Source organism: Rattus rattus, chromosome 17 (genome assembly GCF_011064425.1).
Source record: "Rattus rattus isolate New Zealand chromosome 17, Rrattus_CSIRO_v1, whole genome shotgun sequence".
NCBI lineage: Eukaryota > Metazoa > Chordata > Mammalia > Rodentia > Muridae > Rattus > Rattus rattus.
The window spans coordinates 2,114,765-2,255,128 of NC_046170.1; the positions used below are offsets into that span (position 1 = coordinate 2,114,765).

General features: G+C 50.9%; 5 protein-coding genes across 7 annotated transcripts in view; 3 read left to right on the forward strand and 2 right to left on the reverse strand.

Moving 5' to 3' along the window:
• Positions 1–51,717, reverse strand: part of Cngb1 (cyclic nucleotide gated channel subunit beta 1) — a 60,906-nt gene extending 9,189 nt beyond the window's left edge. The window contains exons 1-29 of one of the 3 annotated variants that reach the window (XM_032887712.1): positions 51,501–51,717; positions 48,004–48,061; positions 47,655–47,721; positions 46,633–46,750; positions 46,468–46,522; positions 45,805–45,826; positions 44,757–44,832; positions 43,934–43,973; positions 42,942–43,089; positions 41,507–41,582; positions 40,044–40,080; positions 34,159–34,318; positions 32,192–32,430; positions 31,972–32,026; positions 26,224–26,311; positions 25,768–25,858; positions 18,341–18,497; positions 16,786–16,893; positions 14,484–14,641; positions 12,694–12,849; positions 11,150–11,358; positions 9,112–9,162; positions 8,614–8,700; positions 7,683–7,747; positions 6,762–6,884; positions 3,254–3,395; positions 2,440–2,599; positions 1,504–1,601; positions 1,333–1,416 (exon numbers count right to left, since the gene is read on the reverse strand). In XM_032887712.1, coding sequence (XP_032743603.1) covers positions 1,333–1,416; positions 1,504–1,601; positions 2,440–2,599; positions 3,254–3,395; positions 6,762–6,884; positions 7,683–7,747; positions 8,614–8,700; positions 9,112–9,162; positions 11,150–11,358; positions 12,694–12,849; positions 14,484–14,641; positions 16,786–16,893; positions 18,341–18,497; positions 25,768–25,858; positions 26,224–26,311; positions 31,972–32,026; positions 32,192–32,430; positions 34,159–34,318; positions 40,044–40,080; positions 41,507–41,582; positions 42,942–43,089; positions 43,934–43,973; positions 44,757–44,832; positions 45,805–45,826; positions 46,468–46,522; positions 46,633–46,750; positions 47,655–47,721; positions 48,004–48,061; positions 51,501–51,713 — 3,141 coding nt within the window. In that variant the 5' untranslated portion in view covers positions 51,714–51,717. Of the gene's footprint in view, positions 1–1,332; positions 1,417–1,503; positions 1,602–2,439; positions 2,600–3,253; positions 3,396–6,761; positions 6,885–7,682; positions 7,748–8,613; positions 8,701–9,111; positions 9,163–11,149; positions 11,359–12,693; positions 12,850–14,483; positions 14,642–16,785; positions 16,894–18,340; positions 18,498–25,767; positions 25,859–26,223; positions 26,312–31,971; positions 32,431–34,158; positions 34,319–37,721; positions 38,220–40,043; positions 40,081–41,506; positions 41,583–42,941; positions 43,090–43,933; positions 43,974–44,756; positions 44,833–45,804; positions 45,851–46,467; positions 46,523–46,632; positions 46,751–47,654; positions 47,722–48,003; positions 48,062–51,500 lie in introns of those variants that run through there. The other 2 variants (XM_032887711.1, XM_032887713.1) reach the window with 2 other exon arrangements.
• Positions 51,718–58,971: 7,254 nt separating this feature from the next.
• Positions 58,972–67,856, forward strand: Tepp (testis, prostate and placenta expressed). Its single transcript, XM_032887454.1, has 8 exons — positions 58,972–59,145; positions 60,485–60,709; positions 65,710–65,771; positions 65,998–66,172; positions 66,501–66,562; positions 66,669–66,733; positions 66,940–66,972; positions 67,686–67,856. Exons 2-8 carry the CDS (start codon positions 60,487–60,489, stop codon positions 67,714–67,716), a joined length of 651 nt encoding a protein of 216 aa, XP_032743345.1. The 5' UTR covers positions 58,972–59,145; positions 60,485–60,486; the 3' UTR covers positions 67,717–67,856.
• Positions 67,857–72,692: 4,836 nt separating this feature from the next.
• On the reverse strand, positions 72,693–78,465 carry Znf319 (zinc finger protein 319). Its single transcript, XM_032887455.1, has 2 exons — positions 78,091–78,465; positions 72,693–76,358 (listed from the first exon to the last, which is right to left on the reverse strand). The coding sequence occupies exon 2, from the start codon at positions 76,117–76,119 to the stop codon at positions 74,374–74,376; it is 1,746 nt and encodes a 581-aa protein (XP_032743346.1). The 5' UTR covers positions 76,120–76,358; positions 78,091–78,465; the 3' UTR covers positions 72,693–74,373.
• Positions 78,466–78,806: 341 nt separating this feature from the next.
• Positions 78,807–90,915, forward strand: Usb1 (U6 snRNA biogenesis phosphodiesterase 1). The gene is made up of 7 exons (XM_032887456.1): positions 78,807–79,038; positions 80,021–80,187; positions 83,177–83,360; positions 86,428–86,481; positions 87,391–87,496; positions 88,765–88,848; positions 89,980–90,915. The coding sequence occupies exons 1-7, from the start codon at positions 78,935–78,937 to the stop codon at positions 90,082–90,084; spliced, it is 804 nt and encodes a 267-aa protein (XP_032743347.1). The 5' UTR covers positions 78,807–78,934; the 3' UTR covers positions 90,085–90,915.
• Positions 90,916–95,221: 4,306 nt separating this feature from the next.
• Positions 95,222–116,617, forward strand: Mmp15 (matrix metallopeptidase 15). Its single transcript, XM_032887764.1, has 10 exons — positions 95,222–95,917; positions 108,100–108,248; positions 109,026–109,154; positions 110,586–110,893; positions 111,197–111,358; positions 112,083–112,336; positions 112,733–112,871; positions 113,799–113,949; positions 114,093–114,208; positions 114,890–116,617. The coding sequence occupies exons 1-10, from the start codon at positions 95,768–95,770 to the stop codon at positions 115,303–115,305; spliced, it is 1,974 nt and encodes a 657-aa protein (XP_032743655.1). The 5' UTR covers positions 95,222–95,767; the 3' UTR covers positions 115,306–116,617.
• Positions 116,618–140,364: the final 23,747 nt, after the last annotated feature.

The window sequence follows — 140,364 nt, forward strand, 5'->3', positions numbered from 1 at the left end:
ATGTTTATGACTGCATAGCATCCCCCAACTCCCCATAGCAAATAAATAATTTAAAATGAGGGGGCTGGATGGAGGTTGGAGGGATGGCTCAGTGGTTAAGAGCACTGGCTGCTCTTCCACAGGTCCCGAGTTCAATTCCCAACAACTACATGGTGGCTCACAACCATCTGTCATGGGATCTGATGCTCTCTTCTGGTGTGTCTGAGGACAGCTACAGTGTACTCACATAAGACAAATAACTAAATCTTTAAACAAACAAATGAGGGGCTGAAGAGAAACCACAGTGGTTAAGAGCACTTAATGCTCTTCCAGAGGGCCACACAAATAAGCAATAATATATATATATATGTGTGTGTGTGTATACATATATGTGTGTGTGTGTGTATATATATATATATATATATATATATATATATATATATAATAATTTTAAAGTCAGGCATGGTGGCATTCACTTTTAATCCCAGCACTTGGGAGATAAAGGCAGGTGGATTTCTGTGAATTTAAGGCCAGCCTGGTCTACATAGTGAGTTTCAGGACTGCCATAGCTATATAGAAAGACCCTGTCTCAAAAATAATAAGTAATCATAATTTTTAAAAAGGCCGCATCCACCAGACAGAGGCTAGAGGCGCCCAAGTCTTACAATGTTTTCACCCATACACTCACCCAGAACTTATTAATACCTCTGTACAAGAGACTTAAAATTTGCCTACACCTTGCCCCTGGTGACCTTGCCATCACCTTAGACCCCTTAACAAGGAGCACAAGGGGCTTCGACACTGTCAGGAGTCAGATTCTAACATCTATGTTTTCTGTGTGGCTTGAAGCAACGAAGGGAACCTGGTGTGGGGTGGTACAGAGAGGTAGGACTTGTCGTATCCGGCAGGGAGGGCATCACCTGTCCCTTTAAGAGCAACCCTAATCCTCTCGTGCTGACTCTCGTTATTGGAGAAAGTGGGGCCCCGAGCTAGCCGATGTTCTGTTTTAACCAGACATTTGGATTTTGATGTGAAATCTTCCAACCTTTAAACAGTAGGGATTAATTCCATTTAAAGAAATTCACAAAACGCCTCAGGGCTGTAAACGAACCATGGCTCCCCACTTGCAGCTGTTAACGTGGCCTGTCCCTTCACCCACTCTTCCTGATGGCAAGACTGAGACCCTAGAAGCAGCTTAGGGCCCCACCACCCCTTTTCTGCAAGGCGGGCTCCTCTGTGTGAAGAGAGCTTTGGAAACACTTGGCAGTGCCGAGGACCCCTGTACATCATGGCTGCCGTGCTGGGTGAGCAGACACCGCTGGGTCCTGCGGGCACACTGCCCACACAGCTCACCTTCTTGCACACATAGTCATTGGGTAGGTAGACGACTGAGCGAAGTCGCTTGAGCATGTCGAAGATCATCTGCCGGTCGCAGCCCTGCCCGGATGGAGAGGGAGGAGTCTGTCAGAGGAAGGCGGGGCCTTTGTCCCAGATCCCCCAATGGGAGGGCAGCTGTGGGAGTACCTGGAAGAGCGCCACTTTGCTGACAATGTTGTAGTTTACGTCAATGGCCAGGTCCAGACGCATCTTGTCCGGAAGCTGTACCATCAGCTCTGACTCATCTGGGAAGGAGACCAAGCAGGGGGTCAGAGTTCAGACCTGGTCTGCCCCTCACACGCCCACACACAGCCATGTGAGGCCCTGCACTGGCTCAGCCAGCTCAGTTTCCTCTGCCATAGGGAGCTACCCCGGAATCTGTGAGTTCCCTTGTCAGGGACACCATTCCCTCCCTTTTCAAACTCCTACTCAACCTTCAAAACTAAGGACCAAAGCCGCTTCCTCCAGGAAGCCTGACCTGATGCCCCTACCCAACTTTCGTATCAATAATCTCTACTCGTGACACTGTGAACCCCTACTTCTATTTTTTTTAACAGTGCGTGCGCGCATGCACACTGCACCGTGGTATACATGTAGAGGTCAGAGGACAGCTTGTGGAGGTCAGTTCTCTCCTACCATTAGATCTTAGGGTAAGCTTGAGTCATCAGGCTTGGCAGCAAGCCCCTCCACTGGCTGGGCCATCTCACTGGCCCACACACCACTTTAGTCGTTTGGAGGCATGGTCTAGCTATGTAGTCCAGCCTTGGCTAAAACTTAAAGCAGCCCTCTTAGGTGCTGGGATCCTAGGCCTGAGCCGCCATGCTGGCTGTTTACTTGGTTGGAAGTACGCCCACCCTGGGTGAAGCTACACCTCAAGGTAAATGAAGAAAGTGGCTGTCCGGAGGACAAGCCCCTTAGGTTTTCCAGAGTCCTCACAGGCCTTGAGAGGTCTCTCTAATACCAATGGCTGGGGGTGCAACTACCAGAGAACCCCCAGGACACAGAGGACAAGAGCTGGTCAACTGGGAACCAGGTGAAGGTTGCCTGGGGGATGTGGGGGGTTAGGGGTTTGGCCATTCTTACCCAGCATGCCTTGCGAATGCCAGGTGTACTCATACCAGGTCTTGACGCGGTTCTGCACAGACCTGGGGATCTTGTAGAAGTTCATGTACTTCACCGTGCTGTCCATGCAGCTGCGGTAGTACGTCTGCCCCGCCGTGGCAGCCCCCACCACATCTCTCATCTGGAATAAGACAGCAGTGAGGAGAGGTCAGAGAAGTGGTGGGTCCAAGCCAGCCAGGACACAGGTTAGATATGTAGCAGTACACAGTCAGGGACCTATGCTTGTGGGTAAGCCAGAGAGAGAGAAACAGACGGCCATTCATAAAGCAAGGACATTAGAAGCAGGGTGCAAGGCAGCAGACTTCTCTGGCCATCTCAGGCTCCCAGCACAATGTTGGAGTAGGATGCCTCACTGGGATAGGCTGATTCTTGTGTATAGCCACTCTTCCCTGGGTGCAACTCTGGGCCCCTGGATATTGTTTCTCAGAATGGGACCCTTCCAAGTTTGCTTTGAGAACCTCGTCTATTGCCTCATGCCCTGACTAGAACACAAGTCACACATCACATCAGAGACTCCAGAGGATTTTCTTACAGGGAACAGCCCAGGTTCCCAGCCTTTGAAAAAACCATGCAGCCACCTGGCTTCCTGTGCTCCCCAAAGGGACTAATATTCAATCAGAAAGGCCTTAGGTAGTCCTGGGACACAGACATCCTCTGGTCCCAAGTCAGCCAGAGTCTTCCCTGAGCTCAGTCCCCAAAGCCACAACACACAGAGAAGTTTCCAGCTGGGGGTGGGGGAACTACAGGATGTGTGATGTGGCCGGCGGTTGCCTACCTGTCCAATCATCACAGAGAAAGCGAAGACACCTGTAAAATAATTCAGCAGCTGGAAGACGATCTCAAAGAGCGTCTGGGGGTCGGGCAGTCCTCCGATGGTGATGAGAGTTTTCACAGCCCAGTAGTAGCATCGAATGTAGCTAGTAAGAGGTGGAAAGGGTGACCTTGGTCATTACAGGAACTGCCCAGCTGACCCTGAAATCCTAGTCGGGACACCCGTGAGATCCCACACAGCCACAGATGCAAGAAAATGCCGCCTCCTCCAGCAGCACAGCACTCTCAAGTGTTACCTGGCATGGCTTGAGGGTCTGTCCCAGCCCTGTGAGAACATGTCATCCTGGGACATAGATATGGAGGTGAGGTCACAGGAGACACTTGGCCACCGTTCCAGGCTGAGTCCCTCTGGACATCAGCAAAGAGAGGCCAGCAGGGCCAAGCAACCTGACTGATATCCCTGGGCCTTCCCACCTATGCAGGACACCAGCAAAAGCACAGGCCCTAGAGCCACTTTCTATCCTTGACCAATTTTTACTCTCTCCTGTTGGCCGCCGCCGCCGCCTCCTCCTCCTCCCCCTCCTCCTCCTCCTCCTCCCTCCTCCTTTTCCTCCTCTCCTCCTCTTCCATGAAAATGGGTACAGCAGGAGAACATTCTTCCCAGGCAACTGTGAGGATGAGGTGAGCTGGAAGAACAACCAGATCCTGAGCCATCAAGACCCACACAGGGACCGCACATGTCAACAGTTGGTGCAGGGAACAGAACTGACTGCCCCATGTCTTCCAGATGCTTCCTAGGTAGTGGGACAAGCATCCAGAGTGCATTCATGCTGAGAGGGAGCAGAAACTGCTGGAGTAGTGGTGGTAGCAGCGGCGGCAGCGGCGGCGGCGGCGGCGGCAGTGGTGGTGATGGTGGTGGTGCGTGTGTGTGCGCGCGCACATACGTGCAGGCCTCAGACAAGCTGGGACATCTTAGACAAGGCTCCTTGTCACCAGTTGTCGGACATCCAAGGATAACAGAACCAGTCTGCCCTGACACTTCCTACTGTACAAATACTGGTCACTAGGGGGCGCATGGATCAACTTAGGTAGAACTGAGCAGCCCCTCCTCCCCTTCAGCCATCTAGCCAATCAAACTGCGGAGGGAGCAGAGCGTTCATGCAGCTGGGCGGTGAACCACACCGAACCTGGCTTTCCCATAAATGTTCCTAGCCTAACTTGGCACATATTGGGACCCCCTGGAGTGGGTGCCGCCGCCACCCCTCTCAGTGCTGCAGGCTGGGACAGAACACAGTAGCCTGCCAGAGGCAGGAACTGGTTTTCCAAGGCTCCTTGCTCCTGCACACAGCAGATCCTCCCCAGAGGACGGTGGCAAATTCTTAGTTTATTTAGTTACTTGCAGTTTGTGGTTATTATTAATTAATTTGCATAATTAATTTATGAACTATAAACCATTACAATATTTTATAGTTACACTTTTATATCTTTTATATAGTTATAATATTTTATGGTTATAATAATTTATGGTTATTGTACTATTGAACTTTTTGAAGAATTTTCTGTCACTGTACATTGTTCATATCCGGGGTGCCTACAAAAGTCCCCTGGTAAAGAAAGTGTGTCAGTAAGGACACCTAGACCCCTGGATCCTTGGAAGAAGGTTCCAGAGCGCTGCCGACCTCTCCTTTCAGCTCTGTCAGCTTGACCTGCCACTGAGAAGGGGGTTCTTAGATTACGGGCATAGACTCCTCTGAGACTTCAAGGAAAGCCAGAAAATAATCTAGAGCCGCTGACGTATTCTCAGATTTTAGCTTTTGTTTTTAGGCTGGGCTGTTAGTGTTTCCAGAGGCCAGGTTCTGAACTTGTTCCTGGCGTGCGGGCTTTCACAGCATAGCCAGGCCTGCACATCAGACCCTCACAGCTCCTTACTGTTCTTCTTCACAAGAATCCTTTAGTAGCTTCCTAGCACTCAGGAGGCTAGTCAGGATAGAAAGCTCAAAGGCAACATGAGCTACAGAGTGAGTTCAGGGCTAGCCTGGGCAACTTAGAGAGACTGTCTTAAAAACACGTTAACCACACAGAAGGCCCTAGGTTTTGTCCCCAGAACTTAAAATATGTATAGGTCATAAAGAAGCAGAGAAGCCAGAGGCTTGAGATTCATGTGTAATGATGTGTTCTGTGTGTGTGTGTGTGTGTGTGTGATACACACAAGATTTGAAAGGCGTAAGAGGAAGTTCGCCACTGTCTGATCAACTCATGCTTAACACAGCAATTACACATAGAAGTGATAACTTTGTCGCTGGGATTAACCAAATATGCTAAATTAATTACTAAAATTAATTTTGTCTTTTGTGTCTATAATATGGCTATTAAAGCATTTCAGGTTGCATGTAGGAGTAATGTCATATTGCAATTGCATAGCCTTGCTTTAGGCAGTGGGGACCCAGCTAGCTAGGGCTTTCTGATTGCTGTCCGTTATGTTGGGGATAGATGGATAGATAGATAGATAGATAGATAGATAGATAGATAGATAGATATGAGGAGAAGAAGCAGGAACATGCTCTCCTGTTACATTCCGTCAGTCCTAAGGTGCAGTGACCGCATAGCACACCAGTGAGTCAATTCAGCTTCTGTGTGCATGCACATCCATGTGTGTTGAAGGCTGTGTCCAGGGCCATCCACGCACACGCTGAGCAAGAGCTCTCCTCCCACTGACCTGTATCCTCAACACGAATTCGGCTTTTTGTACGAAAATAAGTATCGTCTTAAACATACCTCATATACCTCATATCTGTATACCTCAAATTTAGAAATGCTGAAATCTGAAAAAGTAGGTTGCCCACAGGAGGTAAGAGAACCACAATATCTCACAGATGCTCTAAAATTATGCCACTCCCACCAGCAACTTCTCTCGTTGGTTCTGTGAAGCATTTCCATTTCTTTTCTATATGACAAATGACATTATGGGGGAACATCTTTATCCACAAGTCCTTGTCCCCTGCCCTGATTGCTTCCTCACACTAAAGGTTGTGTGGTGTATTTGCCAACCCTACTGGACTTGGGTATGTGGGAAAGATCTTTCTAGCACAGCAGTTTTCAACCTTGGTGTGTGGGGGGGTCACATATCAGAGATTCTGCATATCAGATATTTACATTATGATTCATAACAGTAGCAAAATTACAGTTATAAAGTAATGGCAAAGTAATCTTATGGGAGAGGGTCACTGTGTTAAAGGGTGGCAGCATTAGGAAGGATGAGAATCACTCACTGTTCTAACAGGTCTCATGCCCGGACCCTCTCCCGACACTAGCGAATCCCAGAAGACCTTAGCTTAGGAAGAGGACGAAGAAGGAGAATTTGGCTTTAGAATTTTGGCCATGAATGACTCCTCAGGAGGAAGGTAGTCTTGGCAACACAATAGCCATAGGACAACTTTCTAGAAGCCTTTCGGTTTTAACTGTAAAGGACAAAAATACCGCCCATGTGATGCCCTGGGGGAAGCCTGGCTCACCTGTTCCCCACGCCGTCATAAACCCAGTGAGTGGAACCGATGCCCTGGAAGGCCGATGCCCAGTAGTACAGGCAGGAGTTGAGATGCAAGCTATACAGCAGGTAGGCGGTGGTCCTGATAACCCTGCAGAGGGAGAGAGTGTGTCACAGCCATGGAGGTGACACCTTGCCCCAGAGGGCAAAACTCTGGGAATGGACTAGGTCTTAGCTCCCCCAAAGCCTACCTCATAGGCTCCCCTCTGTTGGAGTCATATAACCCTGCCCAATCACCCAACCAGTGGATATCCAATCCCAGCCACCCAACCAGTGGGGTGGGAGGGGTGTTTGGAGTTGAACCCAGGGCACTGGATTAAAGCCTTGTCAAAATGCAGGGCCGGGATCATCCCAGCTGTGTCAGAGAAATTTGTACAGATGAGGGTCCAAAGGGGAATCATGGCCGGAGGGAGGAGCAGGAGGATCAGGTGTATGTGGGGAAATGACAATGAGCCGTGCGCTCCTTCAGGAACAGGGAGCCTTGCTTCCCAAGTGTAGCCCAGTTAGTCCTGGGCTCCATCTGTTTTGGACCAATGTGTTCTTACAAATGGTCCCTTCTGTTAGAGCTAAGGTGGGGGCTTCGATTCCCTGTGCTGACATGGAAATGCTGGCTTGTCAGAGTCCTTGTCACAATGGGGGAGGGTGTAAATAAGACATTCCTGGTTCTGTATAAAACCAACCAACCAACTAAATATCCTTTCAAAGAAGCTGGGCCAGGAAGTGGCTTGGTTTTTGAAGGCCATGAGACCTGGGGGAGGAGGAGAGTAGCTGAAGAGTCTAGGGGGGTATGGTGGGTGTGTGTGTGTGTGTGTGTGTGTGTGTGTGTGTGTGTGTGTGTGTGTGTGCATTGATGTGCCTATGTGCACACAGGTGCATGGGGAACGCTCACCTGTAAACGTAGGCTTTGCTGAGGATGGCTTCCAGGCGGTTATTAAACTCAAAGAAGGCCATGTACTAGGAGGGAGAAGAAGACGTTAGGACAGCCCTGTAGGCCAGCTCTGTGCCTAGTGGGGACATGACCGCACAGCCCTTGTCCTCTACCCCACCTGATGATTACCGGTCTTCTTTGCCCACTTTCTCCTGGCAACCAGCGTGATCATGGTTATCCCTGTTGGTAATTTTCCCCGTTGGAAAGGAGCACCAATATCGTGTAAGGGGAATTGGTTGGCTAGAAGTCTGTTTAGGAGATCAGGAATGTTCTGAGTGGTCGTCTACTCTGATCACTTTCAAGGGCACTTGTAGGATCTCTGCTCTGAATCAAGCAGATCCTCCTAGGACCCTGGGTCCAGCCAGAAAACAAAAACAACTGGAAACACTGATAAAATGGGTGCCAGGCACCAATCTGACCTCGGCACAGCCTTACTCCTGTTACCATGGGGGAGTCACCCAGCCATTCCCAGGACCAACTTCCCCATGTTTTGAGTGGAGTCTGTCATAAAGCAGAAGCCCCTTCCCTGAGAATCGCTGAAGGGACAGAGTTAGACATAGATTGCCTACTTTCAAATCCAGATTCCACTCCTGCCTAGCTGTGTGACACTGGGCAAGTTCCTTAGCCTCTCTGTGCCTCTTTCCTCATTTTTAAGTTGGTGGGAACAGCACTCAGGGAGTCGAAGAACTAACATCAGTACAATCTCTGGATCAGAGACTAATGAGAAATGTCCCCAAATTACTAGCAATTATAACAAATTTCTTACTAAGACATGCTCAGAGGACACACACCTCCCTAGGGTCTCCTCTTGGGGACACCATCCCTTCCCTAGGTGGCAGTGTTCAGGTCAAGCACGGAGGAACCAAAGTCCTTGGGGATCTGCCAACCTTACCTTCAGGCAGCGGGGCAGGCGAAGGAGGGGGTTCACGCCAAGTTTCAAGTAGAGAAAATCCAAAGGCAAAAGGCAGAGCAAGTCCATCTAAAATCCCAATGGCATCACAGGGGATTAGACACAGAACCCCAGGGGTAGAAGGGCTAAGGGGGCATGTCTCTCTCTGCCAGAGAGATCGGTCACAATATCCAGGGCAGTGTCAGAAGAGAGGACACCAGTGTCCCACCAACCCGCTCTGTGTGGATTCATAGTCCCCACGGGCCACCTTCAGCGAAGCTGCTCCCAACCGACATAAGGGACTCTGTGCTGCCTAATTAAAGGCACAGACGTGGAAAGGTGTTCTGTGAGAGCCACCCAGTCTGGGCTGTCTCAGAAGACTTGTGGCCGAGTGGGGCACTCCCACGGGAGATAGGACCAGCCTCCCTTTATATGACAGGAACTACATAACACAAATACCTAGTGGCAAACCACTCGTGCCCCGCCCACCCCGGCTCACACCTTAAATCGTTGAGACTTCAAGTAATTATTTCGCATCTCCTTCTTATCCGTCTGAAAGAAGGAAGCGCAAAGATGTTAGATCGAGCCCTGACCAGAGAGGCAGGGCGACCTCACAGGCACATGCAGCCGCCCTGCAGGGAAGAACCTGGCGGTTTCGGGTGGAGTGGAGGTGGGGGTGACTAGCCATGAGAATGTTGCCTTGCTGGAGTCACCAGACAAACTCTGATCTCCTGGATGGAGGAACATAGGAGCTAGGAGCCTGTTCTGTCAGTGCCCAGCTCCTCCCAGGACTGCTAGCCACTTTATTTGTGAGGAGCTGGCAACTACTCTGATGGGGCGGTGGGGGGTGGGGGTGGGGAGGCTAAAGACTCCTCATTTGGTGTCACGGCTTCTGTTTCTGGCATATGCTGTCTGAGGTTGTCTGAGGCAGGAGTCACTTTCATCCACCGTACCTGTTGTTACAATAACATTTGCAGCGGGTGAAGCAGCTGTTGGCATAGCATTAATTGCTATGGCGGCCAACACACATGATACAATGTGCAAACTTTTAACTTCTGTAATGTTTCACCAGCTGCATACCTAGTGCTCTTTACATGGCCCTCGAAAATCTCCACCGTGGTAATCTGCTTCACACAGCTTAATAATCAGTTTATTTTCTCTTTACCGATTGATTCTTTTTACTAAGAGATTTATTTCTCCTCGTGTATATGTGTATTTTTCTTCATGTATGTGCCTATGTGTCCCAGGTGCCCAGAGAAGCCAGAGACAGCATTGGATCCCCTGTAGCTACCCGATGTGGCTGCTGGGAACTGAACTTGTGTCCTCTAGAAGAGCAGGGAGTGTTCATAACTGCTGAACCATCTCTCCAGAGCCCTTGACTTGTTGTGTTTTGTTGTTTTGTTTTGAGACAGGGTCTCTCTATGTGGACCAGGCTGGTCTCAAATTTACAAAGATCCTGCCTGCCTCTGCCTCTGAGTGTTGGGATTAAAGCTGTGTGCTACCATGCATGGCTCCCTCTTAAGTCTTTTTTTTTTTTCCTGGAACTGAGACTCGAACTCGGGACCTTGTGCTTAGCGCTCTACCATTGAGCTAAATGCCCAACCCCTCCCTCTTAAGTCTTAATCAGTTTAACAAAGTGGTTAAAACCTTTCTCTAATATTCGCTGACTCCTTATCACTCCCCGTATGTTAACTGCCTGACTTCTTCCATGACTCTTACAGCAAGGCAATATTAACCCTTTCCAAAAGAAAAGGCAGCTTAGGGGTTGGGGATTTAGCTCAGTGGTAGAGCACTTGCCTAGGAAGCTCAAGGCCCTGGGGTACCTGGTTCTCTTTCCCCTTTCTTTCTCCTACCCCTTCCTCAACCCTCAACCCCCTACATTTTTAAGACAGGGGTTCACTACTTATCCTGGTCTAGCCTCAGCTCCGCTCTACCTGCCTCAACCTCCTGAATGCTAGGCTTACAGGTATGTGACCATCAGGGTCCCAGTTAGAGCTGTGGTTTCCTCACAGGTACAGGGCTGGTTCACATAGCACATCATGTCCGTGCATCTCCATGTCCTCTGCAGGACACACTCAGCTCCCTGAGCCTCCCTGCCCCCGCATCATCTACTTCTCACGGCAATCCTTGCATTGTATTGGGAGCTGCTATCACCCCATTCACAGTCGCTGAGGCTCAGGCAGGGGGTTCAGCTAGAACCTGAAGCAAGCACACCTGCCCCAGATGCTGTGCACACCTGCCCCAGATGCTGTGCACACCTGCCCCAGATGCTGTTCTCTGGACCGCTCCTACAGCTCTATCAGACCGTCTGGGAACCAGTTCATCTTTGAATAGTACGCAATATGCACAATCTGAACACATGCGAGGGGTGAAAGAAAAAACAAACAAACCACGGACAGCTGCTCCCAGGATTTTGTTCATTCATTTCATTCATCTCTCGCAGCATCAAACGTCAGTCAGGCCCTGGCTATTAGGGTCTGCCCTGGTCACCGCCGCCCTGGTCACCCCCGCCCCCTCCCCCCGCCTGCCTGCGACTTACAATGATGTCCCCGCCCTTGACAAACTGGAGGCGCATCTGGAACACGGTGATGTCCAGGAGGTAGATGAAGTCGCACAAGTAGTCCATGAGCAGCCAGAGGTGGATGTTGTCTGCCCGCTGGTACGGGAAGGCCCAGCGCACAGGAATCAGCCAGCAGTTCCAGTTCCAGGCCAGCACCACGAAGAACAGCCACAGGATGTACATGAGGTCTGAGGGGGAGGGGGAGACAGGGGTGGGCTTGAAGGCCAGCGAGAGAGGGTGCTTCACCTGGACGATCCCTGTGTGGATTTCATCACTCGGAAGACAGACAAACAGATGGATGGACAGGTGGATCAGGGCATGAATGCCTGGGTGGACATGGAGGTCCCTAATAGACCCTAAAAAAACAGAGGCTTCTGAGGAGGGGGCATGATGGCATTGTTGGAAAATGCCAGCTAAGTAGCTTTCCCTCTTTCTGAAATTTAAAAAAGAATTTTTTTGTTATATTCATTTATTTATGGGTTGGGGTGGGTGCTGAGGACCACAGACCATGTTGGAGGTCAAAGGTCACCATGTGGGTCCTGGGGATGGAACTTAGGCTGCAGGCTTGGCTGGCGTATTTACCCACCAGGCTATCTTGCCAGCCCACGAACGAGTTTTGGCAACATATTTTCTGTCTTAGGGAATCCAGAGCAGCGAATGACACTTGGCGAATGGACAGACAGATGGACAGACAGGTGGGTGGATCGCTGTCACTTAGAGATCACTAGCGATCACTTGGTATCTTAGAAACCCAGTGGACAGCGAGAGTTGGGAGTCCTACCCTGGAGTGATTCCCTGCTTAACTTGGAGGAACTTCCTCTCTGGCCCCTGTCGTGGTCTTTGTGAAGTCACAGGAAGTCACTGGCTGGGAAGGTAAGGAACTCCAGTGTAAACTGTGAAGTGGGGTGCACACATGGAGGCTGCTGGGCCGGAGGACTATGGGATGGGCTTACAGAGGCTCATGGGAATTCACTGCAGACTCTGATGAACTCCATCTTGCCCCTGCTCGGAACAGGGGCCACAGGAAGGAGCCCACATGTCCAGATTAGAAGACTTGGCCAAGGGGCTGGAGAGATGGCTCAGTGATTAAGAACACTGACTGCTCTTCCAGAGGTCCTGAGTTCAAATCCCAGCAACCACATGGTGGCTCACAACCATCTGTAATAAGATCTGATGCCCTCTTCTGGTGTGTCTGAAGACAGCTACAGTGTACTCACATACATAAAATAAATAAATAAATCTTTAAAAAATAAAATAAAAAAAAAAAAAAGAAGACTTGGCCAAGGTCAAGGTGAGGGTCTAGCTGGCTGCATCTTAAGGAAGCTCACATTCCCCTGTGGTTCAGCTCCCTTGTCTGTAAGATGGCCCATGTTCCTAGTCCAAGGACTTGTGTTAAGGAACCAGGCAAGGACACGGGGCATCATTGGAAAGTATAAGGAAGGAGTCATGAGCCAAGGCTGTCCGTGGCACTGGACCCTCCACCCCTGTATTGCATGGGAGGGGCTTCCTCCACGAGAACTCACTGGTCAGTGGGTCGATGCTCTGGGGGAACCGGTACATCTTCCAGGGCCTGCGCTTGAACTTGCAGCAGAGCATGTCACAGTAGTGTTCCTCCTCTGCCGCCTCTGCCTCCGCCGGCTTCTGGGCTGGGGCTGAGTCTGGGGCCTTCTTGGCTGGGGCTGTGGAATAATCTTAGTGAGCATCTGACTCAGCCCGGAGGCTAGGGAGAGAGTCCTACCCACTTTAGGGCCTCCCACTTCCTAGCACACAATTTGCTTGTATACAAGCCCTCTCTCCCCAGCAGTCTGGAGTCCCCAGCTCTTCCTAGACCCCAGCTGGAAGTGTGTGTGTGTGTCTGTCTGTCTGTATCTGTCTGTGTGTGTGTCTGTCTGTCTGTCTGTATCTGTCTGTCTATGTATATATGCATCTGTCTGTATCTGTCTGTCTGTGTGTGTATGTATATGTGTGTGTGTCTGTCTGTATCTGTCTGTCTGTATCTGTCTGTGTATGTATGTGTGTGTGTCTGTCTGTCCCTCTGTGTATATATGCATCTGTCTGTATCTGGCTGTATGTGTATGTATGTGTGTGTGTCTGTCTGTCTGTATCTGGCTGTCTGTGTGTGTATGTATGTGTCTGTCTGTCTGTCTGTGTCTGTCTGTATCTGGCTGTCTGTGTGTGTATGTATGTATGTGTCTGTATCTGGTTGTCTGTGTGTGTGTGTGTGTCTGTCTGTCTGTCTGTGTGTGTGTGTGTGTCTGTCTGTCTGTCTGTCTGTGTGTTTGCTCCTTGGACGGATGGAGCATTTTGTGACAATGCTCCCTTTTTCCTTATTCAGAACACTGAAGGACTCAACTTAGGGACAAGTTGAGTCAGACTTTTCAGAATAGGACTCAGTTTCATTCTCTGGCCGAGATAAGACTCAGCTTCTCATAGGTCTTTGGTGCTTGGTAACAGAGGCCTTTGCTCTTAGGGATCCAACACAGCTTCTAGTGTTAGGAATGTGAAGTCAGGCTCTGATAACATGTCCTGAGTACTTGAGTCCTAATATACAACCCTCGTCAGAGAAAAAAAACCTAGAAATTATCCCTGACAAAAAGCCTGTTCACTGGGCTAGGTGTGGTACTGCAGGAGGCAGAAACAGGGGAAGCTCAGGGAGTTCAAGACCAGCCTAGTCTACAAAGTGAGTTACAGGCTAGCCAGGGCTACACGGGTGAGACCCGGTTTTTAAAAGAAAAGAAAACATATTCATTTTCTTTCTCTGTCTCTGCTTCTTACTATGTACTCCAGGCTAGCCCCAAACCTGTGATTCTCCAGCCTCAGACTTCCAAGTGCTAGGGATTTCAGGTATTTATCACCTTGCCAGATAACTCCTTAAAGGAAGGAGGGCTTTGGCCAGCATGCTAGCTCACACCTGTATTTCTTGCCCGTGGGAGGAATTGCTACGAGTTTCAGGGCAAGCCGGGGCTCCTGAGTGAGTTCCAGACCAGCCTGGGCTATAAGGTGACCTATTCAGATGGCCCCAGCGAGTCATGGATGCTTCTGAACACTCAGACCATCTGCTTCAAGAGGGTCTGTGCAAAACCGAGATAGACATACCAGTCACCACGCCCCCTGAGAGAAGCAGAATCTAAAACACTGGCTGTGGGAAGGCCACGTTCACCTTTGACCTCCTTCCTCTCCTGAGCGTCAGGTTCAGAGTCTGGGCTTTACTCATACACCCCCAAACATTCGTTTATGGCACCCTCCCCAGTCGTAGTTCATGGGGTTCTGTGGGTATCCACCTTGGCCTGTGGCCATCTCTATCCCCACTCACAGGGCTTGGGGCTCTCCTCATCAGAGGTGACGTCAGGGTCAATGAGCTTCTCCTTCACCTTCTCCGTCCGCTCCTTGAACATCTTCACCAGCTCCTGGAGCCGGTCGTTGATGATGGCACTGTTCTGGCTGGCTGTGGAGGCCGCACGGTCCTCGCCACTGTGGGGACACAGCAGAGGATGAACACAAGACAGGAAGGGTTCCGAGGATCCTAGGCCTGGGCTGGGTAATGTCTATGCCTCTTTTTTCCAGCAGAGCCCAAGGAAGGTCAATCCAGCATTCCCCTGACAACATTGGGCCCGCTCCAGACTCTGGAACTGAGTGACTGAGATTATAGACCTATGCCGCCATGCATGGTTGAAGTTTTCTCTTTCTAGTCTTGACCAGAGAATCTTATAAGCTACACGGGGATAGCAAAGCCACCATCCCTTGGGTCCCTGAACGATTGCATGAAACAGCCTTCCACTGACCTGAAAATACACAGGTGGTTAGTGCTGTCACTACAGCATAGGAGACATCTTGTCCGTTTAGCCACTGAACCATCAGGGCCTGTTTGTCACAGCATCATAGCCTACCTGACTAATACATGAGTCTCCATATTGACCTCCTTATATGATCCTGAGGGTAATTTTTATTATTATTTATGATTCCTAGCATTTTTTTCTTACATTAAACCAGAACCTTGTCCCTGCTCTGCTACATAAAATACAATTTTGTAGGGTAAGTTTCCCTAATTGTTGATTGGCTAATAAAGACGGTAGAAGCTAATAACTGGGTGAAAGACGGTGGGATTTCTGAGCAGGAAAGAAAGAGGAGGAGAAGTTTGGGAGTGAGACCAGACAAGATGGGGAGTGGACAGGAGCTACAGACATGTAGGTTTCTCAGGCACCGATAGCTTGTGGCCTCAGTAGTTGTGCCAGCAGAGGTCATAGAGGATGGCAGCAGAATATTCTTTGCCCAGCCTTTGAGTTATCTGGTCAGTTTTAAAATATGAAAGTCTCCAATGTTTCCCTTTCACGGGGCGGCCACTGTGGCACTGGGCAAGCTGCAAGCAGAGACCAGGAGAGCTAGCGTGGGAGCTGAGTGAGACCAGGGTGATCTTCAGCGGTCTGTAGACCAGCCACAGGAGCAGATGGCCTGTGGAACAAGGGCGGTAGCTCCAAGCATTCTCAGGAGGAACAGGCGGGATGGACGCGGAGCCAGGGGCAGCGTGAGCTCAGAGCTAAGTCTGAGGGGCTGAGGCACAGGACAAAGAGACCAAGCAAGGGGAGGCATCCTTTTTAAAATCACGCACGACACAACTTCATTGTTTTAAAATGTCAGCTGGACTGTGTGAGGTGTGGGGGTTTCCTGAGCCTATCTCTTCTAAAATGTCTACAACTCCTGTAAGTACAAAGTGAATGCAATTACAGGGGGGAGGCCAGCAAGATGGCTCTGCAGATAAGCACTTGCGGCACAAGCCTGAGGACCTCCATCCCGAACCCACGGGATCAGTCAGAGAACTGACTCCACTAAGCTATTCTCTGACTTCTCCTCGTACCATGGCACACGCGTGCTCCCTGACACATATACACACACAGAATAACAGCAAATGCATTTTAAAACAAATGAATAAAATTACGGATAGAAAAAAGCCAGAAGGGAGAAGGCGGGCTTGCTTCCTAACACAGGAGTCATGGCTGGAGAGCATGGTGGGCACCTCCAGCCAGTGTCCAAGGCTGGATACTTAACATCGACCAGGGTTACTGAAAAACTCTAGGGAAGTACCTTCTCCTGACACAGTCCTAGGACAGATGCCGGAGACCCAGCTTCTTGTGCTGCCACCGTGGCCTCCAGTCACATCCTATACCCCAGCTATCTCAGTCACCAGAATGTTATGGAAATACAGGTTTCCAGGGCCGCTGTCCAGGGCTGCATGGAGCCTGGGAATCTGATTTAGCAAACTCCAAGGTAGGGACCTGCAGCAGATCCTATGGTCTTCCTCTACCTGCCGACTTATTTGGGGTTCGGTGCCAAGATCTTTGGTGGGGGAGAAACACACTTCTGCCTAGGCATCCTCCCTCTCTGATCCCTGCTGAATGAACACATCTGGGCCTAGAGTCCGAGTCCACCCTACTAAGTCTGTAGAACCCCTGGGCCAACCAGGAAAGTCCTGTGCATGAGAGCTGGCCCTGCCTCGCCGCTCCGAAACATGAGGTTCACCTTGTGTGGGGTTCTGAAAGCACCCCGGTCCGGTTCCCACTCCTCTCCTTGTCTGCTCATCCCAAACCAGTCCCTTGAGACTTGGGGGTGGCTTTACTTACTCAGCCTCCTGTGGGGTGGTGGGGTCTGACCAGGCAACCACTGGGGACTCAGCCGGTGACAGGGCCTTGAGTTCTTCAGCCTCATCGTCCTGAGAAGGTAGCTTCTTCCTATATAGACCCAGACAGGTAAGGGTCCTTCAGAGAAGGCAGGCTAAGGGAAATAAATGGCTGCCTTTCAGCTGGTTCTTGGGAGGTGAGAGGGCCTGATCTTGGGACCTCAGTCTACACAACTCTCAATGGCTGTCCCAAAGTGAGCAGCATCGACTTAGATCAGGCAACTTGGAGTCTGACCTCAGCACAGTACTTAAACTCTAAGCAACTTCCATTGCTCCCTCTATAAACGACACTGAATCTACACAATGAGATGGGGGGGGTATATGTCCCTTGGTCAGGTCTCTGCCTCTTGTCCTGATCTGAAGTCCCCTGCCCCTTTATCCTGCCTCCCTCCAGCTGTGAGACAAAGCCATGGAGTCCAGTCACCAGCTCACAGCGTGACTTTGAACAAATCCTTCCCTCTTAACGCAAGGCTCCCCGAGAATGAAACGGAAGCCCTGTCATCCAGGAAGCCACAGACTGTCGCAGATGGAGCCACTAGTGTCTTGTCTGATTAGATCTGAAGGTCCACAGGCCAGGGCCTGGGTACTATGAGCTGTGAGCTGGGGGTGCCCTTGGAACTGTTTGACATCGGTGCCCTCAGAACTAATTCTCTGGACTTTCCCACCCTCTTCCTCAAGAGTGGGGATGAGTTGCTTTGTGGAAGGATCCCAAAACCTGGGAAAGAAAGACAGACATTTCTGAACACTACCAAGAAAGCCCGGCTGTGAGGACGGGGCACAGTGTGCTGAACTCAGTTCCACTATGACCAGCTAGGGGCACACAGGATAGCCTGGCTGTGGCCCTGAACTGTGACACCGTGACAGCACCGTGAAGCAGTTTGGTTTAAAGGCGAGACCCTGGGTCCTGTCAGACAGGATGCTTCAGTGGGTAAAGGTGCTTGGTGTGAAAAACTGGAGGTTCGATCTCCAGGACCTCGTAAAGGTAGACGGAGAGAATTGGCAGCTTAAAGTTGTCTTCTGACCCCCAAAATGCACGCCACGGCACATGCGCACACTAAATAAATGAACGGATGCGATACAAACACGTCTTTAAATTGTTAAGACCTCCTGGGAGTGTGAACTCTTGACTAGGATGTGAAGTCCTGAATGGAAAGAAAAATTGAGAGGAAAAATAAACAAGACGCAAGACTCTAGCAATTTATAAAGCACACGTACGCTGTAGGAAGCAATACGCTGCCAGAATGTGAAATAAAGCAAGATAAAGGGGGGCAGAGGTTAGTTGTCACATTTAGCGTGTGTGTGAACATATTAGCATTTGCCGCAAAGCATCCCTCTGCCGTGCAGCTGAAGGTGCCCAGGGGACATCTCCTCGGAGAATGCTTCTCAGCACGGCTAACAGAGGAGGTCTGAGTTCTGCTGCTTCCTGTCTGCCTCATCTGTCAAATGGGCTAGCGGCGGCACAGCTCAGACAGAAGCACAAGCAAGTCATCATGGGTAACCTGTGGGTTGCTGCGCCGGGAACCGCGAGGGTGTCAGACTTGGCGGGAGACAGTGGTGGTCTCTCAGGTGGCGGGAGCGTCTCCTCTGGGATGAGGGGGCCAGCTTCAGCATCCGTGTCTTCTACCTGGAGCTCCGGGTGCTCTTTCGTGGCTGGTACTGGGGAGAGACAGAGAGAGAGAGAGAGAGGTCAGGTTCTAGGGCTGTTTTTGGAGAGTTTCTGGTGGTTTCTCCTCACCCTGGGGCCCCAAGCCAAGCTCCATGCACCCTGAAGCCCTCTGCATGTCACCACCACCCCAATCCCAAATCTAGAAGCTGGAAGTTTAGTCTAAATGTTCCAGAACACAGAACTAACTCTCTCTCTCTCTCTCTCTCTCTCTCTCTCTCTCTCTCTCTCTCTCTCTCTCTCTCTCTCTCTCTCAGCTTCCCATCACGGAAAGCAGCAGCAATCTCGGAGGCTGTTGCACAGACAGGTAGGTCCGTCTGTTCCCCTCTCCAGGTAGGAGGGACCATGTCTCCCACACCTGTAAAGAAGGGCAGAAGCCAAATGCTGTACATTCCTCTCAATAAACGAGACCTTGACAACAAAAAAAAAAAAAAAAAAAAAAAGAAGGGCGGAAGCCAAGGCCTTGAATTCTTGTAGAGACTCCAAGTCAGGTGTATTTGCTGTCTTGGCCATGCGTTTACCTGGAAACTTGCTTTGGAGAATATTTACATCTACAGCAGGAGCACCCAGAACTCACTGGACTATTTGGACCTCTGAAAAGCCTGGGCCTTCTTCCTCACAATCAGGTACTTCCTGAGTGGGGGTGGGGCTGGGCATGGTACCTCCTAGGAGACTCACAGCACTAGAGAGCTGACTGGCTATGCCCAGCAGGGAGCTTTTGAGACAGCAGGCCAGCCACAGGCTTGCTCTACAGCAAGGCTGGGAAGTACTCTGACATAACTGTCCCTGGGATGCTTTTCCTCATGGCCACCATGAGAAATCCAGTGCATAGCTTACAGCTATACGACGGGAAGGAAAAGGGACCTCTGACCTGGGCATTTATTTTACTAAGTCATAAGCTCCCTTGAGCTTATTCCCACCAAGAATGGGAAAGGTTTAAAAAAAAACTGAGGAAGATCATTCGCTATACTGACAGAGGTCCTCCAGGCTCAGGGGAAGATGAGACCTCACCTACTGCCCACTAGTCAGAGGAGCAGAAGAGGAAGGGCCCTAAAGGTTAGTCTCAGGGTTCCAGCATGGCCTCAGCTCTAGGCCCAGGATAGCCAGTATGTTACGTCCTCAGCAAGTCTGACTCAGGGATCCAGGCTGGGGACACGCTCCACCCCTGCCTGCTCTGTGCAGGACTCTACCCATCACTGCCATCCCCCAGCGGAGAGGAGAAACAATCAGGCCGCAGAGGGCAGCTTGGATGACACAGTTTCTATCATATCGATTTGTAGACTAATACTGCTAGAAACAGGGATGTTAAAATGTCAAGAGAATGTTTACAGTTAAGCATTTCAACGTGCTTATAGGTCAGCACTTGCTCCTCCCTTTTCTTCCTTCTGAAGTTTTAAAAACCTACAATTATTAGGTGGTGGGGTGGTGGAGGTTCATGCCTTTAATTCCAGCACTTGGGAGGCAGAGGCAGGCGGATCTCTGAGTTTGAGGCCAGCCTGGTCTACAGAGAGAGTTCCGGAATAGACAGGACTAAACAGAGAAACCTTGTTTTGGAAGAAAACATTACATTTATTTATTATGTATGGAATGGAAGCACATGCCTGTGTGTGTGTGTGTGTGTGTGTGTGTGTGTGTCACAGGACAACTTGTTAGAGTTGGTTCCCTTCCATCATGAGAATTCTGGGGATCAATCTCAAGTCTCCAGGCTTGGTGTCAAGCATCTTGACCCCCTGGAGGTCATCTTGCTAGCCTGCCTGCCTGCCTTCCTACCTTCCTACCTTTCTTCCTTTCTTCCTTTCTTCTTTTCTTCCTTTCTTCCTTTCTTCCTTTCTTCCTTCCTTCCTTCCTTCCTTCCTTCCTTCCTTCCTTTCCTGGATCTATGTAGCCTAGGTTGGCCTTGAATTCCCAATCTTCTTGCCTTAGTCTCTACAGCACTGGTTTACCAGAGTGCCCTGGAACTCCTTCTGTAGACTAGGCAGGCCTAGAACTCAGAGATCTGCCTGCTTCTGCTCCCAGAATGCTGGGATTGAAGGCGTGTGTCACCAGTGCCTGGCTTCTGGTATTTGTTTTAAAATGTTAAGTACCCACATCCATTCTTTTCCCCCACCGCCCCCTGAAATGGATCTTGCTGTGCTGGCTTGAGCTGATGTGTGTTCTAGCCTCTTGCTTGCCCTAGCTTCCTGAGAGTCTGTGACTCTAGGCTCTCACCAGGATAGCAGGGCGTGTTTATCTCCCCTGCAGCTCTGTGGGGATAGTTGTTACTGTTCCCATTTTACCCGGAAGGGAATCGCAGGGTAGGAAAATTCAGAAACTTGCTGTGCAATCAGACCCAGCTCAGAAGTACTAAGGCATGGCTGGCTCACGACCATGGCTCACCATGGCTGGCAAACCAATTGGGAGTGGTGCGGTTTTCCTTTTGCCTTGAGGCAGGGTCTTGCTATGTGACCCAGGCTAGCCTCAAACTCGAGATCATCCTTCATCAGCCTCCCAGGGGCTGGGATTCAGACGTGCACCACCACATCAGGACCCAGAGCAACATTCTTGTTGAAACTCTTAGTTTCCACCTAAAATCCTTGTGTCCTGGCATCGCTGTTCCAGCCACATCCTCGTGGTGCTTCCGGGAGTATTTCCCAGCTGGAGCCCCCAGTTCCCCAGACCCACAGACCAGAAAAGGAGAGGCAGAGAATGAGACCATGATACCACTGTGACTTTCCCTCCATCTTGATTACAGAGCGGACCGGTTAAGTCAGTGCTTCTGTGGCCTTGGCAGTGCCCCTGGGCTCCTGTGGGTCCTGTGTCTCATGAGTAACACGTGAGAACCATGTGGAACTCATAGCTCCATTTCTTCCTGTGTTTGTGGCTATTCCTACTAATGCTCTGTTTCTGTTCTGGCCTTTGAGGCCTTCTTGACTTGTAGCCCAGGCAGACACTGAACTCAAGACCCTTCTGCTGCAGTCTAGGAAGAAAGGCAGTTGACTTTTTCTGTCAACTGGACATAGCCCAGACTTGTTTGAGAGATTCCCATTAGGAATCGCCATCGTTTGATTAACCCGTGAGCACATCTAAGAAACACCTCTCTCTCTCTCTCTCTCTCTCTCTCTCTCTCTCTCTCTCTCTCTCTCTCTTTCTCTCTCTCTCTCTCACATTCCTTTCTTCCTTCCTTCTTAAATGGGAAGAGAGTATCTATCTATTTATCTAGGTATTTATAGTTAGTTAATGTATACTTTCTCTGCTGCATGCACACCTGCACACCAGAATAGGGCATCAGATGCCTTTATAGATGGTCGTGAGCCACCATCTGGTTGCTGGGAATTGAACTCAGGACCTCTGGAAGAGTAGCCGTCTCTCCAGCCCCCAGAAGCATTCTCTTAATTGCTAATTGGTATGAGAGAGATCTAGCTGAGCATGTCAAGAGGATCGAGCCAGTAAGCACAGTTCCTCCATGGTTTCTGCTCCTGCCCTGGCTTCCGTCAGTGATGGACTATGACCCAGAAGTGTAAGCTAAAATAAACCCTTTCCTCCACAAGCTGCTTTGGTTCCGCATGTTAGCACTGGAGCAAAGGGTTGACACCTTCTGTCTAGGGCAAGCCATGCTGGTTTTCCATTTGACTGGCCATTAGAAGTTTTCCTGTTTAAGGAAGATTAAATTAAAATAAGAAAATCCACCGAAAGAGGCCTAGTGAGTATTGACGGCCAAGGTCAGGGGTCCTGTGAAGCAGTAGAGCTGGCCCAGCTTCCAGCAGACAGAGCTCAGGTGTCTCCCCTCACTGCAGGCCTGAGCTTACCTCATTCAGTGTCCATCGTGAGCCAGGAATAGGAGACAAGGACAACCACAGCCCTTTCTTACAGAATGCCCTGTTCCTCTATCTGCTCTGATCTCAGAGGCAGCCTGGCCCAGAGGCAGCACAAAAGCCAGTCACATCAAAAGGAAGAGTGGGCGGACTGACTTAAATCAAGGCAGAAAGGGACAGAGGCAGCTGTACTCCCGAGCACTTTGTCATTAGCCAGTGAGCAGTAGCAACCCAGGGACTAGTTTGGACAGGCCCTCAATCTCTGCTGAGCCCCGAGAACCCCTTCTCCTGGCCTGCCTGCACCTACCTGCTTTTCCTGCCCGCACCTGCCTACTTCTGCCTGCACCTGCCCATGTCTGCTTGCACCTGCCCAGTTCTGCCTGCACCTGCCCACTTCTGCTTGCACCTGCCCACTTCTGCTTGCACCTGCCTACTTTTCCTGCTGGCTTCTCCTGCCTACACCTGTCTGTTTCTCCTGCCTACACCTGTTTGCTTCTCCTGACTACATTTGCCTGCACCTGCCTGATTCTCCTGCCTACACCTGGCTGTTTGTTTCTCCTATTTGTAACTTCCTGCACCTGCCTGTTTCTCCTGCCTGCACCTGCTTGGCACCTGCCTGGCACCTGTATGTTTCCACTTACCCTGAAACAGTAGATATGAATGGCCCTCAGAAAGTCCAACAGACTCTCTCAGTCAGGCAAGTCTATCTACCATGGGCCTCACATCACTCCACCATCCGATTTCCTTCCTTCCAAGGCCTCTGTCTCTTCTTTTAAAAATATCTTTATTAAGTCTTGAGGATTTCATACAATGTATTTTGATCATATTTACTCCCAGCTCCCCCCCCAGCTCCACCCCACCTCCCCAATCCCCCCAACTTCATGTCCTTTTTATTTTTTATAATAACACATTAACTCCAATCTGTGCTGCTCGTATAAACTCCTGGGTAGAAAGGCCATCCATGGGGCACATGGTGGGCCCACCAGGAGCCACATCCTTACAGAAAACTGACTCCGCCCAACCCCAGAAGCTCTTTAGTTAGGGGTGGGAGGGACCCCTGCCCCTTGTTCCAACGTTCTCCCCAAGTTTCATGGTCTAGAGAGCTGACTGATTGTTTGTTTTAAGTAGAGTGGGAATGGCTGTCTGTGTAAAAGGCTGACCTGTGGAGAATGCATGCAGTTGAAGAAGCGCTGGCCGTGAAGGTGTCGACAAACGGAAAAAAGAGAACTGAACGCTGCTAGGTCACTACAGAGTAGGATGGAGCTTTGTAGAGGCTTCCATGAGCATAAAGCATGTTCCCGCAGCATGGCACAAAGGTAGGAAGACAGCCCAAGACATGCAGAAGCTCTACTAGGCCACATCCCGAGCATGCTGGGGCAAGATCACACTACCCAGGCGACGGATGGAGCTCCTGATCTCCTTGGTGAAGTTGGAGTTGGACAAGGCTGTCCTCCGGGAGACAAGGACGGGGATGCGGGTGGTTGCGGGACGGTAGCTGGGCACATTGGGGAGGTGCTCGGCTGGGTTTGGGGGGCCAGGTCTGGGGCCCTCCTGGCCAGGTGGCTGGTCCTGGACCAGGCGATTCAGCTCCATGTTCAGGCCTGGTTTAGCCATGGTACTGGGTCCCGAAGGTGTCAGGCAGAGGCGTGATCCTGGGGACTGTAATCGGGAGCTGAGTTGAGGGAGGTGGTGCAGGCAGGGGGTCCTCCCCAGCAGGGACAGAGACCATCCTAGCACCTGTCTGTGCTGCAACAGCCCTGCTCAGGTCTGAAGCATCCATCCCTGTCCCCAGCCCTTAACATTAAAAACACCAGTCACTTAGACGGTTCACACGGTAGCTTCAAAACACGTCTCAGAGTCCTAGGTCTGCTGATCAGCCACAGTAGTATTTGCTGTGTCAGATTCGAAAGATCCCAGACTCAGAACCCAGGCTCCAATGTGCTGAGCTCAGTACAATCTGCCTGGTCAAAGAAACTCTGTGGTCAACTCATTGTCCTTCCAACCAGAGACAGACGCTGTGTTAGGACCTTGGGGGGTCAATGGGCTGCTCACTGAAATCACTTGAGGATGCTTACGTGGTTCTGAAGCCCGGGCTTCCTCTGGGTATCTAAGAAGTAGGGCTCAAGGCTATTGTGTCAAATGCTTAGAGGAGGACAAATCACCCAGACAGCAGGCAGATTCTGGCTCCACGGGGCTTGGTAGGACCTGAATTCTGCATCTCTAACCAGTTTCCAGGAGATGCTCAGACTGTCAGCTTTTGAGTAGTGATGAACACTGTCCCAGACTACCAGGGACAGAGGACAGAGCCAGCATGGCTGCTTTTGTTTGGTTCTAATCTTACATCTCCGTGGATGTTCCGTTCCCAGCCTGGACACCATAGGTCCCTCCAGACAAGTGGTGATGTCAGTAGAGAAAACGTTTGGAATGACAGACTGCACTGCCATGGCGCCTGTGTGGGAGGTCCTAGCACTGCTTCGCTCTGATCAGAGCTAGCTCTGGGTCTCACAGAAAGGAGGAACCGGAAGCCTAAGGAGTCTGTGCCTACGCTGGGACACCCACATGCCTCATTTTGTTATTTGTAAAACGATCTATCAGCCTCACCAGGTAACTCAAGGACCAACAGCTTGAAGAACGGAACATTGGAGGTGCATAAATCACGCGGCCCTGTAGGCCAGGATGTCATCTGTCCAGGGGCGATGGTCCTGCCTCCTCCTTAGTATCCAATCCCTAGGATTCCCAGCTGTGGTGGTTTAATGAAAATAGATCCCCCCTAGGTTCATAGGGAGTGGCTCTACCAGGAGGTGTCAGGAAGTGTGCCACCGGGGGTGGATTTTGAGGTTTCAAATGCTCAAGCTGGGCCCAGTGTCTCTCTCTTCCTGCTGTCTGCAAGTCCAGATGTAGAACTCTCAACTACCTTTCCAGCACCCCGTCCGCCATTATTCCCACCATGAAGACAATGGCCTGTAAGCCAGTTGCCATTAAATGTTTTCCTTTATAAGAGTTGCCACGGTCATGGTGTCTCTTCACAGCAACAGAACACTGACCAGACACCAGGTTTGGGGTTGAGGTGCTACAGAGGGCCACAGTACAAAGCTGGGTATAAATGGAGCTCCCGGCTCAGGACAGTACCAAAAAGGTGGGGGTGTGGCCACAGAGATGGGCATGGCCAAGTCATTAATAGGCACTGCCCCCTTCACCTCAGGGTCTCTCTGCACAGGTTATGCTGTGTTTTCCCTGAGAGGAGGTGACATGAGGGACTGGCAGGGCAAGACTCTCCAGACACTCTGGGAGTCATTTCCTCAGTATCTCTGATGGACATCAACTAGTTGGAATCATGTAGCTCCAAGAAACAGAGGAAGGTCTTTGCCCAGGACAGAATGGTGGGGCCCCAGGCAGGAAGGAGATGACTGCCCACCCCAAGCTGCCACCAGCTTTAAAGTCCCTGGAGCATCCTGTTCAACTTCACTCCTACCTGTTGAGTTTGTGGCCTCCCCCTCCTCCTCCTTCTCCTCTTCCTCCTCCTTCTTCTCCTCTTCCTTCTCCTCCTCCTCTTCTGGTAACTCCTGAAGAGACACATAGAGAGGACACTGGGTGCCCCATTGAATTCTGCCCAATTCCTACCCCACCCAGTACCAACCAAGGCATCTTCTGGGCCATCCAAGGAGGTGGCTTAGTAGAAGGCAGTGTGTCTAGAAGTCCAAGACCCTAAACCCAATCTTACATATTGAGAGGACCCCCCCATGAGGTCCTCTTCACGAGGACAAAGCTACCCAAGCAACCACCCCCAGAATCTTTACTCCAAGATCACATCTCCCTTAGTATGTCAGCCTCTTGGGGTCCCCCCAAAATCTCAGCCTTCTCTGCCCTATGGACAGTTCACCAGCAAGCCCTACTCCTACCCTTTCATAACGGGCTTGGCAGGCTCTACCTGGATCGATGCTGTCTCTGGCTGTGCCCTTTCTAGCTGGCACTGGTCCACATCAGCCTGCACCACCAAACAGCTATCCAGCAGGACACTGTGACGAAAGGGGCAGAGGAAAGAGGCGGTGTTAGCGGAGGCTGACATTTCCAAGTGCTGCTGAAGGCCAATTCGGTCCAGGAGCAGCAGACACGGAGATGTCCCAGGTCATGTCACGTCCACACTGAGACAAAGGACTGCAGCAAAGCCCACACTTATACCAGGAGAGAGGGCTTCCTCAGGGAGTGGCTTATACACTGGGCCTCGAGGATGACTTCAGACATGGGAAGAGGAGCAGTCCAGAAAGAGGACACCATAGGTGACGCCCAAAGGAGCATCTCTGGGATAGAGCCTATTCAGAGTATACACCCTAGGTCTCCTCAAGTCTGAAGGTGGCTGCAGGCAAGGAAAGGGATTGTAAGAAAAGCAAGGGCTGGGGTGTGGCTCAGTGCAGAAAGAACACTTACCCAGCCTGTGAATGGTTCTGGTTTCCATCCCCAGTATGAGTGTGAGGTGGGGCGCAGGGAGGTGAAGTGGCCTGACTGAAATCACAAACCTTAACCCTAGGCCCTCGCTGCTTCTTCCTCATGAACTCAGCACTAATAGTGCAGTGCTGAAGGCCTCTGACATCGCTGGCCCAGACAGCCAAGTGACAGGGGCAGGGATGGGGGAGGTCCTAGGAGGGGCAGGGAGGAGTCTGTGGCAAACAGAAAACTCTCATCCCTGTGAATGGGGCCCTACTCTGTCTGGAGTGAGGGACCGGAGATATCAGATCTCCTCATTTTCCAGAGAAATCTGAAGCAGGTGTTTCAGGTAGACTGGCCTGATGTTTGAATGCTATGTTAGCACGAGTTGATCCAGAAGAGCTAGGCAATCCAGCGCTCAGGAGGTTGAGGTAGAAGGATCAGAAGTTCAAGACCAGCCTTGGTTATACATAAAATTTGGGGGTGAGCTACATAAGAACCTATCTCAAACACACACACACACACACACACACACACACACACACACACACACACACACACAGATACACAGAGGGAGAAGAGGAAAGGAGGGAAGAGAGAGAGAGAGAGAGAGAGAGAGAGAGAGAGAGAGAGAGAGAGAGAGAGAGAGAGAGAGAGATATTGATTCAGCCTCTAGGTAGAATTGGACCCTTAGATGTCTGGGTGTTCGAATGATGTCAGAACTAGGGATAAGTGTGCGTGTGTGCGTGCATGAGTGCGTGCGTGTGTGTGTGTGTGTATAAGTTTGCTCTGGTGTGTGTGTGTGTGTGTGTGTGTGTGTGTGTGTGTGTGTGTGTGTGTGTATGTTAAGGGCCCAGGTTGTCCAGCTAGAACTTGCTGTCTATTCTGACCTAGAACTTGTGATCCTCTGGGGTTGGGATCCCAGGTAAGCCCTGCCGAGATTCTAATGTGTCTGTGGTCGTTAGAAGTAGGCCTTGCTTTAGCAGCCCCACCTGACCCTCAGTGCCCTGTCCCTGGAGGTTCACAGAAGATGTTCCAAGGTGTCATATCTGCCCAGAGGGCCATGTCTCAGCTCCCCCAAGGTGGGTAAAGCAGGGGCTGGGACAGGTATCTCGACATCTATATGAAGCCTGCTGGCCCGGATTGGGAATGAGCCTGTAGTCACAGGCCATGGCTGCTTCCATGAGTCGTGTGTCAGGCTCTGTGCCAACCTCTTCACAACATCATTACCCCTGCTTCTTTAGCCAAACAGCCCCTGCCGGGGTTGTGGTGCAATAGTGCCAGCCCTTCCACTTAGAAAACATAGGCTCAGAGAGGCCCACGGACAGCCTGTGGTCACACAGCCTTCCCAAGGTGAGTCCAGGTGCATGTGTTTGCTCCGCTGCCCTTCAGCCACGAGCAGTATTTACACTGCCTCATGCTGGATTTTGACCATGTCCTGGCACATTACCCTTCATGGGTCTTTTCACTCCTAAAAATATGTTCAAATTACTTCCCAATGGCACTTTATGAAGGAGATGTTAATTTACGTCCTGGAGTGATTTCTTACAGCTAAAAGTTCTTTTGGTTTGTTTTTAAGAGAAATTAAAAGTTTCTTAGGCTGGCAAGTAATATCTCAATGTTCTCTTGGATCCTTAATGGACTCTGGTGCTATGCATCCTGCCACAAGCAGAAGTTGGCCTCACATGAGCAGATGGGCCTCCTGCACTTAGGGCCTGAGTGGATTCTTCTAGAAACAGCCCCAGGGCTCAGTCTGCAGCACTGGCCAGAGGCCCCCCAGTATTTATTCCTGTTTATTCCTATGTCAAAAATCAAACCAAACCAAACCAACAACAACAACAACAAAAACACCCACCACCACCCCCAAATAATAGGGCCTTGCATGGGCTGCCAGAGGTCAGAGGGTCAGAGCCCGGAATAGAAAAGGCATAGAATGCCAGCTTTTATCTCGGGATTCTTCTGATTTCTTGGTGAGATGCTCCTGGGTTTGTCCGTATTTCACTTTAGGGGAGCCAGACCCAGCCTTGCACTTCCTGGCAGGGCAGGAAGTCACAGCTCTGAACCTTAATGCACCTGTCTACGAAGTGGGCTCAGAAGAGGACCTGCCATTCCTGCTGCCTTGACAGTGTTTAGCAGCTCTTATCACTGCTCACATCGGTCTTACAGCTAATCCCAGCAGCAGCCTGGGCAGCAGGTTAGGATACCGTAGACATGCTTTGATAAACAGCTTCAGCTAGCAAAGCAATTTACAGTGGCCCTGTCTGTCTTACCGAGGGCTGCTGAGGGTGGGGGTCTGTGTATCAACAGCATGCTGCTACTTAACACTATGCCCAGTAGTTGCCATGGCTCCCTCCTGTTTAGTAGTAGCTCCCTGAACTTCTAGAAAGTTCCCAAGTCCCAGGGAATCTCTGAGCAGATCAGAGAAGGGCTGAGGCAGGCTTCCAGCAGGCCCCTAGGTGAAGGATTAAGATGCGGCCATGCCGGCTTCTACGTTTAGCAGTCTTCTCCAGTCCCACCCGCCACAGGCTATGCCCCCCAAGTTTAAGTCTGCAGGTCACCTTCAGCATGTTCCTCCTCTGAAATTCCAGCTCAGGAGGAAGAGAAGACAAGAGCTCAGCGTCAGGAGCGGCCACCTACTTGGGTCTTTCGGGCTCTGCTGGTAGGAAGGTCCATGTTGCAGTAGGTCAGCCTGGGGCTGTGACAGTGATGCCAAGCCTGGGACTGGAGCATATGAGTGGAGCTGGGAGAAGCCCTGGGTCAGCCAGGACAGCAGCTTCTAAGACGCTGTGATTGGCACAGCATGGAGCTGGTGTCCTTCCTGGTTCTAGCCACACCAAGGGGCCGCTCGGGGAACTGCAGGAGCGCTCCAGGGAGGTCAGGTGGGGACCATGGGCCAAGGTTGCTAGGAAAAGCAGAGCTATTGCCTGAGGAGACAGGGTTGCTAGGCGACCATCTGCGTTACCAGGGCCTTCACGTCATCAGTAACCTGTGTCTCTGCAAAGCTGGCCAAGGGCATCCTTCCCCAGACAGTACCAGCCCAGGAAGGCCTTTCCCCAGCTTCACATCTTTTACGTTGTGACCGGGATCACTGAGTGTCATCAGAATGTTGTTCTGCCTTGGGCCAGGGGACCAAAGGCTCTCTGAATTTAAAACTGCAAGTGACCACTTGTATAGATGAATGTGTACCTGAGGTGTGTGGGCTGTGTAGACACACGCCAACATGCACATGGGTACCTTTACGCACACATGTGAGACGGTGTGATGATACATGTATGTAAATGTGAGTATGTAGCCAATGTAGACAGCATGTGCCACACACATATGCATGCATGCCCATGTCGCTATGTCTGAGAACACATGTACAGTCATGGGAACGTCTGTGTGGGCCCCATATGGCCACCGGCCTTTGGATATGTCTGTGTTCAAGAACAGGGTACAATGCCAGAATTTTCAGGGGAGATCCAGAAGTCAGAGTGGGGGAGCACATGCTTAGTTTTCCCCAGAAGGAAGACTTTCACACTACGGATGGGAAGGAAAGTTCATTTTAAAAAATCACTTGTATGTATATGTGTGTGGTATAGGGAGCACATATGTAAGCATGTTTGTATGTGTGTACACACGGGGTTGTGATATGTGGAGACCTGCAGTCTCCCTCCATTGCTTTCCACTGTATTCACTGAGACTCTCTTAGTTAAACCCAGGGCTAATCCAACTCACTAGTCTGGTTGGCCAGCTTGCTCTGGGAATCTCATTTCCATCTTTCAAAGGTTAACGTGCGGCAGGCCACCGTGTCTCCTGGCATTTGTGTGGATCCCCAGCCCCTGGAAAGACGGGTCTTGAGAGGAGATGGGGTAAGCATTGGGGATATTGGAGGCAAGAGGAAATTGTGGTTTTCTGTCATGGTTGGGAAGACAGCATGTAAAGTGAGCAAGACAGCTCTGAGAACTGCTGTTACCCCACAGGATTCTACCTCAGCTCTTAGGCTGGTTTCATGGTTAGCTGTTTCGTGACTGGAGATGAAGTAGTCTATAGTCTGAAGAGAACAATAGTCACCAATTTGTCCGTACTGCAGACAGGCCTCACGGCACCCATCTCTGTGACTCCTCTACAAAGCCTGCTGTCAGCCCCCTAAGGCTGTGGAGGTAGGCACTGCAGAGGGAAGCCACTTGCCAGGTAGCCCTGCTGACAGGCAGGGTTCCATTCTGGAGCAGAGCTGTACCTCTGAAGAATTATGATGTTACCTGGCCTTAAGCTCTGGCTAGAGAGACGACCTAGGGATTACAGGACTGGATCTAGTATTGTGGCAGTGGGTGACATGGCAAATACAGGCCTACAGTTAGAGTAGGGGACAGATATGTTTCCTCTGTCCACAGCGGTTGGTACCTGCTCTCCCAGCCCACACTTCCCTCCAGAACGCTTGCCAGCTCTACCACTGCCCTGCTCACAAATCTTAAATGTTCCCAGGTTCAAGGCTGTCACAACCTGCTTCAGAGACAGCCCGCGGTTCACTCTTCTCACGCCAGGGCCCTACACTGGCGGAGTCCTTCAGACTCTCCTCATTGCCCATCTCTGGTCATGACCTTGGCCTGTGCTCTCTCCTCACTCATTCCTGCTTCCTGCCAGCCCACATCTCCCCGCTCTGTCAAATCTTACCCCAGGTCTCCAGCTCCTAACTAGGTCAGGGACCTGCCTTCCAATGTTTAAATCTTTATTCAAAATGCACTGAGTAGACGTCAGTGCTGTAAAGACGAGGGAATCAAGCATCACCCGTTAGCAGAGCAGAATCCGGAGCAGCTATAGACACTATTAGAGGCCACACAGGGTCACTGGTGTGTGTGTGTGTGCGTGTACACGTGTGTACATGTGCTTATATGTGTGTGCACATAGTCTGCATGTGTGAGTGTACATGTGAACATGTGAATGCATACATAGGGGAGACGACCTTGGCTTTGCTGTCAAGAGAGAAGAACTCTGAGCTCAGTACAAGTGTTCGCTCGTGTATCTATACATGTCGTTAATTATAGACTCATTTAATGCCTGCTGAATATTAGGCGTTGTTCTCAGAGTAGTAAAAACCGCATTTTACAGGGGTGAACCTGTGTGAGTTGGGGGATAGCTATCCCTTTGAACACAGTGGGAACCCCAGCTTTCCCAGTCCTCTGATCAACGCTTGACCGTGCTCAGCACTGAACAAAGGCAGAGAGCACCCCACCCCAGGAGCCCAGAATCCCACTGCCCAGAACAAGTGACTTACATAGGCTCCTCTTCCTCCTCTTCCTCCTCCTCTTCCTTTTCTTCCTCCTCTTCCTTCTCTTCCTCCCCCTCCTCCTCTTCCTTTTCTTCCTTCTCTTCCTTCTCTTCTTCCTCCCCCTTCTCCTCTTCTTCCTTCTCTTTCTTCTCCTCTTCCTCCTTCTCCTCATCCTCTTCCTTCTCTTTCTTCTCCTCTTCCTCCCTCTTCTCCTCCTCTTCCTTCTCCTTCTCCTCCTCTTCCTTCTCTTCCTCCTCTTCCTTTTCTTCCTTCTCTTCCTTCTCTTCTTCCTCTTCTTCCTTCTCTTCCTTCTCTTCTTCTTCTTCCTTCTCTTTCTTCTCCTCTTCCTCCCCCTTCTCCTCTTCTTCCTTCTCTTTCTTCTCCTCTTCCTCCTTTTCCTCCTCCTTCTCCTCCTCCTTCTCTTCATTCTCCTCTTCCTGCTCCTCTTGAATCAGTGGTAGCTCCCTAAGTCAGGGCCAGAGGGAAGCTGTGAGCCCCGCCCCCCAGCTGTTCCAGCCCTCTTCACCCCACCTCTGACATTCGTCCTGGGACTTCCCAGCAAAGCTCCACCTGAGAGCTTCAGAGCAGTGGCCACAGGCCAGTAGGTAGTGTATCTTCCTACACTGCCCTGGTGGTGACTCGAGCACAGGGATGAGCTTTAGTGAGCCTCAGTTTCCCCTTATGTGTTTCTTAGTAATTGCAGGTCAGGAGCATGACCTGCTCATCGTAACAAAATCCCTTCTGTTTTGCATGCTTCCCTGTCAACTTTGTTCTTAGCCCTTAATGGCTCAACACAGGCCCAAAAGCCACGGGGCGGCTGCCTATTGACTGAACTTCTGAGGATATATATATATATATATATATATATATATATATATATATATACTTGGTGACCTTGAGTATTTAATTACAACAGAAAACTAAATGTCACCAATAGAGTGTCCAAACACCATCCAAGAATGGAGTCATGTGAGGGGAATCCTGAGTGCTTATGAGAAAACTGCAACAAGACAAGAGTCTTGTGAGCTCAGTTTCTTCAAAACACAGAATTGTTCATGGAATGAACTTTCATGCCCCTCCCAGGTGTAGTGGATGGGGAGGAGTGAGTTCACTTTGGATTATCCAACCGGCTATTGTTGTTCGTTTACATGCCTGTGTGGGAAAAAAACATGCTTCGCCACGTGCTGCTTGCCCTTTTGATTGTACACTTTATTTGTGTGGATAAATTGTCTGACGCTCTGAATAAAGTTTGCTAGTGCCTAAGACTTTAGTCTACCTCATGTTTAGATCTCGCTTTCTCAGGTTAAAGCTGGGCTCAGAGATACACACTTTTAATCCCAGCACTTGGGAGGCAATGGCAGACAGATCTCTCTGAGTTCAAAGCCAACCTGTTCTACATAGTGAGTTCCAGGCCAGCCAAGACTAAATAGTGAGACCTTGTCTAAAAACAAACAAAATGATGTTATGGTCATATAAGAGAATACTATACAACTAGGGAAATAATGAGGATGATTTCCACCTGCTGAGTTATGGAAAGCTTCAAGGTAATCAAATATAACAAAGGGCAGCTAAGTACATGTGATAGGCCATGTTTCATACAAACGGGGCGGGGGGGGGTGTTGTCCTGGTTAGCGTTAGTTGTCAACTTGGCATAGCCCAGAGTCATCTGAGAGGAGAAGCCTCAATTGAAGAACTGCCTAGATCAGGCTGGTCTTTGGGTATATCTGTGGGAGACTGTCTTGATTATTAATTTGCATAGGCAGACTGAGTCCACTGTGGGCAGTACCATTCCCTAGGCAAGTGGTCCTAGACTACGTAAAATGCTAACTAAGCAGAAGCCTGGAGAGCAAGCCAGCAAACAGCATTCCTTCATGGTTTTTTGCTTCAAGTTCCTGCCTGACTTCCCTCAATGATAGACAATGACCTGGAAGTATAAGCAGAAATAAACCCTTCCCCCCAGCCCATGTTGCTTTTGGAGTTGTGTCATCACAGCAACAGGGTCAAACTAGAACAGGATGTTCCATGTGTATCTGTCCCTAGATTATCTCAGAAATGGGGCCTTGTGCCCAGGGGCTGAGGGCAGGTGCTGAGAGTGGAGGGGCAGGTGTGGTCTTTTGTGCCTTTAGGATTCCACACTGTATGCCTGAGACCTGGAGCACCGATTCCTTTTCCGGAACTTCTCTCTTTTCCCACCTGGGCATCTCCACCATGGCCTCACTCTCGTCTTCATAAATGGGAGCCAACTCTGTCTCCTGCAGGCTGGCACCGTCTTCCTGCGGGGTGTCCTCCCAGCAAGAGTCCACATCCTCGAGGACAAGATCATGTTCCACCCGTTCCACGGGGAGGATGCTGACTGCAGGGAATAAAGGGGAGCCATTTGTGGGGTGAGGAGGGTGGCTTGTGTCCCTAAGTCCTGGGGGTCTATCCCAGTGTCTTGGCTCCTAGTTGGCTGTGTTATCAACAGGACCATAAACACCCAGCTCAATGCCCCAGGGACTGCCTCAAACAACACAACTACGCATCCAGCCTCCTCCCTTGACTCCTCCGCCTTTTTCCCCCTCTTGGGATCAAGCTCTGGTTGCAGCTGACCTAATTTGCTTCCTATCATGGCTTACCTGCTTAGAGGCTTGGCTCAGAGCAGAGAGAATATTCTGTTCAGTGCCACAGTTGATGTTAAAGGACCCAGACCCACCCGCAGGGGCAGGGTGCCCTAGATCACCTAAGGGGTACAGAGAAAGCCTGCTCCTTGCCTATTTCCTAGGTGCCATCTCTCGGTGATAGCATGTATGTGAGCTCAGCAGCTGCTTCTGGAGACCCCGTGTCCCTCCATCCAGGCTTAGAATCTCTACTCTCCAAGACGCTGTGATTTTTCCATGGGGACATGGAAAATAGTTACAGATGCCTGTGACCTCTATCGTTTCTGACCAGAAGATGGTACGAGCCTGGGCTCCTGGCAGCAGTCGGTTCAGACGGCTGGGTGTGGTGGCTCATACCTGTAATCTCCCACCACTTGAGAGGCAGAGGCAAGGTAGGAGGATGGAGATGTGGTGAGTTCTAGGCCACCCTGGGCTACACAGGAAGGGCATTTCAAAAACCAAAGAAGTGGTCTCAGAACGTCTCATGGGAAACCCAACTCTCCCTGGGCAGGTGTCAAGTACGGAAGGGAGACTTCCTTCATACTGGCTGCGTCTCAAAAGTCCCAAAGGTCTTGGCGGCCCTCAATCCAAGCATGAATGATAATGGCGACAGTCTATTTTTGGTTTGGGGACACAGGGTCTTGGTATGCAGCCCAGGCTGACTTCAAACTTTTGATCCTCCTGCCTTCACATCTGAAGTGCTGGAGTTACGGAAGTGTGCTGCTATCTACGCCTGACAGCTATCTGTGACATTAAAGGGGTGCTGGTATCAGGTCTTATCCTGGGGCCGTCGATATACATAAATAGTATACTCCCTTTCCTCAGCACTTGCCAGGCTCTACGCACTGGGACTTCCAGGACTCACCCATCTATCCTCACATTAGGCTTTTGAAGACGGAAGAACCATTTTCCCCATTTTATCCTCTGATGTTATGTTTAATGCCCACCCTACAGGTGGGATAGAGCGGCACAATTTAGCACTTTTCTCATTTGTCTTGGCCCTGGTCTCTACGGTTACTCTCCCTGTAGACACCCAGGGAAACCCAGAAACCCCGGGGGAAGTGCCCCGCCCACTCTGAGCTCGGATTTTCTGCACCTGGTGCTGGATTCTCTCGTTCTATAAACAACCCTGGGGTTTGACTCCGCAGCCCCATCCAACGGTGGCCCCCAGAGCAAGAGGTGACTCTCATTGTGTTCCTAGCTACCAAGTTCTGCCCAGACCTAGTGGGGGACAATGTAAGGGAGAGGCCGTTCCCAGCCTTAGAGAAAGACCATGCTCAGAGAGACCGAGCCTCATGTCCAAAGCCACACAGGAATGTGGCAATGAGCCAGGTCTTCTGACTCTCATTTCCCTGGCCACTGCATCCCAGGCGATAAATGTTACTGTGAGCGTCTCCCCAGTCATGGTCCCCACCGGGCACTGTTCCCAGTGGTGGCGTCACCATCGCTTCTTTCTTATGAACTCTTTTCAGATGCTCCGAGTGTGAGTCCTGGGTTGCTGGCCCTTCACAGCCATTTCTTCCCTTCATCTCTGCAGCCAGCCTAGAGGGTGCCCTTAGAATGTCCCTGCTTGTAGAGAAGTATGCCACAGCTCTGGGCCTGGTCACCAACCGAGAAAAGCAGGGATGGGGTGCAGCTGACAGACATCATGGTATGGGGTTGGGGTGGATGGCAGTTCCTTGGGAGAAGCAGCTGCCTATCATTCCGGCCCCTCTCTGTAACAGTCGACTTCTTGTTCTCCGCAGCCTCCTTACCGCCCCGGAAGCCCTGTGCTGGCAAAGCCCATGTTTAAATTTCACACCTGGAGCCTTTCTTGGACAGGATGCTACCTTCCAGTTGGCAACCTGTCTGCCCCAATGTCACTGTGTGAGATTCTGACCCCAGCCACCTGTACCACTGAGATCGGGGCTCCTGCTCCCAGGGCCAGCTGTCATGGGGTCTAAGCACATTGGTCTCACCAGGACAGATACTCTGGGCTCAGATCTCCTGAAAGCCAGGGCCCAGGCTTCAATCTATCTTCTCTACCAGGCACGGTTTATGTTATCTGATTCCCTCTGGTCCAGGCTACTTCTCTTCCCACCTACTCTGTTCTGAAGCATGGGCTCTCCCTCAACATACACATCTCTGAAGGTACAGTTTCAAGTTCACACAGGGAAGCCTGCACCCCTGGGAATGGCCGATTGCCAGGATGCCCATATCCCAGTCATGAGATCTGGAGGTAGGGCATTCTTCATAATTAAGCCTGGTCATGTGAGATGCTATCCTGCTTTGAGTACATCCCATGCCCACAGGACTTGCTCAACTCCAGAGTGGTCTTTGTGAAGTCAGTCCCTGCTCGACCACCTTCAGAGGCTCCCCATTGCCTAGAGCCTTGTCCCCGAAGGGTTAAACTTTCAGCTTTGACTTCATCATCAAGGACTTGGGATCCCAGTTAGCTGGTGTGCCCAGAGTTCTCCAGCCTCATCCCCTCACCTCCTCCATGCATTTCCCACTTTACAAGATTGCCCTTTCTCACGGCTTACGGGTGACCGCTGGGGTGACTGCTGCTGTTTAGATTTTCTCGTGAGCACGGACCAATCTGGTTTCTGACAGAAGCCAGGCCCTTCTTTGGGAAGCTGATTGTTTTAGTTGTCTGTTTGGTTTCTCTGAGCAGCCTTGACTGTCCTGGTTTGTCCTTGATTTGTAGACCATGCTGGCCTCAAACTCAGAGATCTCCCTGCATCTACTTCCTGGGTGCTGGGACTAAAGGTGTGCACCACCACGCCCAGCTCGAAAGCTGGTTTTTGTTTTTTGTTTTTTAAAAGGTTGACAATTTTGCTTCAAAATCAATCCAGATAAAGATATCTAGGAGCATCTGGGACCTTAGGGTCCCTGGCCAATTCCTCCACCCTACAACCCCAGTACCGCAGGCAATGCCTGTTCAGTCCACCTCCCTTTAGTACCTAAGTACTACAGGGTTATAGGGTGTACCCACAATTTAAACACCCAGAGGCTGAGGCAGGAGGATGGAGAGTTGGGAGCCAGCCTGGAATGCACAGCAAGAACCTGTCTAAATAAATAAAACTTAAAAGACTCCTTTCAGACTTGGCTTAAGAATATCACGCAGTCAACAAGTTTCAGGTGCAAAGTCACACTCTTTAATGTCAATTACAATGTCACAGTAGGTGTGGTCCCTTACTCATGGGAGAGGAAACTAGGGCAGGCCTCGGAAGAAAGACTCGTAAGGAAACTGAGTCCTGTGTAGTGTGGATGGTGCCATGTGCCCCGGTGTGAGCATGCTTAGACACTGAACATTGAAGCCTCAACGGGGCTCTCTATAGTCTCACACCAGAAAGTCTTCCTTGCCCTTGCTCTGATCTGGGTGCTGCCCCATGGCCAAGAGCCCTGAGAGGAAGTTCTGGGGATGCACTTAATGACTCTGGTGTCCTCTGTCCTGACTGGGGGTGCAGAGGGCTAGGGGTTCACTATTCAAAGAGGGTAGGGATTAGCAGTCACTGCCCCCTAAGAGGTCTTCTCTTGAGGCATCCTTCAGTCCTTCAGCCATCCATCCATCTGTCTGTCCATGAGCTCCCCAGGTCCCCTCTCCCTTGTTTCAGAGGCCTCCAGCTGCTGTCGCCCCTAAAACAAAGGAGGTGACAAAAATGTGGGCACCTGAGTAGACAGAGGATGGATGGATGGATAGATGGACGGAAGGATGGACAAGCATCTGAGTGGCTAAGCAGATGATGGGTGGATGGATGGATGGGTGGATGGATGGATGGATGGATGGATGGATAGACATCTGAGTGGCTAAGCAGATGATGGGTGGATGGATGGATGAGTAGATGGGTGGATGGATGAGCATCTGAGTGGCCAAGCAGAGGATGAATGGATGGGGAGACTAGGGGACAGGGTAGAGGAAGGAAATGAACATGTATCCCCAGACCCTCAGTCACCCCATGTAGTGGGTTAAAAGGTATCCCTGAAAAGACATGCCTAGGTCCTATCCTATCCTATATAAATGCGACTTTATTTGAAAATAGAGTCTTTGAGAATATTATTGGCCTCAGGATCTCAAAGCTAGAGATTTCTGGATCTAGGGCAGGCCTTCCCCCTTGCAACAGTCACCCTTCCAAGGGGAGGATGAGCAGACGACACAGGGAGCAAATAGAAGGTCAGCTAGAAGCCAAAGAGACTCAAGGTGGTCAGGAGAGCTGCAAGAACACGTACCCCACACACGCTCTGCCTTCTGGAGTCTCAAAGGGAAAGGACCCTGCCAGCACCCCAGTTGTGGACGTATGCACATTTGTCACGGCAGCCACAGGAGACAAGTCTACCTAAGCTCCTGGTCTTTGTGCCAGTGCCCACCAGAGACCTGCCTGTTCCAGGACCTCTGAGGTGGACCTCTGAGGTGGCCTGATTGCAGCAGATGAGAATCCTATGTCTTTCCAGGAAGCCAAGAGAAAGACAGGAGGACCCATCACCCATCCGAGCCCTCCTCAGTGTGGAGATGATCCCTGTCCTGGAACATTTTGGCCCTTGAACTTCGGACGGAGTAGTTACCCGCCTGGCCCAGTGGGGCCTAGTTTTTGCTGCATATAACTTACTGAGGAACTGCCTCCGGTTCTCCAAGGTTTATCTTTTCTCTGCTCTAACAGCCACGGGGTCCCTGCAGACTCTAGGGCTGCCAGGAGTCCCAGGAGAAAGTGAGCTAGCCCCACCTTGAAGCTGGCCAGCTTTCTCCCTCCCACTGGGTATTGTTCTAGTTACTGTCCACTCTCTCACCTCCATGGCCTGGGCTGCCTGTCCTGCTCATACAGACCATGGTCCAGAGGGCTGGGATTGGACACAGTTTTTCTCCTGACTCAGGGAGGCCCTACATGTCTAGGGATGGTATAGGGGCTGCACTGTGCACAGGTCTGAATGCTACTTTGCTCCCTGGAAGCCCACCACAGGTGCCTGAAGCAGGCTGAAGCAGGTGGCAGTAAGTTACCCATCACTACTGGATGGATGGCTGAGTGTATTATCCACTTCCGGTGGTACTGTCTCTGCCTGTATGCTGCCTGGCTTCAGCCTTCCGTCTTCCAATGGTGCTATCGAATACCTTCCGACTCATCACAGGGGAGGGAATTCTGTGGCTCAGGGGCTCTGAAGTCCCTAGAATCTGTTTCCCAAGAAACACCTCTTTCCCAACCAAACCCACACGCCTAGCTTCCAGAGTCCAGTCTCCAGTTCTGGGTAATTGCCAACAGGAAGGGTTGTAGTCTTGGCTTCACGGTTGTTTTCCTGACAGAGGAAACACTCTTAGCCACCAGCACCGTTACTGCTATCCAGAGGCGCTGAGCCGGAGCAGACCCTCTGCACTCCAGGTTAGGAGACCTTAGCTGTACCTCAAACTCAGACCTAAGTATATCAAGAGACCCTCCCTGAAAGGAACATGGGACTCGGGAGCATAGTACTTACTGGTCTGTACGTCACACGTCCCAGGGCAGCCGGGCTCCTACATGGAGAGAAAAGAGGAGACCTGTCATGGCCACCTCACCTGCCTCCCACATGTATCCCTAGTACACATGTGTCCTTTCCCCACCAGAACCGCAGAAGACCCACCACCTAGGCTCCCTGCTCCTGCCTTCTCTCCGGAGGCTACCGGCTGCTCTCCCTCCAGGACCACAGTGTGCCCTCAGCTTTTGCTCAGGCCGAACCACCTCTCTTTTGCTTATCCTGTGAAATGGCCATCCTCTCCTTCCAGCCTTTGGAAGTCTTCTCCCTACTGTGCCTGCTTCCCCTGCTGCCGGGGTCCCCAGGGTCCTCTGTCATGGGGGCATCTTCGGTAATTAATGGTTCTTCCTCTCTGGTCCCTTTTATGGTTCTAACTCTCTGAAGGAAGCCATTACTCTCTGTGCTTCAGAGACGGTATGATGAAAGATATGAAGTGTAAACCTGGCTTCCGTCACCTTCTGCTCTGTCTGCCTCAGCACTGAGCCAGCTAGGAGGGGAGGGGGTGCGTAATACTGGGAGTGGACCCAGGATGTCCGACTCTTGGCCTGATTCCCATGAAACAAAGACAAAAACCTCTGCTGGGCCTAGAGCCAATGAGGGAAGACCTCTTGGACCCTACTTCCAGTGAGGGAAGAGTAGGGTTCTTGGCTCCGTGAGAGGAGCTGGGGAGCTGAAAGAGTTGCAGCAAGGTTCCTGCTCAGAGGTGCTGGGGCCCAGAGGTCTGGGACCAGCCTAGGCCCACCTCTCTCTCTGGACAAGACATCTTACTTTCAGACCACTCTCCTGTGTTTTTCCCAAGGCTGGGCAATAGCAGATTTTTTCATCTGCTTCTCTGGGGGATAAAGTAAGGTTCCCCAAGGACCAAGGCCAATATCACACAGCCGCACCTGAGAGTAGGCTTCCCAGTTCTAGATGCTTCTATGGAGATATCAATAATCTCCAAGAAAAGAGAATCAGGCTCCTAGGATCTTGATAAAGAAAAGGAGGAGGTGATCGTGACCCCACCACCACCCCTGTTTGGGCCCTAAGCTGTCAGGAACACTCATGGAGCCTAAGGGCTTCCTGGGAACCTCGCTTCTTCCTGGAACGCTCCTGGGCTCTGGATCCTTGTGCATTCTTCTGGGTCATTTCCACTAGCAAGCCTTTTTGACGCTCTGGGAGGTTCCATGTCAGAGCTCCTCTACCCCTGTAGAAGTCTGGACTCTAAGCTCCTGACTGGTAGGTAGATCAATACTGGTGGCTACAGAGCCTGAGCAAATGTGTGCACACAGACAGGCTTCAAGGCCGAGTTGCCGCTAATGGCTCCCTTCTTGCTGTGTCCCCATGCCCAGGGACTCAGGCCAACCGTCCGGCCCTTATTTGAGCTTCCAAGACCCTTCGCTCACCACCGCCCAGTCAGGGTCTCTTCTGCCTGGCTGCTCACTCACCTGCTCTGCAGCCTTCCCATGGAGCACGGGCTGAGGCAGGGCCATCTCCAGCCTGTGTAGGAGCCACTCGATCAGCCTGTAATGGGGAGATGAGCTGAACTCCAGTGAGAAGAACCGGGGTGGGGGATTGGCACAGATAACAAGCGGGCCAAGAGGCAGGTCGTGTCAGACGTCAACTCCAGCGCTCTAACCCTGAAGGCCCCTTCCTGCCCTCCCCGTCCTTCCCAGGCAGCCCTAGCAGGTAGCTCAGCTCAGCTACATCTGCTTCAGATATGCATTTCTGGTCTCCCACCCCCCCCCAGGGTGTGAGCATTGGGGAGCACCCAGCCAGATTTTAAAATGGACGTGGCATTGGACCAACAACCCTGCACATTTACAGCTGGTCACAGAAAGGGCATGCACAAGGTTTCTGATCGTAGGAAAAGTGTGAAATGCTTCTAAGCGCTCCTGTGTGGTCAAATAAATGAAGCCCTATGTAGCTCTTTACAGTGATTGAAGGAATAAGGTAGAAGTGTTATATAAAGCCACCCCTGAGGGACCTCTTGTAAAAGTGTGTTCCATGTACGTGCACGCACAGGTGTGTGTTATGTACATGAATAGGTGTGTATGTCTATGTAGTCATTCAGAGACCAGAGAAGGGAGGCAGGCACCCCTCCCCCCTGCCCCCATCGTCCTCTGCCTTGTTCCTTTGAGGCAGAGGCTTTTCCTAATGGTGAAACACGGTCTCTCCCTAAGCCTGAGGCAGGGTCTCTCCACAAACCTGAGGCAGCTTTTCTGCCTAAAGCTAGAGCTCAAGTTTTTTTCAGCAAGCAGCAAGCAATCCTCCTGTCTCCATTCCCTGCCTCAGTGCTGGGCTTATAGGTCTGCACAGAACCATGCCCACTTTCACAGAGGTGCTGAGATCCAAATTCTTGTTCTCATGCTCATGGAGTGAGCTTGTATAGCAAGCACTCAACCACTGACCCATCTCCCCAGACACTGAGGGACTTTTTAAAAAAGTTCCACTTAAGGAGGATGTTAAAGAATACATGCAATTTGGTTTTGATAGAGGTCTCTCTCTCTCTCTCTCTCTCTCTCTCTCTCTCTCTCTCTCTCTCTCTCTGTGTGTGTGTGTGTGTGTGTGTGTGTGTGTGTGTGTGTGTGTGTGACTTGTTTTAAGACAAGATCCGGCTATAGAGTCCAAGATGGGTTTGAACTTATGATCCTGCTGCTGCCTCAGCTCCCTGAGATTACAGGTGGGCACTTGGTTTATGTTTAAAGGAAATGCTCACCCCAGCCTGGTCGATGGAGGGAGATACTGATGAGGTTTGCCTGGAGAGTTTGAGTCTTCGCCCAAGTGAATGTTTTTAACTTTCTAATTTAGCTGATTAGTACTGGGCTAGAGCAAAGCATTGAGGCCGACCCTTGTAGGAGGTGCAGCCTTCAGGGGGCTCACCTGACAGGGTCCCCAGGTGGTGGCAGGGAAGAGGCTTGAAAGCCAGGCTGGGGCTCTGCAGCTGGCTCCTCCTCAGGCTCCACGGGTCCAGGATTAGGCTGGGAGGGGTTCTCTGTGGGCTCCACTTCCATAGGGGTTCCTGGAGGATCTGAGTGGTAGGAGAGCCGAGCTAAAGACCCCATAGGTGGGCTTCAGTCAACCCCCTATGGTTATAAAGGGCGGGATTTGGAGAAGTGACAGGGTTGGGTGAAGAGACCTTGGAGACCACCCTAACAGCAAACAGCCTAGGAAGGGAAAGGGACAGCCCCAAGCTTGTGAAGTCCAGCTGACTCAAGCCACACACACACACACACACACACACACACACACACACAACAACACACACACACCACACACACACACACACACACACACACACCACACACACACACACACACACACACACACACACACACACACACACACACACACACACACACACACACACACACACACACACCACACACACACACACACACACACACACCACACACACACCACACCCACACACCCAAACACACCACCCCACACCACCACCACACAAACACCAACCAAACAAAACACCCCCCCCCCACACACCACCCACACACACCACACACCACACACAACACACACACACACCCACACACACATACCACACACCACCCACACACACCCACACACACACACCACACACACACACACACAACACACACCCCCCACCACACACACACCCACCCCCACCCCACCCCCACCACCCCCCCCTCCCCCCCACACCACCACACCCACCCCACACCTCACACACCACCCACCCCACGCACCTCCCACAAACACACACACCACACAACCACCCCCCCCAACACCACACCACACACACCACACACACACACCACACACACACACACGCACACATACACACATGCACACGCACACCACATACACTTAGGAAGCCCCTCCCAGCTCCTCCTCTGTACCTGGTTCCAAGACAGCACCCTCAGGTTCAACTTTCCAGGCCTGGATAACAGAGAGATAGATGGGTCGTGGTCAAAGCCAGCCTGCATGTACCTCACCTCGGTCAGCTGCGCCCTGGCCCCGTGTGTTAGCACCAGTATGCATGTGTGCATACACATATGCATGACGCTGGTGGCGGTTCTACGATGGTTAACCTCCTTTTTTTTTTTTTTTTTTTTTTTCCGGGGCTGGGGACCGAACCCAGGGCCTTGTTCTTGGTGGCAAGTGGCTCTACCACTGAGCTAAATCCCCAACCCCTTAACCTTCTTTTTTAAGGTCATTCAGAATCACCTAGGAGACACACGCCCTCTGGGCAGGCCTTTTAGGGAGTTTCCGAAGACGTTTAACTGAGGAAAGAAAGCCTACTCTGAGTGTGGTGTCTCCATCCCATATGTTGAAATCTCAGACTCAACAAAAAGGTTTCAGAGACAGACAGACAGACAGACTGATAGAGACTGATAGACCCACCATCTTTCACTTCTGTCTGCTGCCATGGTTCCCCACCATGATGGATGGTACCCACTTTAAACCACGAGCTAATAAAAACTCTTTAAACATCTTTTGTCAGGAATATTGTCTCGTCACTAAATAATCAATGCAGTGGCTCCATCTTGCTCCCAAATGTCCCCAGGCCCTTGTCAGTCACTCCTCCCAGGAAGGACACTCCAATGAGAAGATCTGCCTTCCAGTGGATGCTGGGGATGGTCCATGGCCTGCAGGAGTGGACAGTTCCCTAGGCCCCAAGCCTCCCTGCGGTCAGCCACCCACCCCCATCTCATCACTCACCTGGGAAGGCGTAGGGGGCTGAGGTAGCACCTTCTCCAGATTCAGCTCAAGCCACCTGAGTAGCCACAGGCTGGGCCTGTGGAGGGGTCAGTGATCAGCAAGTGGACGGCCTGAAACAAGAGCTCCCTTCACTGCCCACCTGAGTCTAGGCCTGGCTAGGCTTCTACACCCGGAGAAGGAGCCAAGAGTCTGAGCTTAGACTGAGTGAGTGACGGGGAGAGTGGAGGAGGTGGTTAGGTGGAAGGCATGAATCTGGGTTTCTTGCGGAAATCGCAAAATGGTTCTTCAGGCTGACAATGGGGACATGGTAACTTGAAAATGTAATAACCGGGACTAGGTACCTATTAAGCACTTCATGTAAAATTCTAGGGTTTTAGTCCGTGGCCTTTATAAAAAATATTTATTTATATTTATTTATGTTTTGCCTTTGAGACAGAGTCTAGCTATGTAGTCCCAACTGGGTTCAAATTCGTGATTCCCCTCCCCAGTTCTGGCCTTATAGGATTACAGGTGTGTGTGCACTTGTGTCCAGATTGGTTTGTGGCTTTTCTTAAAACACGGGAGGCTCTGCAGTTACACCAGGCAGGGGTGGCTGAGCCTGGGCAGGGCCCCTCCCTAAGCAGGCTCCTCAGTGTCATTGTCCCCCATCTGCTGGCCTGACACCCTCACTGAGAAGAAGGTGGTTTCTTTTGAGAGGCCATAGGCTGGGTCGCCGAGACAACCAAGTTCGCATATACCTCATGGTGGGCCAAGCCCTGCTTCCAGATGCCACATAAGCCCCCACACTCCCAGAAGTCTGTCTGCACACAGAGCTTATCCATGCTTGCTCTCCTTCTTAGAGGTGGCCCTGCAGAATCTCCGGGAAGTGTTGGAAGGCCCGTATATCCTGGAACACTACCCCATGCTATAGATAAGAAAAGTGAGGTGGGAAAGAGGGAAGAGACGCGCTTCCGGTCACTCGGGAGGTGGTGGTAGACCCTGCTCTCAGTTCTGCACACACTGCTTGGCCTGCTACAGACAACAGTGACCCTCGCTGACAAGGACTTACTCAGTGTCTTGAGTCTTGGAAGCTTTATCTGAGCCATCTTCAGACCCTACAGAGCCAGGAAATAAACGAACACGGAGGCAGGGTGAGGAAAGGTTGCTCACTGGGTACAAAACTGCACTTAGAGATTGTCAGAAGTCCTGGCTGCACAGAGGGTGGACACAGAGAGCAGCTGAACACCACGCATCTCGAAATCTAAAGAAAAGGTGGGATGCTCTCGCCAGGAAGAAATGGGAGTTGTCTGAAGAAAACAGGTAGGTTTAACCTGATTACAAAAGCATCGGGAAATGAAACACCACCGGTAGCCATTAAAACAGACCATGTTGTGTTTTATGCGTCAGTTTAAAAATTAACGGCTTGACAAAATATACATGAAGTCAAGGGAGAAAGAGGAGGGGAGGAAGGAAAAAGAAAAAGGGAGCAGAGAGGAAGGGAAAGAGGAAAAAGCTAGGGGAGATGAAGGTAAGGAGGGAGAGAGAGGAAGAGGGCCGGAAGAGAGAAGGAGCAAACGCCTGCCTGGAACTCCCTGGCTTAGCCTCGAGCAACACCGAGACCACTCAAATCTGGTCCCCCAAGGCCAGTGGATGAGTCACTGCCATTCCCCCTCACTGCTGGACCTATCCCGTAGCCCCTTAGAAGCTCCCACCCCCTGGAAAGTCATCCTGCCTTTCATCTTACCTGGGTCTCCAGTGCCACAGGGCTCCAGGGTCTGTGCTCCATCCTGCTGAGACAGACAGACAGACATTACAGGCAGTCCCCAGGAGCAGCCTTCCCAGCCCCACAATCCCCTACTGACTCTTCCCTCAGCCTCCGGCCACCCTGCCCTTGTACCTGATCTGGGCCTCCCTCTCCGGCAGCCAGGTTCTGGCCCCCACTGCTGCTGTAGACAGGCTGTGGCACGACCTTCTCCATGCCCTTCCAGAACCAGCTCAACACCCAGGAGCTGGGCCTGCCAATGGACAGGGACATGAGTCCACTCTCAGCCCTCATCCTGCCAGAGTGGCAGTCCATAGCCCTGAAGGATTTGTATCTCCCCATGATGAGACTCTAAAACCTCACTCCTTCTCCAGAAAGACCCGGGGTACCCTTCGGTCCAAACCCAAAGATGCCAGAGAGACCTTTGGAACCTGCCCTCCAGTTGCTCCACACAGCACAGCCAGCCTCTCTATACCCCACGTAACTTGCCCCTACCAGCATTTATGACTGGCGCTCCAAAAGGATGCCCCCAGAGCAGTGGTTCTCAATCTGTGGGTCTCAACCCCATGGGGGTCAACCAGCCCTTCCCCAGGAGTTGCCTAAGACCGTTGGAAAACACAGATGTTTACACTATGACTCGTAAGTAGCAACAAAAACAACCTTATGGTTGGGGGTCACCGCAGCAAGAGGAGCTGTATTAAAGGGTCGCAGCATTAGCAAGGTTGGGAACCACTGCCTTAGCCTATCTCTGTAGGCAGAGGCTCATCGGTTTATGTGAAGATCCCAAGTCCTGGTCCTTCATTGGCCCCCAGCCCAAGATCCACTTTACTGGATAAACTCTATGGACTAAAATGGCTAATGTCAGGACTGGCTTCACTGGGAAGTCAGCAGCTCCAGCCATGATCTGAAACCTCCCCAACACTAATTAGTGTGCCCCAGCATCGATGCCATTCTGGCGTCCCGCACATTACTGTGGCCTGCCCTCTCTTGATAACCATTCCCACTGTGCTCAGAACACCCCCAGCCTCCATCAAAGTTCCCCTAACTTCTTCATGATGCTCTGGGCCTCTGTGAATGGCCGCTGACTCACGGCGGTCCTCTCCGTGCTAGTGGCTCCCTGCAGGGGCGGTTGAGAGATGGAGGGGGTGGTATAGTACCTGTTCACATTGACAACAGCAACCTGGGCCTGGGAGGTGGGCTGAGGAGGGTCAGCTTCCTGGGTCTCTGGCAAAAAAAGGAGAGAGAGAGAATTTCCTAGGTATTAGATGTGGACGCCAAAGAGGTCCATTTCTCCCTTACTAGGGAGATCAAGTCAGAGGCAGGACTGATGGATGGCACCAAGGGGTTAGAAGGGGAGCCTTTCAGCTCAGCTCAGCTGAAAAGCCCCCAGGAGCCCACTCCAAGCTTCTCTGAGCCCCCACTTGGTCATCCGTGAAGTGAGCTGCTGCCAGGCTCTGAGAGGAGACCCCAGCCCTCACCCCAGCCAGCCGGGGTCCCAGCACTCACCTTGAAGGCTAGGGCCAGCCTCAGCCACATCCTCTCCTTCCACTGGTTCCTCTGGTGGCTGTGGGTTCAAATGGGACCTGTAAGCCTTGGTGATGTGGTGCAGAAAGGACAGCCTCTCTCGTTCTATCTAGAGACCTGTAGCTCCAAAGTTTATTGACTCATTTCAGGATCGTCTCCAAAGACCTGCTGGCTTCACCTCCACCAGGGCCCTTCCCTCCTTGAACCACAGGGGCCCTGCACCCAGGCTGGAGCCTCACCTCCCAGCCTCATATCCCCCAGGGAACTGTTCCACTTCAACAGCCAAAGAAGAGGGGGATCCATAGGGCAGACTGGAGAAGAAGGGCCAGAGGTGCTCCTCAGTCTGGCTTCTTCCTCCTGACGCCGAAACTTTCCTCCCTGATTCTGACTCTCTCTGTCCCTGCTGCCTCCTCTACTCCTGCACTATGTGCAGTTATAGACAACCACACGTGGGCATCTGTGTAGACACCCGCAGGTGTATACCACACCTGGGCCTGGAAGACAGTGGGTGGAGAAGAGACAGATTTCTGAGCCTCTGGGAAAAGCCCTATACTTCAGATCTGGCTTCCCAAGGGGCCCATTTCTCCCTTAGGTCATATGTATATCTATACACACATAGATATGAATATGCATATCACACTATTGTGCATACAACAGTGATATACGCATGTATGCACATATGTACAAAATTCATAATATACACTTGTATCTAATTGCATATACACACATGGCAGCAATACAACTGTATTCAAACACACGCATGAATGCAGACGCACACATGTGCACAGATGTGCTAATGTCCACACACATGAATATATGTGCATTCAGATACATTTGCATATGTATAAAGACATAAATTCGCATGCATACACATGTATGCTCAGTCACACAAGCATGCATTTGCATAATTACATAAGCGTGTATACATACATGTACAATATACATATAAAACATACACATAATGTCTAAAATTTACACAAGTATACATATGGCATATAAAATGTGTATGTGTACAGAGGTGTGCAAATGTATGAACAGACGAGCATATGCACACACACATAAGCTCATACTCAGAAATGTGCATATGGAATCATGTGTGCATGATAAACATGTACATGCACCTGTGTACAAATATACACACATGAGCATGCAGACGCATGTGTGATCACAGTATACTATCATGCATATACCATATGCACACACACACACACACAAATACTCATTCTATACCATTTCCTAAACATACTCTACACTAACCCAGACACAACCTTTTTCCTTCCAGAAATACCTTGCCTCCGAAGCCTTCTGCACCAGACTCCACATCTAGGAAGCACACCCCACCGGCTTCCAACCTTGGAAGTTAAATGACCCTCGCTTGTGAGTTCCCGTAAGCTCTCAGAGCAGTGCTGGAGCTCATTCCCTTCCTAGCCCTGACTCCTGGCATAAGGAGCTGATGGGCATTTTTCTGCTAACCTCTAGGGGCAATGCCTGGATGAGTTCTCTGTATGCCTTTTGCTCTAAGCACTGAATCTAGCATCAATTAGAAGCTAAATGAAATCTGCTTAATTGAGCTGCTAAATTAGTTGTCATCCGGCCCCTGAAGGGATGAGATGTCAGACTGGCAAGTTTTGCTATGCTCGAAGGAACATTCTAGAAAAAAAAATGTTCCTCAAAATGTGTCACATGGACCAGTGCCAGCTTGTAAACTGCTAACTTGTCTGTGGTGACTGAACAGTTGGATCAAAAACTAAGGGTTGGTGAGATGACTGTGTGGGTAAAGGTGCTTGGTGTCTGACCAGAGGACACATCCCACATGAGTTATTCTCTGATCTCCATGCATACATAATAAATAAATGTAAGTTTTTTAAAATTCTACCTCATGTCCCAAAGTATATGTATTCAGTGGAACAGTAATCTTTTATCATTATTTAATTGTTTGTTTGTGTTTATTGGTTTCTTGAGACAGGGTTTCTCTATGTAGTCCTGGCTGTCTGGAACTCACTCTGTAGACAGGCTGGCCTTGAACTCAAAGATCTGCTTGCCTCTGCCTCCTGAGTATGCTCCCACTGCCTGGCTTTTATTCCTTCAAACCCTTCCATAAACTCCTTCTTGCTCTTTTTAAAATTCATGGCCTCTTTATTCATTAATTGGGGTGTGTGTGTGTGTGTGTGTGTGTGTGTGTGTGTGTGCTCATCAACAGGAGGTGAATTGATGCACACATAGGATGCAGCTACTAGAAAGACAATGGCTAGATGAGTCATGATAGTAGTTCAGTTTCCAAGTGTCTTTGAACATCGGTGTTCCCAGGATGTCAACAATAGACATAATGAAGTGATCAGGGGCTGGTAAGGAGAGCCCAGAATATGTGTGTGTGTGTGTGTGTGTGTGTGTGTGTGTGTGTGTGTTCAAAGACACTTGGAAACTGAACTACTGTTTAAGGGGCTGGAGAGACAGCTCAGTGTGAACACTGTTCGTGAAGGACTCATGTTCCGAGCACCCATCAGGGAGCGCACAGTTCTGTCCAGGAATCTGGTGCCCTCTTCTGGCCTCCATGGGCACTGCACCCATGTGAACACCCCCCCCCCAAAATACATAACATTTAAAATAAATCTTTTTTAAAAATACCGTTTTAAAAGATGTACAATTAATTTTTTACTTCCTGCATTGAGAAAGCCTTCCTATGAAACGAGTACCAACCGAGGGAAGTGGTGTGGTCTGTGGACTGGTAATACATGGGTCATGGACCAGAGTCTAGAGTGTCTCTGCTCTAAGACTCCAGAGGCTGATAAACATGGTCACAGGCTAATTATAGCATACTGCCTGGTTTTGCAAATAGCGTGTATGAACACAGTGCCAAGTTTGTATTTGACGTGTACGTGTTCTTGAGGAAGTTGGTCACGTGTACCGCTGCATGTGTTTAGAGGACAACCTGGGGTGTTAGCCCTTGTCTCCCACCTTCTTTTGAGACAGGGTCTCTCTGTGCTTTTTAAGTGGGTTAGCCAGGCTAGCTGGCCAGTGAGCCTCCAGGAATTCTCCTCTTTGTTTCCAACTCCCTAGAGAAGCACTGGGTGACTGCATCTAGATTTTACAAAGATCCTGGGGATTTGAACTCAGGTCTCCATGCTTGCATAGTAAATGCATTTTGCCTCTGCGCCACTGCTTCAGCCCCATAAATGGATTTTGTCTGCACACAGGCATGCTCGTTTGTTACACGTTCTGCACAGCTGTGCTCACGCTACAGAGAGCGGGGCTGAGCAACTAAGAGACACGGCATGGCCCACAAAGCCTGTCTGACCGCTCACAGAAACGGCCTTGAGCAAACCTGTTCATTCTCTGGGTTTGAATGACTTCGTTCAAGTGTGCACTAAGTCAATGACCACATTTCCCACTGCCCCCCACTTTTACCCATGGGGATCAGGCGGCCCAAGCTGGTCCCTGAGCAGCAAAGCCAGCCTACCCTCCTCACCCTCTCCCCTCACCAGGGTCTGGACCTCTGGTGCAGCCTCTTCAGGTGCTGGTTCCGGTTCCGGCTCTGGTTCCGGTTCCGGCTCTGGTTCCGGCTGAACCTCTGGCTCGGGTTGTGGATTTGCCTCAGGCTTTGCCTCTGTTTCTGGCAGTGGTCCTGCTCCCTCTTCAGTCTTCTGAGGTGTCCCCGGAGGCTGAGGCAGCACCCTTTGGACCCAGCCCAACATCCTGACACCTGTAAGCAAAAGAGTCTTTAACCTGAATGAGCAGTCACTCTCCTCACTCATGGCTACCTTGTGGGGATTGCACTTGCCCTTTACTGAACCCCGCCTTTAAAAATAGTCCTGCCGCCGCCGTATGGCTGGAGAAACGGTGCCGAGGTTAAGAGCTGCTCATACAGATTTGCTTTTCCATACGTATTTTACAGGACCCATGTCAAGCAGCTCATAAGCACCTGTAACTCCAGTTACAGGAGACCTAATACTTTCTCCTGGCCCCTGTGAGCGCCCACACATACATGGAACACACACACACATACACATTAAAAAATAGTTTTAGGGCTGGGATTTAGCTCAGCGGTAGAGCGCCACCTAGGAAGCGCAAGGCCTGGGTTCGGTCCCCAGCTCCGAAAAAAGAACCAAAAAAAAAAAATAGTTTTAAACGTTTCTGCGATTATGTGCAACCCCTTTTCACACACACACACCCAGACATGCATGTCTGCTTCTTGCCCCTGCGGTCTGAATTCCAGAATATAATACGTTCTCTACCGTGTGTGACCTTTGAGCACGGCTTCGTTCACTGAGCATATGCATCTTGGATTCCCTTGTAAGTGTTTGTCGCTAACTCATTTATTTCTATTATGGAATAGTAGTCTATGGCATGGATTTTGCATATTTTGCTTATCTGTTTCCAAGCTGATGAGAGCGTTTTTTATCGGAGGCTCAAATAAAGCACACAAACATAAAAATATTTCTTCAAATGTTATCTAAGACTGGCTGTTGAAAAGAATCTCAATGTCCATCGGGGGTGAGGTCTGCATTCCATAAAGTATAATACAGCCCATAACGTGATATGCAGAAATCCTGGAAAGAAGTACACTTGTTGGAACAGGAGACCCCCATGCTCTACCACTGTCACGACACAGACTCTCTGTGTGTCTGTTTGCCTGTCTGCGAAGTGGGAGCACTGAGGCCAGGCATGGTGGCACCCACTCAGACTCCAGCGCTTGAGTGGAGACAGAAGAATTCAGGCTAGCGTGAACCAAAAGAACAAGAGGCATCGATAGTGCCTGCCTTGTGGGCAGAGTGTGAGGATAAAAGCCATTAAGAGACCCCAGCATGGTGGCACATGCCTTTGATCCCAGCTTTTGGGAGGAAGACACAGTCAGATCCTAAGTCCTGGGCCGGGCTGGAGAGATGGCTCAGTGGTTAAGAGCACTGACTGCTCTTCCAGAGGTCCTGAGTTCAAATCCCAGCAACCACATGGTAGCTCACAACCATCTGTAATGGGCATCCGATGCCCTCTTCTAGTGTGTCTGAGTACAGTGTACTCATATACATGAAGTAAATTAATTAATTAAAAAAATAAGTCCTGGGCCAACCGGCTATACATTGAAACACTATCTCAAAACAAACAAGGCCAATCAAATAAAAACTGATAAAGGCAACATTCTTAGACCAGGGACTAAGCCCTCACTACATTTTGAGTTATCTGTTTGGATACCATTTGCTGGCCAGTGACTGGCCCTTGCTGAGGGCTTCATAAAGGCTGGCCATGACTACAGGGACAGGTACTGAGTGTGAATACCAATTTTGGGATATCATGTGCTGCAGAAGCCCATGACAGAGAAGAGATGCCAGTGACTTGTGGATAGAATGTCTAAGGTAACATTAGCCAGGTGCTTTAATGCCAGCTGTCAGGAGGCAGGGGCAGCCACCTTGGTTTACACAGTAAGGTCCAGACCAGGCAGAACTACACAGTGAGACTTCTCTCAAAAATAAATTAAAAAATAAATAACAAGTTATCATTTTTTAGCTTTGAGAATAAAATAGCAGTTAGACTTCTGTCACGGTTAATGATGACCAGTTAGACTCTAACAGTTGATGATGACCAGTTAGACTCTGTAACAGTTGATGATGACCAGTTAGACTTCTGTCATGGTTGATGATGACCAGTTGCTACCTTATTGCTATTAAGTAGCACATGGGGAGCCAGCTCCATGGGACTGAATTCTTGCAGGATAGCCTGGCTCTGTGGTACTATCAAAGCTGACATGTAGATAGGCCCACAAAAGGCCACCCAGGACACAGGCCTACCAGCGTTATGCCTCCCTGTCTATCCCTTCAAGGACTCTTAGAAAAAAGTAACCCCATAGCCAGCTTCTCAGAATCCATTGCCAGCCTGCTTGACTGACCCAAAACCTTGACCTCTGACCTAGCTCTCGCTCAGCTTCTCCCAGAACAGCCTCTATGGGGACAGAGCTTAAGCTTCAGAGGCAGATCAGCCTACAGAAAAGTAACCGGGGCCAGGCACAACCAATGGGTTCTTCTAGTTCTCTGCTGGTTTCAGGATGTGGACACAATGACTTCCTCCCAAGGTCACACATTTGGAATGACAGGACACATAGATCCTGGCCAGCTCCCAGCAGTTCTGAGAACCAGACCTGAAGAAAGCCCTCCTCTGGACCTGACTTCCACATCCCCTTGATAACACTCATTCTGACAATCTTGCCTGCCCCCTACTCCCCGTGAGAGGGCTATCCAACAGGCTTGCCTAAGGTGACTCTGGCCAAGATGACTGTACTCTGAGATCTACCCTTGGGCCTGACTGCCTTCTCTTACTTCTGCTGTAGTGGGCCACGGTCCTAGCCTGGATTTTTGAACTGTCTGGAGGTTACCTAGGGGAACAACTTCCCAGGCCTGGTTTTCCTTGATGGAATTTGGAGACCTATCTCGCCGCCCTCCCACTTTGAAGGAAGAGAACCTGGAAGTGGGACCCAGGAATCTGCAGGGTTGGACACCTCAGATTCTGAGACTCTTCTGGGGGTGGGGGCTGGAAAAAATACAGATTCCTAGGTTCCCCCAAACCTGCTGGGGGTGTCGAATCCACATTTCTCAGGCTGTGCTGGAAATACGAAAGTCTAAGCCACAGGACAGAGCGTGGGGACCAGGCACCATAGCTCTCCTGTCTGCTCTATTTCATCTCCTAAATGCCCTGCTAAAAGCTGAGCTTGGGGATCCCCCGAGGAGTCCCATTGAGCCCCCACTTCATTTTGAGTTACCTGTTCAGATGTCAGCCGCCAGCCAGGAATTGTCTTCTCAATGCCCCAGCAGCTGGCCTCTCAGACCCAGCCAGGATTAATTGGCACTAGATGGGTCGGGTGCAAAGGATTAGGATATGCAGAAGGGGGGGCAGGGTAGAAAGATGTCTGGTGCCTAGAGGAGCCAGCAGCAACCCCTCAAGGGTTCAACAGGGTCCTAGACACAGGTTCAGGGCTCTATGAGTTACTAGGGAACCTGCCCCAGGGTCTGGCTTTCCATGCGCTGTGACAAAGGCTGCAGGACAACCAATATAGCCAGGATACATGTGTGGTTCTGGGAACCTCCTCAAGGTGACCAGAGCCCATCAGCTCAGTCTGGGGGACAAGAGTGTGTCCTCCTCTCCTGCCCCATTCAGGCGCTGAATGGAAACTCTGTAGCAGTGATTAACAGCTTAAACATTACGCTGGCCCAGGACAAGCCCTTTAGCCAAAATCTGTGTTTATCAGTGGCTCCAGAGAAACAGAACCACAGGGCCAGGAGAAGTATATCTTATGCCAAGCACGTTTATTAAGAAACAGTATCTTGGGCTCAGAGACTTTTCCAGAGATCCCACGGAGTCCCAGCACTGGGGCTGGGACACACTTTTGTTCCCAGCAACTACATAGTGACTGGATTGAATGAAAGTAGTTTAGGGTTTCCACCAAAACCCACTGTCCTACTGCATCTGGGGTGCTGTAATACAACACCTTCAACCAAGTGATTTACAGGCAACAGAAATGTACTGTTCACCGCTGCCATAGAAGATCCAAGCAATAGAAGAGGCGGTCTCTGGGAAGTACTCGTTCCCAGTAGGTGGTGATGTCTGTGCAAGACAGACACTCCATGGTTTGTTTCCGACTCCTGGCTATGGGCACCAAGCTTGTCTCCGCCTATGACTGTAAACCACAATGCTCTGAATATCTGCGTGCAAGTCTTCACGGCACGCGTTGACTTCTCTGTTTCCAGGGTAGGCTCTTCCTAGGAAGCAATCAGATTGCAAATTTCTTTGTCTTGTCTGGGTTTTTCCAGAGACAGGATGTTGCTAAAACCCCGTCCCTGGAGGAAACATAAACAACTTCTACTCCTCTTCTCCCACGGTCCCAATGGCAATCCCAGGTACAATCCCACCAGAGTTCACCCTAGGGGACCAAAGAGTTCATCAGACTTACTTACAAAGCACAGGTAAGGGGTTATTTCTGGAGTGGAGCTCCTCCCGTAAGAGTCCACACCTGGAAGGCTTTACCCAGGAAGAATGAAGACCTTTTAGAGTCGGATAGAAGGAGCTGCATTGCTGCCCCCCCGGGCCGTGTCTTCCCATGTCTTAGTCCCTCCAAGAGTACATGCTTGCATATGACATGTGGTAGGGAGCGGCTGCATACACACGGGTGAGAATCTTGTGACTCTCTTTACCCCTCAGGGGATGTTAACTGTCAACAAGCCCTGCTAGGATGATCTTTTGCGAGTTGGCACAGCAGAACTACCCAGGACGGCAGCTGTTGGGCCAGATATAGTCCTATACAATGCAGGGTCAAACACCATGTAGCCATAGCTAGATTAGAACTCAGCCTCTGGAGTGCTAGGAGGCCAGCCTGCTTTGTTCAAATTCTACCTTTTAAGATACAACTAAACTCTTTAAAAAAAAAAAAAAAGATTTATTTACATATAGTGTTTTGTCTGCATGTATGTCTGCACACCAGAAGAGGGCACCAGATCTCATTGCAGATGGCTGTGAGCTGCCATGTGGTTGCTGGGAACAAGAGTGTGCCCTTGTTCTCCAGCCCCGACGCTGGGACTCAGCAGGACCTCTGGGAAAACAACCAGTGCTCTTAACCTCTGAGCCGTCTCTCCAGCCCAAGATACTGTTTCTTAATAAACTCGGTTGGCATAAGACGTACTTGTCACAGGCCATGTGGATGTTGTAGTTTGTATCAACTGGAGGCCATGTTGATATTCGTGGTCTGTGCTGCTGGGGGAGGTCATGCGAGTGTCGGTGATCTATGCCGCTGCAGTAGGGCGTGACAGTGCTTGTGGTCCATGTGACTGTTGGAGGCCCCGTTGATGCCCCTGGTTCATGCTGCCTCCGGAGGCCATGCAGATGTCCATGCTTCATGCTGGAGCTGGAGGCCATGTTGGTATCTGTGGCCTCCACTGCAGGGTGTGCTGAAGTCTGTGGTCCTTGCTGCCACTGGAGGTCAGGTTTGGAATCTGTGCTGCTGCCGCTGGCTGCTGTGGGCAAGGAAGTTTCCCTTGCCGGGGTATCAACGACTGCAGACTCAACTGCCAGTGACTAGCAAGTCTGGACTGGTGCCCCGCATACCCTCCTGCTGCTGTCAACAGGACGGGCACAGGGCAGCGGGAACAAGGGTCAGACCAGAGCAGTGTGAATTTTGCTGGCCCCTGTGTTAAAGACCTCAAGAGGCAACTTCTGCACATGGCAGTGTATTCAACGTGGCAGAGGCTGCTGTGCCCCTGCACGCCATGTGGGGAGCGTAAAAGGCGGCCCCCAGGTGCTACCTCCTTGCCTCTTCCCACTAAATTCTTTAGCAAAGCTAGTACCCTGTGTCTGGACCCGAATAGCAGTTATGGGAGTGGGGTTGGGGTAGGTGGATATAAATCAATTTATAAATTACTAAATCATATATATTTATATACTTTCTGTATCTTTTTAATTTGATTTTTGTTTTTTTGGGTTTTGTTTTTTTTTTTTTTTTTTTTTTGCAACAAGGTCACTTGATGTGGTCCTGGCTGACCTGAAACTAACTGTGTAGACCAGGCTGGCCTTGGACTCACAAAGGTATATACCACTAAGCTCAGCTGTCTTCCAACTTTAAAAAGAGTTGGACCTTGCCAGACAGTAATGGCACGTGCCTTTTTTAGATCAGCACACAGGAGGCAGAGGCAAGGTGGATCTCTGAGTTCAAGGCTAGCCTGGTCTACAAAGTGAGTTCCAAGACAGTCAGGGCTCTACAGAGAAACTCTGTCTTGAAAAACACACAAAAATAAAACAAAAGAGTTGGACCATGGGTTGGGGGGTAGGATCAGCACTGGGCAAGTTTCTTTAAGAACTTGGGTTGCTTTCTGGGTCCTTAATAGAGGAGCAGCATCAAATCTTACAGGACTCTAACAGCAGGAAATTCTGAATGATAGGTTTAACATTTACGCAGATATATGCAAATCACATGCCAATATATGCAAAATAGGCAGCCCCAGGATTCTAAATCTTGGGATGTCTCACTCAGTTCCCAGGGCTTTGGGATTCTGGGCCAGGATACCCATAGCCTGGCTTTCCTGGAGGGGTGGGAGGAGGCTGCAGTCCCCCCCCCCCAGTAGTGAGGGAGGGCAGAAAGGGGGCGGGGTGGAGTATCACCTGCTAATCCCTGGCCTGCTGAGGCTACCACTCTGCCTGATCCCTGCCCTGACCCCAGAGCCTGGCTAATCTCCACCCCCAAAGACCAAAGACAGCATGGCACGTCTTCCCTGAGATTCATGGGGACAGGGGCCCCTCCAGGCTCCCAGGCAGCCCTGTTGCAGAGCCTAGGGTCTCTGCCTAACACAAACAGTACTCTGGGGTCCAGAGAGAGGCAGTAGTCACCAGTCCAGAGCCACTGTCATCGTTAGGGTTACTATTGCTGTGATGAAACACCATGACCAACGCAAGTTGGGAAAGGAAGGGTTTATTTGGCTTACACTTCCACATCACTGCTCATCAGGACAGAAGTCAGGACAGGAACTCACACAGGGCAGGATCCTGGAGGTAGGAGCTGATGCAGAGGCCATGGAGGGGTGCTGCTCACTGGCTTGCTTCCCATGGCTTGCTCAGTCTGCTTTCTTATAAAACCCAGGACCCCCAGCTCAGGGATGGCACCACCCACAATGGGCTGGGCCCTCCCTATCGGTCACTAATTAAGAAAATGCCCTGCAGGCTTGCCCACAGCTGAGCTGACTGAGGCATTTTCATTAGGGTCCCCTCCTCTCAGATGACTGTAGCTTGTGCCACCAGCCAAACAGTGAACCAGGCTGGGGTGGGCCCAGCACTGTCCCTACCCCACTGTGGCCAGGTCCCCCCTAGACAGCCCCAGTTCTGACATTTTTCAAGATGCCTGGCTTGTGTAGTGGCCATGAAGACCCCAGGCTTCAGGAAATGGATGTCCAGTGCCTACAGATCCTGGCAGCCTGTGTTGCCCAGGGTTACCATGAGCTTCGTCCTCACAATCAGGTTGCAGGGGGCATTGTCTGTGATGCCCCTTATCCTGCAGTTGCCGGGAAGGCACATCCACACCCCTTCTTCTGCCCACCGAGCAGTAGAAGAGTAGCTGGTTCTTACCTGCCTGTGCACTTGGGCCTGTGCCCTGCAGACCAGGTAGTGGCTATGGGTAGAAGGCCGCAGGGTATTCTCTCTCCCTTTCTCTCTGTGTTCCTCCGCTCTGTCCTTCCTCACAGAATGTCAGCCCCGAGACAACGCTTCCACTTTATCACCTTGTCCCTTCCTGATCCTTCATTATAGTGAGAATTTTGGAATTTTTGTTTCTTTAAAAAAAAAAAAAAAAGCAGAAATACTTTTTAAGAGTGCGCTTTCGTTTTAATACCAGGTGTGTGAATACAGGGCAGCCTTGAACTGTCTGAATCATAATTTGCCTCGTACTCTGGCAGGGGCATAATCCTGCCAGCTGCAGAGGGTTTCTGCGATTGTGTGACTTTGGAATTCTGGGAACTTTCCAGAGGGTATATAAACGCTAGGGCCCCCGGAGGGTCATTGGGTTGTGGTTGGTTGTTTGGGAGCGGGGGATGGGGGGGTGGGGGGTGTGATTGGTTGTGATTTGTTTAGTAGTCGTGATTAAAAAACAAACAAGAAGAAATTAGGTTCGGCGATCTCTTTCCCTTCCTCTCTCCCCTCGCTCCCTTCTCTCTCCTATCTAGTAGGGTGGGGGAAAGGTGGAGAAGGATGGAAGAAAGATGGACACACAAAGTAGCAAAGCCCAGCTACATTCCATGTGGAGATCCTCTTTCCTGCCTACCCACCCCATCTCCGTTTCTTGTAGAGTGGACAAATTCTAAGATGTAAATGACTAAAGAGGGGGGGCTCCAGGGAATATCTGCTTTTTTAAAGAGAGGTACTGAGTAACCATCCATCATTTTTTTTCTAATTCAGATTTGTCAGATTTCCCCCCCTTTCTTTAAAAGTCTCACCTGTCTATAATATTTGGGGCAAATGCTAAATATAGTCTAAGCAGATCCAGAGTTGGCTACCTAGCGTCATAAGCCACACAGCACTCTAAGCTATGGTCTAAGTAGCTTTACCTTGGCCTTTTTCCTGTTCAATACTTAGGTTTCACCTCATTTAGACAGTTCCTGGGGTGCCCCAGATCCAGCCCTCTCAGATCCACACACACTGTGCTGACCTCCCTCAGAGCACTGGGGTGTGTGTGTGCGTGCGTGTGTGTGTGTGTGTGTGTGTGTGTGTGTGTGTGTGTGTGTGTGTGTGTGTGTGTGTATGGTTCTGTGTGTGTACGTGTGTACACACACCAAGCACACATAGATCTTTTGTTTGGATGTTCCTGCTGCCCCATGTGGAGCTTTGGAAAAACTCACTGAACACACAGAAGATACTCAATAAATGTTTGATAAATAGTTAAACCAACATAGGCCAAGAACATGTGCCTATCCGGAAGGGCCTCTGACTCAGCTCCTCTCTTCCCCAGGGATGGCCCGCATCATAGACATGGTGCCTTGGGACGAGTGCTCTGCCCACCTGTATGGTTCCCCAGCCATCCTCATCCCTCTGGAGCGAGTGCGTCGCCCACTCGCTGGGGTGAAGCATCAGCTCTACCACCCCGGCCTGCCTTCCCTTCGGCGCATGGACATGGACTCCGTCAAGGGCTGCCTCTCGGATGAACACTGCCAGTCTTCCACTTACTACACCAAAGGTCGGGGCATGTCGCCGGCAACACCTAAGGGTCTCCTGTTTGCCTTTGGAGCAAGGGTGGCTGGCAAAATGGAGGTCTTGGAAGGAAGGATGGGAACGAGCAGCGGGTAAAGGGATGAGAAAGGCCAGTCCAGCTGTTTCCTTCCAGAAAGCTCCTCCAAGTTCCGGCCTCTAGTTCCTGAGCAGAGGAATGGGGACAGGGACAGAGCCTGCCTCCCTAGACTACGTGAGGACTATGAAGGGCAGGTGCTTGCCACTGTGTGACGATCAACAGGCCCTCTGCTGCTGTTGTGGGCAGCGGTGTTCTTTTATTCCTTCTGGGTTTAACAAAATAAGGTTTCTTTAGCTGCAGGTGTCTCCCCCACTGTTTCAACGTGTAGCCCAGGCTATCCTTAAACTGTGCTCCTCCTGTCTCAGTATGTAGCCTATGCCTAGTCTTATGTCGTGGAGGAGGGTTCAAGTGGTGCGTGTGCACGTGTGTGCTCGTGTGCACATAGAGTTCAGAGAATAACCTTGTGTGTTGCTCTTCAGGTGCTGTTCACCATGGTTTTGGAGACAGTGTCTCTCTTACTGGCCTGGGGTTTACCAAGTATGGCCGACTGACTGGCCAGCAAACCCTAGGATCCTCCTGCCTTCTCCCCACACTAGGGTGGCAAGTGTGTGTTCTCTCTCTCTCTCTCTCTCTCTCTCTCCAGCTCTTTATGTAGTTTCTGGGACCAGACCTTGGGTCCTCATGTCTACACAGCAAGAGCCTTAATAACTGAGCTATCTCTCCTGCATCCTTTCTCTGAGACAGTGATTTGCTATGTTGTCCTGGCTGACCTTCGACTCCTGGGCTTAAGTTAGCCTTCCTGTTCAACCTCCGGAGGAGTGGGGATTGGTGGCCCACACCACCGCACTCAATACAGACACACATCCGTGTGTCCCTTGACTGTACACTAGGAGATTTTCAAGCAGAAAAGTTTGAAGGGTGTTGCCGTGAGCACCCTCCCCCTCTGCCCACCCCTCTGCCCACCCCTCAGCCTGCCTGGTTGCATTCACATACCATCTCTTTCTCTCCCCTTTCCCCAGCTTTCTCTCTCCCTGTTCTCTCTCCCTTACCCTTTACTCTCCCTCCTTCTTCTTTTCCTTTCTTTCTCTTCTCTTTCTTTACCTCGTGTTCACACATGTGTGCAAGCAAAACTTTGCCAGGTAGTCCCCACCCTATCCTACATGGCATGATACTGTTGTCCTATCTAAAAGAGTTAATAATAATTAATAATAATAAGAGTTAATAATAATTCCACAGTATCCTAATAACCAGCACACCTTAAAATCTCCCCTGGAGTCTCCAAATATGTCTTGTATAGCTTACGGATGGAAAGGGGATGGATTCTAGGATTATGTGTAAATTATTAAGTCTAGAGCCTTATTAGCCTGAAACAACTTTCCATCCATTTCCATTTCATCCTGTACTGTAGACTTTTTGTAATTTAAGGTTACAATTACATCATTTTCCCCTTCACTTTTCTCTCTCCAAATCCTACATTCTCTCTAAAACTCATGGCCTCTCTTTTAATTGTTGCTACATACACGATACATACATATATACATACACACACACGTACATACATTCCTAAATACAATGTGCTCAGCCTGTTTGCTGGTACTCACAGGTAATGTTTTCGGGTCTGACCATTGGGATCGGATAACCAACTGGTGTGCTCTTCCCCGGAGGAGACGGTTTCCTCTTCTCCCAGCATCCCTTAGTTGCCCGCAGTTCTTTGTCTCTGGTTGAAGTCTTGTGACCTTCCCTGCTTCCATGTTAGATGTCTATTGGTCTCATCCTTGTTCGAACCATGTATAGGCAGCCGTGTTGGTGAGAGCTCATAGGTGTAGCTTCTGTGAGATTTCTAATATGAACAACCTCAGAGCAAACTTCCTGTTCCCCTGGCTCTTGGGCTCTTTCTGCCCCACCCCCACCCCACTTCCACCATGACTCCTGAGCCTTGGGTGCAAGAGTTGTGCTATATATAGTTGCTTAGTTCCCAACCAGGCGCGATATCTCTCTTTTGTCGAGTAGCTCTTAAGTTTACTTAGAGAGCTGTTGGTTACCGCCAAGGCACCCATGCCGCTATTCCACCCTTAGGGTTCTCACGCCCTGTCGGTCACTGTTGTGGTTCATAGGTTTCATGGCTGGGTGGAACTGTTGACTGTTTTCCTCCTTTGGAAACTTTGCCAGAAGGTATCATGAAAGCTAATCCTCGTGGAGGAGGCCTTCGGGTCAGATCCCGCTCAGGTCTGTCTGGGTCAAGGGTCCAGAGTGCACAGGGTCTTTGGTCACAGCCACCTCGGGCAGGCAAGCAGGGGCAACACTATAACCTATAATGGACAACCTTGACCAAGAGCTTAGACGAGGGCCTTTTGTGTCTGGTGTTGGGTTTTGTTTGTTTAAGATGATAACCATCTGGGTTGGGGGAGCATTGTAGGCTTGTGGAAATTTTCATTTCACAAATATATAGATAGATATAGAGATTTGCATGTGTTATAGGCATTATTTTATGTAAGTAAATCATAGTATGATTCCTTATGACTTTTCAGGCATCCTTATTGTTACCTTATAACCCCTCCCTCCCCCTTCTGCATTCACCTTTCTCCACCTCCATAATGTTTCTCCATTTTTCCCACTTCCTCCTTCGCATCTCTTGTGCCCTGCCACCTCCTTCTCTCTTGCTCCCCTCCACCCTGTGGTCTCTCTTCATCTCCCTGGTTTCTGCAGTTACTCCGGGTTATGTACTCACATGCACAGACCTCAAGTTGGAAACCTGAGATGAGGGAGAACGTGTGACAGTCCTCTTTCTGGGCCTTGGTGACCTCACTCGACCTGCTATCTTCTGGTTCCATCTGCCTACCCGACCAGACCCTGGGAAGGATGTTGACTTTTTACAGGGGTCCAAACAGCAGCGTTGTAGACTGTCCCAGGCAGGGAGTTTCAGCAGTTGTTTCCATGGTTACCTTGTTAAACAAAAGCTGGATCTAAAGGCCTGATTATCTAGTCAGTACTTCACAGGTGACCTGATTCTTTGGTGTTTATACTGCTAACTTTGGCAATTTGGTTACGGTGGTGACTTGAGGGTTAAACTCTTCTTGGTCTCCAACAGTCTTGAGATTTAGAGATTCTAAATTTATATGGACTCGAATTAATTCTTTTTTGTTGTTGTTCTGGGGATTGAAGACAGTCTTACACCTGCTAGACAAGTTCTCTAGTGTTGCACGATGTGTCCCAACCCTTAGATTATTGAGACCAAGTCCCAGTATACAGCTCATGCCGGGCTCAAACTCACAATCCTCCTGCTTTGGCTTCAGGCACTGGAATTCCAGCTGGGCACCACCATACGCCACTCTTGAGTAATTCTCAGCAGTTTCCTAGTGCAGATGTAGTCGGGTGTATTTGGTTTAATGACTGACACATTATTTTGCTGTTCCAAACATGAAAATAGGTCACCTTCTAACATCATTTGTGCACTGCTAGACTGTGGGATCAAAGGACATGTGGATGTTCATAATTATGATAAGTGATATTTACTGGACTGCAGTCTATAGGCTCCAGTTGATTTATATAGTCTCTGGTGATGTATGATGAGGGGCCTGTCTCTTAAAGCTGGACTAACTTTTACATTGTCCCCACTCTGGCCGAATAAAGGTGAGATACCTTACTGTAGCTCAAATGTGCATCCATCTTGTGAAAGAAACTAAGTGTCTTTTCCTTTGTTTAGGACTCATGAAGCCAAATGCATTTCTAGTATTTAAACTACTTAAACATATGGTTTATCCATGTTTCTTTCCTTTTTTCTTTTTCTTTTTTTCTTTTTTTTTTGTCTTGATTTGTAGGGGCCCCTCCAACATTAAGGAAATCGCCACAGCTGTAAAATCAGTAGAAGTATTTTCCCCTTTTAATTCCTTTGGTGCTTACTTTTTTTATTTATTCATACATAAATGCATATACAACCTTTGCCCGTATGCATGTGCTGACAGCTCACAGTTCATTCTTTTTTTTTTTTTTTCTTTTTTTCGGAGCTGGGGACCGAACACAGGGCCTTGGGTTTGCTAGGCAAGCGCTCTACCACTGAGTTAAATCCCCAACCCCCATAGTTCATTCTTGAAGGTCCGAGGAATCAGTTCTCCCATCATGAGGGTAGCAGATACCAAACTCAAGTCATTGGGGTCAGCAAACACATACCTTTTACTCAAAGTCATTGGTCTTTTTCTTTCAGTTTTTGGCTTTTTATGGGAATTAAAAGTCCTGTCCCAGGTTTATAGAGGAATTTGTTCACATTTTCTTCTAGTATTTCTAAGTTTCCATATCAATCTGTCTTAGGGTTTCATCGCTGTGAAGAGACACCATGACCAAGGCAACTCTTATAAAGGACAACATTTAATTGGCTTACAGGTTCAGTGGTTTAGTCCATTATCATCATGGGGGGAAGCCTGGCATGTGCAGGCAGACATGGTGTTCTACATCTTGATCTGAAGGCAACCAGAAGGAGGCAGCCAGGAGGAGACTCTCTCTTCTACTCTGGGAAGGGTTTGAGCATAGGACCTCAAAGCCCACCCCAACAGTGACATACATCCTCCATGTCCAGGTGAAGGCATCAAGGCCACACCTACTCCAACATTGCCACACCTCCTAAAAGTGCCACTCCCCATGGGCACCATACTATATAGAGTTTTCTTTATTGTAAGAGATATAGTTTTTAATTTTAAATATTTAAAAACGAACTTTTTTTCCCTTTGAGATGGAATCTCACCCTGTAGCCCTGGTTGCCCTGGAACTTGACAGGTAGACTGGTGGGCTTGAAATCACAGAGTTCTATCTTTGTCTCCTGAGTGCTGGGTGTAAAGGCATGTGCCGCCACTCCTGGAAAAACATTTTTTCTCTTAAGGTGTATAGTTTGGTCCAAGTCTCTAGAGTGACCCTGTCCTAAGGGCTCCTGAATGGACACTTTTACCTTCTTTCAACAGATGATTTCGACGAGGCCCACTTCACTCTCCTAGGGGTCCCCAACAAACCCCTGCATTGCCTGGTGAGTGTCCTTTGTCCTCAGCCCTGGCCCAGCCCAAATTCCTCTGGTCCAAGGCTCTACCTACCTCCTGAGTATATCCCCAGCTGCCTACCTGGAACTCTCACCCCCACCCAACCCAAGCCCTTGTTTCCTGCATCCTCAGTCCAATGGGTCTAACTAATATCAGGTCAGGCTTAGGAAGCCTTCTGGGATCTTGCATCTGCCATTATGGCTCGACATTCCATAGGACTTCACGGCAACCGGCCAGAAGCTCTGTCACAAGTACCGTGACGGAAAGATGATTCCCATCGTGCCAGGCATCCAACGAGCCAACTGGCCCTGCTTCACACGCGCCATCGAAGATTGGTCTCAATTCGTGTCCAAGTCCGGAGAGTTCAAGCTGCCTTGTGCCAACAGAAGGGGTCAGTCTACCAACTGCAAAGGGTGCTCTTAAGAGGAGGCAGACCTCCCCGCCATTTGGTAGCGCATCTAAAGCGGGGAATGAGGTCCATAGACCAAGAACCTGGAACACACGGGCACCGGGACTGGGAAGGGGTGGTGAGGGAGGTGAGGGTGCGGACGAGGTGGGGGTGGGGGAACGCTGAGGTAACTCAAGGTCAGGGAAGCCACAGGGGCTGGGGCTGAGAGCCAAGCAGCTCTCGGGAGGGGAGGGGATTCTGTGCAGAGGCGGGGTTTAGACGAGGGTAGGTCGGGTTTGATCTAGGTTCCCAAGGTAGGCTCTTTCCACAGTGGAGGGTTTCAGTGGCTACGCGGTGCGGTACTTGAAGCCGGAGCTGACCCAGAACTGGCGGGTAGGGAAAGATGCAAACAGACCGGGCCCGGATGGCTGGGAGGGACGGGCTGCTGGGATCCGCGCCCCTCAGTCTTACGGGTTCAAATTCCTTTGGCCCACTCCAGTACTGCCTCAACCAGAACCCCAGCCTGGACCGCTATGGACAGAAGCCCCTGCCTTTCAACACGCTGTAAGTGACAATATGCAAGACCCTTTCGGGACCTCGATCCCCGAGCAAGGGAAAGGGATAAGGGATCGTAGCTGTAGGACAGATACTGAATTCCTCCCGAACCGGCGCCTGTCAGCCGGTGCATGAAGCAGTTACCGCGCCAGAAGCTGGCATCTCCACGCTCCGAGAGCCAGCATTCAGAAAGGCTCTTCTCTGTTCTTCCGCAGGAACACGTTCCGGCGCTTTGGCTCCCACTACAGGTAGAGAAAGGCCCCGCCCTCTCGCAGCAGGCCACGCCCCCTAATATGAGTGCCTTGAGGTTGCTCAGCAAGCTCTTCTACGGGCAGCTTAGTGGGCTCAGGCTAGGGGTTACCTGGCAGGGTGGAGAAGGAACGGCCTGCCGCCTGCTTCCCACTGAAAGGTAGAGCCCTCATTAGGGTCACTCTGGGTTAAAGGTTCCGATGATAAGGTGGAAGTGCTGAGAGACTCTGAGGTACCTCTCAGCCATGCCAAACTCTGTTGTGTGACCCCTCCTACTGGCACTGGGGCTGCTTTCCCCAGTCCATACACAGGAAAACTCTGGGTTTTTTTTTTTTTTTTCTTTTCTTTTTTTCAGGGCTGGGGACCGAACCCAGGGCCTTGCGCTTGCTACCACTGAGCTAAATCCCCAACCCCAACTCTGGGTTTTGTTACTGTGTGATGCAGTGTAGATTCATACGTGACTGAAAACCTATGAAGCCATTAAAGACAGGAGTCAGTGGGAAACAGTATGAGCTAATTAGAGGTGAAGAGAATAGCCAAAAATATACAAGAGGAAGTAGGGAACCATTGAAGGTTGTGGGCACATAGACTGGATGAAGACTGTTTTCAGATCCCTGAGGCTTTGGAGTGGAGGATGGAGCTAGGGAAGAAAAACTTGATTTCTCTTTACAGTACCTTGGAGTCCCCATCTCACCTCTCTTTCTCTTTACAGTCGCATCAACTATCTGACTCCCTGGCATTAATCTGTGTGGGCAGGAAGGCTGATCCTTCTATGGCTGGACTGTGCCACCTCAGGGCCCCTAACCAGACAGAGCACATGTGGTGGCACCAGTCGTCTTCTCCCCAGGAGTTCAGTTCAAGAAATAAACCTAATGCTTCCGAAGATGTCTGTGTGGTGGTGGCAGCGGCGGCAGAGTGAAGGGGAAGTCTGGAGAAGGCTCAGGACCACAGATGATAGCATATTACCCTTGCCTGTTTTTTACTAACTCCTGGGAAATGGGGAGAGGGTGTGTAAGGGCAGAGTATCAGGACCTAAGCCTCAAGTCTAGCTGGGGTGGAGGTACAGGGACAGGCTGGGATACTGGTTTCCCTAATGCTCTTTCTTGTCCATTGCTTGCAACTCCTAACCAAGATCCTGAATCCATAGCCTCCACCTGAGTTTGAGCACTGAGAGGAGAGAAGAGACCCACGATACCTCCTTGTACCCTTTACATATACTGGTGTGCTTTGGGCTGTCCCTGATGGGAAGTGGGTAGGTTAGGTTTATGCCCTCTGGTCCCTGTGAAGCACACTTCAAATATAAACTGGGAGGAGGTGCTTGAAAACATGCTGGGCTCCTCAAGGCACTGCTATGAAATTCACTGCCTACACAGAAGGCCATCTGCTCTCCTGAGTAGTGGGACAGGCACTCGTCTTTCCCTCAGCATACACCCTAGGCCTAAGCCCCTCTGGTGATGGTGGACGTGATTGATGGCCTAGGTGCAGGGGAGCTCCAGTGACAGGGGCATCTGTAGCTCTTGAGTCTTCTATACTCCACCCTGCCAGAGGGCAGACTGCAGGGAGAGGTCCTCATGGGGACAAATAGCCACAGTGCCCAAGAACTCAGCATGGGATTTCTGTTCCTGGAACTTCCCACATCCCCAAAGCTGAGAATATGGTCAAAGTCACATGTTTACACGGCCCTGCGTCTTCAGAGAGCAGCCCCCATGTTTTCATCTCAGTGGAGTTAGCATCCACAGGGCCAAGTTCGCTCACCATTCATCCCTTTCCTCCCTGAATCCAGTGCGCAGCTGCTGCATGCCCAAGGCTAATGTCTCAGAAGAAAGGGATTGAGAGAAAAATGGCCTCACAGGTCAGAACCTATTATCTGCTATTTGAAATTCTGCTAACAGGGCAGGAAGCCCGGGAAAGATAAACCCAGATTCCTTCACAAAAACTCATCGGACAACTCTGGGAAACCAATGGCAGAGACCCCAGGGCTGTTAGTGCTTCATTCCAAATGACAAAGAAGAAATGGACCTGCCTAAGGTTCCCAGAGGATGCCTGTCTTGGGTGAGAATGGTCAGAGGGGCACTAGTGAACAGATGATAGTGCAAGGGGGAACCGAGTGACCAGGATTTTTATTTTTTTTCTGGGCCTGCTTCTGTGACCCAGTATGAACAAGAAAGTTCACTTTATAATGTAGCCCAGCTTTGAGGCCATTGCCTGGGCCAGTGTTCTGCTGAATGCTCAGGTGACACAGGTCACCCCTGCTTTATTAGTGTTTTGAGTCCAGTGGGAAAAACAGGTAGGCAGGCCAAACCACTTTAAACCACAAAGTACGCTCCTCTAGTCTAGGACCCTACAGGGGCCAGCCCACAGCAGTAAGGTTCTTGTCCACTGGCTATATATTTAATACCAACTTTATAAATACAAGAAACAGAAACTGTCTGAGAGTAAAGGGAGTAGAAAGCATAAGCAAAAACAATTAAGTGTAGAATTTTTATTAAGTTTTTAAATGTTTCACAGGCCTGGTGAGGTAAGTCGTTTTAAATCCATTTTATAGCTGGTTAAATAAATGGACTTGGGGATGAAGAGCTGGCTCAGAGGTTGAGTGCTGGCTGCTTTTCCAGAGAACCCAGGTTCAGTTCTCAGCACCCACATGGAGGCTCAAACCCATCTTAACTCCAGTTCCTAGGGGTGTAACACTTTCTTCTGACTCCAGGGCACCAGGCACACAGGTGGTGTACATACATACATCCAGGCAAAACATTCATCCACATAAAACCAACTACCTAGGCTAGAGGAGGTTGTGATTGGCCTGAGACTACACAGCTGGTGACTGGAAAGCTGGGAACTGAAGGCAGTGAGACTGATCTACTTCTTCCCTGCTGAGGAGCAAGCCAAGGGTGGAGAGAAAAGCAGAAGGTCTTCCCGGGGCTGGAGACCTGGGACTAGTACTCAGAAGGAAGAGACCTCCCGTCAGAAAACTAAGAAGTCACGATTAGTGGCATACGTTGTAAGTCCCGGACGACATGGAGGCTGAGCGTGACTGATGCCCCAGGAGTTTGCCTAGCCTGGGAAAGACACAGGAATGCTCTCAGATGTGCTAGTGGTGGCCACTACGTCACAGCAGCCACGACCTCACAGCCACGACCTCCGCTGTATCTTCAGAGGTTTTGGCTCAGCATGAACAGATCCCATCTGAAATCTTCTCTGTGGTTGTACCGTTGGGATAGTACAGCCAGCACGACTCTCAGGCCTTCTGGACCTGAACACAATTCCCTGGCCTTTACCACAGACCCCATCATTTCTCCTTGCTTGTCTATCCTCAGCCTCTTGTTTCCCTAACTTTGTTCAAAGCCATCCTTCCACCCCTTTCTACCCAGTGGCAAATGCTCCCTTCTCCCCATTCTTCCCAAAGACCACATGTACAGGGACCTTGGGTGTTTTGGGGACTAATATCTGTGGCCAGTAGGCTTACTTGCCAGCTCCTTTTACCTCGTACAACTGAGGTTCAGGGATGCATCTATCTAGACAGAATGAAATTTCTACTATAAAATGACAGTAGTGTTTATTACATAGCAACATGGAGAACATGCATCCTAGCCCAGGATCTGGGGCTGGCAGAAGGGCAGGCTCAGAAATAAGGCTCAAGCTGAGATGGGGTAGGGTGGAAATGACATGTCCCAGATGTCGATGGCCGTTTTTACTGTGTGTCTGTGTGTTTGCCTGTGGGTGCTTGCGCTCTCTCTCTCTCTCTCTCTCTCTCTCTCTCTCTCTCTCTCTCTCTCTCTCTCACACACACACACACACAAGCTAAAGTCAACATCAGGTGTCTTCAGTCATTCCTCATCTCATTGTCACAGGGTCCTCTCACTGAACCCAGTGTTCACCAAACGGTTAGACTGACTGGTAGGAGCACCAGGAATGTCTGTCTGTCTTGTCATCCCCTGACCTGTGTTTCTCCCACTATCAGTCTGGGGTTACATAATCACATGGCCATGAAGATGCTAGGTATCAAACTCGGGGCCTCATGCTTGAGCAGCGGGCACTGCACTGAGCTCCTACTCTACTTCTCGATTCTAAACCCCTTTTAATTCTCTCATGTGAAATTCTTGCTTTTTGCCTGGCAAACAGCAGGCGCTCGGTTATGGTCATGGAAAAAGCAAATGCATTGTAGAGCCAGGGTGGGGTGGGGACATGGTGAAGAGGGAGACTCCTGCCTCCTCCACAGTCTGACCTTTACAGGATACTACAGCAGAGACCTTTGGAAATGTAGACTGATAGCAGCCAATGCTCTTCCTGCGTGTGACTGCTCAGGGACAAAAACACTTTCTTTTTTTTTTTTTTTTTTTTTCTTTTTTTTTTTCGAGCTGGGGACCGAACAGGGCCTTATGCTTGCTAGGCAAGCGCTCTACCACTGAGCTAAATCCCAAACCCACAAAAAACACTTTCTTGAGGATGGGATGCAGGCCTTGTCACAAGAGTCAGGCTGTGAGTTTTGGGGGAATTCCTGCAGTGAGAAGTCCAGGATGGCACGGAGGTGTGCTCTGGAGGAAGAGCAGGGTTATGGGGCAGGAGGGAGACACAGGTGGAGATGACTTTTCACGGCAGTGCTGGAAGGTGCAGGCCCTGCCTTCTGCTTGGCAAGGTGGGCAACAGTAACTGAGATCTGTGAGGAAGCCGACCACCAGCTGGGGCAGGGGGAGCGCTTTTACCTGGATTCCCCTGGCCAGATGGGCTATCTGTCAGGGACAGTCCTGGCCACATTGCCTGTCTTCACCTGTATGGCTGAGAGAATCCCTGAGCCTCGAAATGACCTAGACAAAGGACTGTTCGGGCCTATCCTGTCCACTAAGCAGAGTTTTGTCTTTGCCACGCAACTAGAAAATAAACTGGACCTTAAGCCTGGCGCAGACACAAAGGCCCCTTGCTGTCGGCTGCTGAGTGTTGGAAGCCGAGAGGAAGGAACCTCTTGGCTTCCTAGGGGTCACAAAGGGGATGGGAAAAGATGGGGTGTGGTCAGTTTTAAGAACAGTTGTAATATGGGTAGTTCCATGTCCTTTGAACTTTCTATTCCTATCTAGGACAAGGTACCCTTGGCTTTCAGACAACAGGCAGAGATTTCTCCTCTCCAGCCCCACTCTGGCCTTTGAGAATGGAAGCATGTGAGCTGCAGTTAAGGACAAGGATGGAGTACAGTAGGAATATGTGCAAAGACTAAGGTAAAGGCCCCAGGCTCAGTCTACAGAGAGCTCACTGTAGGGCAGACTGAGAATGAGGAGTGTAAGCCAGCTAGGCCAGGTGGGGCCACTACTGTTCCAAGGAGCACCTGAATAAACGTTTTTTGCCATCTCCAGCTTCTGGCCTTTCATGAGCTGCTTTTCATGGCTTTTCAGCTGCTGGTCTCTTATGTTCCAGCTCCCTCAGGGCTAGGGTTGAATCTTAGTCAGGAGGGGTGAGGTATGCTGCATTGGCTCCATAGCTTCCCCCCTCAGAGTCTCAATGATGACTCCATGCAACTCTCACAGCAGTGGGACAAAGTAACCTTCCAATTTGTTTTCTGTCAGATATGGCAACTGTGTCCCAAAGAGGTTAAGTGACCAGTCCAAGCTTACACAGCCAGAAGCCTCAAAGCTCAGGATTCAAGCCTAGCCCCAACCTGCTCCTTTGGTCTGCATAACTCTCGGCCTCTGCACCTCCCATCATGCCCTCTGCAAAGAACGAGTGGAAGAGCTGTGGGCTGCACCGGTCAATGTCTTTACTTCTAGAGCACACATCGAACTCACTGTATATTAACATCAAAAGTGGCTGCCTAAAGTGGAGTCATTCTTTAAAAATTCCAAACTCTCATATATGATCCAAAATGACATGAAATTAAGCTATACAATGTTATGAGTAGTCTAACAAACAGCTTTTAGAATGCAAAAATGGAAGGAAAAAACTAGCAGTTAGGCTAGACTGTTATAAGCCTGAGTTCCAGTTTTTTGAGGCTTTGTGACCAAGAGTCAACCCGAGAGAAGTGCTAACCTTAGTCTCTGTGGACACAGGAGAGAACCTGGGCTGACAGAGCAGACGGATGTGGCCAGCTGGGCCTTTTAAGATGAGGTGAGGGAGTATCCTCCTACACATCTGGCCCTTGACTTGGGTGGTCAGTCTTCTTCCAAGACTCATTGGGAGGGAGGGGGCTAAAAGGGGCAATGGTCAGCGCTGGGTTCAAAACAATGACTGTGATAGCAAAGGTCCTCCGGCTCTCGGGGTGGCTCTGGCCGTCCAGTGATGGTGGGTGACCATGTACCTACCCAGAATGCGCCTACTGGGCTTCTCTATCCTTGGGTACCCATATTTGCTATGGAAGCAGGCTGTGAGGAGCTGGAGGCCTAGGGGCTCCAGCTCAAAGGACAGCAGGTTGTTTTGGCAACAGAAGATCCTTAGGGCCTAAAGGCTCTGTGGGGTAAGAGGCCATTCCTCACCCTGGGCACCCAGGACTTTATTTGGCCTCAGGCAGGTCTGGGACAAGCCTATGGACTCTGATCCCCAGACACTTTGGTTCACACAGAGTAGGAAGGGACCTGTTTATATCTGCTGGGGAAATCATGGGCTTGGTCTTCCTTCCTCCCCAACTCAGGGACGAAGCTAGGGGTAGAGGGACTAACCATCTTCCAGTTCCACATCAGCTCCGGCATGGGCACATCCATTCCCCCGCAGCTTAGAACCACTCACAGGCAGGAGGAGCTTCCACAGACTCAGGACTGCCCTTAGCACACAGGCTGCTTGCGTCCTTTCCCTGTGGACTGCACTGGCTGACCTGAGGGTGTCATGGAATATTTCTGCTTCACCACCCTGACTGGGCCCCCAGTCTCCAAGCGGACCGTGCCTGCAGACTCCTATCCTACGTATCTAACTATTGGAAACCTGGGGTTGGGGCACATCTGTCCTAGCTGGGAAGTCAGAGGACGGTAGCTCTGGTCTACATTCTAAGTCCCCAGAACTGTCACAAAGCTTGCCTTTCCCCCCTCCCCCCCAAAAAAGCAACTTGAGGAGGAACCCTACCTACTTCTTCCCAAGCCATCTGCTTTCTAACTAGGCTGAGAGATTTGGGAGAACTGGGTTGGCGTCCCCTGTACCTGGGGCAGAGAGGCACCTGATTACAGGTAGAATTCAAGTTCCCTACAGATAAGGGCGCAGCAGGTCCTCAGAAAGCAAGTCTGTCGTGGGGAAGAAGTTACTGGAAGTGGGGTCTGGCCACAGTAGTTTGGCTCTTCCCATGGCCAGGCTGTGCTGAGTACTGAACATGCACACCCTTCACCTGCCCAGAAGAGCCCTTTGGTCCTGACTCCTGGGGGAGCAGGAGGCAGGCTTGCTGCCCTGCAGCTGCAAGCAGGCAAGACTAGACAGGGCAGGAGGGCGCCAAGGCCTCAGGGCAAGCAGGCTGCCACCTGGTAGGCGCCCTCTGCGGCTGCGGCGGCAGCACTGTGCTGGGCACTGTGCTCCTGTAGCAGTGCCACATCCAGAAAGCGTTCGCCGCACCACACACACTTGAACTGCTGCTCTCGGGCGTGCACACCCTGGTGCTTGTTGAGATGCTCCCGCTGCTTGAAGGCTTTGTCGCAGTTGGGACACTTGTAGGGCTTCTCACCCGTGTGCACCCGCCGGTGGCGCTGCAGGTCTGAAGCGTACTTAAAGCGCTTCTCGCAGTCTGGACACTTGAGTGGCTTCTCCCGGGTGGGGTCACAGCGGTGCTGCACGAACTCGGAGGAGGAAAAAAAGCGGCGCTCACACAGGGTGCAACGCAGAGGCTTCTCGGCCGCAGCGCAGTGAGACAGCTGGTGCTTCTGCAGGGCGGACGCCCGCTTGTAGGCCTTGTTACACACGGGACACTTGAAGGGCCGCTCTGTGGAGCCTGGGAGGCACTTGTGCCGCAGCAGCTCAGCGGACTGGTCGAAGCCCTTCTGGCACACAGGGCACTTGAAGAGAGTCTCCAGGGTGTGCACGTGCTGGTGGTAGAGCAGGTGGCTGGGCTGTCCGAAGCCCTTCTCACACAGGCCGCACTTAAAGGGCTCTTCCGTCTTGTGCGTGCGCCGGTGCCTCATCAGTGCGTACTGCTGCTTGAAGCCCATGGGGCACAGATCACACTTGAAGGGCCTCTCTGCACTGTGCGTGCGCTCATGCTGCCGCAGGTCCGACGGCCGCTTGAAGGCCTTCTGGCACTCACCGCAGCGAAAGGGCCGCTCCCCGCTGGGGGTACACGGGTGCTGCAGCAGCTCTGACGACTCTTTGAAATGCAGCTCGCACACATTGCAGCGGAACAGGTGGTGCTCACCGGAATGCGCGTACATGTGGCGCACCAGGTGGGAGCGGTGCTTGAACGTCTTCTCACAGACAGCACACTTGTAGGGCCGCTCTGAGCTGTGCGTGCGCTTGTGGTGCACTAGGTGAGAGGACTGACTGAAACTCTTGTCACACAGAGTGCACTTGTACGGCTTCTCTCCGGTGTGGATCCGCTCATGCCGGGAGAGCTCCGACAGGTGCTTGAAGGGCTTCTGGCAAATGGGACAGCTATAGGGTTTTTCTGGTTGTTCCACAGGAGCCACATTCGTGGGGGGAGGTGCTGAGGGCAGCGATGGGGCAGTAGTGGTGGCAGGCTCAGTAGCCTCAGCTGGCTTGTAGGTCTTATCACAAATGGAGCACTTGACCATGCCGGTGTGGGAGCTGTGGTGCTGGGCCAGTGAGGTGAGCAGCGAGAAGCCCATTTTGCAAACACCACAGACAAAAGGCTTCTGCTCCGCCTGCACACACTGGTGCTCCAGCAGGTCGGTGGCCTGATGAAATATCTTGAGACACTGGGTGCACTGAAATGAGCGGTCATGGCCTGCTAGGCACTGGTGCTCGTGTGGGCTGGACAGGTGTGCCAGATCATGGCCACACACGCCACATTTGGGGCCTGGCTCCCCTGCTTGCAGGGGTGCATGCTGTGGGGGCTGCAGGCCTGGGTCGGGTTGCAGGAGTATACCATAGACAGCACAGCCCAGGGGGTTCTCAGCCGTGCCCGGGGGCAGCGTGTGTTCAGCCAGGGCTGGCGGGGGCTCCGCATGGTGCTGTGGCTGTGGTGCCTGTGGCTGTTGTGGCTGCGTCTGCGGTGGCTGCTGCCAGCTTTCTGACATGCTTGGGAAGATGAAACTGGGTTTGGAAAGTAATGGCTTCAGTTTCCCGCTTAAGGTGAACCTAACCCTGAGAGAGAAGCTACCGGATCTCAGGAACGGACAAGAACCTCACACAAGGCACAGAGGTCTTGTCAGATAGCCCTTGTCATTAGCCAAGAAGATAGCCTACAGGACAGGGGGCTCTTCGAGACAGGGTCCCAGCAATGCCAAGAAGGCTCTGCCTTCCCCAGTAATCGATTCTGTAGGGAAGAGAGACACAGTGAACTTGTGGCAGGAACAAGTGGCTCTTCCCTTTTCCCGTGCTGCCCACATTCACTACACGGACATAGGCTTCTTTAGGGGACGGAGTTGCTCAAGGATCGAGCCCTGCTCCCTTCATCTGCTCTCAAAGAGACAACGCCTCTCCTCCATGCGAAGTGGAAGGGAGCTTCCTCCAGGCCCACTTTCTTCAATCCCCACCCTTGGGCAGGGCATCTCAGCCTCCACAAATGTCCCTCTAGTTTCCATATGGCCGACTCAGTCAGATGTCACAGAGTCTGGGGTGACCTGCCCCTAATGCCGGATGGCTCCTTTCACATTGACATGAGAGAGCACCACTGTTTTAGGGTCCAGAGGATCCGATGGCTGAAGGAAGCCATACCCCTGAGATATGAGAGCTAAGGCAGATGGACTCTGGAAGCTAATATTAAGGCAACAATACTAAAGACCACCTAAAAGCCCTCTCTTTTGAGGGACTGGTCTATGTTCCTCTTGACCTGCACTCCAAGCCTTTCCCAGGGAACATAAAACTCTAGTTTAACAGGATTGATGGCCTTGTAGGGACCTGAATTCCTGGCAAGGAGGGTTAAATGACAGGTTTATAGACCCACCGATCGTGGACAACCTCCAGGCTGAACTTCTGCACTCTAGTCATCTCCCAGAGGAACAGGAACATAAGTCCCACACCCTCTGAGTCTCTGACTGTCCAGGTGTATGAAATTGTACTGTTTGCCTGAATTGTACAGGATAAAGCATGCCCCAGGGTGTCTCTCCTCCAAGACCAAAATATTCACAGTAGTCACTGCGAGATAAAGCCCACCCAACCACTGCCCCCACCCCATCCCAGCAAATCTCTAATTCACCACTTTGAGGCAGTGTAAAGTAATCCCATAAAGAGGATTATTTTCGGAATCAAAGGCAACCCCCTTTCCTGGTTCTCAGCTCATTGGCCGCTTAGATTTAAAAGTTTTCAAGTTTTCTTTAAGAGGAGGAAACTAGAGGATGCTCCCACAAGCTGGCCTGGCTTCTAACTGTTCTCTTAAAGAAACTTAAGAATCAAGCCAAAAGTTATCACCCTCAGCATCTTCTGGGAAGGGAGGAATAAAGAAGCTGTTGATTTGAGGTAGTACCAAGGGGCACGAACAAACAACTACAGCTGGTCATTTTAACGTTCCTATGGTAGGAGAGGTGGACTGCTCTGAACACTGTCTGATCTAGCTGTACTAATCCAACTGTGTGTTATTTTTCCTGGTATGAATGGCTGCCAGCCCCAGCGGCCGCCCCCACTCCCCACCTCCTAGAGCAACCCCACTGCCTGCCCTGACCCTTCTCCAGGAAGGAGAAGCCAGGAACACTTTCAGATCACTCTACAAGGGCCGGAGAGAGGAGTGGGGAGGAAAGGCAAGGAGAAGCCCCCACCTGCGCCCCACCGTAGCCTTTTTTCCTCTCCGGGTAACCGAATGAAAGCTGATCACCTTCCATCAGGCCCAGCTGGGCTGCCTCCTGTCAGCTCTGGCTCCGGATGGCCCAGCCATTGCGCCCAGAAAAGGGGTGGTTCCGGCTACGCAAGGCCCCAGATCCTCAAACGGTGCCCGGGAAGCAACTGTGCTTCCAGGCCCAGCCTGGACCGCCTCAGAGCTCAGGAGGCTCTCCCTAGGAGCAGGGGCTACCGAAGTGGCCCCCAGATGCAGCCCCGGGTGCCCTGCCACTCACCTGCTCCAGGGGTCAGGCGCGGGGCAAGCGGAGACCAGCTGCTTTCTCTGCCGCCTCTTTATTCCGGCTCCATCCGCCGCGGCGCGGCCTACGCGCCCTGCCAATCCTCGGCCTCGCGTAGCAGAGGCAGGCGGCGCGGAGTCGGGAGACAGGTTTGTGGCAGCCGGAACCGACGAATCGACGCGCGCACTCGGGTTAGCGGGACCGGGCGAGCGGACGGACGGGCGAGCGGACAGACCGACGGCCCTGCAGAGACCGGCGGACAGGCGGTCGGCGCGAGGCCGGGTAGGCGGGGTCGGGGGAGGAGCGGCAGCCGGGGCGGCGGCTGCTGAGGAGCCCGCGGCGCAGAGCGAGGCCGCCCCCTGTCGGGGACCCGCGGACCCGCTGGCCCGAACCTGTGGGTGCGGAGGGGCGGGGCAGGAGCCTCGGAATCCGCTCGCCGGAGCCTCCAGTAGCGGAGGAGCCGTTCCAGCCCCTGCTCGCCGCAGCCCCACCTGACTGACTCTCCGGTCTTCTGCAGCTGACGTGCCGTTCAGCTCGCTCTCAGGAGGGATCCTGCGACTCCAACTTTTTGCAAGTCTGGCAAGTGGACCCGCAGTCCTGTGGAACCCGCACTGAGACACTGGGGCGCCGGAGCGATCCGGAAGGCCGCCTACGACGTTTACCGCAAAAGCGGTGGGCGCAGTCCACGCTACAGATCCGCTGGGCTTTGCCCCCCGGGTCGCCAGGCCCCGCCCCGAGGTGGAGCTACTCTAGGTCCGGCCCCAGAGGGCACTTCCGGCTCAGCGGAACTCGGAGCGCCGGATCAGATTGTCGGTGGACCCGGCTAGTGGTCGAGGCCCCAATGAGCGAGGCGCCCCTGGTGGGCTACAGCAGCAGCGGTTCGGAGGATGAAGCGGAGGCCGTCGCCGCGGGGCGCAGCAAACCGGGCTCTGGACTCCACCGTTGGTGAGGAGCGAGGAATTTATCTCTCTCGAGCATAGATTCTTTTGAAACCTAGGTGGTACCAGAGCCTCCCGGATAACCACGGGAGTGGGTCGGTTCTCCGGGAAGAAAAAAAAGGGCTGGCGAGGGAAAGGATTCAGAACACAGCCTGGACAAAGCCCTGAAACCACACACACACACACACACACACACACACACACACACACACACACACACACACACACACACACACACACACACACACACACACACACACACACACACACACACACACACACACACACACACCCCCTGGCCAAGGCGAAGTTGGGAATAAGGACACGGGTTCAAGTCCAGCTCTGTACGTTGGTGCATTTTATCCCCCTTTGGTGCGCAACCGTGTTTCTTCTAAGATGTTTCCTCATTTGAACACAATTCAGTAATAATCCAAGCTTTTCATTCGTCTAGTAAATGCTCAATGAATAGCCACCGGGAGTCACACAGGAGACTGGAGACTGCACACTGGTGCAAAAAATCCATGAAAATCTTATACTTAAAGGTTCTTAAGCACCGGCCTTTGCTGAATGTAGTATGTCAGTTCACTGTGCGAGAGCTCTAGCGAATAGAAATATGCTCTACGTATAAGGAAATTAATGTAAGCCAAGATCACAGAGCTACGTGAGTTCAGGACTGTCCAGTTATCTACTAAGAACCTCCAAGCCGCAGTGCTATCTGCAGAAGTGTTTCCCATGGGGACCAAGAGCTCACTGAGGTCTGCCTCACAGAGTAGCTAGGAAACTTCAGTAGTTCTAAAGCGCTATGAATCTCTAGAAGAAGCTCAGTACCTTCCTGGAAATTTATACTCGGCTACCATGGCTGAGGGAGGAGGATCAAGTTTGAGGCCAACCTGGGCTACATGGCAAGACCAGCGGTGCATAAAGGTTTAGAACTTTGGTTGTATGTGGAAAGAGAGATAAATGGGGATAAATGTTTGTTCTTTTTGCAGTGGCCAGAACCCACTTCCGAGTCAGAGTTTTCCAGTGCCTGACAGTGTGCTAAACATGTTCCCCAGCACAGAAGAAGGGCCTGAGGATGACAGTGCAAGGCATGGGGGTCGCATCCGAACCTTTCCCCATGAGCGGGGCAACTGGGCCACCCACATCTACATACCATGTGAGTCACTTACTAATGATAAATGGTAGGAGGAAGAAACCGGGACCCCTGTGTGCTGGACTCATATCCCACCCCAGTCCTGAGGAGGTGACCAACCACCTCGCTGCTGAGTTAGACCTCACTGTATTCACTGGGTGTTCTGTAACTTACTGAGTGTCTCAGGGTCTTCATTTCTGCACCTCTAAAGTGGGGGTAATGGTATCTATCCCCTTGGAAGATTAAATCAGATAATCTCTGCCTGGTTCTTAGCACAGGACACAAGGCAGTAGCTCTGACTTTGTGTAGACTCATCCACTCTCAGTATCTACTCTCCAGAGTGCTACATTTCTCACAACAGATGAGCCCACCTTTTTGTTGTTGTTGTTGTTTTGTGGGTGTTGTTTTTTTTGTTGTTGTTGTTTGGGGGTTTTTGGTTGGTTTGTTTTATTTTCTTTTTTGGTTTTTTGAGGCAGGATTTCCCTGTGTAGTCCTGTAGTTAGGAATTGGGGCCAATTATTTTTTGTTTGTGTTGTTGTTTGTTTTGTTTTGTTTCTAGGTAGCCCTGGCTGTCCTAAAACTCCGTAGACCAGGCCAGCATGCTCAGAGATCCGCCTGCATCTGCCTCCTGAGTGCTGGGATTAAAGGAATAGAGTGTGGCTCTATGTTAATGAACTTTCTCCCACCCCGTCCCCCACCCCCTCTTTCTCTGTCTCTCTGTCTCTCTGTCTCTGTCTCTGTCTCTCTCTCTCGATAAAGTCTCACTTTATATCCCTGGCTGGCCTTGAACTCACTATATAGACCAAGCTGGTCTCAAACTCACTGAAATGCACTTGCCTGAACCTCCCAAGGGCTGGGATGGTGAACATGTGGCCTTAATCAAGTTTTCTTAATGAGTTCTAACAGTTCCATATTCTTTCTGTATTCTTTATCAGTATTTCTCAGTCTGGGGCTTTTTTTTTTTTTTATCCTCTCTGCTGTGTCTTTAAAGGGCAGACATTTTAAATTCAATGAAGGTAATCTTATTAATCTTCATGGCTGATGACCAACACAGTGGTCTGGATGTGGCACTCGGAGAGACACTTCCCATAAGCAGATCTTAGTCACCCACTTCTAGTTTTGTTGACTTTCTCTATTGATTTCCGTTCTCAGTTTCATTTATTTCTCCTCTGATGTGAATTATTTCTTCTGATTACTTTGAGGGAATTCACCCTTCCTTTTACAAAATCCTAAAGTGGAAGCTTAGGCCATGAATTTCATTTATTTATCTTTAAAGATCTACTTTGCAGGGTGTTGTGTTGTGTGCCTTTAATTCCAGCACCTGAGAGTCTGAAGCAGACAGATCTCTGTGAGTTCAAGGCCAGCCTGATTACATAGCTTCAGGACATCCAGGGCTACATAGAAAGATACTGTCTCAAAAAAGAATTACGTGTCTGTTTGCTTGTGCAGACATGCGCACACGCATGTGTGTGTGTGTGTGTGTGTGTGTGTGTGTGTGTGTGTGTGTGTGTGTGTGTGTGTGTATGCACACAGGTGCCTACAGAGGCTAAAAGACAGTCTGTGAGTCGCTGTGGGAGCTGTTAACGGCTGAGCCACTTCTCCAAGCCTGACCATGGGTTTAGATAAAAAACACTCCTTTAATGTTGGAAGTAGCCTTATAAGATCTTTTGCTGCAGCCCACAAATTTAACTAAAACACATGTGTTTAAGTTAAAAAAATATTTGCAAATTGCTCCTGGGGAAGCGTGAGCTCAGGTGCTTCTGGTCTGATGATGTGCAAGTTACACAGTCTGTGTTGCACACGCCTGTGGTCTTGCTTCTCACAGCTCTGGGAAGAGCTTTTGTTTTTTCAGTTTGCTGAGGATTTTGCTTATTGTGGGCAACAACTGGGCTTCCTGTAGCCTGGACTGGACACCAGGAGTCCCCTGTATTCCTCTCTTTAAACATTGTTCTCATTTCATTATTTATTTATTGAATGCATGTATGTATGTGGACACATGCAAGCCACGACAGATCAGAGGACAGCTGCAGGAGTCAGTGGTCCGAGTGGGCAATGTCTGGCCACCAGACTGGGCAATGGGAGCCCATTTTAATCCCCTTCACCCCCTACCAGATCTGCCCCAAATCCTCCCCAATACTCCTTACCTGCTGGGTACTTCTTGTTTACTTGAATTCTTATAATAAATATATGTTACGACATGTATAATAAATACGACACTCAGAAAGTCATATTAAGGGCTTGAGAGATGGCTCAGGGGTTAAGAGCACTGACTGCTCTTCCAAAGGTTCTGAGTTCAATTCCCAACAACCACATGGTGGCTCACAACCATCTGTAATGAAACCTGATGCTCTCTTCTGGTGTGTCTGAAGACAGCTGCAGTGTACTCATGTACATAAAATAAATAAATCTTTTTAAAAAAGAAAAAGCACTTACTGCTCTTGCAAAGGACCTAGGTTCAATTCCCATCATCCATGTGGTAGTTCGCAACCATCTATAACCCCAGATCCATGGACTCTGACACCTTCTTCTGAACTATGCACATACATGGTAACATACGTACTTGCAGTAAAACACACACATTTTTTTTTATTTAATCCACATTAAGTTCCCATCTAGATGACTCAACAGTTAAAGTGCTTCGCATGCAAGCCTGATGACTTGCAGGGTTTGATCCCTGGAACCCAAGCCATCTGTAGTCCTAGCACTCCTATCATCTAGATGGGAGAGCCACAGAGAAAGAACACAGGCTAGCTATCCTACAGCCCCACAGCAGAGACAAGGGAGACCCTGCCCCAAACAAGGTGGAGGAGAGAACCAACTCTGGAAAGTAGGGTCATGTGTGTACCCACACAGATCGCCATAATAAACTTGTTTGAAAAGACATTAACGTATTGGTAGGCTGTGCAGACAGGCTCCTCCTGAAACCAGACTCTAAGGGCTGATCTCCAGGCTTTTTATTCACCTGTGACAGCTTGGCTCAGAGGGTGATCTACCCTCCCCACTCTTTCTCTAGATGAGGCGAATGAGGAGTTCCAGGATCTGCTTGACGTGTTGCTGCCCCGAGCTCAGATGTTCGTGCCTCGACTGGTGCAGATGGAGGAGTTCCACCTCAGCCTGTCTCAGAGCGTGGTTCTCCGTCACCACTGGATCCTCCCCTTTGTGCAGGTGCTCAAAGACCGCATGGCCTCTTTCCAGAGGTGAGCACTTCCCTCTTCCATCAGTTCCCCCTCCTTTCCTGGGCTTTAGTGGTCTTGGGGCTGGGCATGGTGCCCAGCAAGCAGGCCAGGCCTAAAGGCCTTCTGAGGCTGCTGTGCTGCCCATCATGAGAGGCAGGAACCTCACATGAGCTCTTCCATAGCCTGTGTTGAATATGGAAGCCCTGCTGTCTGTCTCTGAGCTCCAGCGCTCCTGTTGTCACATGCGCAGAGCTTCTCCCGTACCTGTACTTCCTCCACTCTCCAGATACTAACTGGGGTCCTACAGTGTACTGCAGTTCTGACACCAATATCCCAGTTAGTGCGGCCGCACAGGCTAAGGGCTTCATCCCACAGGCTGCTCTCTACAGGAGGTGTCAGCTGCATGGTAGGTCCCTAGGTCAGCCAAGAACTGTGGTTTTGGTACAAATTGGAGCTTCACATGTTAACACCTCTAGCCCTCCTACTGACCACTTGCTAGAAGGACTCACAAAATTCAGGAAAGCAGCTCACTCCTTGGGTTTCTGAGTTGTTGGTTTTTTTTTTTTTTTTTTTTTTTTTTTTAAGATTTATTTATTTATTTTATGTACAGCATTCTGCCTACATATGTGACTGCAGGCCAGAAGAGGGCACCAGATCTCATTACAGATGGTTGTGAGCCACCATGTGGTTGCTGGGAATTGAACTCAGGACCTCTGGAAGAGCAGTCAGTGCTCTTAACCGCTGAGCCATCTCTCCAGCCCAGTTGACCAGTTTTTATTTTTTATTTGTTTTATTTTTTTGGTTCCTTTTTTCGGAGCTGGGGATCGAACCCAGGGCCTTGCGCTTCCTAGGCAAGCGCTCTACCACTGAGCTAAATCCCCAACCCCAGTTGTTGGGTTTTTTGTTTGTTTGTTTTTCCAATTTATTTACTGAGACAGGCAGGCTCTATAGACCAGGCTGCTGGGGGGGGGGGGGCGAGGCTCATAATTTTGAAGTGAAAGTGTGGCTCTTCCAAATGGAAAATCTCCTCATTTGGTTGAAGAGGAAAGAATTTGCTCTAGTGCGGTCAGTTGGTGAGAAAACAAAGACTACAACACGGGCAAATACGCATGCATGTGGAAGTCAGATGTTGGTCCTCACCTTCCGCCTTGCTCAACACAGGGTCTCTTCATTGTTTTTCTGCTGTGTGTCTCAGACTATGTCACCCACGAGCTTCCAGGATTGTCCTATCTCTGATTCATCTGCAGGTGGAGGCACTAGAAATACAGATGTTAATGCTACTGTGTCCAGCTTTTACACGGGTTCCAGAGTTTTGGGTTACATCCTCACACTTGTCTGACAACTACCTTTACCCACTGACTAGCTCCCCTACCCTGCAGGCTCTTTTAAAAACATGTTCATTAGACTTGAGAGGTGATGCCTCAGCAGTTAAGAACACTGGCTAAGCTTATAGAGGACCGGGTTCAGCTCCCAGCTCCCTGTCTGTAACTCTAGTTCCAGAGACTCTGGCCTCCATGTGCACTCCATGCATGTGGTCTACAGACATGCATGCAAGCAGAACACTCATGCAAATAATTTTAAAGCACATTTTAAAGTGTGCATATAGGGGGTAGCACATGTACATACATATGTGTGTGAGGGTCTGTGCCCTTGTGTACATCTGGAGGCCAAAAGAAGGCATCAGCTGTCTTCTATCAATCTTTGCCTGTTCCTTTGAGGCAGGGCCTTTTCCAAACCTGGACTTGTGTTTTCTTGGCTGGGCTTGGAAGCCCCAGCAATGCTCTATCTCTGCCCCACGTATAGCCGAGGTCACAGGTGTACATGCACTTGTTAGATGGGCCCTGGTATCAGAATGTCAGTCTGCACGCCCACACAAGGCTCGTAATCACTAGTCACTGAGCCAGTGCCCGGGTGTTGTTGTTGTTGTTGTTGTTGTTGTTGTTGTTGTTGTTGTTGTTTAGTTTCAGCAGATGGGAATGATTAGTCTGACTCTGTTCATCCTCTCCCCTGGTAAGTAAAGAATGGAAAAGCCCTTTCCCTTTGTTCTAGGGAATGCTGCCCTTATCTTACTGAAGCTCTGTTTCCTGGTCAAACTAGCATTCAAATTGGGTGATCAGAAGCATTGTCATGGTAACAAGACAGACTGGTGCACTGGTGAAGGTGAGAAGTCAGTGCAGGAAAATTCAGGAAGCCCCTCCTAGGGGGACGCCACTCCTGGGGAAGGCCACTCCGGAGCCTCCTTGTGGGTACTGACTAGTTCTTCAACAGAGCAGGCACCTTGCTCTGTGCTGGAAACAAGCAGTATCAGTCTCTGTGGGACGAGTATGTAGCTTGTTGCCCTGCTCACTCGAGGATCAGAGAGCAGCCTCTGAACTGCTGGATTGACGTCTTTGGGGAAGTGGATTTGATGTTGTCCTTGCTCCGTTTTCTGTCACGTGTCCTCATGAAGCTGGACCAACTGCAAACTCTGAGTCTGTTGAGTCAAGATGACCAAGAACAGGCAGCTAGCCCTGACTCGTCCCTGAGTGAGTGGGGTTTCTGCCTATTCTACAAACAGGCCCACTTCACCAAAGCTCTGTAGACGACAGCAAGGGCTTTACAATCAAACGGAGCCTTAACTTCAGCCTCACCAGGCTTCTGTTTTCTTGTCCGTAACTGTTGGGCCTGCCTCACAGGGTCCTGTCAACATTTATCACCACCCACACGGAGGACAGCTTTCTCAGGTGCACAGCAGAGCATTCTAACGGTACATTCATTGTGCTGGTACCCGGACACTGCCACGTGACATGCTGCAGGCTCAGTTAAGGTCTTGATCAACTATAGGATATTTTTAGTTCAAGTTTCCACTTAAGTCGTGGGGTAACAATATTGATTGTAAAATGAATGAATTATATTTTTAAAATGCTATTTGAGGGAGATATTTAGAGGACTGATTGCTTGCTTTGTTTGTTCTTGACAAATATTACTGTAATTGAGATCTTCTGGTTTGGCCTCCTGAGCACAAGACCGCAGACATCCATCACCATCCCTAATAAAAGTTCTGTTGGTTTTTTTTTTCTTGAAATATTCTTCTTCTTTTAAATTTCAGGTTCTTCTTTACTGCCAACAGGGTAAAGATTTATACCAATCAAGAGAAAACCAGGTGAGTCCCTGACTTAAGTCACCAGAAGAAGGTTATCTGTTGCCGAGACAGGGGGTCTTTGTTTTCATCTGTCTCCTCAGGAGAACTCGGGGGTGGGGGATCTTAGGGGGTACAGATGTAAGAGCTCTGATCTCAGTACAGGGTGGGCTGTGACGATGGAGACCTGTCCTTGTCTGGCTCCCTCCCTGTCACAGGGATGAGGTCCTCTTACCTTCCTTCCTGCACCGCCTCTCACTTCCCCATTGGCAGATGAGCCAGTGAGGTTTGAAGAGTCACAAGTACTGAAGCGTTAAGGAAGGTGGCATTTCTGATGCGGGCCCCCCAGTCCATTCATCGAGCCGCACCTCTTAGCTGCTCTGAAAGGCTCGCCCTTCCCCTCCTCGTAGGCTCTCTGGCTTCAGAAGCTGAAGGGCTCCAGGTGTTGGGGGTTGGCCGTGTCTGATATTGCCAAGCAGGTGAGGACAGGATTCGTGGCTTTGGTAACGTAGAAATCATATTTGTTGGCCACTTTGACAAGAGCATTTCTGAGGAAGGGTTAGATGGTACAGAGACCAGACTTCATGGAGGATTTAATTACTAAAGGCAGAGTTCTCCGCACCTGCTGGAAGAAGTGGGTACCAAAGAGGGTGATGAGTCCTCAGGGTCTGCCAGAGAGGGGAGGGCAAGAGGGTGGTGTATGCAGTGGTCGATGAAGGCTACCCTGGGAGGAGAAGAGAGGTCTAGTGGAAAGAATATTTTAAGTCAGGAAGGAAGGTGGGTTGAAAGCTGGTTCGTGGACCAGCAAAGACTGCACAGGAAGACGGGATGAGCCACAGCCCAAATCCTAGGCTTCCTGCTAGATGCCCCCTGCTCCAGCATGTGTGGTCTGTGCTCGTACGCTGTATTCTGTGTCTCTGCTGCCCTTCCTAGGACCTTCATTGGGCTCGAGGTCAGCTCAGGGCATGCCCAGTTCCTGGACATGGTTTCAGAGGTGGACAGAGTCATGAAGGAATTTGACCTCACTACTTTCTACCAGGTAATGCACCGTGCTGAGGTAAGGGAACAGACGGTTACGGTCTCTGCCACAGGGCTGCTGTTCTGCCAGCCCTGAAACAGAGCATCCTCAAAGAAGCCCTGTCAGAGACACTAAAGAGACCTCAGAACTTCCCTGTGGAGGGAGCCCTGAGTGCCAGAGCACAGGACTGCGGTCAGAGGTGTCTACCCAAAGTCCAGGATTTAAAAAACCTCTGCAAGGGGTTGGGGATTTAGCTCAGTGGAGGCCCTGGGTTCGGTCCTCAGCTCCAGAAAAACAGAACAAAACAAACCAACTGCACACATCCTGTGATCTGTGCTGCTGCTCTGTAGAGTGTCCGTGTTTGGCCTGTCTTCCTGTGTGTTTCCGACACAGCGGAATGACCCTTCAGAAGGGCCGTAGCTTTAGTCTCCATGTACCTTTCCCATGCCTCCTGGGACTCAAACTCCAGGCCGAGTGTCACAGCTGGAAAAGTCTGTGGATTCTGTTCAGTGTGGTTTTCAAAACCATGGCAGGTGTACAGTTATTTTTAAAGAGAGATAATTATTGTTTCTTCAAAATTGCTGACATTTGGGGTTTTGTTCATTTCATCTGGAAAGTATGGCCTCTGCTGGAATGTTCTAGATCAGAAAGTAGCCAGGCATGGTAGCACATGCCTTTAAACCAGGAAGCTGGAAGTCCAAGATTCAGGTGCCTCCATGGTTGGCTTCTGATGAAGGCTTGGCGTCCCTCACTGTCCTTCCCTGAGGATGGAAGAGAGGACACCTTCCACCCTCCCCCTTTGTTTCTCTTATTTTTGTGCTTATGGATGTTTTGCTGGCCTCTGTCTGTACACCATGTGCATGCAGTGCCCTGGAGGCCATTAGAGGCGTGACTACTGTCACAGACGTTCCTTAAGGAGATTTGTTATCCATCAGGTGGCTGCTGAGGACCTCTGTCCCCTAGGAAAGCTGCCATTGTTCTTGACCTGAGCCATTGCGCCCACATCTTTTTTCTAAGGTTGCCACCCAGTGCCCTCATTAACCCTAGTTACCTCCAAATACCATCACATTGGTCTTAGGCTATCACTGTTTCCATTCAGGGGAGGAGCACACTCCTGTAGTGAGGAGAGGCACCAGCTATTATGTCTGTGTGAGCAGGGGACTTGGCCTCAGCACTCGGGTAGCCAGGGATCCTACAGGTAGACCTGACAGGACTGTCATGGACCTGCTGTGGTGGATGGGCCTGCCATGCCCTCCTGTGGTGGCCTAACTCCCAGCTTTTCTTCCTAGGACCCTTCATTTCATGTCAGTCTGGCCTGGTGCGTGGGTGATGCCCGTCTGCAGTTGGAGGGACAGTGCCAGCAGGAACTACAGGTGAATTTCCAGATCAGAGACACAGAGCACTGAGCTGCAAAAATGGTGATATTGACAAATAACAGAAAGGGAAGGAAGGAGTGGGTACCTAACCCTGAGTCTGTAGGACACTAGGTGGCGAGGCAGGAGACCCTCGTCCCCTCCCTTTGTGCTCAGAGTGTCATCCCTGACAGCTAAGAGCTGAGCAGTGATATAGCTCTGGCCCCACCCTACACTTGGGGCAGCAGAATTGCATTTTAGCAAAATCTCTAGGGCTCTGTGTGTCCTGCCTTACAACCCTGTCGTGTGAGGAGGCTGAAACCCGCCCCTCAGCCCAGACTGTGTCTGAGGTCAGAGGTCTGGGTCTGCAGCTGTAAATGGAGGAAGAGTGTAGGTGCGCGGAACCTCCTTTGCACTAGGGCCTGTTTTTGAGGCAGGGCCTCACAGTGCCTCCTTGCTTGGCCTGGACTCACTGTAGAGCGGCGAGCCTCAAACTTGCAGTGTTCCTTCTGTTGATGAGTTCTGGGGCTTCAGGCGTGTGCCACCATGCCAGGCCACATTCTGGTAGCGTGTGGGGCAGGTAACCCTCCTATCAGTGCCCTGGAGGGAGAATTTGCAGAGCACAGAGTCTGGCGGCTGACACCTTCCCCTGGCAGCACACGAAGGCAGTGAGGCCCATTGTTGATAGCATCTGTTTTTCTCAAGAGAAGCCAGAAATGCAGGCTTGAGTGTGCAGTCTTCTGATTTTCTTGTGGTGGCAGCTGATTGGGATTTTGAAAAATACTCTGCAAGTCCAAGTCTGTAGGCCATGGGCCATCATCTCTGTAGGTAGGCACCTTCCCCTCGACCTGATCATACTCAAGACAGCAAAGAGCTCTGATGTCGAGCTCCAATAGAGCCTAGACCCAAACCCAACCAAGCTTATAGTCGTCACTGTCCCCGAGCACTGTGTCCCCACCCGCAAGCAGAGTCAATAGGCCCCACCGCATACGATTGTAAGATGCCTGGACAAGATTATGGTTGCCGAGCCTGGAGTCTGCATGACCAGGGCCTCTCAGAACTGCCCAGTTCACTGGGCTACTTTTGTTTGTCTGCGGTGCTCTGGGTCTGATTCCCCTAACATAGCTGTCATCTCCCTGCTGCTGGCTGAAGGAAATCGTGGATGAGTTTGAAGACTCAGAGATGCTGTTACGTGTGCTGGCTGAACAAGTCCGCTGCAAGTCCGGGAACAAATTCTTCTCGATGCCTTTGAAGTGAGCCTTGTGCCATCCTTTCTACAGGCCTGCTGATGGAAGAGCTGTGGGATGCCTCAGCCAGGAGTCCTCATCACACACTTAGCCTGTCCTCCTGGGCTGCTCACTCTCCTGGTCCACTTGGGTTGTAGGGTGGTCATTTCCAGAAACCACCAGTAGAGGGCAGCCCGGACTCTAACTCTTCCTCTGCTAGTCTTAGGAAAATGAGGCGGGCTGGAGAGCCCACCCACACTCAGTCCCCACAGAGGCCTCTCCCCTGCAGTAATGTATATTGATGCTATTGGCCATCAACCAGTTTTTAAGATCCTTGCATCCTGACCCACCAGTGTCAAACGGGCTTTCCTATCTGTCATCCTCCCTTTAATCTCCTTTATTTATCACCTCGTCCCTTCATCCCATCCTGTGCCAGGAGAGGTCATTTCAGGGCCAGGGCATAGGGTGCTACTTTGTGGTCAGCAGTAGTTTTCTTCATTCCTTCCTCCCACTTACCCAGCCAGGTGCCTGGGGAGAGCCCAGCAGATGTTTCACTCGGCCTGGCTATGGCTGCCAGCCAGGCCTCCAACACCCATGACCTCTGCTTTCCCATCAGCTTTCCCAGAGGCGAAGAGAGGCACCTTTCCTCCAGCCAGAACCCCTGCCCCTGCTGAGCATTCTTCGGGGAGGGGGTGGGAAGTGAGGGAGAGGGCCAGAGAGACATAGGATTTATTTCCCATCAAGCTCCTATCAGGGAAAAGAACCAAGCCATTCTAGTTGTCATGGGGATTGCTAGTGATGGAGAAGAAATATTTTTTTACAGTTTTAAATTATGTTCAACCAATAAAATCTGCCTTTTTAATGTGGTGTCTTACTTCTATTTAGAAAGATGAGCGGTGCCTCTGATCTCCCCTCCTGCTATGCTTCAGGGGCTCTTGGGAGGCTGATATGGCCTTAAAGATTTTTATGTGTCTGTTTATTTTAGTGTATGTATGTTGTGTACAAGTGTGTGTGTGCAGGCACAAGAGTTCAGAGGACAGCTCTCTGTTTGGAGGCAAAACACCCGTACCCATAAATATTTAATTTTTTAAAAGAGAAAAAAGTGGGGATGTGGCGAGCTTGTTCAGACAGCGCTGTTCTTGCTTGGTTAAGGATCAGGCCCTGAGCTCGGTCCTTAGAACGCATCTCTCAGAAGCTGCCTTGGTACCAAACACTTGTAATCTCCACACTGGAGAGGAAAAGAGACAAGGAACCCTGAGCTGTCTTACCAGCAGCCGTACCTAGTAGTCAAGCTCTGACCAATGAGAGACTCTGTCTCAAAACACAGACAGCATGGATGGCCCCTGAGGAACAACACCTATGCACACACACATACACAAACATCCCCTACGCAAGAAAATAGGAAGATGAGGTTGCCCTGTCTGCCAGGACTTCACCAGTGACACTGCATGTCCCAGGGAGATGCCATCCTCAGTCCTCCAACACATTAGACTATACCAGACGACCTCTACTAAGGCCTTCCTAGGGCCTTCACTGCTGAGCCTGAGGGAAGCAAACTGGGTAGAGGTAATTACTATGGAAGGACAGTTACGTGGCTTGCCTGTGGGCTTGAGAACGTTAGGACCTGACTCAACCCTAGCCTCAGCTTCTACCATGGTACAGCCCAGGCCATCCCTACACTTACCTCCCGCTCAGGGCTATGACTCTGGCTCCCACTTTGTGATTCATGTCCTCACAGCCCTGCCTTTCCCTAGGCTTAACACATTCATGCCTTGTTCCCCTAGTGCCACCACACCAATCTACTGGCGTCCGGCTAACCTGCTGCTTGGTGCCAGTGCCATCAGAAGTCACACTGGAGAAGCCAGCCTGCAGGCAACATGGTGACCCTAGCTGCCCAAGTCACATTACCGACACCTGCTCTGTGCCAGGCCTTGAATTGGGCCACAGAACGATCCAGGTCTGGCCCTCTGGGTGATGATCAAAGGGAAAACAGGCAAGGTGTTCTGAGTAGAATCCCCAGCCCTGTACTTGCCCAAACCACCGAGGGCTGCTCCCCTGGGGAAGGATGTGGCTCTGCAGGTCGTCTGTGCTGAGAGTGGAGTTAAAGTGCGGCCACTTTGAGAAATGGGCCAAGATCAATAAGCAGCTCTTCAATAGAGAATGGAGGTGGCAATGGAGGAAGGAAGTCTGAGCTTTGCGGAGGGGGATGGGCAATGTAAGCTATGCCTGAGGAGGCTGGCAACCTTTGCTTGGCAGGCACCCAGACATGCAGTGCGCCTCCAGAGCCGAGCGCTGACAGTGCAGAAGCAGCTGGGGAGCTTCCTTCCAAAAGAAAAGTGTTCCAGAAACCCAAGAGGCCACTGGAGATGGAAGGCCAGAGCAGGCTGGTCCACTACTAGGTGGGCGGTGTTCGGGGAAGAATCGTTCTTGATGAGGATTTGATCATGCTTGGGAGAGTACAGAATCAACACATCTGGCTCTGGCATCCTCAGATGTTCCCTGCAGGGCAGGGGAACGCTCATCTCAAGGCCTGGCTGGCCGATTTCCATCTGGCACTAAAGCCTCCCTTCTCCTTTGCCTCTCTAGACCACCCCAGCTCTGTTTCCAAGAGAGGGAAAGTACTTGGTTTGTTTATTTATTCCTTCTCTCGCACCCACAGTCCGAAAGACTGTCCTGTGGACCGAAAGGGTCCTGTTTGGCCAGCCTGGCACAGTACCAATCACTGAAGTGATAACTGGCCAAATATGAGAAGGCAAGAGCTTCAAATCAGGCTTCCCGACCATAGAGGTGTTTATGGATTAAAGAAATGGGGTGTTCTCAGGCATGGGAGGGTGAATGACGGGAAGTTGGGAATCAAGACATAATGTGTTCTACACTTTCAAGCCCCACCAGGGGTGTGGTGTATATATCTACACATACAAGTATGGGTGCCTACAGAGGCCAGAAGAGCGGTCAGGTTCCTCCAGAGCCAGAGTCGCAAGTAATTCCCACCTACCTGATGTGGGTGCTGAGAACCAAACTTGCATGCTCTTAACCACAGAGCCATCTCTCCAACCCATCCCAGCCCTTTTGAGCTGCCCCCAAGTCCTGAGAACCAGGCAACCTCTTCTCCCATGACCCCTCTCATCAGAGGGTTACTGACAGAGAAGTTAACGGGAGTGTACCACACAGCCACATACTTCTAAAACTGATAGGAAAAAAAAAATCAGGTAACGGGGGCTGGAGATGGCTCGAAAGGTTAAGAGCACTGGATCAGAGTCCTCCTTTTACAAATAAGAAAGTAAACCCAACTAGGAAACAAATGCTCCAGATTCCAGTGAAGTTGACCTGGGGCAGGAACTGGGCCGAGACCCAGTTTGAAATCCAGAGTTTTCTGAAGAACCTCTCACATAAAAATCCATTTCCACTGCTGGGTGTGGTGGGATTCAGCTTTAATCCTGGGAGGCAGAGTAGGTGGACCTCTGTGAGTCTGAGGCCAGCCTGATCTATAGAGTAAGTTCCAGGACAACCAGGGATACACAACGAAACCCTGTTGGTGGGGGGGGGCATTTGTGGCGGGGGGTGGGGTGGGGGTGGGGGTGGGGGGGGGGGGGGGAGGGATTCATTTCCTAGAGCCAGAACAACGGGCAATGGAATAAAACCATCAGATTTGACTTATCATAGTCTCTCAAACCTACCTGAGACTCTTATTATTATGGGTTAGCCCCATAAGCTCAGTTTTTCAAAAATGATTGGGAATAAATTTGGCAAACGGATGCAGTACACCTGAACAGAAGCTGTTGTTCACCCAACACTGGACATTTCGCAAAAATCAAATTTCTAATTAGAGAATTCAGAAGCTGGTTTTCCAGGTGAGAGACCCCTCAGGGAAGGCTACCAGTGGAAAGGGGAGAGACTGCCTCTACCCTTCCGCCAAGTCCCAATTCCCTTTCCACGAGATGTTAGTAGGCCAGGCACTGGGCATGTGTTATCTTCCTCCAGCCGGTGAGTGGGTTCAAACCAGCCATTTTTAAGGTCCTTTGCCAGGTCTCCTATTTCTGAGAGATGGGAGGGGGCAGAGGCACCCAGAGAGCCTATTCTAGGAAAGACCCAGCCTCAGGTAAGGTCCTTGTTTGTGGGGAGGTGCTGAGATGTGCTTCCCTCTGCCCTGGCTCCCATGGTTCTCAAGTGGCATACCAGTTCCCCCAGTTAACTACGCTAGGGCTGACCTTGGGCTGAAGGAAGTTACGGTGGATCTCCGATTCCCTTAGTCCACACTGGAGTAAAAGTTAAAGTCTAGCCCAAGCTTCACCGGAAGGTTTGCCCTCCCATCCAGAGTTCTGATGGGCCTCATGGACACAACTGACTTTCTCATAACAGAGACCAAATAGAGCCGGCTTTGCTTGGAAACGAAATGTGTGCACACTAGGAGCCGGAACCCTCAGCCCAACACAGAAACTCAGAAAACTCTAGTAATTTGCTCATATCCACCCCGCAGGGAAGTAGGGGTGCAGACCCACGCTTTGTAAGTGCGCGCTCTAGGTTGCATTCAGCACCTGAGGCGCCCCAGATGCGCCCTAACCCCAGACTTCTCGACTGAGGAAATTTACCAGAGTCTAAGACACTCTAGGGTTTGCGTTCGTGTATAGGTTCTAACGAGCGCCACAGTGGCACAGGTTTTATCCGTTCACCAAGTGGGTCCTGGGGATGGAAATCTTATCGCCGGCTGAGCCATCTTACCTGCTCCTCCAACTTCTTTTTTCCCCCCAGAGTTTTATTGCCATGTTTAAAAGCTTAAAGCAGTTCTTTAGGTCCTTATTCAAGTCTTTTGCCAGCCCACTTTGATCTGAATGCCCTCCCTCCAAGGGAGATCTCGCCTTTCTTGCGTCCTCCCTCGGCTTAGGGTCTAGTTATGGGGTCACCCCTGCTCCCCAGAGATAGGAGCTGAGCAGGCTAGGAGAGGATTGCTTCCATCAGGGAAAATGGAGACGTGTACCCACCTCCCGGGACAACACAGCCGGCACCTGCTACTGAGAAGCCTCGGGTTAGGTACCGCCCCCAGCCTCCGCCTGGCTTTGCGCACAGGGAGCAGCACACTGGCCCTTTAAGAACAGCGGCTCCCGCCGCGCACTGGGAGTAGGGCTGCGGAGCCAAACTCGCCGGGGACGCCGGGCGCTGGCTAGCTGGCTGGCGGGCTCGTCGCTCTCTCAGACCAGTTCCCTGCGCCCCTCCCGGGACTGCCTGGGGATCCGGGTCCGATTGGGCGCGGCAGCTAGTGGAGTCACCAGAGGGAAGCGCGCGCTCTGGGCAGCGCGGGGGAACCTGGGCATGGACAGAGAGAGCAGGGCGCGCAGGGGGCGCCGCGGGACCGGGCGGCCGGATCGCTGAGCCAGACAAAGGCTCTGGAGTTGGGCTTGCTCTCGGGGGGCCGGGGCCAGGGCGCACCGCGCCGACGCTGCGAGACTCTGCGGCGTGCAGCTCGGCCGGTCCCCTTCTCCAGCGGGCGAGTCCCCGCGTGCCCCGACCTGCCCTGCCCGCTTCTCACCCGGTTTGGGAATTTGCAGAGGGGACCTGAGCTGCTCCGGCAGGCACCGGGAGACCGAGGTCCGCCGCGCGCCCGCGGGGCTGGGAGCCAGGGAGCGTCGCAAGTTTCCCAGCCGCGTGCGAGAACGCGGTGCTGGCCAGCGAGCTAGCCCCGCGTGCAGCGCTCAGGACCCGGCTGGCTGCCGAAGAGCATGGGCAGCGACCGGAGCGCACTCGGACGGCCAGGCTGCGCTGGCAGCTGCCTCAGCAGTCGAGCTTCGCTGCTCCTGCTGCTACTGGTGCTTCTGGACTGCCTGGGCGGCGGTACAGCGTCTGAAGACGCCGAAGTATACGCCGCTGAGGTAAGAACCCGAGGGATGTAGTGCGAACCACACCCGCAGCGGGGGCCTGCAGGTGGGGGAGACGCACCCGGCGTTAGAGGGTGAGGACCGATCGGGACTGGAGAGCCTGGGTAGAAAGCGGCCCTGGCAGGCTGCCACTCCCCTGGTCAGAGCTCTGCTGCGCGCCTCTTCCCAAAGCCCTGGGAGCACAGGGCTCGCAGCTGCTGTGCACCCTGAAGCCGCTCGGGGCACTGACCCACCCTAGCTTGAGTCCCTGCAGCCGCTTCCGCAGCCCCTAGCTCTTGCCTCTAGTCATTTAGCCCGCGCGATTCCTCGAGAGCCGTATCGGCGCACTGTGGGCTTTACGAGTGACGAGGGGTGGGGTGCTGCGGGTAGTGAGAGCTCAGGCGGAGCAAGAGCCCCGCAGCGCTCATGCTTTGATTGACACTCCTTTGGCAGACAGTGTGCGTTACTCGGGTGGCCAAGAGAGTTGGGGGATGGGTGTGACTCTCCCAGGCTGATGACCGATTGCAAAGGTGCTTTGGTGACTTTTTTTTTTTTTTTTTTTGCGCTGAAACATTCCCACGCCAGGGATGGGGTCTGAAGGACAGACCCTATCTCCGAAACACTTTTCCCACCAGCGCCTCTACACCCAGGCCTGGGTGAAACTGGGTAAACTCCACGCCTCTTTTCTCTGGAAACCCGGCTGACATCCTTATGTTGGCCGCTCTCCGAATTGGTCTGGCGAGTGACCAGGCGCCGTCTTCTCGATCAGAGTCCCTGCCCGTACCTCCTGTTCCAGTTTATGCCCCTAGTGAGCTAGCTAGGTCACCATAGGGTGCCATCGAACTTTTAATGATCATTCTTTCCAACCCTGGGAGAAAGGGAGACTAGATATGGAGTCCGGAGAGAGGACCAGCAAGGGTCTTGGGTGCCCTTGGGCTGCCTAGAACGATGGTTTGCAGACAGTGCATTTTGCCGTCTCAGCCCCAAAGGCTTACCCACTTTTCTGGAGCACTGTTTGTATCTGCAGACAGCCTATTCTTCCATCCCAGCCCCGAAGGTTTGCCCACTTTTCTAGTCTTCCTGAGAGAGATTTTTTTCAATCTCTCCCCCCACCCTACTTTAATAGAAAACTGGGGGTGTGGGGGGCAGTTACACCTCCAATCCTCCACCTGCCTTGCCCTCCTCTCATCAGATCAGAGGGTTGCAGGGAGCCCAACCCAATTCACAAGGCCTTGGGTCAGAGGCTTACAGGGAGCTCCTGCTGGTAGGAATTGTTTGCCTGTAACCAAGGTGCTACCACTGGAGAAGATGCCAAAGAATTGTCAAGTCACGGATTCCCCCTTAGAGAGTTTGTGGCCTATACAGACCAAGCTGGAGTTTGGTGGTTGTGCCTTGTGAATGGATCTCCTAGATGGCCAGGAGCTGAGGCCTGGGGAGCCTCCTCCAACTGAGGATGTACAGCTAAGTGTGTCCACAGTCTAACACACACACACACACACACACACACACACACACACACACACACACAGAAGAAAGCAATGGTGCCCCTGGCCAGGATTGACTCTTGGGGTACAATTTTGGCTGTGCCTAGGCTGTGGCTGGAAGGGAGTCTGGAATGTTGCCTGTTGGACTCCACAGTGGGTGATAGGATGGATGCGTTAACCCTTAGAGTTGGCTTTGGTATTCAGGCTGCTCTGGGAGGTCCCTTAGGACCGGCTGTAATTCTCCCAAAGAGCCCCAGGCCCATCTGCCCAGTCCAGGTCTGCTGTCCAGATTCCCTTTCCTTTGAGAAAGGTTCTGGTTCTCACTTGAGGGAACCCACAGCTCCTGACCTCTGGGCAGTTCATGGCTCTGAGTACCTGGATAGCTGAGCCAAGGCCAACACCCTGCCTCTTTTCACCCTCCCAGGTGGCAGCCACAGGAATTCACTAGATTAAGGAACCGGACACTGGCCTGTGCTAGGAGCTGCTGCACAGGTGCAGTCAGCCCCAAGTAGCCCGCCTGCCTCGGCAAAGCTACTCTCTCATGTTCTCCCCTGGATAGACACTGTGATCTAGAACCCCACCTGCATGGTGCCACCTTGCCACCCCATCAGGACCCTGCCCTGCTCTGTGGCTACAGTTTCTAACAACCTGAGTGCCTTTACTCTTTACTAAGGAAACTCTTCTCCCGCTCCTTCCCGAAACTTAGCACTCTTAGCCTATCCTGTGGAAGTGACTCAGGCTGCCAGAGTTCACAAGTGTGGTGCCACCAACACCAAAATCGGGCAATCCCACCTTTCCTGAATAGTGTCAGAAGTCTTCCTGTCCCCCTCTGACCACTGAGGAATGTGAGCAAAAGGAGGCAAGGAGACTGCAGTCAACTAGGGTGCTTCCAGAACGCTCTGTAGACCAGGCTAGCCTCGAACTCAGAGATATCCACCTGCCTCTGCCCCCCTAGTTGGGATTAAAGACATGTGCCGGCACCACCAGGCCTTTTGGTCTTCAGATCTGTCTGGAGTCACTGTCTGTGTGTCCATCTCCTCTTATAGGCCAGTGATGGTCCCTCTAGGTCCCCTCCTCATGTTAACATTCCTTCTCAGCTAAGAACAGAAGCTGTACAGGTCTCATGTCTTCCCTGAAGGGAAAGGGGTTTCACGTTAGGCTCACAGCAAGGATGACTCAGACACTGTATCTCTACCCATTCTCAAGATGGGCACAGTTGAGGACTGGGGTCGGATATAGACCATCTTTCACATTAGTCCTTAACATGTCACTGTGTTTGGGATTCCCTTGGCCCACCCATCATTGACCTCCTTGTGTGTCTTCGCTGGAACAACATATGGCCCTGGCCTGCCCACTGTGACCCTTGGACACACATACTTTAATATTTACCCCACCCCAAGGAGGAAGGAGACTTCTAAAAGATATCCCTGGACGTGAACAGAAAACATCATGGGAACGTATGTTCCCATATCCGTGCTCTCTCCCCTAAAGATTTTCTCTAAAAGTCTAGAAACCGGCCACCCAAGTCACTTGCGCCAGCTGAGAATGTCATGCTGTGGGGAAAGGCCTTTTCCACCACGGATTTAGTTCTGGCTGTCCCTCTGTGCCCCTTTTGTGTCTGGATTCAGGTGGTCCTTGCCAGTGTTACCCTGCTGGGACTTTGGTTTCAGCCTGAGGGATTCAAACGTCACATCCTTAATGTCGCCCCAAGATTTAGGTGGACACCAAGGCAGGAACCCCAAGGCCAGTTACATGGCACCACGGTCTATGAGTCAGCAGAAACAAAGGGGTTGAGGATGTTGCTTCCACACCTCTTCCTTGCAAAGGGAATCCTGGCAGATCCACAGCCCACAGCTTTATGTAAGGTCCCGAGACTCTGAGGGTAGCTGAGCATTCCCAGGCCTGAGCATATTAGCACCTTCTGGCAGGAAGAGCTCCCATCCCCACCCCAGTGCTTGAGAATTAGGGCTCTGGAACACTGTTCCCCCAAGGATGTGTGTTCGTTCTGAGAATGCCTAGAGACTAGCAGTCAGGGGTCTGCAGCCCCAGGCAAGCGTGGCAGATTTAGGTCTGCCAAGGGTATGCAAGGAATACCTCCCACCGAATCCCATGTGAGCCCCAAAGAGACAGGAGGAAATAAACAGAAGGCCTGCCTCGACCTCCTCTGCTGTCAGGAGATATCCCATGTCCCATAGCCACTGATGGCCGAGTCCCCAGAGCCATGCAGCCTGCAGAGCCAGGTCTGCATCCTCTAAAGCTGACCCGTACACCTGGGAACCACGTGGAGACACGAGGACCCCAGCTCCGTGTCCACCACTTAGCATCATAGCCCTTGGTAAAATTAACGGCCGAGTATCAAGCAGCATTCGTTGTCGTCGAGCTTTTGAACCTGTCTGAACTTGGGTTCTCTCACTTGTAAAATGGAATGGCCGTAACGTCTGCTTGGTGGTGTCACAGGGAAAACGACTCTGCTTGTTGGCGATGCTGTAAATGCTATGCACAGCCAGCCCAGGCGTCCCAGGCCTTATTTCAGTACGGTTATCAAACTAGTTCTGTCCAAGAACATTCTAGAAGCATTTTCACATTTCTCCTTGCTTTTAATGCATATCGAAGAGGAAAGTGAGCTCTCTAGGTGAAGGTACCTCAGGTTACATAGCCACGGACTGCAGAATGGAAGTTTGAACCCTCAGCCTTCTGTCTTGGTGCCTCAGATTGGGCTAAAGGTCAAATTGCAAGGCATCACCCCGTGAGTTCCTTTGGCTAGTAGGAACCTGCTGAGACTGACCCAGGTCTTTTCAGGGGTTCTGCCAAAGCTACCCAGTTCCCTACCTACTCCCACCCAGACCCTGGCCTGGGGAGCCCCAAGGTCCAGGTGATACTCAAGGCCTGGTCTCTAGCCAACCTAGACAACTCTTGGCAAACAAAGGCCTTTCCCGCCCCACCCCTCTCCTCCCATAGGCCAAAGGACCCGTTTGTTTTTCCTTCAGGTTAAGGCTTGTGGGGGCGGGTTGGGTGGCTGCCTCCTTCCTGCTTCCCTGGCTGGAAGTCCCGACAATCACCATCACCCACAGCCTTCTTCAAGTGGAGTAGGGGCATGGTGGCCCTGGCCTGTAATCTCAGAGCCTTAGGAGGCTGAGGCAGAAGAATTTCAAGTTTAAGGGCAGCCTGATCCCTGCCAACCTAGGCAACTTCATGCTACCCTGTTTCAAAATAAGAAGTTTTAAAAAAAAAAAAAAAAAAAAAAAAAAAAAGTCTGGGTTAGTAAGTTCAGAGGTAGAACACTTGCCTGGCATTCTCTAGGCTCTGTAATCAATCAATCCCCAATACTGGGGGCAGGGACCTAGAGAGAGGGAGAGATGATGTCACAGGGTGCATATTGCAGAGCATACGGAATTCACTTCCCAACATTCACATTAGGCATCTCACAACTACTGCTTAGGCCTCTGGCCTCCAAGAGCGCCTCAACTTACATGCCAACACATACAAATCTTTTTTTCCAGACTCATGGTGGTCTGGGTATGATGATATGTGTTTATAACCCAGGTGTCTCAGTTAGGGTTTTACTGCTGTGCACAGACACCATAGCCAAGGCAACTCTCATAAAGAACAATGTTTAATCGGGGCTGGCTTTACAGGTTCAGAGGTTCAGTCCATTATCATCAAGGTGGGAGCATGGCAGCGTCCCGGCAGGCATGGTGCAGGAGGAGCTGAGAGTTCTACATCTTCATCGGAAGGCTGCCAGCTGAATAGTGGCTTCCAGGCAGCTAGGGTGAGGGTCTTAAGCCCACGCCACAGTCACAGACCTACCCCAACAAGGCCACACTTACTCCAACAGGGCCACACCATCTAATAGTGCCACTCCCTGGGCTGAGCATACACAAACCATCACACCAGGATTTGGAAACCAGAGGCAGAAGGATCTTAGGTTCATATCAAGAAGTAGATTAGGCTCCCCAAATGCACATCCCTTAGAACTGTTTAAATGGACCATGCTACTGCTGGGAGTATGAGAATTGAGTAGTCTGGGCAGTCCCTTGTTTACGATAGGGTTTCTCTATGTAACCCTGACCAGCCTGGAGCTTGCTACGTAGACCAGGCTGGTCTTGAACTCTGCCTCCCAAGTGCTGGGATTAAAGGCATGTGCACCATGCTCAACTAATTTTCTCTTCCTTTATTGGCCTAATGTCTAGTCATCCAAGCTTTTTGTCCTGTTGTGTCTGCATGACCCCATTTCGCAGAGGTAGAAACTAAGTTTCAGAGTTCTCTTAGCCACAGTTTCTCATAGGCCTTTAATATGAGCAAGCGACAAGGGCCTGGGCAAGTTTCTACTCAGAAACACGGCCAAAGTTAGTTTCTACTCAGCCCTGGGGGTGGGGTGCTCTCTAAGGGTCCTTGCTGGGATCAGCTGCCTAGGGTAGCTCTAAGTACTCTGTCTCGTCAGGAGTGCCTGCTGGATGAATCTGTGCCCTGCCTCAGAGAGGTGGGTGGGCTTGGCTGCTTTGGAACGACCCCCCCTACACACACACACACACACACACACACACACACACACACACACACACACACAGATCTAGGGGCGGATTCCTCTTTGATGGTCCCGACAAGCTTCCCTTTGTACCTGGCTGAGCAGACCACGGCCTGGGGCTGCTCAGATTACCAAAGGAGTTGAGGTGAGAGACAGAGCAGAACCCTTAAGATTGTCTTTATCACCTGAGGCCTGATAAGGGCCTTGAGAGGAAGGGGGCAGGGCGGGGGTGGGGTGGGAGGATGTGCTACTCCTGGACACTCCCCTAGTGTAAGCCCCAGGAGCAGGATATTGTCTACAGCAATGGCTCAGGCCCCAGTCCTGTCTCCCCTCTCCAATAGCTGCTCTAGGCACAGCATGGATCTGGGATCTGGGGTCTCCTTCTCAGATGCACCCTCCTTTCAGGCTTATGTCCCTCCATATTGCTTCCACAGGCCTGGAGGAGAGCAGCCTGGCTTAGTGCCCAGACCCAGCCCGAGACGCTGGGTGTGGGGAGGATTAGGTGCCCTACCCCAGTGCTGTGCTGTGAGAAGGGCCAGAGCCCAGCATACTAGGCCAAGGATCTGGGAACACTGCAGGGATCTCCTGCACACCCAGGTCTATGGGTAACTTGGAGCGGTCAGCTCACTGCCTCTGAACCTTGCTCCAAGAACAATGAGCATAGGGGGGTGTTTGTCTTTCAGGAGTGGTTGTAGGCACAGCAGTTTCTCGGGTGATGTGTTTACTGTCTTACGAGGACCAGGAATCTCCCTTTTGAATTTGCCTTCCTGCTTGAGATCAGCCACTTTCTTGCAACACCAATAGATACTCTTCTTGGATGGAGCTGAAACTCAAAGCAATGGCTAGGTCAGCCATGCCTCTAGGATCTCGGGGAACACCTCCATAGGCACACTCTGGTCTAAAGATGGGAGAGGTCTTGTGGCCCTCGTGGAAAGGGAGGAAGGACCCTTCCTTTACTGTGCCCAGTACTGACTTCCGTGCCTCGGTTTCCCCACCAGGGAAGCACAGCTCGGCCTGCTTGCCTCACCTGTGAATCTCTAGGTGACAAAGAGGAATAGGAGGTGCCATGCACAAGAGACAGATACCATCAGTAGGAACTGGAAGGGCCCGGCTACAGCCTTCTGTCACCGTGGGATCTTGGGTACAGTTCCCATCATTTGTCACAAAGCAGCAGAGTACTTAGCTATCTGAAATGCCTGTCACTATAAGGCCGTGGTGGCTGCCCTGTGCACCCCCATTCCCACCAGGGTGGCTAGCCTCTAGATCTTCTCTTCACAGCCAGGTCTGTGCTGGGATGACGGAGCTCCTACTTCCAACAGTAGGAAGGGAAGAAGCCCCAGGGTGCTTGCTGTCTGCTGCCCTGTTTGGCCGATTAATGGACACTTGGTGTGCAGCCACCCGGAGCTCGCCAGTTTGCCAGTGTCGGGCCAGCCGTCAGCTTCACCTCCTACTGGGAGGCTGTAGCTCTGTTCACCAGTCCCTGTCCCAAGGGAGTGTCACCAGCCCCTTTCACCCCAGTAGGGGCTGGGAGGCATGGCTGATAGGGAGATGGAAATTCTGTGCTTCCTGGGGACTTAAAGGCATTTAACTATGTGAAGGAGAGCCACCAGGCTCCCTTGGGACCTGTCTGGCAGCCCTGAGCTGGCTCTGGGATGAAACAGCTCTTCTGCCAGATCTCTGCAGATCTCTAGAGCTCTTTGCTGCAAACAGGCCAGCTCCCCTTCCCTCCCTGCCCAGGGGTTCCTCCCGAGCCTCTGTCCCCAGCCTGCCTGCCCCTCTTATGGCTCTGCAGATAGGCTAATCAGCCCCTCCGTGTGGTTCTGATTGCTTGGCACTGGAGATATTTTTACCTTATGCAAATAGGTGATATGAAGGTGCCCTCATCTGTCAGCAACCACCCCACCACCGAAACCTCCCCCACCACACACACACACACACACACACACACACACACATACACACACACACACACACACACACACACACACACACAGCAGCTCCATGCCTTTTGCCATTAGCCTGGTGGTCTTGCCCACTGGACTCTTCCACAAGGCTTCAGGAAAACTGCCCAAAAGGGAAGTAGACTCTCCATAGGAGCTCTGGAGGTTTCAGTGCTGTGGAAGAACGAAGGCGTTGTGGTGGTATTACCCTGTGGGTCAGAGGGGTAAAGTGTCAGTGGGAAAACCGTGGGTGCTTCCTCCTCTCCCAGCTACCCTGGGCCCTGGTCTTGCTCATGCCTGGCCAGTCTCACTAAAAGCCTAGACCCCTCAGGCCTGCTGGCAGAGTCAAGGTTGCCAGTCAGAGCCCTGGTCTCTCATCCATAACATTTACAGGGCTTTTGGTCACTCAATCCTTGCCGAACCTCACAGCTGAAGCCCTGATCCAGACTGCCTCCCTTTTTAAATAAGCTTGGCCCCACTCTGTACAGAGCTGACACTTGATTCTTAGGTTCAGGTCTCTGCTTGCTACTCTGCCACTCTTCAAGGCCCTCGGGTCGCTGAGTGGTTCTGCACAGCCAGCCAGGGTGGGACTTGGTGCGGCAGCCATCTGCCCATCAAGCTTGGACGCTGCTGCCCTGGACTGAGTGAGGTACCATATGGATGTCAGCCCAAAGCATCTTTCGTATCTAGCTTGCCTTGGGTGTTCTCAATTGGGTTCCCTCCTTCCTTCAGTGTATAGCCTTCCCATTCTTGAACGACCTAGAAAGCGGATCTTCCAAGTGGTCAGGTAAATGTGGTAAGGACAAGGAAGGCCTCTGTTTCCTCCTGATACCTGGATACTCTCCCCTCACCGTCTTGAGGGCATGAGGCAGCTGATCTTTCTTAGCATTTCTCAGAGTCGTTCATCAGAATTGCTACTTCAGGTTGCTGGTGCATTCGTGAACCTAAGAGCTGTGAAGCCCCCCTTTCTGGTGCAGCCCCCTGGGTGCCAATAAGTTCTAGGTGGCCATGTTTCCCACAGCCCCCCAAGGGTCATGTTAGAGTGTAAAGGAACATCTGACAGTGGATGATAGGTGGATGGATGGATGGTCAGATGGAAGGATGCATGGGTGGGATTTGCCTGGCAAGTTCTAGAAAGGAATTGAACGCAGTTTTTGTGTACTAAGTGCTTTTCCTGGAGCTGTGCCTCTCAAATCTTACTCTCATTTTATGTTACCTCGACACAACCTAGAGTTATCCAAAAGGAGGGAACCCAATTGAGAAAATACCCCCCAAAAATCTGGCTGTAGGGCATTTTCATAATTAATGATCAGGGAGGAGCTTTGCATTGTGGGTGGTGCCATCTCTGGGCTGGGGGTCCTGGGTTCTATAAGAAAGCAGGCTGAGCAAGCCCGTAAGCAGCACCCTCCATGGCCTCTGCATCAGCTCCTGCCTCCTGGTTCCTGCCCTGCTTGAGTTCCTGTCCTGACTTCCTTCCGTGATGAACAGCCATATGGACGTGTAAGCCGAACAAACCCTTTCCTTCCAAAGGTCATGGCTGAAGAGACTCCAGCCAGCCCAAGCATGACAGTCTTGCTTCTCCCCATACTCTCTGCCTTGCTAAAAACCAGTAAATAAGGCCAACCACCAAGGCCTGTTTCCTTGTTTGGCCACTCCCTCCCTCTGAGGCCGACCACCAAGGTCCAGCTATCAAAGTACTGAAGTCCAGCAACAAAAGCCCCCTTTGGCTGCCCTAATTAACATGCCCAGTTAAAATTTAACACGGTTTCCCCCTTGTACCTTTATAAATTGCGTTTGCCTGTGGGTCACGTTTGTCTCCTCCATCCAAAGACAGTCCTATCCTTCTGGAACAGGACTTCCCCCTTCTCCCTCATCCTCTGTCTCCTGTCTTTGCCTCTTATTCCCTGCCCTTTGTCCCTCAGGGCAAATAAGTCTCCTTTGTGCTGAGAACTCGGTCTTGAGGTGTTTTATACTGAACACTGGTCCCTTCGATGGCCTTTCATTAAGCAATGACTAAGCCACCCTGTAATAGCACACTGGCCCTCATTTTAAAGAGGAGGAAGCATGCAGTGTAGACAGTAGGAGCTGGAGGTGTAGGTGTGTGGGTCGGATGGTGGCCTAGCATACGTGAAGGACTGAGTTTGAGCCCCAGCACTTCGTGAAGCTGGGCACGGTAGTGCTCACCTGTATGCTGCTTGGGAAGTGGAGGCAGGAGATAGGGATTTAAGGTTATCCTTTGGTTACACTGAAGTGAAAGGTCAGTCTGAGACCCTGTTTCAAAATAAAATAAAATAAATAAATTGCAGCAGAAGCCTTGTCACATCCTCTTGGCACACCCTGCCTGAGCCTGTCTCTCCTCCCCCACCCACACACACTCAGGAGGCTTTGGGACCCAGTGGGTTTCCCACCTGGTGAAACCTTAAAAGATTCTGGAAAGAGGAGCCAGTGAGATGGCTCAATAGGTAAAGGTGTTTGCCATCAAGCTTGGAGACCTGAGTTTGATTCCTAGGACCCGTGTGGTAGAAGAGAGAGAACCCACCTCCTCTGACCTCCACGTGTTTACCCATACGCACCCCAAACAAATAAAGCCACACGTGGGTGTGTACACCTTTATCTCAGTACTCGGGAGACAGAGGCAGACTGACCTCTTATGAGTTTGAGGCCAGCCTGTTCTACAAGGCAAGCTCCAGGCCAGCCAGAACTACATAGAAGAGAGACCGTGACTCAAAAAGAAAGAGGGAGGGAAGGAGAGAGAGAGAGAGAGAGAGAGAGAGAGAGAGAGAGAGAGAGGAGGGAGAGGGAGAGAGAGAGAGAGAGAGAGAGAGAGAGAGAGAGAGAGGGGGAGGGGGAGAGAGAGAGAGAGAGGGGGAGGAGGGGGGGGAGAGGGAGAGAGAGAGAGAGAGAGAGAGAGAGAGAGAGAGAGAGAGAGAGAGAGAGAGAGAGAGAGAGAGAGAGAGAGTGTGTCAGTCCTGTGTGTGTGTTCTTGTAGAGGACCTGGTTCAGATAGCTTATAACTATCTGTGACTCCAGATCGAGGCAATCTAACATCCATTTCTAACCTCTGTGAGCACCAGGCACTCACATGGTACATACACATTATATGCAGACAACCACTCAGACACATAAAATAAAAATAACTTGAAAGAAAGAGAAAAGGCTCTCGTGACCCAGAATATCATAGGTGCCGGGGCCGAACTTTCTGTTGTTATGTTAACCACCCATGCGGTTGGACTGCCCTCTAAATATTTCTATTTAAGCCCGTAGATCTGCGCTGGTCTTACCCTTGGTCAGAGAAGCCTCTTTGCACAGTGGGTAGTGGTGGATGCAGAGCCTTGTTAGGGTCAAAGTGCCAAGTGTGTGTAACTGTGAGCGTTCAGCTGCGGATGAATCATATTTATTAACAGATCAGGGCTGGGTGGAAGGTCAGGCAGGAAGGATTCTGAGCTGAGGGATAGCAGGGAGAGTCGTAAGAGGATGACCCTCGGGCATGGCATACCTGCTGAACACATCAGCCGACAGCAGATGGTTACCCGCGTAAGACCTGCATAAGAACAAGCCGGTCAAAACTCCCACGCAGATGGGGGTGTGTTCAAAATTGGGTAGATGTCAGAATTTTCCAAAGAATAAACAAAAACTATCGGAGTTTTTTTTGTTTGTTTGTTTGTTTGTTTGTTTGTTTTTTAAATGGTGCTGGAGAGGTGGCTTAGCAGTTACAGGCATGTACTGCTCTTGCAGAGGACCCAAGCTCAGGTCCTGTGTCGTGTGTCGTACGATGTGGTTCACAATCACCTCTAACTCCAGCTCCAGGGAGCCAACACCCTCTTCTGGACTCCATGGGAACCTGGATGCCCACAAACATAACTAAAAAAAAAAAAAAAAGGTGTTTTTTTTTTTTGTTTTTTGTTTTTTTTTTTTTAATTAAAAAGAGGGTTGGACTGAACGTGGTGGCACATGCCTTAATCCCAGAGCTCGGGAGGCAGAGGCAGGCAAATCTCTGTGAGTTGGAGGCCAGCCTGGTCTACGAAGCAAGTTCCAGGACAACTAGGCTGCACAGAGAAACCGCGTCTCAAAATCTTACCTCCTTACCCCCTCCAGGGGTGTACCAGGCAGCAGGGGTAAAGCCCAAGAGCCGGGGTGAGCTTGGTGGTGAGGGGCTTACAGGCCCTGGAAGAACTGAATTCTCTGAGTTGGGAGGTCGCAGAGGGTTCTGAGCCGTGACCGAGCAGACCCGCTCTGGATTCTTTGCAGAACTGGCTGCGACTCTATGGCTACCTACCCCAGCCTAGCCGCCACATGTCCACCATGCGCTCTGCCCAGATCCTGGCTTCTGCCCTTGCCGAGATGCAGAGTTTCTATGGGATCCCTGTCACGGGTGTGCTTGATGAAGAGACAAAAACGTGAGTCCGAGTCCCTCTGTGTGACCCCTTCCAGACCCTATGGGCCTCCTGGCCTCCAGCCTGCTCTGAGGAGCCTTGGGTGTATGACACTTTCAGAGAGGAGTGGCCTGGATAAGGAATGGCAAAGATTTGATCTTCACACTAATATTTAGAATGGTTGCCTGAAGGCTTATGCTAAGAAAGATGAGATAGAGGCTGGAGAGTTAAGATTGCTCACTGCTCATGCAAAGGACCCAGGTTCGGTTCCTGGTACCCACAGGAGACAGCACAAAATCCCCTGTAACTCCAGTCCTGGGTATCTGAGGACACCTCTATGTGCACAGTGCACATAAATTCATGTGGCCACACATACACAGTAAAATAGATAAGTAAAGGAGAGATGATGTAATCCAGCTTTGGCAGGAAGAGCATTATGTTCGATTAGTAATGCCTGCTACAGGCTTGGGAATGGGAAGTGCAGAACCCCCTGGTTGGGACAACCTAGCTAGACCTTACTCTATTAGAAATCAGTAGGATCTACAGATACAATGAGAAGCACAGAACTGAGACAGGAGGCCACAAGAGAACCTAGCCCATGCTTGGACTATACACTGAAGCAGGAGCATACATTTTGAGTCACTGCTGAGCACTCAGTCTTCTTAAAATGGAGTCTCTCTTTACCCGCTATTCTGGAAACCAGTCTCCCACCCCCAATACATCCCTGTGAGGGAAAAGTAGGAAGCAAGAGGCTACCTGGAAGAGATAACCCAAAGCTGACCCTTTTCATCCGTGGTCCAGGTGGATGAAGCGACCCCGCTGTGGGGTTCCTGATCAGTTTGGGGTACGTGTGAAAGCCAACCTGCGGCGGCGGCGGAAGCGTTACACCCTGACAGGAAAGACATGGAGCAACTACCATCTGACCTTCAGGTACGGGTCCAGCTTTGAGGGGCACTGCTCTGCTCCTCTCAGAGGCTCCTAGACTCTCTTTCCCAGAAGCATAGCTGAAGAGGCCTGACTAGCCAGGCTGGTGGTCCCAGCTCCCAGTCTAGGAAGCCTCCCTCCTGGCAAGGCTGGGTCTCTCCTGCTTGGTCCTTTCCTAGCCTCAGCTGGCTGCAAGCCATACCAGCCTAATGTGGCCAGATGAGCTTCTGAATCAGTATGGTCATAGGTGTGGGGGTCAAATGTCCTGCTCTCAGATCCTTGAGTGAATTCATGGTCCACCCCGTCAGATCCCCGCTTGCAGTTTATGGCGGTCTAACTGCACAAGCAGCTGAGTCCAATCCACAGGGAAGGTGCAGGCTTTCTGCTTCATACGCAGGCTGTAGACCAGTGGTTCTCAACATGTGGATTTCGACTCCTCTGGGGCAGCATATCAGATCCCATGCATATCAGATATTTATATCATAATTCATAATAGTAGCAAAATTACGGTCATGAAGTAGTAACAAAATACTGTGTGGTTCAGGTCACCATGCCATGAGGAACTGTAGTAAAGGGTTGGAGCATTAGGAAGGCTGAGACCCCCTGCTCTGGGCTGTATATCCTTTAGGCAGTATCTCCCTTAATCCCCTCAAGGACACACCCCCCCCACAAAGAAAGTGTTAGTCCCTCCCCTTTTGCTGTCTTTCAAAAAAAGAAATTGAAACCGTCTAGTCAAGTATCTAAGGTCACACAGCTAAAACTAGGGTTTGCCTGGCCCTAGGGTCAATATTCAGAGTGGCTTGACCTGTTTCCTAGACCACAGCTCTCCCTACCCCATGGCCAGCAAGAACCTGTGTCTTCATTTACTTTCCAGTTTTACTACCTTTTTTTTTTTTTTTAGTTTTTGAATTGGGAGTGGGAGGTGTTGCTAAGACGGGTCAGGTCCTCGTGTCATACCCGGGATGCCCTCAAGCTTGCTATGTAACCTTGAACCCCCAACCTTCCTACCTCCAATTTCCAAGTAATGGGATTTCAGGTGTGCATGACCATACCCAGCTCCTTACTGTATTTTTTTTTCTTTGTTTCTTTTTGCTTTTTCAAGAGAGGCTCTTGCTACGTAGCCCTGGCTATTCTGGAACTTACTCTGTAGATCATCTGGCCTTGAACTTCGAGATCCACTTTCTCCAGCCTCCCAAGTGCTGGGATTAAAGGCATGTGCCACCACCACCAGGCCTTACTGTCTTTCTTATTTTAGATCTGCTTGTCTTCCGCCGTGAAAACTTAGGGTCATATTTTAATAAAGTACTAGATATGACAAGTTCTAATTCATATCTAAGAGTGGATAGTGTGGCAGCGTTTTGTACTCTTAGGAAGGTGGCAATAACGGACAGTATCCCACAGGCCCCTGTCCATTCTTTTCTTCCCACCCACCCGCAGCATCCAGAACTACACGGAGAAGCTGGGCTGGTACAACTCAATGGAGGCGGTGCGTAGGGCTTTCCAAGTGTGGGAGCAGGTCACGCCCTTGGTCTTCCAGGAAGTACCCTACGACGACATTCGGCTACGAAGGCGAGCGGAGGCTGACATCATGGTACTCTTTGCTTCTGGCTTCCATGGCGACAGCTCACCGTTTGATGGCGTGGGTGGCTTTCTGGCCCACGCCTATTTCCCCGGCCCTGGTCTGGGTGGGGACACCCATTTCGACGCAGATGAACCCTGGACCTTCTCCAGCACTGACCTGCATGGTGAGGATAGCTGGCGAGGGTGGGAGCAGGCCAGGCAGGGCCCCTCCAGCTCAGTAGCTTCAGGTTCAGGAGGAGAGAATGTCCCCTATTCATGACTCTGGAGCCCCGTACTTAATTTCACTCTTTTGTCCCACCAAGGGGAGGTGGGAAGAGAAGGGTATGTTGGGCCCATTTCTCAGATGGGGAAATCAAGCCAAAAGTAAGAGAAGCTCAACCCCATCCAAGAGAGAAGCAAGAGTAGGATCCATGGCACCCAGGAGGGCCTAGGATGACCCGAAGTGACCGTGTATGCCTTCACCATAGGAATCAGCCTCTTTCTGGTGGCTGTGCATGAGTTGGGCCACGCACTAGGACTGGAGCACTCAAGCAACCCCAGCGCTATCATGGCACCCTTCTACCAGTGGATGGACACTGACAACTTCCAGCTGCCCGAGGATGACCTTCGGGGCATCCAGCAGCTGTATGGTGAGTTGGCCGTGTGAGGCTGGTACTACTCTGCCCCCATTCTATAGGCAGGAAAACTGAGGCCCAGTCACTTGCCTAGAACCCACACTGTGGCTCCAGGCTGCAGCTGCAAGGGGATATAGATGAGCCCCCCTACTTCCCGCCTACCTTTGGCTCTATCCCTACTAGACTTAGAGTATCATAAGGTCCCAAGGACCCCATAGTCTTGAGTCTGTTCCCAGCACTTCCCAGACTTCCTGGTGGATTTGAGACTGCTGCCTATGAAGCCCAGACTCTATATAGCAAATCTACAGTGGGCCAGATCCCCCCCAAGGTCAGCCCTAGGAAGAGTCAGCCTCGTCAGGTCCTCCATCCCCAGCAATTCAGTAATGAGCTCTCCATCAGGTGGAGTTCAAGTTGCTGAAGCCAGGGCCTCTATGGGTGCCTTAGGAAGGCAGGGAGAATGTCCTCAGGCAAAGCAGAGGCAGGTAGCCTCCCAGCCAGCAGAGGAGTTAAGAAAAAGATTGTGTGGAGGAGACTGGGGCAGTGGGGCAAGGGTGATCATGTGGTAGAGGAAGAGGCCTTCTCTGGGTAAACAGGACCATGTACCTAGAGGGGAAGCCTGCTGGGGCCCAAGTCTCTCCAGGCTGGGAGGCTCAGGACTCCAACATTTTGCATAGGGAACCTGGCATCCAGGCTAGGCTCTGTGTCTGCTCCCTCACTGCCTGATTCCTCCTCTCTGTAGGCTCCCCAGATGGTAAGCCACAGCCCACCCGGCCTCTCCCCACGGTGAGGCCCCGGCGGCCAGGACGGCCAGACCACCAGCCACCTCGGCCTCCCCAGCCACCACATCCAGGTGGGAAGCCAGAGAGGCCCCCCAAACCAGGGCCCCCACCCCAGCCCCGAGCCACAGAGAGGCCTGACCAGTATGGCCCCAACATCTGCGATGGCAACTTCGACACAGTGGCTGTACTCCGTGGAGAGATGTTTGTGTTCAAGGTCTGGCCCCACCCTCCTAGTACCTTCTCCAGTCAACCCAGAACCTGACCTTCCTCTCCCCTCCCATAGCCTCTCTAAACCTGTTCAGAGCCTTGCCTGGCTCCTCCCTCGCTAACAGCTTCTGGGTGCTTACCAGACCCTAGACCAGGAAGAAACCAATCTAAGGAAACAAGGAGCTTGTCAAGGGTCACATAGCAATCAGGTTCCCGCTCCTTAGACCAAAGCTCCCTCCTTGGAGCTGCTTTGGCTCTCCAGGTACCGCCTGGCTTCTCAGGGTCTCCATGGCCTGTCTGACACATCATCCCTGACCCGGGAAGGAACAGAGTGAGCACAGCGCCCACCCTAAGCCACGGTACCTTGCACAAGCTGCCCATCAATACCCACCCTCTCCCACAGGGCCGCTGGTTCTGGCGAGTCCGGCACAACCGTGTTCTGGACAACTACCCCATGCCAATCGGCCACTTCTGGCGTGGCCTGCCTGGGAACATCAGTGCTGCCTATGAACGTCAGGATGGGCATTTCGTCTTCTTCAAAGGTAAGCAGGATGCCGTGAGAGGGACTGGGCAGCCTTTGCGCCCTAGCGGATCTAGGGAAGAAGAGAGTCCAGGGCTGCCTGGATTATGACTGTATCCCTGTCTATCTTCTGCAGTCTAGAAGCCCCACCTCATATCCCCACCTCTGCCTCTTGTTCTCCTGAGAATGAATCCCCAGAAGAGCAAGCTGTCCTTTGTCAGAACAGGTCCCTAAGCCCAATTGGCCAGGATCTCTGCATTTGTCTGAAGGAAGAAAGTCTTGGGGGGCAGTAACCCTAATAGATCAGTACCCCTGACAGATGTTCAGTATCCCTGATAGATCAGTACCCCTGATAGACCAGTACCCCTGATAGATCATCAGTACCCCTGATAGACCAGTACCCCTGATAGACCAGTACCCCTGATAGATCATCAGTACCCCTGATAGACCAGTACCCCTGATAGATCATCAGTACCCCTGATAGATCAGTACCCCTGATAGACCAGTACCCCTGATAGATCATCAGTACCCCTGATAGATCATCAGTACCCCTGTTAGATCAGTACCCCTGATAGAACTCCCTTAGGTGGGAATTCTCTAAATACAGGGCTGGCCTCAGACTGAAATGGGAAGTATATAAAGGTCTAGTGAGACACACCTCCCAGGCCTAGAGGAGGTGTCCTGTAGGATGAAGGGCCATGTAGAGTGTGATTCGGACTGGGTGGTAGCCGGTTGACTTGTACACAGAGAAATGAGTGTCTCACAGGTGGCCTGAGGATAGGCATAGACGCATGTGGAGCGTCATGTGAGTATCTGTGGTACTGTGTATACATGTGACGAGATGGGCAGTGATGGTGTCAATGGACGGCGGACTCAGAAAAGCATTTCCTCTGCCACCTCCGTCCCCAACCCAGGCCCGCCCTCACACAGCCTCCTGCCCCCTGTGTAGGTAACCGCTACTGGCTTTTCCGAGAAGCCAATCTGGAGCCTGGCTACCCGCAGCCACTGAGCAGCTATGGTACAGACATCCCCTATGACCGCATTGACACAGCCATCTGGTGGGAGCCCACAGGGCACACCTTCTTCTTTCAAGCTGACAGGTGAGCAGTTTGCCATGTCATTCCCTTAAAGGAGGAGGCTGTAGCCCCTCCCTTTCAGACCGTCCTGGAGAGAGAGCCTATGAGGGAAAAGCCAATGCCCAAGCCAGGGCTCTAGGTTCATAGCCTAATACTTCTGGCCGTAGGTACTGGCGCTTCAATGAGGAGACACAGCATGGAGACCCTGGCTACCCCAAGCCCATCAGTGTCTGGCAAGGGATCCCCAACTCTCCCAAAGGGGCCTTCCTCAGCAACGATGCAGGTACCAGACCATCCCCTCCCAGAGGACCCAACACTTGCCACATACTCTGCTCCATACACAGAATACAGGGCTTGTCCAAGGTCCTGTGATATGGAAGGGGGACCTAGCTGTGTCATGCCCCAGCATGACATCGTGCCCTTCCGGAATCTGATGGACCTTTAACCCCATAGCTAGAGAGGCTGCTGTCTAGGTACCTCCCATGTCTGTCTATGTCTGGAGCTAAAGCCTCTGCCTCAGGCTCTGCACTCTAAGCCTCGGGGCAGTCGTTCAGAGCACTGGAGCCGGTCTACTCACAGACCTGCAAAAGAAACCCTAGTATCTGTCATTGTAACTCAGTGACAGGCACTGTGACTCCATTAGTTCTCCAGCAGGGCCTCTGTGTGTGTCTGATTCTTTGTCTGGGACTCTCATGTTCAGGGCAGATCCGCCGGCTTTGCCAGTGCCCCGCTGACCACCTGCTTCTGTGTGCAGACGTGCCCTGTGCTTCAGACCTAGCCCTTCCTGGGGTGCGTGCAGGATCCTCTAGGCCAGAGAGCTGGTCTAGAGCAGCTCTGGGTGGTTGTCTAACCAGGTTTTGGAGCTGGAAGACCCAGGACCATTTAACATGCTCCACAAATGTTCTACCGCCAAGTTACATACCTTCCCCAGCCTGAAGCCGTTCTGTCCTCTCTGTTCCTACAGCCTACACCTACTTCTACAAGGGCACCAAGTACTGGAAATTCAACAACGAGCGCCTACGGATGGAACCCGGCCACCCCAAATCCATCCTGCGGGACTTCATGGGCTGCCAGGAGCACGTGGAGCCCCGATCGCGATGGCCCGATGTGGCTCGTCCGCCCTTCAACCCCAACGGGGGTGCAGAACCTGAGGCAGAGGATGACAGCAAGGAAGAGGATGTGGGAGACAAGGATGAGGGCAGCCGCGTGGTGGTGCAGATGGAGGAGGTGGTTCGGACAGTGAACGTGGTGATGGTGTTGGTCCCCTTGCTGTTGTTGCTCTGCATACTGGGCCTGGCTTTCGCTCTGGTGCAGATGCAGCGCAAGGGCGCACCCCGCATGCTGCTCTACTGCAAGCGCTCGCTGCAGGAGTGGGTGTGATCACGTGGCATCCATGGCACCCGGTGCTCAGGTCTGCAAGGTCTGTGTGGACCCGGATGCTCCCTCCGCGCGGCGCGGCGCGGCGGGACGCCCTCCTAGCCACACACTCCCCCTCAGTCCAGCCCCTGCCCCCCTTTATTTATGCCCAGGGGTCTTTTCTCTTGGGCACCCCCTCTCACCCTTTGTTTCTGCTTTCCTGACTCGGGCCGGGAGATGCTTAGAGATCTCTGAGTGTACTGCTCCAGGCAGGAACTAAGGGACAGAGGCTCACACTTCTGGAAGACGGACAGATGGCAGAGGGCTGGGAAGCTTCTCCAGCTCTGGCCCTTCAGCCTGAACCTCTCTCCTCCCGTGTCTGAGCTGTGTTTGCCTTGAAGGAGCCCAGCTGGGGCTCTACCCTCCTGAATTTGCCTTAGGGAGAGTATATGGCCCAGGGGCCACCCTGATAACCTTGAGACTTGGTTCCTTCTTCTTAGGCTACTAAGAAGCCCAGAACCCTGAAAGCCCTCCCCAATCCTGGCATCCGGCAACTCCCACTCACCCCTGGGCTTGCAGCTTCCTTTCCTCTAGGAAGAGGCCCTGACCTGTCTCACCAAGGACCAAAGGGAGCCCGCGAAGCTCCCCTCCCAGTGCTAGTGACTAAGCTCCTCCTTCCCTAGACTGCCCATGTTCTCTTTCATTACCCCAAAGGTCTCAGGAGGCTGGGCACTCCCTCTACCCTCTGGCTTCTGCTGTCCTTGTCCCAACCTTTGGGGACAGGGGGCAGACACACACACTAGGGTACCAGAGGTCCCCAGTCAGTTCCTGGCAGTGTGGATGTTCAGCAGGTCCCAGACCAGACTATAGACTTCCTCCCTTCCAGATTCCTGTTCCCACACAACACTACTAGGCTCAGGCCAGCTCACCCTACACAGAGCCTGTGGAACCCCCAAAGGAATCCACTAAGGCCTGGGAAGTGTCCTAGGGGCGGAAGGGGGGCCCCCCTTCCTCTCTTCACCCTGGAGTCAGCAGGAGGCGTCTGTGGGAAATGGTACTGTAACAGCTGGCTCGGGCTCTTCCGCCTCCCTAAACCTTGAGGGCGGCCACCCAGGGTCCTCTGGGTCACCGCCTCTCTCCAAGTGGTGGATTCTTAGAGCCTGGCACTAGAGGTGACAGATGGGAGGGGTGTGCCAGCAGCACCCTTTAGGTATCACCTCTACAGAACCTGAGAGCCAGCGAGGGGCGGGGCCATCCGCCCCCTCCCCCCATCGTTTAGTTCTGTAAATAATGTGCACTGATTAAATGTACAGCCGGCGAGTGTGGCCGCGTTTGTCTGCCTGGGCTGTAGCATGCGGCACGGAAGACCTGCCTGGCAGGGTCGGGGCCAGGCTGGGCTGCTGAGGAATATCCTACTCCCAGTTTGGGAGGGCCTTTGGGATGGAGTCCAGGGAGCCAGGGAAGTGTGGGGAGAACGGGGAGTGGGGGGTGGGGATGGGGGAGGACTGACTGGGCTGAGGCCCAGAACCAGGTTTATTTGGCATTGGTGGTGATGAGAGAGACAGCCTACCTTCCCAAACCACTCCACATCGGCAGCGATGGGAAGAGCTAGACAAGGTCGCCCAATCGTCCCACCCACCTGGACTGGATTTTGGGCAGCCTGAGAGGTGGCTTGAATGAGAACTGAGGGGTGGGTCTGGAGAGAGTCAGGTAACGGGGCCACTTTGCCTCCAGAATCTTCCCTCCATGTCCGGAGAATAAAATGCACCAGAACCTGCTGCCTTGTCTGCAGGGGCACCCTCCACCACAGGCCCCAAGACTACAGGAACTGGGATGCTGTAGGGCTGGGTGTGGCTGCTGAACTGGGGTCCATCTGAAGTTCCCGGGTCAGGTCCTGAGCCAAATCGGAGGCTCTCTTCCATCACTCACCCTTGCTAAGTCATCAGCAAGGTCCTTCAACAGGGCTCTCTATCCGGACTCTCCACCCCACCCCTTCCTCTCTTTGTATAGGAGTGGGCTGGGGAGAATTAAAAGGGTTGGCCCTCAAAGCCCAGAGTAGCTCTGAGCTCCTCAACTCACAGAGCAGCAGGTGGTAGGGACCAGGGAGGACCCATCTTGGCTTTCCTATATATAATCCCCAGCCTGCCCTGCCTCAGCCTGTGCTGTTGGGGTGATCAGATACACGGAGAGGACTAGGCGGGTGGAAGGCGATATGGGGTTCGGAGATGAGCAAAGCCTGCTCTCGTAGCCCTTCTTTACTCCTTAGAGCAAAGGTCACAGGAAACACCTGACATAGGCCTTGACTCCTCCAGAAGCTGCTTGATGAGTAACCTGTACTCTGCTACAACCCAAGAAATCAGGGGCCCCCCACCCACCCCCATTCCTTCAACATCCCTTTTACTAGTTCTCAAGTATTTTTTTTTTTTCTAAATAAGACATTCAAGAAGGTACGGAGTCACTATAATCCCCCTCAGGGTGTCTCCAATCTTTGCTTGTCTGTGACACTTAGAGTGGCATGCAGACCCAGGCGCCCGGCGTTCACCCCAACCTGAAGTCGAAGAAGAAGAGCAGCAGGACCTGACACAGAAAGGGTGGTGGGAGCCTGGCATTGGCCGTATCTGAGCGCGATTATGACCCTGGCGAACCAGCATGCTTCCTCTCACATTTTATTCAGAAGGAAAGTAGGTCCCCGAGGGCAAGTGACTTGGCTAAGGCCACACAGCTAGGAAGTCATCATGCTGGGATCAGACCTAGGCAGACCAAGCCAGGAAACTCCTGCCCCGCCTTTCCCACCTGGTACTGATGAGGAATGAGGCGAGGACCGGACACCCACCCAACCCCAGCCTCCTTCATTCTCTGTTTCCAAGATTCCAGGGCCTAGGACAGAAGCCTCCTTTCAGGCTGGGGTTGGACTGAGCCAGTCTGGCTGCCTCCTCTCCTCCACTTGGCAGAAAGGCCTTTTTGTTGTGGTACACACAGAAGCCATTCTCCAGTGCAGAGGGAATGGTGGGCCTCCTGTCCACCCAGTGCCGTCCATCCCTCTGCATGACCCTCTGTGTAGGTCTGAGAGGAGTAGGACTTTCTGCCCATGCATCCTTCAGTTCTGCCTCTGAAACCCTGGATTTATGTCCCCACCAAACAACCCGGGAAACCACAGAGTGTGGTGGAGAGCAGTTATCAGCATCGGGACACTGTCAGGCCCCAGCAGCCTTAGCCCAACCCTCATCCCAGTGACCCCAGGTAGGCCACTCACACTTTCCAAGTCTGGGGTTTTCCCCAAGCTCTTCCCTCCCTGAGACGACGCTTCTCTGTCCATTTCACACATTTGGAATTCTAGCTTCAAGACCTGGATGTCTCTTGTGTTTCCTAGATTCCCGCCCGCCACTCTTAAGGTAGCTGGGTCTCCTCCCACCTCTGGCTAACCTAGCTGTGTCTTACTCATTGTGCAGCCTGCCCGTGGTTACGGGCACGCAGAGACTGAGCATGCTCCGTAACTTATAAACCGTGTCCTTGAGCAGGTCACTCTACCTTTCCAAACCCAAAACCCTAATCTGAGGAACGGGGCTAACAGCCGCGTCTAATCCAGTTACAAGACTTGAAAGTTGTCGCTGAGAGAGACATGGGAGGCTCTCAGTGGCTTGTGCTGAATTCTCCCTGCTGGGAATGCTGGCATGGGGTTGAGGGGTGGGCGCTGGACAGTATGGCTTCTCTGCTGCCTCTCCGGGGGGTGTTTATGGGGTGGGCCCAAAGGTCAGAGGAGTCTGACGACAGGTGCCTTGGAGGAGGGGCGTTCTGCTCCTCTCAGCTGTCAGGCCACTCTCCTGCCCCACCCCAGCCCTGGTACAGCTTCCCAAGTGCTGAGCTCAAGCCTTGGCTCAAGTTTCTTCCCCGAGTGCCCAACACCTCCCATACCCACGTGTCTCCCAGATTCAGGCTTCCAGAAATAGCCTCTACTCTCCCCATTTCTAAGCCAACACCCAGGCTCCTCCTGGACATCCGGTGTCATCCACACCCAGCATACCGCAGCAAGGGGCCGGGTCCTCTGAGGAATTATTCCTAGTCCCCAGACTGAGAGGGGCAGCTGAACCCCATACCATCCACAAGCAATCCAGCACAGTCCTAAAACCTGTGTCCGTAACTACTTGACCCGCTCCGATAGATGGGGATACTGAGGCCGAGAGAGAAAGTTGTCTGGGCCACGACTCCTCCCCTCAGGGTTTGCTTTATATTGTGTGTGAGGTAGTCTTGCCCATGTAACCCAGGATTGTCTCAAACTCGTATTCTTCTTAGCCCCACCCCCTACCCGAGTGCTGGGATTGCACATCTCCAATTCCTGACCCCTTACTGGTCTTTTAAGTTTCTTTATTTTGGGTGTGTGTGTATATGTACATGTATATGCATGTGCACGAGTGTGCATACACGTGGAGCCCATAGGAGGGCTTTAAGTGTCTTCCCTTCTTCCTCACCTTAGTCCTTAGTCCGTCGCTGAACTGGAACGTGCTTCACCTAGTTAGCTGGCTGACCAGTGAAGTCCAGGTGTCTGCCTCTGCCCTGTCCTGCTCCCTCTACACACACTGAAACCACGGGCACACGCAACCACACCTGGGTTTTTGTGGGTGCTGTGGATTTGAACTCAGGTCTGTGTGTTTGGATAGCCGTCACCCTTACTGTTAGCATTTTGTCTGAGCTCCGCCCCTGAGCTATCTCCCCAGACCCTTTACTGATCTTGCAACGGTCTTCTGCTCCCCGTGAAGGGTTCCACATACTGGGAAGAGCCCAGGCCAGTGCACTGGAAGTCTAGCTCTCTAGTTGAAGGGCACTTCTATGCCCAGGGGAGCGGGCACAGCTCCTAAGCCAGGGCCTTCCCTCTGTCAATAGCTCTCACCAGCTAGGCTCCCCATCCCCCATTCCCACGGAGGTGCCCAGTCTTCTGGCCTAACTCCTGACATCCCCTTAGAGCCCCAGGAACCTGACTACACTTTTCTAGGTCTTGAAAAGTGTCTGTGGTTCAAGCTGTCTACAGTGAATCTAAGTCCTGACACAGTTGCAAAGAACCTAAGCTTCCCAGGTGCCCAACTGTGTCTGTTTTCACACACACCTTCAGATTGCCCCTTCAAGCCACCCTGGAGAGTGTTTGTGGGTCTTAGGTGGTCCCCGGTGAGACAGAAGCGTGGGGCTCCTCCCTACGCTCTGCCCCTGATATGCCACCTCTGGCTCTGAGGAAATGACCTGGTCTGTCAGCAGTCTGGGGCATTCAGTGCTACTGTAGCGGTCAAGTGACTGCCAACTCCTGACAGCACCGCCAGCTGAGACCAGCCTGGGCCACCTTCCCAGGTCTTTCTCAGAGGCAGCACAGAAACTTGACAAGCATGTTTTCACCAACCTGAGAGTTTCGGCCCCTCTCTGGGGACTGTTTGTGTTTCGGGTCACGTTATTGACCGGCTCCACCTCCTTTTTCCTGTGCCAAGTTGACATTCCCCAGGACACCAGACCTCTAAGAAGTGTCAGTTCCTTCCCCCTAGCTGCCCGTGGAAACCTTCTGTTCCTGTTGCAGGTACCTCCATGACCTTTGTAACATTTGTTCCATGCAGTCTGGCAAAGGGAGTGTCCCCCCCCCCCATTTACTGACAGACAGCAGAGGTCCAGCAAAGGACAGCAATTTGCCCAATGTCACACAGCAAACAAGGACTGAAGAGATAGGAAAACTGACCTCGACTCGGTAAACAACTGTGTCCCTACTGGATGAGAATCGGGCTCCACTGTTGACCTGTGTGTTCATTCACTCAGCAAACATAAGCAGCTGCTGGGCACAAACTGCAGGAACTGCAGACTAAGACTCCAACCTGAGCCAGCTCCTAGCTGCTTCTACAGTGCCCGGCTGCAGCTTGACTGCACCCCTCTATGACTGTTGTCCATTGCTGTCACGGCTACAGAACAGGAAGAGTCCAGTAACAACAGTAATGGTGTGGTCCCCCGGTCGGAAATATGTGCTTTCTGTCTCTTTCAAGCACAAGGACATGCTCCAGACACCTGTATTCCCAAGCCTTTCCATTAAAAATAACGAACAAGATTTAGAAATTACGAACATGTAACACACACATTGTCTTGGTCAGTGTTCTAATTGCTGTGAAGGGACACCCTAACCGTGGGAACACTTAAAAAGGAAAACACTTCATTGGGGCTGGCTTGCAGTTCAGAGGTTCAGCCCATTGACATCGTGCTGGGAAGCCTGGTAGCATGAAGGCTGACACAGAACTGGAGAAGTAATTGAGAATTCTACATCTGGATCTGGAGGCAACTTGAAGAGAAACACACTGGGCCTGGCTTGAGCATTTGAAACCCCAAAGCCCACTCCCAGTGACACACTTCCTCCATCAAGGCCACACCTCCTAATCCCTCTCAAGTAGTGCCACTCCCTAATGACCAGGCATTCAAATATATGAGTCTATGGGGGTCATTCCTATCCTAACCACCACACACACACACACACACACACACACACACACACACACACACACACACACACACACACACACAATTTAATTTTATGGCTATGTTGGTGTGAAAAGAAGTATAACCCAGTTTGGATTGTATTCTGGTTTTTCTACTGACTAAGAAAATGTATTTTAGGGGCTGGTAAGGTGGCTCATCAGGTAAAGGCCAACAAGCCCAAAGATCTGAGTTTTATTTTTGGAATTCACTTGGAGGAAGGCGAGAATGACATCTGCAGGTTATCCTCTGGTCTCCATCCCCAACTCCCCATCCCTCACACAATAAATAATGTTATTTTTAAAGAGAAAGCAGAGGAGCAGGGGGAGTGAAAGCAGGGGCAAGAGAGATGACACTGACTGCTCTTCCAGAGGTCCTGAGTTCAATTCCCATCAACCACATGATGGCTCACAACCATCTGCAATGGGATCTGATACCCTCTTCTGGTGTGTTTGAAGACATTGATGGTGTATTAATATACATAAAGTAAATAAGTCTATAATAAAGAAAAGAGAAGCCACCAGGACCAGCGCCTGTTAGACTGGGGTGGAGGTGGGGAATGGGGTTTTGGGGGTAGGGGGAGCAGAACAGGTTTCCAAGAGTTCCAAGGGTTTCTGGAAATGTTATGGGCCTACAGGGCTTGCTGTGCTCTGTGGAAAGGTGTGCCTTATATGGGCCCTTACCGTGTCCCCAAAAGAGACAACCCCCACCCCATAACCAGCTCCTCACCTTGGGTCACCCCAGTAGTAGGGAGGCAGGAAGAAGTGGTTTTCTTGCTTGGCCTGCTTTGGGATTCTTTTTGAGAGAAGGTCTTCCTGTGTAGCCCAGGCTGGCTTCAGACTTGGGATCTTCCTGCCTAGGCCTCCTGAGCATGTCTGGCTTTGGAGGGGGCAGGGAAGGCTCAGGGGAAAGGACTGCACAGATTCCATGGGAAGAACACTTTCTGTTCCACTTCTATATTTCAAGGTTTTTCATTTTTAGTTAGTTCTTTAACAGTAATCGAGAGTGGATTTGTAAACATTTTGAGTGATCTAGAGAGCTTGCAGAGGAGTTCCACTGTCCTCTCCCTCTCTGCCCTTCTCTCCTCTGCTGGGCTCCATCCAAACAGATCATGTGTATTGAAAGAAAGAGACGTGACATCCTGGTTGCCCTATCTATCCCTGTCTGGGTTTGGGGTTTTCGTTTGTTTGTTTCTTTCTTTTCTCTTCTCTTCTTTTTTTCCTTTTCAGTCTGTATCCTCCTGCATAAATCTGCCTTGTCTTAGTTTTTTTCAAAAACGTTATTTCATCTTTAGATTTATGTGATAAGTGTTTTTATCTGCGTGCGTGCATGCATGTGCCCTTTGTGCAGAGAGGTCAGATGAAGGCAATCAGACCTCTGAAACCAGAGTTACAGATGTTTATAAACCATCGTGTGCTGGAAACCAAACCTGGGTCCTGTACAAGAGTGGCAAGCAATCTTTACTACTGAGCCATCTCTCCTGCCCCTTGCCTTGTTTATAAAATGATTCTTCAGTCATCCATCGGACTGATATGTTCAAATTAGCGTTTGCACATTTCTAATAGTCTTTCTTTTTTGCCTATGCTGGAATATTAGGTAAGCTTTTATTCTTTTTCCTATCCAAACCAATTCCTTGGAGAAGAAATTCCCTGTCAGCCCAAGTTCTCATACAAGCACTGCTCTTACCTGACATTTCCTGGTTCTTTATTTTAAACAAGGAAGTACTATTTGAAGAAGGCACAATAGCCTGAAATGACCTCAGCAATTTCTAATTTGGGTGCTGGTGGCAGTCACCCAGCAGAGCTCCTTGGGGGTGGGGGAGGAGGTAATGTTGTAATGTTATTACATTCAGATTTAGATGTTTTTCCCCCCTGGGGCTGTGATTTATGAAACAAACACTGAGCAGTCCTTCAAAGTAAGAAAGTACCTAGTGATGATCACTTCCTCTCACCGTGTGTCCCTGCAACGAGGACAGGCAAGGCTCCAGGAGAAAATGCTGGTCTAAAAAAAAAATCCTATACCTGCATATATAATGCTGCAAAACACTTTAAAAAAAGACCCCCCCCCCAAGGAAAACATTCATAGGTGACTTGGCTATTACTTTACTTAGAAACAACATCTCAGCAACCAATAAAAGGATGACAACACAGCCAGGTGGTAGTGGCAGGAAGGTGTCCATTGGTTCAAGATCAGCCTAGTCTACAGAGCTAGTTCTAGGACAGCCAGAGCTACACAAAGAAATCCTGTCTCCAAAACAAAACAGAGAAACAAAAAAGGATAAATTACACATCCAACTTCAAAGACTAGCTGTCAGGCAAAGAGAAATTAAGACAACACAATACCACAGCAATCAATCCACCAATGGCTAAAGTAAAAAGATGACAATACTAAGTGTTGACACGGGTACAGGGCAGCAGGAACTCTCATACAGTGGTGATGAGGATTGAAAGAGCATGAAAAGCTGGAACCATAGCTCAGAGGCAGAGCACTCACCTAACATATATAGGTCCTTCTCTCTATCTTCAGCCTAAAAATAGAACGAAATAAACCAATATAAATCAAAAAGAAACTTTATAACATCAGAAAATCATTTGGTATCATTTGTCCAAACTAAACATATGAGATAACACATGCCTGGCAGCTTTATTTAACAAAATGTATGTATGTATGTATGTATGTATGTATGTATGTATGTATACATGTGGCTTCTTCCTGTCTCCTCAAAGGCTGTTGGCCGCCAGTCTGAGAAGACAAAAGGAGCAGGGCTAAGAGCAGGGTTTGGATGGCTATGGGCATGTACGGAATGATCTCTGGAGACCACTGTAGTGTTTCAGGGATAGGGCTGGGATTTTAGGGGTACAGGTGGAAAGGGATAATTGGTCATAGCATCAAGCAAGTGAGCAAGGCTGATTGGTTATTGTACAGCACCTAATTATCATGTGGGCGGGGAGTCAAAGCGGGGTGTACATGCTGAATTATGCAGCCTTGCAGAGGATTCTGTACAAGGTCATTTTCCAGACAAGGTCAGACAAGGCCAGCCACCTGTGTTCAGGGACACTCTCCAGACAGAAGCATGGACAGAAAAGCCCCACTAAGAAAGGGAGTCCCCCATTTTGTGCCACGTTCAGTCATGGGGGACTGCTACCTTAATAGCGAGGTTCCCCAACATATGAATTCATGAAAAGGCAAGAATTGGATATTCATAGATACCAGTCGGGAAAACTAAATATCACAAAGAAACTAACTGTCCATCAATGGGGAAACTAATGAGTTATGCATTTATACGTACAGGAAGGAATACTCTACACTCCTGAAGATGGACAAACTGAAACTTAAGACAAAGACTCAGAGGAATCTCAAGCATGCGAGCCAGGGACCTGAGACCGAAAGGGAAAGCTTCTTACTCATAAAGCTATTCCAGATGCCTCTCAGCTCACAGATGCAGCCCTTGAAATGACTTCAGAGCCTGGAGAAACAGAAAGAACAGGGTTAATGGCCCTAGACTAGAAGCCAGGACCACCACTCAGTTGTGGAATAGCCAGAGAACACCCACAAATCCATTGGGACCGAACCCCAAGCAAGACACCGAGAGTTTCTACCATGCGGCCCACTATGCTATTCTATTCTGGTGGGTTTGTTTACAGAAGCCAGCAAGCCGAGAGCCAGGTGGAGTGGGGTAACCTCCAAAAGGTTCTATTGCCGGTTGCACCCCAAACTGGGCCAAGCTCTTCAGGCCGTAGATAAGATTCAAAAGCACAGGTCAGAGCAGCCAAAAGATGGAAACCATGCCAAAGATGGCAAAGAGGGTTGCCAATGGGCAAATGGCTAAACACAAGGGGGGGGGGCTGTCCATACCAGGCATAACATAATGGTGTTAATATTTTGGCATAAAGGGGGTGAAGTTCTTACCTGTGCTCCAACATGAATGGACCTTGAGAATGCCACGCAAGTCAGACGTACAGGAGCAGAATCACACACATCCTTTAGGGCGAGCAAACTCAAACTCAGATCAAAGGTTAATAAGAGTAGGATATGGTGATTCACACTTATAGTCTCGGCATGTGGGAATCTGAGGCCGGAGGATTGCAAGTTCAAGGCCAGACTGGAATGATAATGAGACTTTATTACACACACACGTGCACACACTCACACACACACACGGGGAGAGAGAGAGAGAGAGAGAGAGAGAGAGAGAGAGAGAGAGAGAGAGAGAGAGGAGAGAGAGAGAGAGGAGAGGGAGAGAGAGAGGAGAGAGAGAGAGAGGAGAGAGAGAGAGAGAGAGAGAGAGAGAGAGAGAGAGAGAGAGAGAGAGGAGAGGGAGAGAGAGAGAGAGAGAGAGGAGAGAGAGAGAGAGAGAGAGAGAGAGAGAGAGAGAGAGAGAGAATAATCGGGTCGTAATTGTTTAATAAAATATGACAGAAAGTCAAAACTAGATTTTCCTTTTTCAGAGATCTACATTTTTTATTTATGTGTACGTGTATATCCGCACCTGTGTGTAGGTGTCCAAGAAGACCAGAAGAGGGCGTTACATGTCCTAGAGCCGGAGTTACCGGCAGTTATGAGCCAGCCAATGGGATCTCTGCCAGAGAAGCAATATTCTTTTTTTTTCTTTTTTTATATTTATTTCATGTATGTGAGTACACTGTGTCTCTCTTCAGACACACCAGAAGAAACCCATTACAGATGGTTGTGAGGCACCATGTGGTTGCTGGGAAGTGAACTCAGGAAGGACCTCTGGAAGAGCAGCCAGTGCTCTTAACCGCTGAGGCCATCTCTCCAGCCCTGAGAAGCAATATTCTTAACTGCTAAGCCATCTGTCTCTTCATCCCCGCCAACTACATTCTAAAGTGATGTTTTACCTGATGTGTGATGCCTTGTTTTATTTTGAGACAGGATCTGTTGGTGTGAGCCTGGCTGTCCTGGAACTCACTGTGTAGACCAGGCTGTCCTGGAACTCACAGAAATCTACCTGCTGCCGCTGCCTCCTGAGTGCTGGATCGAATGCATGAGCCACACGCCCAGTTTATGTGTGGCGTTTTGAACGTGTAGACAGACCTAGTTAATAGTTTTCTATTATGGCTGTGGAGATTTCACTCAAGGCCATGCACATGCTAAGGAAACATTCTACCACTGAACTATACACTCCGAACCACCATCTAAACTCTTTTAAGAATTCAGTGCAGCTCTAAACAGTTGATGGCTCCTGGTGGGGGAGTAGGGAAGGACTAGGCTATCTTTAAGGGGCCACTGGGAGCTTCACCATGCTCCAGTGAGTAGTATATGGACAACACAAATAGAACTTGGTGTATTCTTTTCTTTTCTCTTTTCTTTTCTTTCCTTTCCTTTCCTTCCCTTCCCTTCCTTCCCTTCCCTTTTCCTTTCCTTTCCTTTCCTTTCCTTTCCCTTCCCTTCCCTTCCCTTTCTTTTCTTTTCTTTCCTTTCCTTTCCTTTTCTTTTGTGTGTGTGTGTGTGTGTGTGTGTGTGTGTGTGTGTGTGTGTGTGTTGGGGGAGGGGGGCACACAGGGTGGGAAGGTGAACCTGGGAGGAATAGGAAGCCAGTGTGGTTGGAGTGCATTGTTAGACGTTCCAAATAATCAGTAAGAATTGTATCTTGGGGCAGCTGTTAAGAACACAGACTGCTCTTCCAGAGGTCCTGAGTTCAAATCCCAACAACTACATGGTGGCTCACAACCATCTGTAATGGGACCTGATTCCCTCTTCTGGTGTGTCTGAAGACAGCTATAGTGTACTCATAATAAATAAATAAATAAATAAATAAATAAATAAATAAATAAATAAATAAATAAAATTTAAAAATTAAAAAAAATTAATCTAAAAAAATAAAAAAGAATAGTATCTTGGAAAAAAGAAAAATAATAGTGTTTGAGCGGCTGGGAATGTAGCCCAGTAGCGGCAGAGCTGGTGCTTAGTGAGCACAAGGACACAACGTGTATTATACGATCATCGCTGTCACCTGTCTGCATCCTACCGAATGTGCGCTTTACTCCTGGACCACCTCCCCAAACCCTCCCCCCAACCCCCGGCAACCGCCATTCATTCTACGACGCTTCTCCGTGAATACGATTATTCCGGGCACCTCTTGTAAGTGGAATCATACAGTGTTTTCTCTCCTGCCGGATGGACTGTTTCACTTAACAGGATGTGGTAGCGTATGTGAGACTTGCCTTCCTATTTCAAGGCTAAGTAATATTCCTTCTTGTAGACGTACCATATTTTGTTTATCCCATTCATCAGTCAATGGACATATTGGCTTCCACCCTCTGGTTACTGCAGATGTCTGAGCACCGGTGTCCAGGACCCCTAAACCCAAGCTTTCAATTCTCTTCAGTCTATACCCAGAAATGAAACTGCTTGATTATACTGAATTCCCTGTTAAATTTCCAAGGAAATACCTTACTGCCTACCGTACTGGCTGCATCATTTTGCATCCCTACCAACAGTGCAAAGGGCTCCAGTTTTCCCACCTCCCCCCACTGTGACTGGTATTTTTCTATTCATTTGTACAGTGGTTCCCCCACACTGGACATGATGTTGATCTTGAGAGATCTCTGAGAATAGAAGAATGTCATATGTTCAGAAAATACGTCCATGGACAGCTACGTGGAATGAAACTCTGGGCTACAGAGGGTGCGCATTCTAAAGTGACCACCTATGCCCATCGGAGGAGGCCACACCTCACTGCCACCTACCATAAGACAGAGATCCCATTTCTGTGGGTGAGCACAGGCAAATGCGCTCATGGGCGAGCTACCCGTTCTGTCCTCCCTGAATCAGGAAGGTAAGGCAACCCCTGCTTAGCTCTGAGCCATCACACACGCACACACACACACACACAAATGCATGCATGCACGGGGGGGAGAGAGAGAGAGAGAGAGAGAGAGAGAGAGAGAGAGAGAGAGAGAGAGAGACCATGCTTAAGATGACTCTGAGGTTCTCCCTGCAGCTTCTCTCCCCACCGCACACACGCAAAAGCCTGGGAAAAGTTTCCTCAACAGCTGTCCCCAGGTTTGGAATGTTTTTGGCTCCTGTCTGCACTGTGTCTCAACAGGAGCTGTCCAGTGAGTCACCTTTGGGGAATCCATAGAGCAGCTGCAGATCCCTCCCACATTGCAGTGCGAACTTCCCCAGAGGGAAGCCTGAGGTAATGATTCCTGCGAAGGTGTCACAGTTCATTGTTGATGATCTGACGCAGGAGCCTAGGAGTGGGAAGGGAAAGGCAGAGAGAAAATGGTGGGTGAGTTGCCTTGCTGTTGACCACTGGGGGTAAAGGGAGATTCATGCCACTGGTGCATCTTGGGAGATAACTTGTATCCAGCACTGCTTTGTTCACTGAGACTCCAGAATGGTTTTTTTTTCTTCTTAATCTATCTTCATACAAGGGATGATGGTGCATGCTTTTAATCCCAGCACTCAGTGGGGATAGACGGGCAGATCCCTGTCTACAGAACAAGGTCCAGGATAGCCAGGACTGCATAGAGAAAACCCTGTCTCGAAAAAAACAAACAAACAAACAAACAAAGTTAAATGAAAATGTTGCTTTCATGAAGGCTATGTTCTGGTAGGAAGATCAATAAATATCCACACATTAGTCAAGTGCAGATGTGTGCCTGAGAGGGAGGGACCAGGGACCAGGGCAAGGAGGGCGGTGTGCGCACTTTACACAGTGATGCCTGGGAACACTGGAGGAAAGGCCTGAAGGAAACTGAGGAGTGTGGAGGATTGAATGATGTCCCCAGGGAAAATGGACCCAATTCCTCATGCCCGGCATTATTTGACAAAGGGCTTTGGAAGACACGAGATCTCAATTGAGACCATCCTGAGTTATCCAAGTTGCCCCAGACCCAAATGGCAAATGTCTTCGTGACAAACACCCAGACTGATGAGACACCTGGTCTTCACTGGCCTTTCTGGTCCGCTATCAGACATAAAGAGAGTGTGAGTGACTAGAATCTAAGTTTCACTGTCATTTAGGAAAAGAGAACCATAGTCCATTGTTCGGAGGGGAGTGTGTGTGCAGCCCTAAGCGGGTGTGGGTCCTGGGTTGCGAACAGGTTGATCAATGCATTGTTGAGAGAAGAGTGTGTACATACAGTATGTAGGGGGAAGGGTTCCAGGCTGCCAAGGGCTTTAGCATTAGGGACGTGTACGGCCCCAAACGAGCAAATCTTAGGTTACCAAACTATTCTTTAAGCTTGCTTGCCTGCCTCAGAGTGCTGTGTGGAGAGCAGAACTTGTCAGCAATGAACGTGTCATTGAGAACTGTTCCCTGCGCAGTGTCAACTGCGTGGCCTGTTTCTCCTCACTGCTTAGTACATCTGTACCGTTCTTGGGGACTGCCCCCAGCTCCGGAATAAGAACATGGAGATTTAACCGTATTTACTATAAGCCTTAGACACCATAGCTAGGCAGGTTCTCGACTATTCTAACCCAACGATATTAGCCTGGGCTCCGTCCCACCACATGGCCTGTCAGCTGTCCACCCTAGTCTTGTCCTGGCCCTTGTCAACTCCTGTGACTCCCAGTCCCACCTAAGACTCTCTCTTTCAGTCTGGAAGTCCTGCCTTGACTCTCCAGTCCAGCTAGCAGCCATTCAGCCTTATTTAACCAGAGATGTCGGAGGACAATGTTTACAAAACATTAAGGCAGGATGTGCTTCTCGATAGTGACGAGACCAACATCCGGCCTGTAATCAGATCTCTGCCGGCACAGAAGCCAGTGTTTGAATAATACAAGGGTAATCTTTGCACAGTGCACAAAAACGTCACTCCAACAGCTCAGAGTGAAACGTGAGATGGGAAATGTAAACTGAGGAAGGGCCGAGGGGGTTGGAGACAAGTCTTGGCGTGTCCGTCTTTGTGGTGGAGGAGACTCGTGAAGAAATCGACCGTTGGGAACGCAGGTGCTGGCAAAGCGGTGAGCAGGTGGCTGACGAGCTTAGAGCAGGACTCAAACCCACTCAACCATCCCAAGGATAAAAGAGAGATGGGCTTGACCTGGGCAGAGCCTTCGTTTAATGGCACAGGTCCCTGACACACAGGGAGACCCGGAGGTTGCGAGGTCGCTCTATTGGTAGAAACATTACCGCTTGGAGCAGCAAAGGATAAAGACAAAAGGAAATACAGGAAGGCTCTTGGATTCCAAAATGTTCCAGGCAGGGACTGGGCTGATTGGCCGTGGGTCGGGCAGCATAGCAACTCTGTCCTGCTGGGTGTGGGTTCTACCTGACAGTTATTTTTCTGGTTACTCTGAAGCAACCTCGGGGTCTTGGCTCACAGCTTCAGAATATCTCAGAACGTCATGGCAGGAAAGGCATGGCAGTCGATCGGAAAGCAGAGAGAGCCGCCCAGAACCACAAGACTGTAACTTTCCAAAGTCCACCCCTGGTGGCCATCTTCCACAAGGCAGGCCCCAATTCCTAAAGTCTCCACAGATTTCACAATAGCACCACAGGCGTGGATGATGGCTCAGCCAGTAGAGGCCCCTAGCCTGTGAGGCTGAGTTTGATCTCTGGGTTCACAAGTTGTCCTCTAACCTCTCCTTGCAGGCTGTCACACATACCCTGTGATGGTTTGTATATACTCAGCCCAGGAAGTGGCGCTATTAGAGGGCGTGGCCCTGTTGGGGTGGGTGTGGCCTATTGGAGTAGGTGTGTCACTGTGGGCGTGGGCTTCATCCTAGCTTTCTGGGTACTCTATGAGCAGCCTTCAGATGAAGATGTAGAACTCTTAGCTCCTCCTGCCTGCCTGGATGCTGCCATGTTCACACCTTGATGATAATGGACTGAACCTCTGAACCTGTAAGCCAGTCCCAATTAAATGTTGTCCTTATAAGAGTTGCCTTGGTTATGGTGTCTGCTCACAGCAGTAAAACCCTAATTAAGACAGACCCATACTCTCTGTACTGGCTGGTTTTGTGTGTCCACTTGACACAAGCTGGAGTTATCACAGAGAAAGGAGCCTCCATGGAGGAAATGCCTCCATGAGATCCAGCTGTAAGGCATTTTCTCAATTAGTGATCAAGGTGGGAGGACCCAGCCCATTGTGGGTGGTGCAGTCCCTGGGCTGGCAGTCCTGGGTTCTATAAGAAAGGTGAGCAAGCCAGGGGAAGCAAACCAGTAGGCAGCATCCTCCATGGCTTCTGTATCAGCTCTTGCCTCCAGGTTTCTGCCCTGTGTGAGTTCCAGTCCTGACTTCCTTTGGTGATGAACAGCAATGTGGAAGTGTAAGCTGAATAAACCCTTTCCTTCCCACTTTGCTTCTTGGTCATGATGTTTTGTGCAGGAATACAAACCCTGACTAAGACACCCTCAAAATAAGTAAGCAAAAATTTTTTTAAATTCCAAAATAGGGCTCAGCAGTTAAGAGTGCTTACAGTGCTTGCTTTCAGAGGATCAGAGCTCAGCTCACAGCATACATGTTCATCGGCTTACAAACACATGTAACTCCAGCTTCAGGAAATCCAACACGCCCTCTGGCCTCTATAGGCAACTGCACTCATGTATACACACACACACACACACACACACACACACACACACACACCTACACACACACACACCCCTACACACACACACATTCACACACACACACACACTCACACGCACACACACACTCACACACACTCACACACTCACACACACTCACACTCATACACACACTCACACTCACACACACACTCACACACACACACACACACACACACACACACACACATACACACACACACACACACACACTCCCACACACACTCACACACACACACACACACACACACACACACACTCACACACAAATACACACTCATTCACACACACACTCACACACACATACACACACACACTCACACACACACACACACACACACACACACACACACACACACACACACACACACACACACACACACACACACACACACACACACACACACACACACACACACACACACACACACACACACACACCACACACACACACACACACACACACACACACACACACACACACACACACACACACACACACACACACACACACACACACACACACAACACACACACACACTCACACACTCACACATATTCACACACATATACATACACACACACTCTCTCACACACACTCACACACACACACACACACACACACTCTCACACACACACACACACTCACACACATACACACTCTCACACTCACGTACACATACTCTCTCACACATACACTCACACGCACACACTCTCACAAACATGCACACACACACACTCACACACATTCTCACAAACACTAACACACTACACACTCACACACTCACACTCACACTCACACATACTCACTCACACACACACTCACACACACACACACACACACACACACACACACACACACACACCATAAATAAACAGTATGTTTTTAATATCCCCAAAGAATACCAGAAGCTGGGAACCACGTGCCTCTGGGGACATTTCGTGGTCCTCTCATTCTGTCTACTTCCGTCTACTCTCATTCCTTAGGATGGAAGTGTCTGTCGGGTGATGTTCCACCGTGGTATTTTGGAAGCATGAAACACATCTTTTAGATTCTGGGCTCAGATGTGGAGAGGAATTTGCCTCCGGATGGACTGAGCCCAGAGTCTCACCCATGCCTCCAGTAAATAACGAGACCTGAGCCTTTCCTGAGAAAATAATTCTTCCTTTGGTTGGTTGGTTTTGTTACTGTGGTTTTGATTTTTCCAAGTGCTGGGGTTACAGGCATGCATCATCGTGTTAGCTGTGAGAAAAATATCTAAATGAAAATTCGAATTCGGTTCGATGGATTAAGATTTGGAGGCAATGGTGCGTGGGATGAATGCATTTCCTTTGTGGATTTTGAAGAGGCAGGAAGTAGACTGTAGTGACTTGAATGATGGCCCCTTTGCATCTGCCCCTGGAACCTGTGTGTGCAGTCAGAGATAGGGAAAGCCTCTTGTAGATGCCATTAAGTATTTGAGATGGGCTCACCCTCCATTATCCAGGTGGATCCCAAAGACAGCTTCCGTCCTTATAAGAGCAGCGTGGTGGTGGCACATGCTTTAATCCCACCACTTGGGAGGCAAAGGCAGGTAGATCTCAGGCTAGCCTGGTCTACAGAGCAAGTTCCAGGATAGCCAGGGCTACACAGAGAAACCTTGTTTTGAAAGCAAGCAAGCAAGCAAACAAACAAAAAAACCAGCCTACGGAGTCCTGGGGGTGAAGCTCAGGGGCAGAAAGGCCTGTACCTAACACATTCAGAGGGAGGGTTGAAGAGAAAGGGATGGAGGCAGGGACAAAAGAGGGAAAAAGTTACGTGAAGACAGAGGCAGCCACACGGTGGGAAATAACACACAAAGCCTCCAGACTTCAGAAAACACCGGTCTTTTCTCTCAGAGCCTTCGGGAGCAAAACCAAATGAAGTCTGGGGAAGTGAGCCCCACAAAGGCAGACTCTAAAAGAGAAAGGCTCAGGTGTATGAACAGCAGGGGCCAGAGCCCTGGAAGCAGGCTAGAGAGGAGGAGAAGCACAGGGTGCGAGAGTGGAGCCTCAGATGCAGTGTGACTGAGACTCAGACTGGAGGGGACTCTGAGCGCTGAGAGCAGACTCCCAGTCTAAGTAAACAAAGCCACAAAGGTACCATCACAGCCGCCAACCACATCAGCTGTCACTCGTGGTCCTATAGTCTCCGCCTCCCTCCTAAACCAGCAACTTCTGGTGTTATCTTCACCACCCCCCTCTCTTCTCTCTTTCTCTGTGTCTCTCCCTGTCTGTCTGTCTCTATGTTTCTCTCTTCCTCTGTCTGTCTGTCTTTGACTCTTTGTCTTCTTGTCTGTCTTTCCCTGTCTCTCTGTCTCTTTCTCTCTTCCTTTGTCTGTCTCTGTCCATCTCTGTCTCTTTGTCTCTCTTCCTCGTCTGTCTCTCTCCCTGTCTGTCTGTCTCTGTCTCTGTTTCTGTATGTGTGTGTGTGTGTGTGTGTGTGTGTGTGTGTGTGATAGCATCCGACTTCAATTATCAAAGGGCTTCTACAAAATTAACAGGAAAAAGAGAAACAAATTAGATAAGCCAAAAAAGCACAAGTGTTAACAGATATGAGGAGAGGCTGGCTCCGTTCTCAGGAAGATTTGTGCAGAAGTTATTCACAACCAAGCCATAGGCAGCCTGCTGCTTATCAACAAGCTCTAAGCTAATGTTCAACAATGAAAACCAGGCAGCGGTGGCGCTCCCCTTTAATCCCGGCACTCGGGAGATAGAGGCAGGTAGATCTCTCAGTTGAGGTCAACCTGGAACCTGATCTACAGAGCAAGTTCCAGAACAGCCAGGGTTACACAAAGAACCCTGTCTTGAAACACCAAAGAGAAAAAGAAAGCCGGCAGGCTATGGAACAACATGAGCAAATGGCACAGATACCGAGGCGAACGAATGCGCCGGACACAAACACGGCTCACTATGTGTGATCTCACGTGTGATGTTCCCACAGTGTACCGGATCATGGTATCATTTGTGTAATTGATTAAGTGATACACTTAAGACCACATTTACCATGTGCAAAATTTACTCGGGAAGGGACGGAAAAGGGACCAGAAAGAGGTGCTGAACCGGAGGTCATGCTATGCGGTGTTCGGAGGTGAAATGTGCTTTGAAAGGAGTACAAGCATGGAAACAGATACTTGTTAAAGGAAGTCTCCGGAAACCTTTAAGCCGGTCGGTGTTTGCACCCTTCTTTGTACACTACTGGTGCTGTAAGAAGTCTTCATCAAAGGTGTAGCAAGGACAGACAATAAGATTCTCTCTGGCGAGCATGGGATTGCCAGAAGTGCTGGGGCTGCCTGCTCTACCCGGAAGGGGGACTGTCCTGTAGGTGACAGGGCCTTTATGACATCAGCCTTTCCTTCCGATCCTCTTCTCATGGTCTGGTCCTTTACATTCGACGCATACAGTTCTGTATCCTGTTTTCCTAACAGCCTTCCATCCGCCTTCCCCCACCCATTTAAAACTTCATGCTAAAGATACAAAATACCTTCTGCTATAGGATGTGGTGTCCGGTGCTCTGTTTGGTTTATTTATTTATTTATTTATTTATTTATTTATTTATTTATTTATGACTATAAAGACCATTGTAGGAAAAAAAAAAAAAAAAGACCAGAAAGCACAGAGAAACACAGAGAAGTCCCTAGCAACCCTGATGTCCTGATATTTTGTGGACCATTTTTAAATTTATTTACCAATTCATTGAATGTGTGTACACTAAGTGAACATATGGGCATGCACTAACACACACACACACACACACACACACACACACACACACACACACACACACACACACACACACACACACACCCCCATGCATAGGGAAGTCAGTGGACGACATGTGAGAGTTGGTCCTCCCCTTTCTCTATGTGGTTTCTGGGACTCGAACTCAGTGCATTGGATTCCACGGCAGACGCCTTTATCCACTGAGTCATTTTGCCTGCCCTTGTGTGCAACACTGAGTTACTACAGGACACCGAATTGTGTTGCCAGCCTTTCTGGAACGTGTGTTTTCAGAGTTCCCAAATCTCTAGTGAGGGGCCACATCCTGTGTCCACTGTCGTGGTGCAGGTACAGGCCTGCTCTTCATGCATCCTTTGGGTAGCCTGGGATGAGAACTCTGAAGGTGTGCAGGTTAGTGTGGTTAGAGGACCTGGCAGAAGTACCCAGGGATCATAGGGAGAGCTACCCTGTTCCCTGGCCAGGACTGGCTGCCCCATCACCTCCTGTTATGGCCTGTTGCCAGAGCTCAGCTGGGAGGTGCCTGAGGTCCCCTTGCTGTTCCACCGTCTGTCCCAGCTCCTCATGGACTGTCCTGAGCTACCCCCGGGGTGAGGTTGAGTCTTAAATGTCCCTGAGGGCTGTGGTAAGAGCATCGTCTGTGGCCAGCGATCAGGGAGTCTTACTTTGGGGAGGGGGGATCTTGGCCCCAGTTGCATCCTCAAGCCAGTCCTGTGCCTAAAGGAAGCCCCTGTACACTGGGCCTCATTGTGTTTCAGGATTTCCCGTTTCCTGACCGCCTAACCTATTTATGGGCCACAATAGTTCCTTCCCTGGGGATCTCTACTGTACCGGGCCCAACTAATGGAGCCTCCGGACAGGTCCAGCCTGGGCTTGGCCCAAGGAGGGGACAATAGGTGGCCTTTACCTAACAATAGGTGGCCTTTACCTATTCTACGTGCAAGTGCAACTGTATAGAGCCGACCAGGGCGTGGGGTCGGATGACTCTGTGACTGCGGTGCACCAGAGACCACGTGTGAAAGACAGACTCGGGAATGCCCAACCCTCGGCCCAGGCATCCTGACAGGCATTCTACTTTGGCGACTCCCTTTCCCCTCTCGTCTCTTACCTCCCTTCCCCAACCCTTCCCCCTAGCTGTAGGCCCACTCACTTCCTCAGACGTACATACGTGTGTTTTCCTGCCCCAGGACCTTTGCTTTTGACATTCTAAGGACATGCCTAGGGGACATGGAAAAAACCACTGTTCCAAGAGGCAGAGAGATCCCAGGAAGTGTGGCTTGTGCTCAAGGTAATGGACAAGCAAACAAGTGCAGCAAAACAAAGATTCCAATGTCTTTATCCCAGAGCTGGGAAAAAAAATGAGTAAACAACTATCAACAGAAGCAGGCCCTCGTTCCTGCTACATCATCAACCCTGAGGTGCGTTCTAGACAAGTAGATGATGGGTGGGTGGGTGGTAGAAGGGCGGATAGGGAGAATCCCACATGGAGAGAACGGAAATCCTCTGGAGAAAGAGTGTGGAGTGGAAGGGGCTGGGCCCTGTTCTTGCTGCTCCATGACATCTGCTGGTGGCCCTCGGGTAGTCTTCAGCTTAGCAACAAAGGCTTCGGTCATTCAGACACCAGGCAAGTGTTTCTATAGGGGAGGAAGACAGAAGTAAGTAGAGACAGGCCGGAGATGGGCCACATCCCTTTGACCAAGCTCAGATGGAGGTGATCATACCTAAAGAGGGGTTAGGGAGAAGAGAAATGTCCAGGAGTTCCAGTGTCTCCATGCAGATGAGCCGTTTCTGAGGACGGCTGGAACTCACTGTGCTGAGTTTTAAGGCTGGTGAGAAAGAGAAAGGGAGAAAAGGGGCCTGGCTAACAGTGCCTACCTACTGCCTAGACACACAGGCAGGAAGGCGGAATCCCAGTCTTACACACACGCACACTCACACACACACACACACTCATACACACATATACATATACATACACATACACATACACATACACACACATATACATATACATACACACATACATATACATACACACACATACATATACACACACACATATATACATATACACGCACAAACTCACTGTGGTGAGTTTTAAGGCTGGTGAGAAAGAGAAAGGGAGAAAAGGGGCCTGGCTAACAGTGCCTGCTGCCTAGACACACAGGCACACACTCACACATATACATATACATACACACATATACATACACACACTTACATACATATACACACACACACATACATATACATACACACACGCACACACACACACATACATACACATACACACACACATACACATACACACACATACATATACATACACACACATACATACACACACATACACAACATACATATACATACACACACATACATATACACATATACACATATATACATACACACATATACATATGTATTGGGGTTGGGGATTTAGCTCAGTGGTAGAGCGCTTGCCTAGCAAGCTCAAGGCCCTGGGTTCGGGCCCCAGCTCCGAAAAAAAAGAAAAGAAAAAAAAAAAAAAGAAAAGAAAAGAAAGGACCATAGCTCTCACAGGTTCAGAGAAGTCACTCCTCAAGGGCCAGGAGTTGAGGGTCTCAGGGTCCTGGGGGGAAGGGATTCTGTGCTGTCTCCGTATTACCTTTGTGTGGCCTTGAACTGCAGAAGATGCCCGTGACTCTGTCATAAATCAATTAGACCTGGGGTCTAACCTCAGGTTGGCCATGAGCAGATGTGGGGCAGTTGACATTCTCGAGCCTCAGTCTCCTCCTAGGGGACAGTAACAGCACCTGCCTAGAGTGTAACACATCTCCAGGGACCCCGGGGCATTGCCAACCCTTCCTGCCTTGCTTGGACATGAACACCAGCTTTTAAGAGACAGGCACGTGCTGTCCTCATACCACAGATGAAACTCCAGGCTCCAAGCTCGGATGGTAGCGCATACTTACCAAAACCCCAGCCACTGAGGAGACGCGGCCATCTCTTCCAAGGATGGCTGGAGTCAGAGAGTTGAAAGCATCCTGAGCAAAATGGCATGACCCTGTTTCAAAAACTCAATGGCTCTAAAGAATAACCAATCATTCCTGGCCCCAAATAACAAACTGAGAGCCTCAGACGGTCAGCTTAGTCCTGTTTCCTCCCCAACCACGTGTCACGGCTTCCGTGTCAACCACGGCATTGATGGTCATGAACAGGCTGGCTCTATCCCTCACAAGCACCTGGGATCTGTCAGCTGCAGAAGCACACTTCTGTGCGTGATACCGAAGGCGGCATTTGCCTGTGCACGCACACACACCTGTATTTGCACGTTCACATCTCTAACACGTCTGTGTGTATCGTATGACACATTCGTACACTTGTGCATGAACACAAGGTCTTACACTCACATATGCTCGATACTGATACTTCTGCACACTCCTGAACATACTTGCGCGCCTGCCCCAAACGACTGGCATCCAGGCCCCAGTGCTCAGGGTCGGGTGGTTGCTAGGGGGAGACCAGGGTTTGTCCTGAGGCTAACAGGAGAGAGAAGAAGAAAGCAGAGGTGGAGGTGAGGTGGTGAGGAGGGGCTGGGCGGGCAGGAGGGGCAGCAGCTAGCTGTCCATTCCGCGAAAACAATCAGATTTTCCCTGGAAATACCCTCCACCCGTCTTCTCCAGTGGCTTTTTCCTGACCTTCCTGGAACAAAGGAAGTGGTAAGGATCCACCTGGGCAGGGGCGCACACTGACCTCACCGTCCAGCTTCGTCAAAGAGCCCCTTCCCCTGCCTGCCATGCTCACTGGGTGCTGCCAACGCACAGAAGCATGTGTAGTCCATACCCTTGAAGGGTCATGGTGGATTGTCCCCTGCCGGGAGGAGGGATAGCTGCTTCATTAGTGGGAGGAGGGGACCTTCCCTGCACACCTTCTCTTGGAGAGGAGCTCCTACTCGTATCCAATTGAACCCACTTGTGCTTCTCTGGCCCGCAGAGCAGGGTGGGTCAGGCCAGGCCCTGCAGACTCCACTTCCAGCTGTGGCTCCTGCTCAGACTTCCTGCCCCCACCCCCAGCTCAGCTCCTCGTTTCCTCCCTCTCCTCCCCTTTTCCCCTTCTCCAACCCCACCCCCAAGCCTCTTGGGCTTTCTCCTTCCTTTCCTGTCTCTGTTACTTTCTGGCTTTCCTTTCTTCTCCTCCCTCCGCAGCTCTCAGACTGCCTCGGCCACCCCTCGTCCCCAGGTACCACTCCCGCCCCTGCTACCTGGGCTGTGTCCCTGAGTCCGTCCCCATTGCTCCCACTGCCTCCTGACTCA

Bases quoted from the DNA above. Each gene is read 5' to 3' on its own strand.
- Usb1 (XM_032887456.1), top strand. From the start codon at position 78,935: ATGAGCGAGGCGCCCCTGGTGGGCTACAGCAGCAGCGGTTCGGAGGAT. The intron at 86,482-87,390 runs GTGAGTCCCTGA...TGCCCTTCCTAG, and splicing joins ACCAATCAAGAGAAAACCAG to GACCTTCATTGGGCTCGAGG. The intron at 87,497-88,764 runs GTAATGCACCGT...TTTTCTTCCTAG, and splicing joins ACCTCACTACTTTCTACCAG to GACCCTTCATTTCATGTCAG.
- Tepp (XM_032887454.1), top strand. From the start codon at position 60,487: ATGGCCCGCATCATAGACATGGTGCCTTGGGACGAGTGCTCTGCCCAC. The intron at 66,173-66,500 runs GTCAGTCTACCA...CTCTTTCCACAG, and splicing joins GCCTTGTGCCAACAGAAGGG to TGGAGGGTTTCAGTGGCTAC. The intron at 66,973-67,685 runs GTAGAGAAAGGC...TTCTCTTTACAG, and splicing joins CGCTTTGGCTCCCACTACAG to TCGCATCAACTATCTGACTC.
- Mmp15 (XM_032887764.1), top strand. From the start codon at position 95,768: ATGGGCAGCGACCGGAGCGCACTCGGACGGCCAGGCTGCGCTGGCAGC. The intron at 95,918-108,099 runs GTAAGAACCCGA...GATTCTTTGCAG, and splicing joins CCGAAGTATACGCCGCTGAG to AACTGGCTGCGACTCTATGG. The intron at 112,872-113,798 runs GTAAGCAGGATG...CCCCCTGTGTAG, and splicing joins GCATTTCGTCTTCTTCAAAG to GTAACCGCTACTGGCTTTTC.
- Znf319 (XM_032887455.1), bottom strand. From the start codon at position 76,119: ATGTCAGAAAGCTGGCAGCAGCCACCGCAGACGCAGCCACAACAGCCA.